Source organism: Lampetra fluviatilis, chromosome 36 (genome assembly GCF_964198595.1).
Source record: "Lampetra fluviatilis chromosome 36, kcLamFluv1.1, whole genome shotgun sequence".
NCBI lineage: Eukaryota > Metazoa > Chordata > Hyperoartia > Petromyzontiformes > Petromyzontidae > Lampetra > Lampetra fluviatilis.
In genome coordinates, this window is record NC_136310.1 from 455,048 (window position 1) to 577,255 (window position 122,208).

Genomic DNA, 122,208 nt, shown 5'->3' on the forward strand with positions numbered 1-122,208 from the left:
AATCACATCGCTTTACTTTGGCCAGCCGGCAAGTAGCTGATGTAATGCCGAGGTCAAAGATATTTGCCATTTGAGAATGTGTCCTGAATATCAACCACGTATATCATCCACCGACTGTGACAGATTGGAAATGCGGGATACCGACAAATGAAAATGAATGAAACTCTGTGACGATGCCCCAGAGCTGCTTCTGAGACCCCTTTGAGTGACCGCAGATGAACCTGAGGACGCGCCGTGCTCTCACCAGAGGCCCGCCACAGAGAGCTTCGCTGCTGGGAAATCAGTCACACGAGGTGAAACCCCCGATGTCACGCAAACTTTTGAAATGCAGTTTGTGGAGGCTGCGTAGATTGTGGCATCGCAGGATCGTGGGAGGTGGCTGTGGCTTGGGGAGGCCTTCATCCAGCAGTGGATTGACCATGGCTGATGATTGTGAGTGGCGACTGAGACAATCAACTCGGTGCGGTCACCTCCCGTGGTGACCCCCGTGAGCCAGGCTCGTCTCTCCGTGCGTTGCGTGCGCAGTTGCCCTGCGGCCCGTGCATCTGCAGCCACGGTGCTGCCCAGCAGGCAGGCCGCACTGTCACCAATCACCTCCTACAAGGCCATTGAAAGCCCCTTCAGACCCGACAACCGGTATTAGAGTCATCATAATTCCGAGAGAAATACATTGGATGTGGTTTATTACTCATGCGGGCCCAGTTGAAAATCCTGAAATATGGGGACAGCCCTCCCCCCACCGCCCCCCTTGGGATTATTTTTCTCGATCCGCCTGTGCGAAGGACCCAAATCTGGGTGTAACTCTTCCCACAATGCATTGTGCCAGCAACGTTTTATACGTTTACTTTTAATACGCATTTGTTTATTTAGTTTTAAAACGTTATTATTGCATCAGGGGGGTTTGTGTGTTACCCAATAGTTACTCGTGCGTTATGTAACTGTGCCATCTCATCGACGCCTACGGGAAGGGAGTTCCACAACACTTGTCTGATCCACCAACCCTCGGTGCCTCCACAGTGGTGGATCAGAGGCCACGTGCCTCCCGCTCAGCGAGTGTGTCGGGTTCCTTGGGGGTGTAACGCGCTCGCTGGCGTCACATGGGGCCAGCCCCTCGTGTCAAGTGAAGCCCCCAGGGGAAGCAGGTGGCTGGGCGATGACTGCACGTCCATCATGTATGGGGGGTGGGGGTGGGCATGAAGTGAGCGCCTCCAGTGCGCCTCCAGCAAGCGGCGGGTCGCACCGCGTGGCCGGTGACGTTCCGCCGCCGCGTGTCGGAGCACGTGTCCACCACCACCCCCGCCACTGCCGCGGGGTCTCGGAAGATGGTGCATTATTCATGCCTTCTCGTTGTGTTTGGTTTCCTCGGGGTGAGTCGATTTCTCCGTGTAAGCCGTTGGCAAGAGGGGCTTTCTTAAGCCTTGACTTGCAAGCGTTGTCTTGAGGATTTGTGTAGGGAGAGCAGAAACGGTCAAGCGAGAGCATCTCCATGAAGGGGCACAGAAACAACAACGTGTTTTGGCCAGGATTGAAACAAACAAATTTAATAATATGAGCGGCAAGACAAGAGCTCGGATCTCATCCGCAAAAGAGACTCGGAGGTGGTGGGGGGGGCTGATAACACGACCCGGCCACTCGCACAGTCGGCGGGGGGCCCCGCGTGACCCCCCCCCCCGCCTGTGCTCACTGTCTCTGCCCGGGTTCGGGTGATGCGGTGTTAGTTTTGTTTGTTGGCGCGTTCCTCAGTAGTGGAGATAATTGTGGGGCTATGAACACGGTCTTGTGATGAACTGAGCAGCAAGGGCAGCTGCCGCAGCGGTGGTGGTGGTGCCGGTGGTGGTGCCGGTGGTTCCGGTGGTGGTGCCGGTGGTGGTGGTGCCGGTGGGGGTGGTGGTGGTGGTGGTGCCGGTGGTGGTGGTGGTGCTGGTGGTGCCGGTGGTGGTGGTGGTGCTGGTGGTGCCGGTGGTGGTGGTGCCGGTGGTGGTGGTGCCGGTGGTGGTGCCGGTGGTGGTGCCGCGGTGGTGGTGCGGTGGTGTTACGGCGAGCAGCGCGATGGGCTCGCCGTCCACATGTCGCCGCCTCGATTCTATCTCCCGACGCGGCGCTTCAAAGAATGGGGCGAGTTTCTTAAGTCCCCCCCCCCCCCGCCGCCGCATCTGTCCACCCAGCAGCTGTATACATTGATTCATCGCACTTAGCTGCACATGGCAGCAGCAGCAGCAGGAGACGTGAACTCGCAGCGTTCACCTGCCCATGCTCGTGGCGGACGGGCCTTCGTCAGAGCCAACTCTCGAATGGTATTTGGTCTACTCTTCCAGACACGTGTTGGTGGAGCTGGGCGGGCCAGTCGGTGCCGCGTGGTGACGGCCGGGGAGCCCGAGGCGTGGGGTCGGGTCCAGAGCAACAGCCGACGGCGCCGCACTGCCCCCTGCTGTCCCCCACGTCGTCCACGCGGTCCGAGAGAGACTCGAGCGAGAGACATACGACGTTGACGCCGGGTGGGTGGAGGTGATTTTGGCGCAAGTGAAACGCACTGGGTCATGGATTTTCATTTTCGATGGGGGCCCCAGTTACACAATAGAAACCTGGTCACAGCAAAACAGTCGTGAGAAAAACCTCTCCGCGAGCAACTGTGCACGGGAAAGTCAAGCTTGGTACAGCCGGCAAGGACTGCTGCTGCTGCTACTACGTTGGCAGTGGTGCACAGGAACAGTCAACAACCACAGCAACAACTACCACAGCAACAGCAACAACAACAGCAACTCAGCACGGAGCTCCGTGTGTTCAGAGATGAGTCAACCCGCAGCCCGGGGCGAGAGAGAAGTCTGCACGCTTCTGTGCGGCCCGCTCGACCGGAGAGCAGCCATCCAGTCGGGCGTCTTGATTAATCCGGCGTCTTGATTAGTCTGACGTCTTGATTAATCCGGCGTCTTGATTAGTCTGACGTCTTGATTAATCTGGCGTCTTGATTAGTCTGACGTCTTGATTAATCTGGCGTCTTGATTAATCCGGCGTCTTGATTAATCTGACGTCTTGATTAGTCTGACGTCTTGATTAATCTGGTGTCTTGATTAATCTGACGTCTTGATTAATCCGGCGTCTTGATTAATCTGGCGTCTTGATTAGTCTGACGTCTTGATTAATCTGGCGTCTTGATTAATCTGACGTCTTGATTAATCCGGCGTCTTGATTAATCTGGCGTCTTGATTAATCCGGCGTCTTGATTAATCCGGCGTCTTGATTAATCTGGTGTCTTGATTAATCTGACGTCTTGATTAGTCTGACGTCTTGATTAATCTGGTGTCTTGATTAATCTGGTGTCTTGATTAATCTGACGTATTGATTAGTCTGACGTCTTGATTAATCTGGCGTCTTGATTAATCTGACGTCTTGATTAATCTGGTGTCTTGATTAATCTGACGTCTTGATTAGTCTGACGTCTTGATTAATCTGACGTCTTGATTAATCTGGCGTCTTGATTAATCTGACGTCTTGATTAGTCTGACGTCTTGATTAATCTGGCGTCTTGATTAATCTGACGCCTTGATTAATCTGGCGTCTTGATTAATCTGGCGCCTTGATTAATCTGGCGTCTTGATTAATCTGGCGTCTTGATTAATCTGGCGCCTTGATTAATCTGGCGTCTTGATTAATCTGGCACCTTGATTAATCCGGCGTCTTGATTAATATGGCGTCTTGATTAATCTGGCACCTTGATTAATCTGACGTCTTGATTAATCTGGCGTCTTGATTAATCTGGTGCCTTGATTAATCCGGCGTCTTGATTAATCTGGCGTCTTGATTAATCTGACGTCTTGATTAATCTGGCGTCTTGATTAATCCGGCGTCTTGATTAATCCGGTGTCTTGATTAATCCGGCGTCTTAATTAATCTGGCGTCTTGATTAGTCTGGCGTCTTGATTAATCCGGCGTCTTGATTAATCTGGCGTCTTGATTAATCTGGCATCTTGATTAATCCGGCGTCTTGATTAATCTGGCGTCTTGATTAATCTGGCATCTTGATTAATCTGGCGTCTTGATTAATCTGGCGTCTTGATTAATCTGGCATCTTGATTAATCTGGCGTCTTGATTAATCCGGCGTCTTGATTAATCTGACGTCATGATTAATCTGGCGTCTTGATTAATCCGGCGTCTTGATTAATCCGGCGTCTTGATTAATCCGGCGTCTTGATTAATCCGGCGTCTTGATTAATCTGGCGTCTTGATTAATCTGGCGTCTTGATTAATCTGACGTCTTGATTAATCTGACGTCTTGATTAATCTGGCGTCTTGATTAGTCTGACGTCTTGATTAATCAGGTGTCTTGATTAATCTGGCGTCTTGATTAATCTGGCGTCTTGATTAATCCGGCGTCTTGATTAATCCGGCGTCTTGATTAATCCGGTGTCTTGATTAATCTAGCGTCTTGATTAATCTGGCGTCTTGATTAATCCGGCGTCTTGATTAATCCGGCGTCTTGATTAATCCGGCGTTTTGATTAATCTGGCGTCTTGATTAATCTGGTGTCTTGATTAATCTGACGTCTTGATTAATCCGGCGTCTTGATTAATCCGGCGTCTTGATTAATCCGGCGTCTTGATTAATCTGACGTCTTGATTAATCTGGCGTCTTGATTAATCTGACGTCTTGATTAATCTGGTGTCTTGATTAATCTGACGTCTTGATTAATCTGGCGTCTTGATTAATCTGGCGTCTTGATTAATACGGCGTCTTGATTAATCCGGCCTCTTGATTAATCTGACGTCTTGATTAATCTGGTGTCTTGATTAATCTGGCGTCTTGATTAATCTGGCGTCTTGAATAATCCGGCGTCTTGATTCATCTGGCGTCTTGATTCATCTGACGTCTTGATTAATCCGGCGTTTTGATTAGTCTGACGTCTTGATTAGTCTGGCGTCTTGATTAATCTGGCGTCTTGATTAATCCGGCGTCTTGATTAATCTGGCGTCTTGATTAATCTGGCGTCTTGATTTATCCGACGTCTTGATTAATCCGGCGTCTTGATTAATCCGGCGTCTTGATTAATCTGGCGTCTTGATTAATCTGGCGTCTTGATTAATCCGGCGTCTTGATTAATCTGGCGTCTTGATTAATCTGGCGTCTTGATTAATCTGACGTCATGATTAATCCGGCGTCTTGATTAATCTGGCGTCTTGATTAATCCGGCGTCTTGATTAATCCGGTGTCTTGATTAATCCGACGTCTTGGTTAATCTGGCGTCTTGATTAATCCGGCGTCTTGATTAATCTGGCGTCTTGATTAATCTGGCGTCTTGATTAATCTGGTGTCTTGATTAATCTGGCGTCTTGATTAGTCTGGCGTCTTGATTAATCTGGCGTCTTGATAAATCTGACGTCTTTATTAATCCGGCGTCTTGATTAATCTGACGTCTTGATTAATCTGGTGTCTTGATTAATCTGACGTCATGATTAATCCGGCGTCTTGATTAATCCGGCGTCTTGAATAATCCGGCGTCTTGATTAATCCGGTGTCTTAAATTAATCTGGCGTCTTGATTAATCTGACGTCTTGATTAATCTGGCGTCTTGGTTAATCTGGCGTCTTGATTAATCCGGCGTCTTGATTAATCTGGCGTCTTGATTAATCTGGCGTCTTGATTAATCTGGTGTCTTGATTAATCTGGCGTCTTGATTAGTCTGGCGTCTTGATTAATCTGGCGTCTTGATAAATCTGACGTCTTTATTAATCCGGCGTCTTGATTAATCTGACGTCTTGATTAATCTGGTGTCTTGATTAATCTGGCGTCTTGATTAATCTGGCGTCTTGATTAATCTGGTGTCTTGATTAATCCGGCGTCTGGCATTCACAGTCAGTCTCTCGTACACGCGCTAACCAGGCTTAAAACTTGCTTAGCTTTGGTGACAAGCCGAGTGTATTGCGGGTGACTTGATGGATGGCGTGGGGGGTAAATACCAACACCGACTCGCCATTATACCGCACCCATAATGCAACGAGCGGCTCAGATCGCGGGTCGTTTTTATTTACATATAAGCCGAGGAGATCTCCTGATGGCAGCTGCCCCCATGCGACGCGGGGTGAACAGAGGCACCCGCCTGCCACGAGTGGCCATGAATCCGCCAGTCGGGAGCGACGTCCCCGTGGGGTTTCCCAATGAAACAACGAATCCGCAGAGCTCTCAGCCAGCGGCGGCGGCACGCGGGGTCAACTCGAGGGGTCAACTCTCTGAAGCTGCCGCAGAACCCGCCACGGGGCCCCGCAGGCGCAGCGGCTTCCCGGCTCCACCAGGGGGCGACTCCCGCCCGCGCCATCCCCCCCCCCCCCCCCCCCAGATGCACGTCTCACTCTCCTTGCCACACTCAGAGCCGGGACACTTCTCAAACACACCCCGCGGCTCCCTGCAATCTGCACCCGGCCTGCTCTGCTGTGGTTACAGGGTTCACGTGGCACGGACCGGGGTCCCAGCCACGTTTCATTAGCAGAGCAAACTTGGGGGATGGGCAGACGGGACATCTGGGAATGGCCCAAACTTGCAGCGGGACTGGGTTCGGTTTTCGTTGTTTCCATCTGAACACGAATCGCAAAGCCACCGGCACGAGTAGTTGTTGTTGTTGTGATACGGGGGGCTCATTAAACCTCCCAACTGTCCCCCACCCGATGAAGGTTCGGGGCCGTGTGCGCGTGTCTTTGTCTTGTGTCTCGATACAAGTTGATCGGACGTACAATTGGGGGATCGGTAGATTACTTGGTTGGCGCTCTGCGCTACGAACCCGGCGACGCGAGGTCGATTGCCGCTCACGGTCAACAACATCAGTGACGATTATCTAAATCAGTCCTGGGCCTTCCCTGGGTCGACTCAGCCTCAAATGAGTAGCTGGTGCGGTGTGTAGACATCGGCATTGCCGAGACAAAGCCGGCCAGGCGTTGGTGTTGGCACCCACCACTCTGAGCGACGTGGCGGCCTCCATTAGGTGCTACTCGCTAAAAGCACTTGCCCGACAGTCTGTTCAAGGCTATACGGGCGATCTTTGTCTTTGTATTGGGGGGGAGCGTGGGGATGGGGGGGGGGGGCTGAGAGCTCGCGGCAGGGAGCGCTGTCACACGATGCCATCGCCGGTCAGAGACTTGCCCCGTATATGGAAGCGCCGTGCGGTGCAGGTGAACGCTGCCCCCATACAGCTGTGCCTGGTAATCCCGTTAGCCTCACGGTGTTAAGACCCCCCCCACCGCCCTGTATATTGGCTGCTGCATCGTGGTCCCGTGAGCCGGATCACCGCTCTCCCGAATTAGCCTCGCGCCGCTGCACGGACCGGCGTAATGGCTGGCGCCGCGTCGAGACCTGCACCGACGTGATCGGTGTCGGGGCCGCCAGATGTCCCATTGTAGACCAACCCCGCACGGGGGGATGGGTAAGGAAACACATCGCCTGGAGAAACCCCGCACGTGCCAGAGGAAGACACTCTATTCGTATTGACGAAACAGGGGGATATCTCATGGTTTTGCTGCACCGCCTTCTCCTGGCAAGCAACGGTACGGCTCCTCCACCACAGCCACGGGGATGGGGAGTTTCACAACATTTGTGCGACCCACCAACCCTGATTGCTGCCTCCACAGTGCGGGTCACAGGCCGCCCACGAGCGTCACCGCCACCGCCACCCGGCGGGACACGCGCGCGTCAGGCTGCAGGCCAGCGTCGTGCCCTCTGGGCGCAAGACGCAGGGACCGGCCGCATTCCAGCGCCGAGTCGTCTGACCTCTCAATCTCACGTCCGCCGAGGTCGCTCCATCACCATCGCTTGCCCACCCCGCCACTCCACACGGACAAGGCAACGTGGCTCGCCGTGAGTCTGCCCGCTGCCCTGTGTGCGTCTGGCACAGCTGGTTGCAGCTTGAGTGCATTCCGCACCTCGTTATCTGTAGAGTTATCCGTGCGCGTGGCTGCGTGAGATATTCACTCTGTGCATGTAATTTGCCTAAGTCGGTGTATGTTTGTTCCCACTGTATTGGAAGCTGTGTTAGCGGCGAGCGCGCCGCGCTGCAAACCCGCCACCCGAGTTCGATTCCCGTTGACGGCTAACACCGGTGACGATGATCTCAACCAGTCATGCGCCTCCTGTAGGTCAACTCAGACCTAAAATGAGTACCTGGTGCGACGTGTAAACGTCGCGACTTGGAAGATAAAGGCGGCCGGGCGTGTTGTTGGCCACCCACCCCCTCGTGTGCCGTGCCGGCCGTCGTGCTGTACTTGTTCGTCCATCAACAGGTTGATGATGAGCACGACACGCGTCGTCGGGTCTGGGGTACGGTGACAGCGCAGGTGGCTGTCCGCTCTGAGCACGGGGCACTCCGTGGCGCACTGGACATGATGTGTCGGTAGCAGCCTCCTGGGGACACGGGTCTCCTGGTGTGGGTCTTGCGCTGTTGTCTCCTCACCATGGCAGTTTGGTCCTGCTGGGTTCAGAGGTGGTAGCGCCTGGTAGGGCGTAGGGAACCCTTCCCTTGGGGAGATTAGTTAGTAGCAAGTTGTGTTCGCCCTTTCCCCCGAGTTAGGCGTAAGCCCCTAATAAACAGCTCGGCGCAAGCCCCGATACAACTCGCTTCCGCGTCATTCTTACAACACGACATTTGTACTGATTGAAGCCGAAGTTGTCGCAGGCAGCTGAGAACTGGTCCTGGAGGGCCTGCAGGTCGGCATGCGAGCCAGCAAGCAGCCAGTGCGCAGTCATCTGCAAACAAAAACATATTCAGCTCCTCCACCTTTATTGTGGCTTGCATCCTGTGCAGGTTGAACACCCCACCCCCCTCCCCCCGTCAAAGCGGCAGATGAAGCGGATCCCAGTGGGGTCGTTTGGGAAGCCATCTAGCAGAATGGCGGAGAACATCAAGCTGAGGAGGGTTTGTGCTAGAACACAGCCTTGCTTCACTCCATTTGTGACTCAAAACTGTCCAGAATTCTACACCACACATGGCCTTTTCAATTGGACATCATGCCTTTCTCTCATCCTGACAATAACATAGTCAATCAAGTGCCAATGTTTTGACTGTGGGTGCATCCGTGGTGTTTTCTTGCGGTTTGGTAGTTGGAAGAAAGTGTTTGTGATCAATAGGTCATGCACCCCACATGTCCTTAGGGGCACAAGGCCATTGCTGGTGCATTTGCCAACACCAAATGCACCTATGATCCCATTCCATGAGTGGTGTAGACGCACACCATGAGTGATGCACCTACGGTCACAGCTCGGGTGTTCCCAGCAAAGATTGACTGAACACCCAGCCGGCCAGACCCAGCCGGCCAGACCAAAAGTACTCGCTAACAGCACTTGCCCTAAAAGTATGTGAAGGGAGATATTTCTCATGTTTGTATGCATGCATGTCATTAGGTGTCAGTAGGTTTGTGCTCTGTCTATGTATCTGTCAACTGAATCCCTTGCAAACGAGATGTTGCACCTCAAGGGATATCCCAGGTGGTACATACACCGTAGTCAACACGTCTGTTGAGAACTTGAGACAATGTTGATCCTCCCATCACCATCGCTCCTTGCCACCCACGTGCACACAGACCCGACGCCCATCCCTCCTCCATCCGCTCCCCGCCCCCCCCCCCCGTGGTGCCCCCTCCCACCCCTCGGGGTGCGAGGAGCGCGCCGCAGCTGCTGCTGCTGCGTCCGTGGCACGGAGACTCGGCACGGAGACTGGACACGCGCGCGCGCTCCCCGTGCTCTCGCAGCTCCTCAGACGACGCACACCCGAAGTCACCTCGCACGGTATCACGTGTAGTCGGCTTTAGCGACCAATATCATCCATAATAGAGGTTGTTTTGGGTCTATATTTACGCGATCTAACCCAAAAACAAACTCTATTAACCTCGTACGGTATTACTACTACCGCTTGACCTTTTTTTACCTTTGGTCCCGCGCTCAGTAACTGGGTGTTGTTTTAATAATCACATTGAGGTTGGTGATACTGTACCCTGATACTGTACCCTGATACTGTGATCATTTCATTTGCTCGCTCTGCATCTGCAGAGGGCCGTTTGGGACAGAGCGAGGTCACAGCTGTTCACATTATCACCTCCCATAAGAAGCACACCGTGGATTTAAACGTGTAACCTAAATGTCACGGTTTACCCTGTTGCCATCATGAATGTGTGAATGCCATCTGCCGGTGCAAGAGAAACCGGTTAATTTTGCATCGAGCATCATCACATTTTCACGAGGCCATCACCTCCCTGACCGCGAACTGCATCATTACCAAGCACACTCCACGCCTCCTTACCATTTATATCCCTAAAATACAAACATTATTTACTAAATAGTTTACACATCGCATCAGAAACCGGTCCAGATGTTGCATTGTGCTGAATCAACGCTGCTGAACTAATGTACTCACGGAAGCGGCTGATTGGATGTCTAAGAATAATGTTGTATTTATTATGTAAAGTCACAGATATGGGAAAGAGGCAGATTGTCTGCGTCGTGATGTCGATCCTAATGATGACCGTCGGGCAACTGCTGGCCGAGAATCCCCGCAGAGAGGAATCACACGAGGTCTCTCCCTTCCTCCTCCTCCTCCCCTGCCCTTTCTCCTCCCCTTCTCTCTCCCCATGCCCCTCACCCCATCGCCCAGGGGCAGCAGCAGAAATTCCTTCTTCAAAAATTCATCGCCATGTATGGTAGCGTTAAGCCCGTGACGCCGCCGCATCCTTTACCAAATAAGGTGAAGAGTTGCCCCGGGAGAGCAGCAGCCCAGCTCGGCGAGCGAATCAGGGCCGTGGTGAATGAATGACTGAGCGAACGAATGAATGGGTGCATGGGATAATCGTGTTCCTACGTGCGGCGCGCTGTGTGCAGAGATTGGCAACGGCGTTTTTGAGGCGCAAGGAGCGTCCACGCCGCCGCAGCCGCTGTATTTATGCCCCGGGCTGCCTGGCTCAGCGTCGAGCAGCAGCAGCACTGCCCCAGGCTGCCTGGCTCTGCCTGGCTCTGCGGCTGGGCTGTGAGGAGCCACATGCAGGAGGAAGCCGCCGCGGCTCCTGGACGCGGAGCGGCGCTCGCCAAGCGGCGGGTTGCGATGTGCGGACTCCCGGCTGATTGGTGACAGCGGCACCGTTGGATCTGCCTCACGCAGCCCTGGGACAATGAACATTCAACTCGACGCGTTCGTCAATTACATTGTGGCCTTAAAATATATATACTGTATACAGTCATAGTTGACGTTTCGGGCAATGGCCTATCATACCACATCTATGTGCTATAAGGGTCATTCCCAGAATCGTCGCCCGTTACAGAATATATTTCCATTCTGAAATTGTCCTCTTAAGGCCGCAATGTAACTGACGAATTGGCTTGAGTTTTTTTTTATGACATTTAATTTGAAAGCCTTAAACCCAACAATGAAATATTAAGCTGCGTGTGAAAAACAGCACGGGATTATTGTGAATACTGAAGTAACGAGTGGCACATAAATTATATCGGCCGTGTTGAGACATTGTGTGCGTGGCTCTGTATAATCATAAACAAATTCACGTCCTCTGCAACGATGATGAATGGTTATTCGGCAGTAATTCGGTTCCATTCCCACCCCTCATCCACTGGGCCAGACTCCCTGCACCCGACTCCTGCTGCTCGCTAAGTTTCGAAAGACGGGGAATGCCGCTCGACTTGCTTCCCACCTGGGCCGCTTCTCAGCCCAAACTACATTCCTCTCCATCCTGCAGCTACTCCACGACCTACATCCCTACCGAGCGGCGGTGGTGGTGGTGGTTCCGCACGTTGTCAGTCTGTAACCCAGCCCTGTGGAGGCAGCAGCGAGGGTTGGTGGATCACTGCGCGATGTTGTTGTGAAACTTCCTTCCCGTGGGCATCAAGGAGGAGCCATACCCTGGCTCGCCAGGGGATGCGGATACCAACATGGGCTCCAGCTTTTAGCGCCTGTACGGGATCGAGTGTTGCCCTTTCGCACGCGTGGGGTTGTTTTCCAGGTGCTCCGGTTTCCTCCCATACACACACACTCATTAATTGGTCCAAATATCTTAATATATATAGGACTGCAGAACTTGGGTAATTAATGTTGTCGGTTCACTGCGTGGCTGCTGTCTTCCCACTCGTCTGTGGTTTCCTCCTCGTAGCTCTGAGTCACTCCCCTCTCTTTGAGAGTAGGCGAATACTCAATCACATGATAAGTTGACATTGTTATGATCCTGATCAACAGGGATGCTGTAACATGTTGAAACCAAGGTTCCCAACCTCTAAACGCCCATAGAGGGTCTTTGCCTATAAACATCTGGCAGTTCACCAGCATTGACTCAAGCAAGCCTGACTGCTGATGAGACACTCAACGTCAAGCCCGATGCAGAGTTGTGCTTGCGTTGAAGCAATGCTGCCACAATGATGCACTCACAGAAGGCCATGTGGCTGACGGGTAGTGTGTAAATAAGTGCATATTTTTATGTGGAGGGACAGATATGGGAAGGTGTATTATTTGTGGAGATGGACCCATAGACCACTGACTGTCAAACCTCAAACGATGTCTGTAGATCGCCATGCAGTAAAAAAGAAAAGTTGCTGTTCTGTGCAGAAGAAGTGGAATCTGCAGCAGGTCCACGGCCCAATTCCCGCAGGCTGGTTGGTGGCACCACGAGCAGCGCGCTCGCAGCGCAGGCTGGAGGCGCTGCTCGCAAACAGGACGGGCTCACATCCCCAAGGGGCTGACTGTCTCCCAGAGCGTTGAGTGCCTTGCCACGAGCCCGGCTTGCCACGAGCCCGGCTTGCATCTGCAGTCTCTGTAAGATTTCCATTAGCAGACTGACTTTTTGGTCTCACCCATATCGTGGACAACAACCACATCATGTGACAAAGACAAAGATTTGCCGTAAAGCTTTAATAGGCTTTTGGGGCAAGTGCTGTTAGCGAGCGCCGATGAAGGCCGGCACGGCACACGAGGGGATGGCCAGCACTGCGCCCGACCGCCTCTGTCTCCCGAGTAACGATGTTTACACGCCGCACCAGATACTCATTTGAGGCTGAGTAACCCCAGGGGAGGCCCAGGACCGGTTAAGATAATCGTCACTGGTGTTGGCCGTGAACGAGAATCGAACTAGAGTCGCCCGGTTTGTAGCGCAGTGCGCTAACCACGACTACAAACAGCAATTGTGTTGTCTTTAAACACACGTCTTGATAATTAGGATGAAGGACAAACGTCTGAGCCTCAGACACCGAGGGTCAGTCAGCTGCTGCCAGCTGGCTCACGCGGAGCCACTGCGGACAGCCCAATACAGGAAACCATTCAGGGCCGGGTCAACGCGCTTCGACTCGAGGAGCCGGGGACACGGGAAGCCCTGGCGACTGGCTGAGCCCTGGCGACTGGCTGAGCCGTGGCGACTGGCTGAGCCCTGGCGACTGGCTGAGCTGTGGCGACTGGCTGAGCCCTGGCGACTGGCGGAGCCCTGGCGACTGGCTGAGCCCTGGCGACTGGCTGAGCCCTGGCGACTGGCTGAGCCCTGGCGACTGGCTGAGCTGTGGCGACTGGCTGAGCCCTGGCGACTGGCTGAGCCCTGGCGACTGGCTGAGCCCTGGCGACTGGCTGAGCCCTGGCGACTGGCTGAGCCCTGGCGACTGGCTGAGCCCTGGCGACTGGCTGAGCCCTGGCGACTGGCTGAGCCCTGGCGACTGGCTGAGCCCTGGCGACTGGCTGAGCCCTGGCGACTGGCTGAGCCCTGGCGACTGGCTGAGCCCTGGCGACTGGCTGAGCTGTGGCGACTGGCTGAGCCCTGGCGACTGGCTGAGCCCTGGCGACTGGCTGAGCCCTGGCGACTGGCTGAGCCCTGGCGACTGGCTGAGCCCTGGCGACTGGCTGAGCCCTGGCGACTGGCTGAGCCCTGGCGACTGGCTGAGCTGTGGCGACTGGCTGAGCCCTGGCGACTGGCTGAGCCCTGGCGACTGGCTGAGCCCTGGCGACTGGCTGAGCCCTGGCGACTGGCTGAGCCGTGGCGACTGGCTGAGCCCTGGCGACTGGCTGAGCCCTGGCGACTGGCTGAGCCCTGGCGACTGGCTGAGCCCTGGCGACTGGCTGAGCCCTGGCGACTGGCTGAGCCCTGGCGACTGGCTGAGCCCTGGCGACTGGCTGAGCCCTGGCGACTGGCTGAGCCCTGGCAACTGGCTGAGCCGTGGCGACTGGCTGAGCCCTGGCGACTGGCTGAGTCCTGGCGACTGGCTGAGCCCTGGCGACTGGCTGAGCTGTGGCGACTGGCTGAGCCCTGGCGACTGGCTGAGCCCTGGCGACTGGCTGAGCCCTGGCGACTGGCTGAGCCCTGGCGACTGGCTGAGCCGTGGCGACTGGCTGAGCCCTGGCGACTGGCTGAGCCCTGGCGACTGGCTGAGCCCTGGCGACTGGCTGAGCCGTGGCGACTGGCTGAGTCCTGGCGACTGGCTGAGCCCTGGCGACTGGCTGAGCTGTGGCGACTGGCTGAGCCCTGGCGACTGGCTGAGCCCTGGCGACTGGCTGAGCCCTGGCGACTGGCTGAGCCGTGGCGACTGGCTGAGCCCTGGCGACTGGCTGAGTCCTGGCGACTGGCTGAGCCCTGGCGACTGGCTGAGCTGTGGCGACTGGCTGAGCCCTGGCGACTGGCTGAGCCCTGGCGACTGGCTGAGCCCTGGCGACTGGCTGAGCCCTGGCGACTGGCTGAGCCCTGGCGACTGGCTGAGCCCTGGCGACTGGCTGAGCCGTGGCGACTGGCTGAGCCCTGGCGACTGGCTGAGCCCTGGCGACTGGCTGAGCCCTGGCGACTGGCTGAGCCCTGGCGACTGGCTGAGCCGTGGCGACTGGCTGAGCCCTGGCGACTGGCTGAGCTGTGGCGACTGGCTGAGCCCTGGCGACTGGCTGAGCCCTGGCGACTGGCTGAGCCCTGGCGACTGGCTGAGCTGTGGCGACTGGCTGAGCCCTGGCGACTGGCTGAGTCCTGGCGACTGGCTGAGCCCTGGCGACTGGCTGAGCTGTGGCGACTGGCTGAGCCCTGGCGACTGGCTGAGCCCTGGCGACTGGCTGAGCCCTGGCGACTGGCTGAGCCGTGGCGACTGGCTGAGCCCTGGCGACTGGCTGAGCTGTGGCGACTGGCTGAGCCCTGGCGACTGGCTGAGCCCTGGCGACTGGCTGAGCCCTGGCGACTGGCTGAGCCGTGGCGACTGGCTGAGCCCTGTCGACTGGCTGAGTCCTGGCGACTGGCTGAGCCCTGGCGACTGGCTGAGCTGTGGCGACTGGCTGAGCCCTGGCGACTGGCTGAGCCCTGGCGACTGGCTGAGCCCTGGCGACTGGCTGAGCCGTGGCGACTGGCTGAGCCCTGGCGACTGGCTGAGCCCTGGCGACTGGCTGAGCCCTGGCGACTGGCTGAGCCCTGGCGACTGGCTGAGTCCTGGCGACTGGCTGAGCCCTGGGTATTGGCGCGATCGTTCTCATGGCGCGAGGGCCACCGTGGCGAAGGGAGGCGCTGCTGAGTTTGACAGACACAGGCTGCCGTCATTTCACAGTGGAGGACGGTGTCGCTCCTGAATCCCAATAAATTCCCAGCGAAGTTTTTCAAAGTTGGCCCATTTGGACCGTGACACGAGCAAGCAATGGCCCATAACGTCCACTGCGAGTGGAGCAGACGGCGCGTAGTACTTTGCGGTGTATACACCCCGCAGTGATAACCAGGGCAGCCGGCCCGGTTCGAACCGCGAACCTCTGTGCGTGTAAATGCGCACCTTCTACCGGCCAGTGCCATCTATTGTGATACAGCCCTGGCTGACGACGTGCATACATCAGCTCAGCCCATCAGTACAGTAGCCAACGCAACACCCGCGATTGCCTCCGCTGACTCACCCGGGCTGACACACACACCAGGCCATTCCATCCACAGCAAAGACCCCCCCCCACCTGTAGCCTTGACACACGTGTTGAGGGGAATGCTGTTAGCGAGCACCTACGAAGGCCGGCACGGTGCACAGGGGGGCAACATTACACCCGGCCTCATTTGTCTCCCCAGTGCTGATGTTTGCACACGGCATCAAGTACTCGTGAAGGCTGAGTCGACCTAGGGAAGGCCCTAGACCGAGTTTAGATATTCGCCACTGTTATTGGTGGTGAACGTTAATAATTATATCGGTCTCGGGTCGCCGGGTTCGTAGCGCAGTTCCCTAACCATTGCGCCACCGCTCCCCATACACAACAACCCTCCGCTCACGCCCACAGCCGACAGCCCACGCAGACCTCGGGTGGGGGGTGGGGCGATGAGAGCACGCGTCACGTGCAACACGCGCCACGGAGTGATCCTGACGCTGGGATTGTGATGCTACAGCGACCACCAGCAGATGTGCGCAGGTGTGCGTCAACCAGCAGCTCGCTGTGTACTGCTCACACGCGGATTCACAGCCCCACCGTCACCCACACACTCCCACACCCACACACTCCCACACTCCCATTCACACACCCACACACTTCCACACTCACACTCCCACACACTCACACCCACACACTCCCACACTCCCATTCACACACCCACACACTCCCACACCCACACTCCCACACCCACACACTCCCACACTCCCATTCACACACCCACACACCCACACCCCCACTCCCACACACTCACGCCCCCACCGTCATCCACACCCACACACCCACACTCCCATTCCCACACCCCCACTCCCACACACTCACACCCACACACCCACCGTCACCCACACTCCACTCCGCTGATGCCCCAACTCCTCACTTGCCGCCTTTTGCACCTTTCCCCGTTCTACCTTCCTGTGGCCGCGCCTTCGGCTGCCCCGTCTTGCCAATCCCCCCCCCATCTCCCACCAAAACCTTCTGTTCCAGAACATTCCATGCCCAATGGCAACACAATTGGCGACCACACACTCCCACACTGCCTCGGGGAGACGCACGCTCTCAGCCCCTCCGTGTTGTCTGTGCATCATTGTCAGTGCACGCGCCGACCGCTTTCCCAACGTATCCATTGCAATGGTGGCATTAGCTATGCTACGGGGAATCACAGAGAGGGCCCAGCCCGTTCCAAAGGCTGCCGTTTAAATAAATTCTGTGTGTGGGAAATATTGGGCCAAAGTCCAACGGAGTTGATGATTTAAAATCGCGTGCACCAGAGGCACAGGAGTCGCGTGCCTAGACGAAGACCAACGCGGTTGTTGTGATTTATAATTCTCTGAATTAGGGTCGACACTTTTTATCCAAATTCTTGTTCAGCCTACGTCTATGATCCAAACCGTGCAGTTTACTTATGTTAGAATCCAACACGGGGACACCTTGTGCCAGATCTGGGCACAGATCAATTGCTGCCACCTGAACACGGATGCCAAAGTCCCGGCCTGTCTCGGTCAAACCCCGACAGGTGGCAACCCGAGTGGGTGAGTTGGTGGGTCAGTGGGTGGGTGGGTTTGTGTGAGTTGGAGGGTCAGTGAGTGGGTGTGTGTGAGTTGGAGGGTCAGTGAAGCGAGTTGGTGGGTGGGTGTGTGAGTGGGTGGGTGGGTGTGTGAGTTGGAGGGTGGGTGTGTGAGTTGGAGGGTGGGTGTGTGAGTTGGAGGGTGGGTGTGTGAGTTGGAGGGTGGGTGTGTGAGTTGGAGGGTGGGTGTGTGAGTTGGAGGGTGGGTGTGTGAGTGGGAGGGTGGGTGTGTGAGTGGGAGGGTGGTTGTGTGAGTGGGTGGGTCAGTAAAGTGAGTTGGTGGGTGGGTGTGTGAGTGGGTGGGTGGGTGTGTGAGTGGGAGGGTGGGTGTGTGAGTGGGTGGGTCAGTAAAGTGAGTTGGTGGGTGGGTGTGTGAGTTGGTGGGTGGGTGTGTGAGTTGGTGAGTGGGTGTGTGAGTTGGTGGGTGGGTGACTGTGTGAGTGGGTGGGTGGGTGTATGAGTTGGTGGGTCAGTGGGTGGGTGGGTGTTTGCTACTTTATCTACACACCAGACCAGGTGGTACCCGTCTTGTTACACGTCACCTCGGTTCTCACGTGGTAACTGGCCGCCATTGTAATCACAGCGGCGTTGCCGTGGACGACGAGAGCCCATGTGACCCCATTCCAACCAATCGCAGCGCGGCCGCGAGCTCCCCTGACCGCTCCCCTCGCTGCTGCTGCTTCCCATCCTCGCTGTGCCCACTGTCTATCTCGGGTCTCGCCACAGGCGCTCAGGCGGCAGCTGTCCTGGTGCAGCTGCTGCTGCCTGGGCTCTTGAACCCCGCGGGGTCCGCATGGCCAAGTGCTGCCCGCAAAGACCGTCGCTGTGCAACATGGAGGCTGAGGCCCATCCCAGTAAACGGGGAATGTTGGCCCAACATTTGCTCAAGGGTTACCACCAAATGGCAACGTTAGCCCCACGTTGCGTGCTTACTGGGTAGAACCACTGGAAGCAAACTCGAGTGAGAAGGAGTTTCGGTCGTTGTAGTGCCCGCTCCTTGACCACAACGGTGGCACTGCGAGTTGAAGCCGCGTGCCCCCCCCCCCCCACGTGCGTCCCCTTCACATGCCGCGTGTGCTGCAGGGATTGTTTGCCAATAAAAACAACTGCCCACGTGAAACACTGACCCTCCAACACACTTGCCTGTCATTAGTGCACCGGACTGTGTGTGAACCAGCTAAATAGACATCCAGCCGGAGAGATAATAAACACACGGACACGTTCAGCCACACAGCCAGATATATTCGGACAGACTATACACACATACGATGCGACGCGCAGCCTGATAGATACACAATAAACAAAGACACGCACACAGTGAAACAGATCCACGCCGCACAGTTACACATGAGACAGATACAAAGATCCCCCGTGAAGCCTTAACAGACTTTTGGGACAAGTGCTGTTAGCGAGCACCTAAGAAGGCCAGAACGGTACACGAAGGAGTGGGTGGCCAGGACCACGCCCGGCCGCCTTTGTCTCTCCAGTGGCGATATTTACACACCAAGTATTCATTTGGGGCTGAGTCGACCTAGGGGAGGCCCATGACCTTATCAGATAATCGTCACCGGTGTTGGCCGTGAGCGGGAATCGAACTCGGGTCGCCGGCTTCGTAGCGCAGCGTAGCGGTAACTACACGACACACACAGTGAGACACAGTGAGACACACACACAGTGATACACACACAGTGAGACACAGTGAGACACACACGCAGTGACACACACACACAGTGATACACACACACAGTGATACACACACACAGTGAGACACAGTGAGACACACACAGTGAGACGCAGTGACACACACGCAGTGACACACACACACAGTGACACACACACACAGTGAGACACAGTGAGACACACACGCAGTGACACACACACACAGTGAGACGCAGTGAGACACACACACAGTGAGACGCAGTGACACACACGCAGTGACACACACACACAGTGAGACACAGTGAGACACACACACAGTGAGACACAGTGAGACACACGCAGTGACACACACACACAGTGATACACACACACAGTGATACACACACACAGTGAGACACACACACAGTGAGACGCAGTGACACACACGCAGTGACACACACACGCAGTGACACACACACACAGTGAGACACAGTGAGACACACACGCAGTGACACACACACACAGTGAGACACAGTGAGACACACACACAGTGAGACGCAGTGACACACACGCAGTGACACACACACACAGTGATACACACACACAGTGATACACACACACAGTGAGACACAGTGAGACACACACAGTGAGACGCAGTGACACACACGCAGTGACACACACACACAGTGACACACACACACAGTGAGACACAGTGAGACACACACGCAGTGACACACACACACAGTGAGACGCAGTGAGACACACACACAGTGAGACGCAGTGACACACACGCAGTGACACACACACACAGTGAGACACAGTGAGACACACACAGTGAGACACAGTGAGATACACACGCAGTGACACACACACACAGTGAGACACACACACAGTGACACACACACACAGTGATACACACTGAGACACACACAGTGAGACACACAACAGTCAGATTCACACCCACGCAGGGGGGGTGGGATGGAGGGGTGGGGGGGGTAGGAGGGGTGGGGGGGGGGTAGGAGGGGTGGGGGGGGTAGGAGGGGTGGGGGGGGTAGGAGGGGTGGGGGGGGTAGGAGGGGTGGGGGGGGTAGGAGGGGTGGGGGGGGGTAGGAGAGGTGGGGGGGGTAGGAGAGGTGGGGGGGGGTAGGAGGGGTGGGGGGGGGGTAGGAGGGGTGGGGGGGGGTAGGAGGGGTGGGGGGGGTAGGAGGGGTGGGGGGGGTAGGAGGGGTGGGGGGGGTAGGAGGGGTGGGGGGGGTAGGAGAGGTGGGGGGGGGGTAGGAGGGGTGGGGGGGGGGTAGGAGGGGTGGGGGGGGGTAGGAGGGGTGGGGGGGGGGTAGGAGGGGTGGGGGGGGTAGGAGGGGTGGGGGGGGGGTAGGAGGGGTGGGGGGGGTAGGAGGGGTGGGGGGGGGTAGGAGGGGTGGGGGGGGTGGGGGGGATGGAGTGGAGGGGTGGGGGGGGTTGCGCTGTTGCCCCGAGGCGCCTCCTCCTCCTCCGCCCCTCGCCCTCCCCGCCCTCATCAGCGGCTCAGTCCGCGTCTCATCCCGCGCGTCTCCGCTGCTGCCGCTACCGCCGCTGCTGCTGCTGCTGTTGTTGTTGTCTCTGTGCTGTCCCCCGTGTCCCCGCCGCGTGTCTCCGTGTCCCGCCTCCGCCTCTCGCTCGCCATGGCCACGGACGAGTTGGCGGGGAAGCTGCAGCGGCGCCTCGACCGTGAGGAGGATGGCGGCGGCGGCGGCGGCAAGGAGGAGGGGGGGGAGCAGGAGGGGGGGAAGCCGTGCGAGGCGGCGCGGCCCTCGGCGCGAGCCTTCAACCCCTACTCGGACTTCAAGGAGTTCTCGCGGAAGCAGATCAAGGACATGGAAAGCATGTTCAAGCAGTAGGAGACACACGCACACCTACACACACACACTCAACCTACACGCACACCTACACACACCCTCAGACTCCACCTACACCTACACGCACCTCCACCTACACACCTCAACCTACACACACCTCAACCTACACACACCTCAACCTACACACACCTTCATCTACACACACCTCAACCTACACACACCTTCACCTACACACTAAAACCTACACACACCTTCACCTACACACACCTCCACCTACACACACCTCCACCTACACACACCTACACGCACCTGAACTTACACACACATACACACACCTACACACACCTCAACCTACACACACCTTCACCTACACACACCTTCACCTACACACCCCTACACACACCTCCACCTACACACACCTACACGCACCTCAACTTACACACACCTACACACACCTACACACACCTCAACTTACACACACCTATACACACCTACACACACCTCAACTTACACACACCTCCACCTACACACACCTCCACCTACACACACCTACACACATTTACATAAACCTCCATGAATATACATACACCTTCATAAACCTCCACCTGCACACACCTCTACACACACCTACACACCCCTCCACCTACACACACCTCTACACACACCTCGGTAGAACCGTGCTGCACATGTAGACACGAACCTGGATACCAGAGTATGCCTCACAACACCCAGATGGACCCAGATGCGCCTCGATAAACCTACGTGGAATGTGAAACACATCAACCTCGACACACCTACAGGCACCTCCACACGGCTCGCAGTACCCACACACGGCTTGATGTACCCCCACACGGCTTGATGTACCCCCACACGGCTTGATGTACCCCCACACGGCTCGGGGGGTTGGTGGAGCAGGCCGACGTTGTGGAAGTCGCTTCCCCGAGCGAGGCTCGTCAGGAAACGGCAGTGCAGGGACTGTGGGACTTCTCCTCCATCTGTCTCTGACTCGCTGTGAACTCCTCTATCTGTCTCTGTGAACTCCTCTATCTGTCTCTGTGAACTCCTCTATCTGTCTCTGTGAACTCCTTCGTCTGTCTCTGTCTGCGGCTTGAGCCCGCATTGCCCTCTCGCCTTCGGGGTGCTCCGGTTTACGGCCGCACGTAAACACTCAGTAATGGGCGGATAACGCCTCCATACAGAGAGGATCGCAGAGCTTTGTATGGAATCCGGTGCCGGCTTCCCGTGTCTCGAGTCGATCTCTCTTCGAGAGTGGGCGAGTGCCTTGCGGCGGCACATCGCAAATTGCCATGATACCTGTACTGTACATACAGTACACAGGATGTAACGACCTGTACGCAGCAAGGCGCTACCATACGCCTCCAAAACCACAAACATCCTCATGGCCGGACACACATCCAACCCGATTTACCTCCATTGCAACTTCTTTATTTTAGTCTCACACCCGCCATAGAAACGTGGAATTTCCACCACTGACTCCAAGGTTGTAAGCAGGAGAAGAGCACCCATTCAATGCTCATTTGAGTGAGAAATCACTTCAACTTTTTATTTGATATCACACCACAGCAGGATACACCGCGACTCACCACACCACACCAGGACAGACTATCCCACACCTCACCACACCACACCAGGGCACACCTCACCACACCTCCCCACCCCTCCCCACACCTCACCACACCAGGACACACCTCACCACACCTCACCTCACCACACCTCCGTGCAGCTCAGGGAACTGGCTGCACTGCTTTCACCCTGATGCTGCTGCTGCTGGCACACGCGACATGCAGCCTGATGCTGCACACGTGACATGCAGCCTGCTGCTGCTGCTGCCACTCCGTACAACGTCGTGCAGCAACAGCTGCTGCTGCTGCTGAACCCCGCAATGAGTGAGTGTACAGCCAGCCCCCACGTATGTATGTTGAACTTCTTTCGCACCGTACGTGCTAATCGGAGGTGCGGAAGGACAACAAACTAAACAGAAAAATGCGCAGTTCCCAGGAGCGTTATTAACGCCTGCCGACCGTTAGTAGCTGTTCAACAACTTGCGGCGGGAGAGGAGAGCGGCGGTGTCGCGTTACCGCTGACAGATCGCGCGCGCCCGAGCGTGGAGGGTGCGCGCCGGGTCCCTGCCTCCTGCCAGCCGAGCGTGGAGAAACCCCTCCACGAGACGATTCTTGTCCAGCGACCCACGTCCGAGGACAGAGGCGTGTTTCTGTTTCACCAAAGTGCCGGCGCGTTTGCACCAAACAAGCCGTGGCCTGGTTTCACCCGGGTCTGTCGACGTCGGCGACCCAGAACATATTCGCACACACTCCAGTACACGGCATCCAGTCTAGCACTCGTCGCGAAGGCTTTGGCTACAACTGGTCAGAATCAGAATATTTACACTGGATAAATCCGATGAGCTATAAAGCTCGTTTTCACAAATGTCCAGTCGTGTTCACGTGCCACCTCCAGTTTTACAACAGTGACTGGAAGAACAAAATGTCACGCTCTGGGTAAAACATTAAAAGTTTGCCTGTCCCTTTGGCCGTCACACAGCGTTTACTTTTATTGGTGGTTCTGCGTCACAAGTGGAGCTCGCACATTCTGTTGTTGGAATTCGGCTTTACCTTTCTGGACTTGGCCACCACACTTTGCTGAGGAGGTGGTGTTTATTATACCGCGGCAGGGCGACAATAGACTCTGTGACACCCCCTGCATGTCAACCCCAAAGGGCTCATCGGTGAGACCTCTTCTGGAAGGGAAAGCCATGAAACCCACGATACAGGGAGAACCCCAATAAATTGAGGGAATCCCGAGAAACCGAGGCACAGAAACATTTAAGTGTCAGACAGGCAGCTGCCATTCAACTGCAATAGGGCTGGCTGATGGTGAGATTTACAACAGGTAAACAACACACAAAGTGAGAACCCACCGCACGGTCTGTGAGACGCTCATCATTGTGACAAGCCCCGAGTCTCGTGCATAGTCTTGACGTGCATGCACCCCAGCCGGGATCGGAGCTTGGAGTCTGCTTCTCCGTTAGCCAAGCTGCCCTGAGTGTGCAGGAAGCACATGTCGTGTCTTGCGCAAATGGACACGTGCAGGAGTAGTACCTCATTGAGCAATAACACTGTGCAAGCATTCCATCCGATCCATCATTGTTGACAGTACAAATTGCAACAGTGTATACAACGCGTTTCCCGTTGAGCTAAGTTCTTATTTTTAAATCCGTACATTATTTTTTTTCTCCAGCAAGTTGAGTGCTTTGTGTAGTTTCCTGCCACCCGTGTGGTTTCTGCGCACAAGGTCCTGGCCTCATCAGACGCCACCACAGACCAGGCCACGCGCAAGCTGGCGTGGGCAACTGTACTTCACTTCTAATTCGTGCACGCCCACGGCGGTTTCGGGATTTGTATTTATTTTTTATCGAGGTTTCAGGTTTTCACATTTGCTTCTGCGATGTCGCATTCTCGTGGCTGGAGAGGCCGGACAGCCCTCGGCATGCCCAGACTCGGCGTCGTGTCACGGAAGCCGAGGCAGGGGGGCACCTGCCGAGTGCTCGGAGAGGCGACTGCTTGGGAATGCCGAGTGCTGCTTGTGCAGTGAGACGACGCCAACTCCATCCGTGCGGAGCTATTAATGCTACCTCCTAATATGCAGAGGGTTTATTCCAGGTACTCCGGTTTACTCCCACATCCCAATCTTGGGAACGGGCAAACAACCCGATGTAGCAGGACCCTCCTGAGGAACACTGCGTTGAGACTCGGTGAAGCTGTCCCATGCAGAGGATGATTTTAAATTAAAACATGAGCACGTAATGTGCACTTGATTATAAGGCATGTTGCATGCTACTCTGTGCCATTTTCCATCACCGTGAGCAGCCGTGATCGATCCATTGCTAAATGATGGCATCCGCAAGCACCTGCCATCTCTCACGATCTTGGAATGCAACGATCCGTCCAGTACCTGCACGCGACGTTACACACGCAACACTCGGACAGTGGTGGTCTAATCTACCCTGTGCAATGTCCTGTAACTAACACACTAGATGTCAGGATTGTGATAGCAGATCCATTTGCTCCGAGGTCGTGGCACCACAGTAGCAGCAGCGTCACCGGGTATGTTGTTATTGTAGCGCAGTGGGACCCATCCCATCTGGACCCGAGGACACCGCCAAAACATTGTGCAGACGAACGCGCGTCAACAACATACCATAACAATTAACTGGCTTTTTCGCGACTAATCTAAATAAGTTGTGTAATGGGAAGTAAATCGTATTTTGTGAAAGACGTCGTATCTGCCCCAGTTCCGGCACAGCACTCGTTGCGATGATTGGGGGCGAGTGTTGGCCGAGCTGCGGTTGCTTAAGTGCGGAGCACCGTCTTGGCTCTCCGAATGCTTCTGACCGCAGCTTCTTTTTTTCACGTGTTTCAGTAATGGTCACAAGTGACTCTCGTAATGACCGTCCCTGCGTCGCTAATACACACACCGCTCGTGTTAGGGAGGGGGGGGGTCGCAGGCACTCTGTGGGCTCTCACCTGGTTGAAAGGAATGTAATCGTTATCGAATCAGTTTTAGACTTTGTAAGAACTTCACACGCACAGACATGCTCCTTTTGTGACGGTGACATTGGCACGTCTGCCTAAATCAGGCGGCTTGGGTACGAGCTTGCGCTGTAACCCAAATTACTTCCGTGGCTTGGTGCAAATGTGAACAGCAGAGTTTAAATGCAGCAGATTAGCGATGCAACATTTAATTAATTGTGCGAACTCAACACACTCACCATGGCGAAGACCAGTTTTACAGGGTTCTAGAAATATACAACTGTGTAACGGTGTTTATGCAACAGACTTGCGCAAGAGACAAAACAATTAAGTATTTGTATTACTTGCGCTGAAGGTTGAATAAGAGATTCAGTTCCCTGTTGCCTGCATCGACTATGACCGCAGTGCACGACAATCTGCCAGCTTAAGTCACAAGGAAGCATCGTATTCTTAACAACGGTCTCTGTTACTACCCAGAGGCGAGGATTTTTACAGTCGTTCTCCTCTGGATAGACTTATCCCCATCCTATGAATGAGGAATGTCCACCACTGGCTCAGGGCTAGAAACAGAAGGTGAGCACCAATGCTCACGTGAGCAGGTAAAGGGTGCTTTATGACTTCGTCGCTCATTTTCCGAGCTGTCCGGCCTACGGAATGAGGAGGCACCCACCGCATGCGCCCATCGTCTGGTGCCGGCTTCGCGTTTACGATGACACCGTAACGCCTGGGCCGAGTGGCGTGCGTGAGCCTCGCTGTGGCTGTGACTCCGCACGCGGACTGTGACGCATTCACTTGTGCGGTTGTATCAGGCAATGTGTGTGCCACGGAGTGGCACGGCAATGCATGGAACGGAAAACGCTGGAAAGAACCGGCGCGGACCGGCTTCGCCATGGCCAGGGGACGGCGAGGAACGCGTTTAATTCCCACGCTCCGTAACGAGCGCCGGTCTCTGCTCTGAATGTAAATGAACGGCGCAGCCTGGGAGAGGGAGTTGGACAAGGGCCGGTGCAGAGAGGTAGTCACTGATGCATTTAGACAGTGCCTGTATGGTGACTGGCAAAGACTGGTAGTGACTGGTGCAGGCAGTCAGTGGCTAGTAGAGAAAGACGATGGATGCCTATAGAGGTAGGCAGGCGAGTGCAATCAGGCAGTGGCTGGTGCAATCAGGCAGTCTGTGGCACAGAGCGGCAGGTAGTGGCTGGTGAAGGGATGACATTCACAGTACTCGTGGATTACAATTACTGTATAGGTTCCTTAAAATCAGCACGAGCATATTTGCAGACCTCGCTACCACCCACGCTTGGCCATCGGCATTGGTAGACACGGACCGGCAGATTTGTTCCTGCGTGTCCCTGCTCGCAGTCGGACTGGGTGTGAGAGTACTAACACAAAGGTCCCCCATATAGCCTTTTAACACTTTTAGGGCAAGTGCTGTTAACGGGAACCTATGAGGCCATCACGGCACACCCATGAGGGAGGTGGCCAGCAACAAGTCCAGCCGCCTTTGTCTCCCCAGTGTTGATGTTTACACGCCACACCAGGTACTTATTTAAGACTCGGTCAACCGAGGGGAGGTCCAGGCCCGGTTCAGATATTTATCACCGATGTTGGCCGGGTTCATAAAGCGGTGCGCTAACCACTGTGCCACCGCTGCCTCGGACAGACACCTCGACACACGGTGACGCACGCCTGACGCACACGTGTGGAGAGGCGCTCGCGCGTGCCAGAGGCAGCCCCCGAATACCGGGGGAAGCCCAGGCGGCGGCGAGGTTAGCGGGGAGCGCCGCGTGTTAGCGGGGAGCGCCGCGTGTTAGCGGGGAGCGCCGCGTGTTAGCGGGGAGCGACGCGTGTTAGCGGGGAGCGATGCGCGCTGCCTGCTGATGAGACGGGGCTGGGGCGACGTGACGCAGTCGTCCTCGCCGCTCGCCCGGCACTGTGAGCCGGCTGCTGATGACCGCCGTGCACAGCAATCCTGTGTATACAGCTGCGTCTCTTCACCCCTGTGTATAGGAATAGCAATGCAGCTCTCACCTACGTGAATAGGAATAGCATGGCAGCTCTGGCCGTGAATAACAATTAACAAAAGCATTCCAAATCGCACCTGCATGAATAGAAATAGCAATGCTTTCTCACCGTGAATAGCAAAAGCATTCCAACTTTCACCTGCGCGGGTATAAATATCAACGCACCTCTCGCCTACGCGAATAGGAATAACACGCAGTTGCCGGCAATAGTGTCAATCGTCACCGTGCGTAAGGGCAGTCTGGTGGAGGGAAGAACGGGGTGGACTGGGAGGTGGACTGGCAACTCCACCGTCGCACGTCCCGGCACCGACAGCATCGAGCGGCCACGACGCACGCACAACGCAGCCAGAGCGTACGGGGGTGGGTGGTGGACGCGACTCTGCTGGCCGTGTGAAGGAGACCCCCTCTGCTCAGAGTTTTGCATCAGTTGCCAAGCGCAGCCCAAAAGCCAGCAACCGAGAGCCTTGCTGATATAGTAGCAGAATTTATCAGGTGTATTGAGCTAAGCAAGTTGGTTTATTGTAACTCGGAAAAGCGACAAAGGGAGGGAGTTACAGAATTTAAAAGCTAAGCAGCCTGACGAAGGGAACTAGAGAAATGTGGTGATTGAACTCTGTATGGATGAGAGAAAACGGTCAATCTGGTTGAATGAGTCCTTGACAATAGTGGAGGTAATCAAGCCGTGAAGTTCGTGGGGAACAGCGACTGTGGTAGTACCGATTAAAACAATGACCAAGAAGCGGCTGAATAAGGGCGAGTGTCTGGAGTGAATCGAAGCATCGGTCAGCGAAGCTGCTCCGAATTGTCCCCTGTCAACGTGAACCTCGACAGAGACCATGGAGTCGCTAAGCGTGAGAGCCGCCATCGTCCCACGTGGGAGCCTGGGTCACTGGGCATCACCTCCCGCGCTGCTCGGTCGCCCAAAGTACACCGCGGTGTTTGTTGAAGGTAGGAGGATCGCACTTCCTCCTCCTCCTCAATGTGGCAGGCGCTGAATGCCCCTTTTCATTTCTGTGTTGGCTGAACGGAATAAAGAACTCGACTGAGAATAAGGAAGCTCATAGTCGTTTTGTGTAATGGGAAGAAGTGGGGGGTTTTGTTCTGGGAAATGTCTCTTGCAAAACCACAATGGTCATGTGCCCACACCACTCGCTCCGTCTGTAAAGAGTTCTTGCGAAACCGTCGGAGTGGTAAGTGGCGAGAGGAACTTCTGGTTACCCAAAAACCCCTTTCCACGAAGCAGGTGGCGTGCACAGTAGTGGGAGCGGTGTAGTCTCTTAATTTTATTGATAACAATTCATCTTTGAAAATCCCTTGAGGTGGAACATCTCGTTTGCAAGGGTGTCCAGGGTGTTGATCGACACACGTAGCAAACGCGTAATATACCCGATCGCTTCTGTCCCGCCTAGTCACTGTGGTCTCCCGCGGTCCAGCGGACTTCATCCACGTGCTCGCCACGCTTCCCAGCCGCCGTCTCTGTAGCAGATGATCGTAGTCAGGGGCTGCCTGCGTGGCCGGTATCGTGACGCTACCTGGATTCGAACTCGGGTGCTTGGCACTGCTGGCTCTTCGTCTCGGATACCGTTTGAGCCCTCTGAACCACCCAAGCTGTCCTATGTCCAGCCTGAACCATAGGAATGCGGAGTTGCCATCACTAGCTCAGAGCTGTAACCGAGAGATGAGCACCAGTGCCTGGATGCTCGTGTGAGCAGCACATGGCTTTCACACCGAGTCGCATGACAGACTCGAGAGCCCACGTTGAGCCGCACGCGTTCAACAGCTCCACGGTGATTCCGTATCAAACGCATCGCTGTGCTTGACGCAGTAAGCTGGCAGTGCGCTGTTGCAAGGAGCGTGTTTGATTAAATGCGTCGAGCTGACTGTGGTTAGGCCCGTGCCTCCTATGGTCCAAGGTTACATCGTGTGCAGGATTTGTGATGTGAGTTTCTGAAAGTTGATCGAGTACAGAATTGACACAAACGCTCTTTACTGATGCCGCCATAACATTATTTACGGTCCCGACGCTCTGCCCTTATGAGCACGACGCATTCATACACGTCGATAGCGATGATTCAGGGACCACTTGTGTCTGTCGCACAGAAGGGACTGGAGGCGGTGGTTGGCCACGGACTTTCTCTACGGGGGTGGAAAAAAAAATTATTCGGCTGCCAGTGCCAGGAAAACACGCTGCCGAGAATTATCGACGGAGTGGGCGATGATTAACAGCCGTGAGCCCTGACCGATGCCTCGGCGTGAGAACGTCTCTCCTCGCGGAGCGTTGTTCTGCACAAAGGCTGCCCTTTCGCTGGCCGCCCTTGCCAAGCGCGGCCACCGACGGGCACCGAGCGCCGTGGCATTCATCGCCGAATGCCCCGACGCTGGCGCGGCCCCCACCGCCTCCGCCGGCATCTCGCCCCCGCACGGGCGCGTGGTTCCTGGCACGGGTATCGATCGCCCATGAGGGCCGAAGGTCGCTTCCCACTTGGCGTGTCGCTTCCACCCCTTTTTTCGGCTCCCCAGTCAGATAATGAGCCGAACGCTATTTCTCTTAAAGCGCACCGTGAGAACCAAGGCAGCCTGGAGATGGCGCGCGTCGAGTGCCAATTTACTCCGAAGGTGGTCAGGGCAGGTGCTAAGGGCGTGTCCGGATGCGGGTCTCACAATCCCGCTCGATCACGGCGCAGAACGGTTTTGGTTGCGGCCGTGATGTCCTGCACATGACCACGCCGGGGCGTGTCCGTAACATCGCGTCCCACCTTCCGTCCCTTGCTTGCGTACAGTGAGAGGGGGCGTTGAGCGAGGAGTCCGGCCAGGCGAGGGCTCGCCGGAGCCAATCTGTGAATCGCGCATCCGAGCTCGCAACGAGCACTCGTCCTGTAAACGCTTCCCCTGGGCTCCCGCGCTGCCTCCTCACTGCCCAGATCACGTGCGCGCTGCATTGGGGGCAGCGTGTTCACCAGCTGCTGCTACTGCAGGTGCTGTCTTGAGGGCAGAGGGAGCTCTCCCGTTCTTAAGTTGGGACGGGGTCTGAGAGCAAGAGCGTGGTGCGAGAAGGGCCCGAGAGGCACGAGCGCAGCCTGGGCGCTCGCCACGGTGGCGCTGCACCTCGGGTTAGCACGGTTGGCCACGTACGCTGTGAAAGTATTTCAATGTACATTCATACAAAGCTGTTTTTATTGAGCCAGCCACATATGAAGAATTACAGAGCTTGCGCAATTATCGTAGATTTAGTATTATCCCCTAATGCTGCATGGGTCTTCTCTGGGTACTCTGGTTTCCTTCCACATGGACACTCATTCATGGAGTTTGCCGAACGTCGCAGTGTAGGACCTCAGAGCTTGGACATTTACATCACCAGATGTGGCAGCCTTCCCGCCTGCCTCTGGCTTTCCGCACAAGCGGCCTTGGTGCGAAAACCGTGCACGTTACAATTCTGCAGCATTTCGAGGCGTGATTGCACGAATGTCGACGCTGTTTAAAAACAAAGTTTAAAATATAGTGTGGCCACCTGTCCGTGATCACCCCGTGACTCGCCGAGTTCCTGCGCGAGGCAGTGCCCGCGACGCCACAGAGGGGTTTAGCCGAGCTCGGGTGTTCATCGTCGTGCATCCGCCGCGTCGCCCCCACGCGCGGGGCCGGAGCTGGCTCTGCGCCAGCGGCGATGATTCGCGCCGACGTGCCAACGGCTCTAACGCGACAGCCAATAACCTCGTCCACTTAGGGGCGCCGTCGATGGGCGGCGGGAGGGCCGGGGGCCGCTCGCTGGCAGTCCAGCCGCACGGCGACGATGCCCCCCACCCTTAACTCGTCGTCGGGGAGGGCAGCGCCGTCTCACTCCGCAGCCTCCCGCGTGCGGAGGAGGAGCAAGGTGACAACTGCGGCCAATGCAGCGAGGAGGCAGCTCCAGGCGTGAAATCAATCGGCGGCGTTTCAACAAAACACAGGAAATGCAGCAAAACGCCGGTACCAACGAGGCGTATGAGAGCGAGAAGTTGGTGCAATTGCTTGTAAGGGGACCTGTGCACCGACGTGACATCCCCGCTGGAACCCTGCAGCTCTTGCAGTGATAGCGAGGCATTGCGTCAGCAATTTGTTCATCACGGGATATTTATTGTAAATGCTTGTGCAGTGCTTTCCATTTATCCTGTAATGCGGTAATTTATTGCTCCGATATTTTTTTTGTTGTCTCTCCTACGATTACTATTTGCTTCATTGCTGTACTTTTATGTTGTGTTATTGCTTTTATCATTTTGGTGACCTGCATCACTCTTGCAAATGAGACTCTATTCGGCTGCCTGGGCTTCTCACCACCAGGTTCCACAACATCAACTCGAACTTGCGTTGCCTCCTTTCCGCCTCTCCTGCTCAGTACTTCGGTGATGGGCATTCTTCTGAAGTCTCTCGCTCGTGCTCTGTCTATCTGTTGACAAACTTTACGTCACTCGCCTCTCTTCGTCTCGCTCTACGGATGTTTCCTGCCAGGCAAAGTGCTTTCATTCATTCTCATCACTCCCCTGGGACTCTTCAGCCACCTCCGAATTCCTCCCCAATCACAACGACTTCCTTTGCGAGTCTCATGGCGCCTACTCGACGCTCCTGGATCTCACAGCAGCTTGCAATGTAGATACATTAAAATGAAAACCAGATAATGATCATTATACATGTAACGAAGCATCGATACATTGATTACAAAAAAATGTTACACTCACAATACATGCACTGATTTGTGTAAGACTCACTGAAGATATAATTTATACAATATTTATGCAAAGGATTCACTGTAACGTCTCTATATCTAAATCAGCTCAAGGCTCCCGTGAATCACGTGCCTTCTTCTGTGTGGCCACCCCCACTCGGAATCCCTCCCCTCTCATCGAGGCCCTGATGCAGCCTCTGCCTCCATATCCTCATCTCTCCTGACCCTTGGCTTCTGTTCTGTTATTTTTCCATTCTTTGTGTGCGTGCGGTGCCCAGATACGACGCGGGGAAGGATGGATTCATCGACATGATGGAACTGAAGCTCATGATGGAGAAACTGGAAGCCCCACAGACCCACCTGAGCCTCAAGAACATGATCAAGGAGGTGGACGAGGACTTTGATGGCAAGCTCAGCTACAGAGAGGTGCCCAGCCCTGACGCACACGCTCACACATGCACCTATGCACACATATGCTCACACACATACCCACATACGCACACACACATAAGCACGCACACGCACGCATCCGTGTGTACAAACGCATGCACGCTCGCACATGCTCGCACACACAAATGCAAGCACACGCACGCTCACGCACATAACAGCTCGTACATCTTATGCTCACGATCCGTGAATGGCATTGTGCAAGAAGGATAACCTTTGGTTTGTGCAAAAGATGCACTGGGTGTTCCATTTTTTTTATGTAGTTTGTTGAGCACACCTCGATAAAAGTTAAAACTGATATGTGGGTAAACACGTTTCTTGAATTGAGCGAGGTTATTGTAATCGCTTGGGAAAGGAGACGGTGGCGCTCACAGCAATGACGGTCTCTGCCACCTGCGTCTCCTCTGCAGTTCCTTCTGATTTTCCGCAAGGCAGCGGCGGGGGAGCTCGCGGATGACAACCCGCTCATGGCGCTCGCTCGCCTCTCAGAGATCGACGTCTCCACCGAGGGCGTCAAGGGCGCCAAGACCTTCTTCGAGGCCAAGGTGCCCCCCGGCCCCCCCCAAACTCTCCGGCCTCCCACCCGTCACCACACACACTCTCGCAGGGCCCGGGGAAAACCCACGATGCACACGAGGAGGGATGGCAGCCGCAGCTCCACGCGGATCGCAGGACCCGTCGCCGCACTGCCACCTGCAGGCCGCGCGCCATGCTCGCAGTCCCACAGCCAGATCAGGGGTCGGCGACCAAATTAACAAGAGCCTTTTTTCGAATTGGGTAAAAAACTCAGTATTTAAAAATCCGCAATGGTAATAAATAACTTATCGAAGGATTCCTTAAAGAGCCACGGGTTGCCGACCCCTCATCCAGGTGCTAGCTACCCAGGCAAAACCCTGGGGAGCTTGCGAGGCCTCCCGGGACGTTCCGTCTGCGGGTGACCGTAGCCCGGTTTTGCGGCGCTGGTCGTGAGTGGCAGCGGCGGCCATCGCCAGGCAAACGTCGCCGTCGCACCGCACCGCCCCGTTTTGTCTGCCGTGCAGCCGGCGCTGCCTGGTGCCACGGGCAGACGCCGCCATCCCCTTGGCTCGCACGCCGTGCGAGAAGCGACGCTCGGTGGGGCGCAGGCGGGCACCGCCAAGGGGATCGCGTCGGGTCCCTCAGGTGGCAGTACGCGCTAGGAAGCGGTCGGCGATGCGATCAGTCACGATCAGTCACGATCAGACTTGCGTCTCGCGAGCGCTTGTCCCACCCGGCGGGGTTCACGCTCCGAGCCGGCTCCGGCCCTCTGCAGCCTTCGATCTCCATCATTACCTCCGCAATAGCGCCGCCGCCGCCGCACGCTCTCACATCCTCCCTCTCTCGTTCCTTCAACTTTCATGGTCTCTCCCCTCTCTCTTTCTTCTGTCTCTCTCTCTCCACTCTCCCTCCTGGCTCTCTCCTCTCTCTGCTGTCTTTCTCTCCTGCCCCCCCCGCCGCCGCCCTCTTGACCCACGCAGGTCGAGGCCATCTCGAAGTCGAACCGCTTCGAAGCGGAGATCAGGGCGGAGCAGGAGGAGAAGAAGCGCGAGGCCGAGGAGAAGAAGCAGCGGCAAGCGGCGTTCAAGGAGCTGCGCTCGGCATTCCGGCCATGAGCGTGCGCTCGGTGCCACCCATACCCCTAACCCCAACTACATCCCCATCTCTTCCTAATCCCATCCTTAACCCCAAACCCAACCCTGTATCTAACCCCAACCCAATTCTTAGGTCCATCTCTCTCCACCCTCCTTGTCCCACGCATGGCCATCCTCCGCCTATGAACACATACGTTACCATTCATGTGCCCCATGAGCCCGAATATCAAATCTGGTTGGCAGCAGCAGCAGCAGCAGTGTTTTTCATGAAAGTGCCATTGGGAATGGGACTTGGACGCACGGGGGGAGGGATGGGACACGTGGCGGTGGCGAGGGGGATAGGGGACTCCACGGCGTGGCAGGGGGCTGGGACGCGTAGGGAGGCCGTGTAGCCGAGTGCTCCGGCGTGGGCGGACACTGCGAGCGTCGTGACGTGAGACCGAGGGGCGAGGGAGTCGTCTCTGTTTTGGCCGCACCTCTTTTGGGGGTTTTTTAGACAACAGCTGGGAGCCCCAGCCGCTGCTGCTGCCACTGACACCTCCCTTGGTTTATCGCTGTGGCTGCTGTCGAAGCCGCATGCGTCACACGTCGACTATGAATGTTACAACTACGCACTGCATCGCAAACACCGCACCGCCATCGCTTGCCACGCAATGGGCACTGGCCTAAGGGTTCCGTCGGTATACAGTTGCCACCTGGCTGGGTTTGACCCGAACACAAATGCCAATTCCCAAACTGTCCAGGTCAAACCCAGGCAGCACTGTGTTTGGGTGGCAGGAATTGATTTGAACTTTATTGCAGTTACCCGGACAGTGTTGAGAGATCTAGGCCAACTTACAAATATGTGCAGATTTGGTCTCCAGTGAAACGGTGGCAATCCTGTTTCTCTATAAATTATGGACTCATTCCCATACTGGTGAAAATAAATCCTTGGTCAATGCATAAAGTAGGAAATTCCCTACCTTGCAATTCCCACCCCCCCCCCCGACCACCATCCATAACTCAAGGCCTCGCCACCTCTACGGGAATTGGGTCCTGTGTGTGTCTTGCATTTGTACCCCGGTCTTGAGGTTAGGAGGCAGGGCCGTACCGATCAGCGAGACAATCGTGGGCAAAACGCAACGAGCCAAATTCCTGTGGCACTTGCCAACAAAGATCTCAACCCTTGTAGGTCGGGCTGCTTGAATCTGCATGGCTCTGTTTACGTGAGGTTTGATGTGCATGTGGGTTCCACAGGAGAGCACTCGCATCCACGATTGCCGGGGAGCGGCGGTGTTCGGGGCGCGCTTTGCCCGGCGGTCGCCCCCCACCCTGCGCTCAGCTGGGCCCTGCCGCCCACGCCCGCCGCTAAGACGCCGCTCCCGCGTCAGTGCCCACGTTTTGGCCAGTTCAGAACTACCATACCAAATGTTACCTAACGTGCCCTGGTCAGAGTGTGTGAACCCACGCTGGGATTAACAGCAGACCAGATCCGCGAGCCAGTATTCATTCCACTGCGGTGACGTCTGCATCACGTTTTGCGTGGTCTCGTTAAAAATCGGTGCCGCGAGGACAACAGCAGCACAGACGCCGGGGTCCACGTCTGCTTTGAGAGGCGACGCTCACAGCCCCCAGCTAGGGGGCAGTGGTGGGGTGAGTGTTGGGTCGCCACTTCAACAGGACCCCAGTCTCACACCCCGCACTGGACTGGGGTCAGGGTGAGGGTCACGGTTATAATCCGGCATGTGATGATTCATATTCCCCCACCCCACGATTCCACATCACAATCGGGGGTCATGGTAATTTGATTCGGGAATCGGAATCTGTTAATTTTGTTTCGTCTCGTATTTACAGTTACGTTTGGATTGCTTCTCGTTTGTCATCTCATTCACTTGAACAGCCCCGTTGGGCTCAACGTAACATTTCCAAAACGTTTGTACAAATTATGAATAATCAGTCTGTACATGTACGGCGCTATGCATGTATCGTATAAATCTATTTTATCTGATTGACTATGGAATCGTTGCATGCCTAGTCGGGGTTTATATTCTGTGCCGGGTGTATCCCGGTTGGAGGGGTCCCAGTCTCGAGAATGCGCAGCCCGTCCGCTCGACCACTGCGATGCACGCGGCGCCACGCCGGGTGAGCGGCTCCTCGCGAGCAGGCCGGATCGAGCGTGCGCAAGGCGAGATGACCGTGCGCTGTAAAGGTTCATCGGTGCCCCCACTTGGTGTGCGTGTAACGTGGGTGGCTGCGATGAATGTGGTCTTGGTGATCGTTAAAGAAAATATTCGAATATAATTTTTTGTATGTAAAAATAATAATAAATGTTTATCAATATTGCTCTATGGGTACCGGAAATGGCTGGCGAGAGCCGGGTGTCTCGTGATTCCTTTTCAACCGCTCCGGGTCGGGTTTGAGCTTCATCCCATGTCTGCCTCACTTCCCCATCAGCCGCGATGCTACACGTGGATCCCCCCAGGGGTTCGACAGGCCCTGCACGCGCTGCTTGGAAGGACCAGAAACGCCCCGTCCCGACGGGGGTGGCACAGTGCAGGTGGAGCTTCACAAACAGGTGCAGGAAGACGAGAGGCCGCTGAGAAGCCACGCAGCCAACCCAGCGTGACCCCCTGCGGCAGGGTCCTTGTGTTGATGGGCCATGTGCCAGAGGGCTCTGGGAGTGGCCCACCCTGAGGTATGGCCCACCGAAACATAAAGTGGTAGATTAGTGAGAGGAGAGACCTGGAAACCAGATACAGGCCGGTGAGATGAGAGATGAATAAGGGAGAGATTGGAGAGCTATCGACATCCAGGTTCGTGGTCACAAGCACAGATGTTACATGACCCACCAGCGCGTCAGGTTTTTCATGTGGCCTTGGAAAATGTAGCTGAAGATCCCTGCTCGAGAGTGGATCGGCGGCAAGGTGGCTCTGCACGACGCGAGGAAGCGGCAAGGTTGGGACGGACAACACTCGAGACTTTAATTGCATTGCAGGGCGAGCCACAGGTGCCACGGTCGTACGTGGGCACGCGGCACACCGTCACTCGCGACGACGAAACCTTCAGATCACATTCATTTAAGCAACGCACACGGTAAACAGAAAATGCCACTTGTAGGCAGTTAGTGCTTCGCTTCGGGCCAGTTCATTAGCAGAGAACCGCTGGAGTAATTTAGATCTTTGCTCTTAACATCCCTGAGTAATTTCACTGTCGCGTGTGCTGCTATTCTGCACGCAGTAGCGAAGCTGGCTTGCAAGCGATGAGAGATGCCAGACTTTGGCCGCGTGTGCCGGCGGCGATGATGACCGCGGAGGCGATTGGATTCGTAGCCGGATCAAGCGGTGCGAGCCCCCCCCCCACACCGCGTCGACTCGTGTCATCGCTGAGACTCCGCGAGCGTTCACTAGACGCCACTCTCCTCCTCCGCCACCGTCACGTCGAACAATGACAGGTCCATGACGCCGCGCTCCACATCGACGCCGATCGGCGCGAACAGCCGATCGACCAGGACCTCCGACCTCAGGTACGAGGTCCTCTGACGGCAGACGGTGCCCGAGCCCTCGCAGGTGGCCTGCAGGAACACGGCGAGCTCCACGTGCTCGTCCGGCCACCTCCGCTCTCGCAGCAGCGGCAGCAGGGGGCTGTCGGGGCCCAGCTCGTGGTGGAAGGTCAGCGGGAAGAGGAAGTAGGGGCAGGGCCGGGCCCCCAGCCGGTCCAGCTGGAAGTCGACGGCGCTCTGGCGGAGCGGGCGGCCCGGCCGCGAGCGGTAGAGCACGGCCGACACGGCCACGTCCAGCAGCGCCGACGGGCGCAGGTTGGCGACGCGGAACGCGAGGAGGCGGCGGCGGGGGCGGCGCTGATCCCCGCGGCCCCACCACACCACCGCCGCGCCGCTGAAGCGGATGGTGCCGGCGCGCAGCTTGGGGCGCGCGATCTTGGCCACGAACGCTCCTGGGGGCAGCACGGGGCGGATCAGCCGGCGGGGTAAATTCATCATTGTCGTTTATCTTACCACGATTGCCACACCGAGTCGCAAGATGTTCACGAGGGTCCCGCTACATCGGGATGTTTGGCTCAGGGGGGCCGCATTCGTCCAATGAAGCCAAACTGCGATTGTGTTCAACATCGACCCAAAGCTTCTGTCTCCGCTCCATTTATCATCGTCCCCATTAGCGAGCAGCATTTCGTTTTATTCGTCACATTTCCCGACTTGAGCACTGCCCCCGGTTTACTCCGAGGGCGCTCTCGGTGCCAAACCACGAGACCAAGAACCCGTTGGGAACTCGCAATCCCGTCGTAGATCGCTGACAAACTTGAGAAACAGTGACCGCCTGACAAGGTTTATCTAAATGTATTTTGATGGCGACCCGAAGAAAAGAGGACCACACAAAGCAGTTCTTCAGGAACTGTCGACGGTTTCTGCATCCTGCACAGAGGCCGAGTGTGCCTGCTGCTGTACGCATCTTAGGTGGCGTGCGTCTATCCTCGCATCACGAGCACGGCCGTGTCACGTACCCCCCCCCCCACACGCACGAACCCAGAGGGCCCCGCGGGTCTGGGCACGGCTCCAGCCACGGGCGGGGGTGGCTGTTGCCCCCGGGCGGCGAATCCACGGGGGAGGGGGGGGGAGGGCTCCCGTTTCCCCGCGGCTCCCGAGGGCTGGAATCCCGGGTGGCGTGGCCGAGGCCTCGTGGCTTGCTGGGCCGTGTCTCGAGTCTCGTGTCCTCGTGTCACGAGTCTCGAGTCTCGTGTCCTCGTGTCCTCGAGTCTCGAGTTTGGCCTCCGTGGGACTCGCGCCCTGGCGAGACTTCACCCCTCCCTCGCACCGCGACCGTGCCGAGACGTCCGTCGATTATAAATCGATTTATAAATCGATTACGCCGCGGATTTTACGACGACGGTGGCGTTGGCCTTCGCTGGTGACTCAACCCGCCGATCCTGCGCAGGCGGCAGCGTCCCCGCGCCCCGCGCGTCGTCGCACCCCGAGGACACCCGCTCGGAGGCGCCAGGATGGCGGCGTCGCTCAACATCCAGGGCGCTTCACAAAGATGATGTCCACACACTTACATGGGACTATCGCCTTGATGGGGAAAGAACGAACACTGTAACGTGATAACCAATGTATGTGAATAGCTTCTAAAAGTCACAAAGTTTCTTCCGCTTGTTCCGCCATCGTTGTCAGCACGTTGCCTGGGATCTCCTCCAGGTGGTCTCCAGGGCCCGGAGGGGCAGCGCGTGTCTCGCGGTGTCGTCGCAAATTCTCAGAAATGTAAAAAAAAAGAATTTGAAGCACCATGTAGAGGTGTTTTGGGTTAGATCGCGTAAATATATAAATGTGTCGTTAAACCCGCCACCACCCGACACAGCCGACTAGTAAGGGTTGTCACGTAAACAGAACGCGCCAATCCGTCACTAGTACAGCACGAACCGGTGTGTCGAAGAGCCATGCCACAACATTTACAATCTGAGTACGACGTTTCGCCAGTAATTACAACCAGCTTCATCAGGCGACAGCCAGATTTGTGGAGAAGTCATCCCGTCTCGTTCCTTCGAGGGACAGGTGTGATGGCGTCACACGCGAGCCCTTCACGAGCGAAGGAGGCAGATTCACGAGTGCGCACACCGATCACAATGGGCGCCCATTTCCCGCTGGGTCATTCCTTTGGTAATCAACGTACAGTACACGCAGTACAGTCGGCGTGCACATTGTTTTTGCACCTGAGATTGCCCAGGTACCGGTGATCCCCATTGACAACCCTCACTGGTTGGCTGTGGCGGGTGGTGGCGGGTTTAACGACACATTTATTTATTTCCGCGATCTAACCCAAAAACCTCTTATGGATATTGGTCGCGAAAGCCTATACGTGTTAAACTGGTTTGTTGTTGTTGGTAGTGTTGTTGGTGTTGGTGGTGTTGTTGTTGATGGTTTTGTTGGTGGTGGTGGTGTTGTTGGTGTTGTTGTTGGTGGTGTTGTTGGTGTTGTTGTTGGTGTTGTTGTTGATGGTGTTGTTGTTGGTGTTGTTGTTGGTGGTGTTGTTGGTGGTGTTGTTGGTGTTGTTGTTGGTGTTGTTGTTGATGGTGTTGTTGGTGTTGTTGTTGTTGGTGATGTTGTTGGTGTTGTTGTTGATGGTGTTGTTGGTGGTGTTGTTGGTGTTGTTGTTGTTGGTGGTGTTGTTGTTGGTGGTGTTGTTATTGGTGGGAAGTCTCCGCTCTCTCTGGAGGGTGCGGCTCCGTTCTCGCAGCAGGGGGCGGCAGTCGCCACGTCCGTGCCGGTTTAATTATGTTCGATTGAGTTTTGACTTTGCTATGAATTATTTTAAAAGCAATTTGTCCGAGCCAACTTTCGTTTAAGGAAATAAACTCTTCATTTATATTTGCGTCATTGCTGTAACTTTTGTTTTACTGCGTGTCATTTTGTTGACCGACCAAACCACTCGCGCCAGCGAGACTCGTGGTCTCTGTCTCTCTCTCTCTCGAGGTCTCTCTCTGTCTCTCTCTCTCTCGAGGTCTCTCTCTGTCTCTCTCTCTCTCGAGGTCTCTCTCTGTCTCTCTCTCTCTCGAGGTCTCTCTCTGTCTCTCTCTCGAGGTCTCCTCTGGTCGCCACCGCCACAGTTGACACTCGAGGCGGGGCCGTCCGTGATTCTTCGTGCAATGGGATCGCGACGGACGTGGCGCCGCGTCCCAGGGAGTCGTCGGTTCTGTCGCTCGTCGCTTTAGCAAAGTCACCGGGGGAAACCAAAAAGCCACTCGCAAATCATCTCGACCGAATCGCTCGCCAGTCACGCAAGTCGATCGCTCCGCTCCTCATCTATGGAACCAAAGTTGTGGTGATTTAGTTTGCGGGCCTGACTGACGCCATTGATGTGCCCGAGTGAAGTTGAAGTGCAAGCTGCTCGAGACATTTGGGATGAATCTCTGGCTCCAGCGCCGGCCACGCGGACTGCCTGGCAGCCACGAGACGAGAGGGCACTGGCCGCGGTGCCAATTCCTCGTCCCTATGGACAGGCAACCTGAACGGACTCGAGTCGGAAGAGCGGAGCCGAGTCTCAAGTTGGCGCTTCATTGGGGGGGGGGGGCGAGGGGGGAGAGACCCCCACCAGCCGCTACCCCACCGGCAGGGTCTCCACATGCAGCTGAACACTGCAAGGAACGGACGTTCATGAACCCATCTGTGCGGAACGGCGACTGACGTTCGGGACGCGTGGGGTTGCTCTTGGCAAACGTAACGCCCTCATCACTGGCCTCGGTCAATCGTCTCAAACCGATCGTTGAGACCGAGGGAGCTTCCCAGTGCAGACGAATGCCGCGAGAAACTCCGACTTGGCACGCAACCAGTAGCAGCAGAATACAAACGTTCCATTATTAACGACAGTCACAACTCCACGGTCTGGTATCTTATTATCGATGACTCAACCACGTGACTCACACGGCACAGTAGAGACCGCGCACGCAGCGGTGCAGCAAAGCCCCAGAGCGGTGCAGCCAACACGATCGAGTGATCGGGAATTTAGCAAAAGGTTTAGGCCATGAATGAGTTGGGAACCGCCGGTTCGCCCACGGTCAAGACTCCGTACGCCGCTTTGCAAATGGGACCCCCGCATGAAGCGTCGGTGCGAACGGACACAATCTCGTGGGAAGCTCAAAAATACAAAAATATAAGAATAAGCCGCACTCCCTGGCGAGACCGCACGCCCCCCGTGCACAGTGCGCCGCGAGTGAGTGGGCAGCTTCGTCTCGAGTCGACTCCGAGGAAAGGGCCAGGGGAGCAGCGGCCCGCGCCAAACAATGCCACGGAGAATGCGAATGGCGGTAAGCCACGGCACAAGTGGCGATTGCCACTCCCCTCGCGCGTGTCGGATGTGGCGACTGCCTTCACGGCTTATGACAGCGACGGGTTGACTCAAGCCTGCGACCACGTGGGGCACCGAGTGGCCGGCCCTCGACGAGAGAGCAGCAGCTGGTGAGAGAAGCGGCGCAAGGGCATCCACCGAGCAGCGCGTTGATGTTGTAAGCGGCACGGCGAGAGCGGTCTGACGAACCTGCCCGCTCACGAACACTCGGGGGAGTTGACCGCACGAGACCCCCCCCCCCCCCCAGTGAAGACTCGCGCTCACGCTGCTCTCGTGACGCGGCACAACCGGTGGCCCCTCGGCCTGGCGAGGACGCGGATCTGTCGGCCGGCCCCTCGGTCTGCGACCGCGGCCGCTTCCGCCAGCTCGCCCTCCGCTGCAGTGCGGAGCGAGGGAGCTGCTGCTGCTTCTTGCTGCTGCTTCTTGCTGCTGCTGCTGCTGCTTGCTGCTGCTTCTTGCTGCTGCTGCTTCTTGCTGCTGCTGCTTCTTGCTGCTGCTAGCCAGGTCGACAGCGTGAGACCGAGGGGTCCGGTTGACGCGCCGCGCGCCGCCGTGGACTGCCCCGGGGGCAGGCCGAGAAGACGCCAACGGCCGCCCGACTGCGTGAGAGGTCGGCGTCGTCGTCGACGTGAATTCGAGTCGAGTCGCGCCACCCGATTCACGTCGTCAGACTCGGAAGCGCAACTTCGCCCCTTGCGATTGAAAACTTCTCGCAGCAGCGGATTTCACAAAACCACTTCTGAACCCTGTTTCGGTTTTTATCCGCGCTCACCCACGCATCCTGTTCCAGGGAAATGTTTCTTCACGAGACAGAAAAACTGGAACTGCCGATAATAGAAACGCGCCAAATGTAATTTGGCCGTGTTTTTGTGCGGTGGTGGGTGGCCGGGGTCAGACCGTCAACTCGCTGCAGCTGCGAGCAGCCGCTTTAATCACAGCCAGCTGAGACCTTTAACTTTGTCTCCATACCCAGCAGAGCAGCCACACCGAGTCGTAGGACTCGGGACACGGGGACACCTGTGACACCTGTGACACGGGGACACCTGTGACACGGGGACACCTGTGACACCTGTGACACGGGGACACCTGTGACACTGTGTCACAGTGACACCTGTGACACCTGTGACACGGGGACACAGGGACACCTGTGACACCTGTGACACGGGGACACCTGTGACACCTGTGACACGGGGACACCTGTGACACCTGTGACACGGGGACACCTGTGACACCTGTGACACCTGTGACACGGGGACACCTGTGACACCTGTGACACCTGTGACACCTGTGACACGGGGACACAGGGACACCTGTGACACCTGTGACACGGGGACACTTGTGACACCTGTGACACCTGTGACACGGGGACACAGGGACACCTGTGACACCTGTGACACGGGGACACCTGTGACACCTGTGACACGGGGACACCTGTGACACCTGTGACACCTGTGACACGGGGACAAAGGGACACCTGTGACACCTGTGACACGGGGACACCTGTGACACCTGTGACATGGGGACACCTGTGACACCTGTGACACCTGTGACACGGGGACACCTGTGGCACGAGGGGTGGGGCTGTCGCGTCACGCTTCACGTCCCGTGCCCCCCACCCGCTCCCTCTTTCTCTCCCCAGAAGAGCCCCGAGCTCAATTCCAAGAAACCAAAAACCACCACCAACGCTCTCCGTTCCTAATCGGCCGGTATCGCTGAGCCAGTTTCCCTTTCCGGCTCCCCGACTGCGCTGCTGCCACTGCAGAAGCGCGCCCAGTTGCGTGGCGCCTCAACAACCCGCCCCGCTGCCCCCCCCCCCGAGTGCGTGGTGCCTGCTCCTCGTGGCGACTGCGTGGCCGCTTCTGGCACTGCAGGAAGTGGCCTCAACCCGACCCGAGCGCAGCGGCAGCGGCTGAAGAGGGACGGAGAGACCCGCGGGGGAACGCAGCAATAACGCGGGGCGGGGGGACGCAGCCGGTCGAATGGGAGATGCTGACTTTCTGGCTGTTTCCACAGCGCTCATGCCACGTGCGTTTCGTTTATTCGAATTAACATTTACCGGATCAGCACTCTCAACGGAAACACTGCCTATGGCTGCGTGACACCGCTCAAATTTCCCAAAACGCGTAATTCCTTGCTGATGACGAACCCGCGGGGCGATGAGGCACGGCCAAACAACCCCCACACCCACATCGTGGGGGGTGGGGGGGGCTCATCCAGCAGTGGATCGACAAAGGGCTGCGCTTGTCGGTGGCTGACGGTGGGCGACTGGGGCAGGGAGAAAGCTTCCCCTGCCGGCTGCCGACAGCCAACGGGAGCTTTACATTTCATCACTGCCTCTTATAACGCCCCACATCTGTTCACATTAATTTCCCGAATAAGCTCCTCTATAAATATCTCTGTACATTTCACAATACTAGAGGGTCATAATACACGTTCCCGACTGAACATTATTGGAAGTTGGATTCAACTAATATTAAGGGGAGCATGTGTGTGTTAGTGGTTTGTGTGTTAATACAGTGTGCGAGTGCTCCCAACGTCTGGGTGTAACCCAGGCCGCTCAATCCGTCCCAATGGAGTTATCTTCATCTGCCGCCACTGCCGCTGATGTTACATAAAGGAGCCCCACTGACTGACCTGGCAGCAGCTCTCCGGGGAAAACTCATCATGCTCATTTCTTAAAGAGTAATTTTGTCACCTGGATTGCATCTCCAAGATCTGGCCAACCCTCGCATCAATTCTGCCGCTTGTCTCCAGGAGAGGTCCGAATGGCAACACACGTGTCCATGAGAGTTTTGCTCGGATCGGGTCACCGTGACGCCAGCTCCACAAGGCCACACAGCTGACAGAGGAACGCTTTGAACGTTGGCTGGAAAGCTTCATCAGATGACTGCATCCCACGTGACTGTGAGGGAGCGTGTGTGGAGGTCTGGGCGTAGCGTGCGAGAGACTGTGGGAGCCGTGCCTGTTATGTGCACATTTTCGTAAATGGACACTTGAACACGGAAACCACAGGAGTGCGGTTGTGGCCATGCACCAACACCGCGGGCCGCAGCAGCAGCAGCAGTAGTGAACCCACTGTAGTGGGCGGTCCTTCAATGGAGCATGAGCAGCAGAACGACCCCGACTCTCTCTGCTGAAACCCTCTCGCCGTGGCCAGCAAACCTCACGTCGCCATTCGGCTCGCGAGTGAACCATCTTGCTGCCATGATGGGCGAGAGTAGCAGAGACACACTCCCTGTGCCACACTCACTCTCTCACTCACTCTCTCACTCACACGCATAGACAAATATCCTCCGAGTAGCCGTAATCAACTTTTGAGGCAAGTGCTGTTTGCGAGCACATATGGAGGCACACGAGGGGATGGGTGACAAGAACCACACCGGCAGCCTTTGTCTCCTCAGTGGCGATGTTTACACATCGCAACAAGTGCGCTTTCGATGCTGAGTCGACCTGGGGGGAGGCCTACGAGCGGTTCAGATAATCGTGGTGGCCGTGAGCGGGAATCGAACCCGGGCTTCAGGGTTCGTAGTGCAGCGCGCTCGCCGTTGCACGACCGCTCCCCGCACTCGGCTCTCACCCCCCCCCGCCGCCTTTGCGTTGCTGCGCTCACGCGCCACGGATCGCCCGTGTAAAACAGCCGGGAAACCGGCTGGACCGGAGCATCCGTGAAACATATGAACTCGAATGCTCTCACTCACACACGCTCTCTAACACGCACACACGCTCTCTAACACGCACACACGCTCTCTAACACGCACACACGCTCTCTAACACGCACACACGCTCTCTAACACGCACACATGATCTCTCTTCTCGCAATGTCACTCGCTCTCCTCCACTCACTCTCACCCACCCACCCGCTCTCTCGCCCTCCCTCGCCGGTCATGAGCGTCCAGCATGAGTCCCACCACCATGTGTCTCTAACACACACACTAACACACACACTAACACACACACACTAACACACACACACTAACACACACACACACACTGTTTCTAACACACACACACTAACACACACACACTAACACACACACTAACACACACACACTGTCTCTAACACACACACTAACACACACACACTAACACACACACACTAACACACACACACTAACACACACACACACACTGTCTCTAACACACACACTAACACACACACACTAACACACACACACTAACACACACACACACTAACACACACACTAACACACACACACTAACACACACACACTAACACACACACACACTAACACAAACACTAACACACATACACACTAACACACACACACTGTCTCTAACACACACACTAACACACACACACTAACACACACACACTAACACACACACACACACTAACACACACACTAACACAAACACACACACACTAACACACACACACTGTCTCTAACACACACACTAACACACACACACTAACACACACACACTAACACACACACACACTAACACACACACACTAACACACACACACTAACACACACACACACTGTCTCCCTCACCGGTCATGAGCGCGTCCAGCATGAGTCCCAGAACCATGTGCGCGCTCAGCAGCGCGGCGGCCGCGGGGCACGCCTCGGGGTCGGGGTACATGGCCCCGTAGCCGATGGTCAGCTGGCTCTCCAGGGCGAACAAGAAGGCGGTGAGCAGCCCCGTGAGCTTCTGCACGCACACGGGGCCCGCGGACGCCTCCCTGCCGGGGCCCAGATCGCCGTGCAGCAGCGCCAGCGCGTACCAGGCGAGGCCGAAGAGCAGCCACGAGAGCGCGAAGGTGGCGCCGAACGTGAGCAGCATGAGGCCCCAGCGCAGCTCGAGCAGAGACGTCCACACGTCCCCGAGGCGGCGCAGCGCGGCGCGAGGGCCCCGCGGAGCCCAGCGCAGGTGGCACGAGCCGTCCCGGCCGATCAGACGGCCGCCGCCGGGGACCCCGCCGGCGCCGTTGAGACCTCCACCGTGACCTCCACCGTGACCCCCACCGTGACCTCCACCGTGGCCTCCACCGTGACCTCCACCGTGACCTCCACCGTGGCCGTTGAGGCTTCCTCCGGGGTCTCCATCGTGGCCTCCACCGTGGCCGTTGAGGCTTCCTCCGGGGTCTCCACCGTACCCATCGCAAGTGGAGACATTCTTGGAGCTCAGAGGACCACTGGAGGCCTCGGTGGCACCCGAGTCACTGGGGACCCCCCCGGGCTCACGAGGGACGCCGTGGGAGCTGTGCCCACCCGGGGAGCCGGGGCCGGCCGGATCCCCTGGGAGCCCGGCCTCCTCGACCAGGGACACCCCCGCCGCCACCGTGGCTGCGAGCGGCTCAGTCGAGTCACCACTCACCACTCACCATGGACTCACTTCTTATCTGGGTCGGGGTCTTGGCTTTGCCTGCACTCCGGTCCGCGAGTCTGGCTTCTTCCAGTCGTCTGCGTCCAGTCTGGTTCCGATGTCCGTCCCTTGTCTGGGTTCCACACCTCGAGTTCCGCTCTGGCTACAGAACCTGGGCTCTGCTCTGCAGGTCCCAGTCCCCTGTCTCTCGTGGCAGCTGCAGTAGTCGGAGTGCCTGAGTCTGGTTGAACCCTGGTCGCGGTCCCAGTGGCTCCACTCTCTCTGTGAGGCTCACTTCTGCTCTCGCTCCACTCCACGCGGTCGCGTGGGGGTGGGGGTCATGCTACCACGTGACGCCGATTACTCACGAGATCGTCCCCATTGCACAGCGAGCCGGGCTCTGCTGATGGGCCACTGATTGTTGAAGCCGGTACTGGGTTTTCTTGAGTGAAACCACAGCGGCTGAAATGATGCACTCCCAGAAGGCCGTGCGGCTGATGGGATGTGTAATAAATGTGTGTTTTATCTGGAGGAACAGATACGAGATTGAGGCATCAAATTATGACATCACTTCAATTTGTATCTCCACACGGCATCCCATGCCAATACTGTCCACCGTCTGTCTCGGGACCGTCCACGTGTCACCTCCGTATCGAAATCTCAACTAAACGTGTGGCCATCATGATCGTAGCCACCTCCAATCTTGCCATCATCGTTATAATCTCCATTGTTGTTATCACTGAAATCATCAAATAATTGCGAAACGCATCGCAATATTTGCCCGCTACTGCGAAAACTTGGCAGGACCCTCCTAAAAGGGGCGCTTGAGACTTTCCTGGGCAAACACGCGGACCCGTTAATAACGGCGATCATTAAACCGGAACCATTACAACAACAACAACGACAACAAAGCCAGGCTCGTTCGATGTTGCTCTTTAGCTCAGTCTACGCCTGACGTCGTCTTCATCTCTACGAACACCGACACCCCCCCCCCCCACTGTATCCATGCGGCGTCTTGAGACGCGACCACGTGTGCTCCTTATGCAACTCGAGACGCGGTCTCGGTCAGATAGGATCAGCTGCTGTCAGTCCTCTTGCGATGCGCCCCTGTGATACACATCTGGTGACTGCTGCCGGGGCTGTGCACCCGAGCGAGAGGTCACCAGCAGCAGCAGCGTGGGGACATCATTGCACTGCAGGACCCTTGTGCAATGCCAGACGCCGTGGTCTTTGTGCGAGTCTGTGTCTCTTAGTCTGTCTCACAACCACACACACAACCACACACACAACCACATACACACACAACCACATACACACACAACCACACACACACTCACAACCACACACACACTCACAACCACACACACACACAACCACACACACACACAACCACACACACAACCACACACAACCACACACAACAACAACAACCTCCATTCGCCACTAAGTGGCGGTGACGTCACCACGACGCTTGTGCCAGGCCAAGTGCACCTTGAGGCCACGTGAAGTGTCGAACGCCCGCTGGCAGGAGGTCACGGGGCAGACCCAGGTGCCACGGGTCGACTGACACCATCTGTGCCCCCTACTGTACCAAATTGCTGTGCTTTAGCCACCCGGCGCTCCGCTCGTTGTTGTGAGCGTCGCTCCTCCGCCCTCCGTTGTTGTTGGAGGGCGACTGCCTCCAACTCCCCAGTAGCGTCCTTCACGAGCCTCCTCCACTGAGGCCGATCTTGACACCGCTGGTACCAGTCATCGGCAAGTCCACTCAGCTCCACGTCCTCCTGTACCACATCACTCCATCTCTTCTCTAGCCCGTGCCGCGCCCGTTTAGCCCCCTCGATCCGGCCGAACAAAAGCTGTTTAGGCATGCGGTGGCTGGGCATGCGGGCTACATAACCCAGCCAACGCAGCCTTGCCTGCCGGAGGAGCTCACCGATGGGACTTTGCCCAGATCTTTCAAGGATTTGTGAGCTCCTCACACAATCCAGCCTGGTTAAACCCAGGATGGATCGTAGACAGGCCAGCCTAAATGTTTCCAACCAGCGAAGATGCTCCATTAGGGGGGGTCCACGTTTCGCAAGCGTAGAGAAGGGAGGGAATGACCGTGGCCGAGAAGACCTGAAGCTTCGTGCGGAGCGACAGACCAGGTAGCTTTCACACAGCGTTACGCAACCGATGAAAATATATTGCCGCTCGACTGATTCGGAGTGAGACCTCTGCTGTTAAACTGGAGCCGGTCATAAGCACACTACCCAGGTAGTGTGCTTATGCCCCATCACCGATTGGGAGTTGTGGGGGTGGAGTGTCCGATGGTACAAAATACCCAGGCTGATGATAAGGCCCCACCTCTTAGTGGCACGCTCCAGTCTCAGCAGCAGCATCTCCAACTCCTCCTCTGAATGAGCAGCTATTACCAAATCATCAACCACACACTCACTCACACTCACAACCACACACAACCACATACACACACAACCACACCGACGTGTTGATTTCTCTTTCCCAGTATGTTATCTGAAAGCAAACAATGACATTCAATCAATAACAATAACGCATCCGAGAGCCATGATGGTCTAGCGATGCTACTGCTATTATTGATGTTGCTGCTGATTATGTCAATGGTTGTTCTTCCAGGAGTACACAAATAAGTTGTTCGCGTTACACAGTCGCGACACGACCCCACGACTCGATCAGCCCTCCTGCCTGCTGACAGCGACCTCTGCTCCAGACTCCGCGGCGTCTTGCCTCTCGTGCTCCGCGCCAGCGCCTCTGCAGCAGAGAAACTCCCTCGGGCGACACGTCGCGGACTGCGGCTCTGGGTCTCGTCGCACGGCCGGGAAGCGCTCGGGTCTGCCACCTGTTCCGGGTTGACCTGGACAGGTCACGACGCGGCATCTTCGTTCGTGGGGGGGGGGGGCAGGACTCGGCATCTTCGTGTGTGGGGGGGGGGGCAGGACGCGGCATCTTCGTGTGTGGGGGGGGGGGGCAGGACGTGGCATCTTCGTGTGTGGGGGGGGGGCACGACGCGGCATCTACGTGTGGGGGGGGGGGGGCACGACGCGGCATCTACGTGTGTGGGGGGGGGGCACGACGCGGCATCTACGTGTGTGGGGGGGGGGCACGATGCGGCATCTACGTGTGGGGGGGGGGCACGACGCGGCATCTACGTGTGTGGGGCAGGACGCGGCATCTACGTGTGTGGGGGGGGGGCACGATGCGGCATCTACGTGTGTGGGGGGGGCACGACGCGGCATCTACGTGTGGGGGGGGGGGCACGACGCGGCATCTACGTGTGTGGGGGGGGGGCACGACGCGGCATCTACGTGTGGGAGGGGGCACGACGCGGCATCTACGTGTGGGAGGGGGCACGACGCGGCATCTACGTGTGTGGGGGGGGGGGGGCACGACGCGGCATCTACGTGTGTGGGGGGGGCAGGACGCAGAGAAGAGCGCGGTGCTGATTGGCCTGAGCAGTTTGGTCCGCGGTGCAAAGGAGGGTGACCCTGGTAGGCGCCTGCGATGATTGAGCAATGAGCGACATTCATGAGTTACACTTCACCACTGGCGGCCGGTTGATGAGTAAACTGCTGACCTTTACCACGCAAGTAACATTTTAAATAAAATCAATAAGCAACCAATTCACCTCCTGCCCGTGTTTATCTAAAAAACGAAAGTCTTTTTTTTTGTGCACATCTCATTCACGCGCAGCCTTCTAGGATGCACATTTTCAGCAACAATGGTTTAACCCGCGCAAAACTCGATATTCAGTGTCTCATCAGCAGGCAGGCCATTCGACGTGTGAAACTCTTATTTGTCATGTGGTGGGAGAGGTACGGGAAGGAGGCGTGATGTCGGCTCGTCGACCGTGTTACTTACATCCTCCACAACGACGCTGGAGATTGTGTTACGTTTCACGTGCGAGTCTAGTTCATAGAGGGTCGTTATGAAATTGCATTTTCCAATCCCTGGGGAACTACAGACAAGCAGGAAGGTAGCCAGGCAGTGATCTGGTGCGACCAACAATTACTCAAGATCTGCAGTCCTCTATATATGAAGATGTTTTCAGACAATTAATGCGTGTTTGCATGTGGGAGGAAAGTGGAGCAGTCGGAACAACCCACTCGTGCGAGGGGACAACACTCTATCCCATACAGATGGGACACGTGGCGTCCACATTTGTCCGTGCTGCCTTCTCCTGGCGAGCCAACGACTGAAATTTTGTAACATTTGTGGGATCCACTAACCCTCGCTGCCTCCACTGACACCGATGGGGCAAGGAGCTACGGGCAACATGGGCAGCAGCAGACGAAGCAGGGAGCGCAGAGAATGCGCTTGGGTCAGATCGAGAAGCCGCGGCCCGCGGCGAGACGGTGCCTTGACCCTGGGCTCTCCCGAGGCGCGGTGCTGGAGGTTGATCGCCGTTAATCATCAACCCCGGTCCACCAATGGTGACCCTGCGGGTCGGTGGCTGGGAGGGAACTCCGCAGGTGAAGGAGGAGAGCTATAAAGGAGGCCGCTGCACGGAGCGGCCCTCGTTTCTGGGTGGTCGCGCTGCCATCGCTCGCCGCACCTGCAGCTCCCAGCGGCGCCGAGTGAAGGTATGTGACGTCACCTGTGATTACGTCTCAGCGTGCCACCTGTGATGACGTCTGAGTGTGACACCTGTGATCACGTCCGAGTGTGGCACCTCTGATCGTGACGGTGTCCCAACGACCTGAGTTCCATTCCCATTGTTGTCAGAGTTGGGAGAATCGTGGTCAAGTCGGAGTTGGGAGTCGGGGTTGAGAGTTGGGGTTGAGAATCTGGTTGAGGGTCTAATTGAGAGTTGGGGTTGAGAATCTGGTTGAGGGTCTAATTGAGAGTTGGGGTTGAGAATCTGGTTGTGCTTTCGCTATGTTGCCCCCACCTGAAGAAGGACGCTGGTGTTGCGCCCGAAACGTCGTGATTTAATTTATTTGTTTTAGTTTTTACCTACGTGACTTTACCGAAAAAACTAAGAGTATAGTCTGGTTGAGAATCTGGTTGAGAGTCTGGTTGGGGGTCTGGTTGGGGGTCTGGTTGGGGGTCTGGTTGGGGGTCTGGTTGAGATTCTGGTTGAGGGTCTGGTTGAGGGTTTGGTTGAGAATCTGGTTGAGATTCTGGTTGAGAATCTGGTTGAGAATCTGGTTGAGATTATGGTTGAGGGGATCAGTGTGGGCCCCGAACCTACTCCGCGCCGCTCACGTCGTTATCTGTGTCCGCTGCTCTCTGGACTTCACCCTACACCCTGCAGCCTAACCTGGAGGTCAAGACGGGTTCGGGCACCAATCACCACAAAGCCCGATTACTTTTATTGCGCTGTGGCCTGGGACGGCGAGGTCAGCTGCACCCACGGCGGTCGCGTGGGGGGGGGGGTCAGCCCCCACGCCGCCCCTGGAGTGGCGCCAGGGGGGAGAGGAGGCGTCTCGCCCCGGTGCCCGCTCCACCCTCCGTGACACGGGCAACAACAACAACAATCCCCAACTCGGACGCCTGTGTGTGTGTTTGTGTGTGCGAATAATGTAACTTTTTCAATTACTTATTTTTGTTACCGTTAGCGGGTGTCTGGCATGCGGCGGAGAACACCACCCACCACATGTAGAGGCCCGCGTGAACCCGTTCCCAAACCCACTTGCTGTACTGCCTACTCCGGGCGACTTCGTAACCCGGTGTGTTTTGGAGTATCACCAATCCGAGTGCTGCTCCATGACTGGGTCAGATAATAGCCACCGGTGTTGGCTGTGAGTGGGAATCGAACTCGGGTCCCCAGTTTGAAGCGCAGGCCGCGAACCAAAGCACTCCCATTCCACACCCGCACTCACTCGCACAGCCACACTGCAGGACAATCGGAGGACACACTCCACACACAGTCGCCCAAGTCTGCAATCGAAACCAGGTACTTCTTGCTGAGACATGAGTGTTGCCAATGCACAATCATTCAAAAAAAGCGTCTTACATTCGTATTTATTATAACTTTGATGGTGCTGTTTTTGGCTGGCTGCCAGACGTTTTGGACCTTTGGGACCTGTGCTCAGCAACTGCATTTAAAACGACAACAACAAAAGTCATCAGCCGTGATGGGACAGCGCCATGCTGCTGGTTCCCTGCATTTTCTAGGCGCTGTGGATTTGGAGAAACCGGGTCAGCTCCAATTACAAACTTCTCACAGCTCCGCTTTTCTGCTGAGCAGCGATGTTTATTGTCCAATCCAACGACGCTGGCGATAAGCCTGTCCCCGAGTCTTACGACACACAAGAAATACCGCAATGTCCCTGCTGAGGGTCACAGCTCACCAAGGGAACACAACACACGTCTCTCGCCCCCCCCCCCACCTTGCACAACGACGACTCCGATTATTTATCCATGGGAGCCCCATGACGTCTCCGGACTTGTTTTAAGGACGGGGGCACGTTGCAATGTTCGGCTATTGCCAGGAAGGAGAGTTCTGCAATTGAGTCGCGAGTGTTTTGAGGGATATGGTGTCAGAGGGTTCTGCTGCTCTCAGTGTGTGTCCCTCTGGGGGTTAAACGACGCTGGGGGGTGAGCGTCGCATTGTGGGTCGGACTAAAAGACGCCCCGAGTCCCACCGCTCGCCACGGTCTCCCCGAACGAGGCTCAAGCGCAGCCCCGCGCTGCCGGTGAGACACTGAATGTGAAAACCGACCAAGAGTTTTGCTTGTGCGGCTGAAATGATGCACTGCCAGATGGCCGTATGGCTCATGCGATGCGCAACGCAGACACGTGTGTGTGTGTGTTCATGTGGAGGAAGAGCGATGGGAGGGACGCGCGTTGTCTGCTCGTCGACTTCGTTACTCTCCCCTCGCACATTCTGAGCAGTCGCCGCCCCAAGTCCTCGAGCAGCGCGGTTTATATCTGCGGGGAAGAAGCAATGAGGGCAATTTGGTGCAGATTGCGCGTGACGAATCCTGTGACGCCGTTTGCATTCATTTATATCAGAGATCACTGTCCCAAAATTAAATTGCACTAAAAACTAAACGGTACAAAACCATCCCTGCAACACGAAGGCACCGCAGTGACATCGATATTGGGGAGAGGATGTCGGCTGAGGTTCGAGGCTGACAAAGGAGGAGTCCCCTCCCGAGGAGAGATGGAGCCACGAGATGGGCTCAGGGCAGGAGATGGGTTCCTTCCTCACGAGGCCGTGAGATGGTGGTGGTGGTGGTATCTTCATCCAGCATTGGATAGAGCCTGGCTACTGGTGCCGATGGCGGTATGAATGAATCTGTCGAGGGGCATCTCCTAGGGTGACTCGACCTTAAAGGAGTAGCTGGTGCAAAAACATCGATGGAGAGACAAAGTTGGATGGGTGTGGTGGTGGTGGTGGCACCGGCCTGAATGGGTGCTCGCTAACACTCCACGGACGCGGGGCACCTGCGTGCTGCGTGCTGCGTGCCGCTGCAGGAGTCGCGCGAGGAGCCGCCATGGACAAGGAGGACCCGGCGACCCAGGAGCTGCTGGCGATGGGGGCGCCCTCGTCCGTCCAGCGGCTCGTCAACAAAGACGGCAGCAGCGCGCTCGCGTCGAGCACGCGGCCCAGCCACCTGCGCCGCTACCTGCGCGACATCTGGACGACGCTGGTGGAGATGCAGTGGCGCTACATGTTCCTCGTCTTCTCGCTCACCTTCATCGTGAGCTGGCTGCTGTTCGGCTGCCTGTGGTACCTGCTGGCGCTGGTCCGCGGGGACCTGGACGTGGACCCGGACGACCCGCCACCCGACCGCACGGTCTGCGTCAAGTACATGGGCAGCATGACGGCCGCGTTCTCGTTCGCGCTCGAGACGCAGCTCACCATCGGCTACGGCACCATGTACCCCAACGGGGACTGCGTGGAGGGGGTGGTGCTGCTCGCCGTGCAGATGCTGCTGGGCCTCATGACGGAGGCGCTCATCACAGGTGGGGCTCCTCCCGTGCTGCAGTCCGCGCCGGACCCACGCCGACCCGGACGATCCTGGAAGCGGGTTGGATTCGAGACCCTCGCTCCCGTCTCGCTTTACTACTCGGCCCGCCCGCCGCACGCGACACGTGCCCGCCGCACCGTGGACGCGAGTGCTCGGGGGAATGTTAGGGATGAGCAGCATTGTGCCTCTAACTCGTGAATCGATTGACGATTCGTAATAAATGCGGGGGTCGCACCGCGTGAATAAAACGTGTGTCGTGCACCCGCCTCCACCCGACACAGCCGATTGTCGTATTTGAGAGGCCTCTGGTCATCCACTGCTGGATGAGGGCCTTCCCAACGCTATGGCGATCGCGGGAGTTGTTTGACCATACTTCACCACTCTGGTCTCAGTGCAGATCGGAGAAGGCAGAGATCATGGGCGTGGGAGCAAAGGAGTAGAACCACACCGTTAGATTCACCTCCACCCTCCTCTACTCCCAACGACGTATACCTGCAAATAAAAACAATAACTCAGTTTTTTTACCCATTCAGGAAGCCTTTAGTCTTCTTTAGTCTTCGGACTATTTTTCAGGAGCGTTCTGCATTGTGACAGGGCTCAGAATCGATTGGCCTGCTGACCCGGAGATAACCTTCGCCTGTGAGGGGGTAATGCAGATCAACAAAGTTGGATTTCATTTGTCGCTGTACTGCCTGGTCACCGTGCAGCCCAAGCTCGTGTCCCCCGCCTCCCCCGTGTCCCCCGCCTCCCCCGTGTCCCCGCCGGCTGATCCGCCCCGTGCCGCCCCCAGGAGCGTTCGTGGCCAAGATCGCGCGCCCCAAGCTGCGCGCCGGCACCATCCGCTTCAGCGGCGCGGCGGTGGTGTGGGGGGGCCGCGGGGATCAGCGCCGCCCCCGCCGCCGCCTCCTCGCGTTCCGCGTCGCCAACCTGCGCCCGTCGGCGCTGCTGGACGTGGCCGTGTCGGCCGTGCTCTACCGCTCGCGGCCGGGCCGCCCGCTCCGCCAGAGCGCCGTCGACTTCCAGCTGGACCGGCTGGGGGCCCGGCCCTGCCCCTACTTCCTCTTCCCGCTGACCTTCCACCACGAGCTGGGCCCCGACAGCCCCCTGCTGCCGCTGCTGCGAGAGCCGTGCGGGCAGGAGAAGTCGCCGGTCGAGCACTTCGAGCTGGTGGTCTTCCTGCAGGCCATGCAAGAGGGGAGCGGGCAGATCTTCCAGAAGCGCACATCCTACGTGCGCGGCGAGATTCTGCTCGACGCGTGCTTCCGCCCGGTGATGTCGCTGGGCCCCGACGGAACGTACGCCACCAACATGGCCTGCTTCGACGAGACGGCGAGCCACGGCGTCGACGGCGTGGCCCTGGAAGGCCTCGACGGCGACGAGACGGTGTGAGGACCTCCTCCACAACGGCACCGACCGAAGCGAACAAAAACATCAACGGCGTTGTCTCTCGATTGCTCTCTTGGTTGTGAGGCGGTCAAGTTCAATCCGGCAACTCAGATGCAGAGATAGAGAGGAGAGCGAGAGGCTGTCGATGTGATGACCTGGTCACGTGCGAGCTGCCAGGACTCTGAGAATGCAGGTGCAGAGATGGGCACGTTGAGCAACATTCACCATGGCACCGTGCGTGCACCCAACCACACATCAAACACTCAACCACACATACACCCAGCCACAGACATCCACCCAGCCACAGACACATCCACCCAACCACACAGACATGTACCCAACCACACAGACATGCACTCAGCCACACAGACATACACTCATCCACACAGACATACACTCAGCCACACATCCTCGCGCGTGGTGGGGGGAGGGCGTTGGGAGGGAGGGGGATCAAATAATTAAATAAATCCATTGGCCGCCCTTTTTTTATCTAATTTCGAGTTCTGTAACTATAAATAAATTCTGTAAAAGCCACGGTTGGCGGCTGATGTTTACGGTTATACTTAAGGTTTCATTACATCAGATAATTGAAAAACTGCATTCATAAGTCACTCGTGCAACATTTATGACGATGCCAACTCCACGGAACCCACATTACTGCCACACTTCACAGTCAAGGCAGCGGATTCATGATGTACGGTGCGAAAGAAGTTCAACACACATACACATCAATTTGCATATTTGCAAAAGAAAAGCGCACGTCTAATCTTAAATAAAAACGTGAAATGCACACATTATGTTACAATTAAAAGACTTCGATTATGACGGCTTTTGAGTGGCGTGCATTGACTGGGAATGGGTGCAGAGAAGTGAGCAGTGCACCACGTGGCGGCGCGCGAGAAAGTCGAGTGGAGAATTCGTGACGCGCAGTCGACCCCAATTGTGACGTCAGACCCGCGGCTCCCGTGCGCCGCAGATTCCCGGGAAGTGGAATGGCGGCGTCTCGGTGCGGAACGACGTTTCTGAGCGGACAGCGGCCTCGTGCAGCCGATCAAAACTAAGAATGCGCGATCCACTGTCCGTGCAGGCCTCATCGTCATCATGGGTGCAGATTGCCTCTGCGGCCACGAGGTGTCGCGACAAACTACGTTGGAGAGTTGATCTGCTCATGAATTTAATTGGGAGCCCGATTCGTGACATTTCACCGAAATCACCTGGGCACGTGCGAAGGAGCGCCTCGCGCCCGTAATTGCCGGCCTGCCCTGGCTCGCTGTGGAAAACACCAGGGGGGGGGGGGGGGTCCTAATTGTGCTGGGGTGGAGGTGTATCTTAACGTGACCCCGAAGGGATCTTCATCGTGAGGGGTGGGGGGGTGTGAGCGGTGTCCAGACGCCCACCGGCGTGTCCGGGTACGGCTAAGAATCACCCACACGCATCCGCGCGTCGCTCTCCCTCCGGCAAGGTGACCGATCGTGGCGTCGCCGGAAACCTTTCGCGACGCAGCAGCGCGTGGGCAGGCTGGGGTGTGACGACTCGCTGGCGGGCAGTCGATGTCACGCAGCGCAGGAGAACTCGCCACGATGGAGCGCCCCCGGGCACCGTGGAAGTTCCTTCCCACGGGGTTATCCGCGTGAGATATTCCAAGAAGTAAAATGTGAACGTGAAAACGTATGGCTCACAAGCACGTAGCAAGGCATCCACAGGGCACGGAGGGCGATTTAATCTCCCACGCTAACATTCACCTTTATTACGGCCGAACGATAAGAGCCAAACATGTACATTGCCGTACAAAAAAGTAGCAAACTCAGGCTCAATAATAATGTAACACTGCGTACAAATCGACAAAAAAAATCTCTATAAAAAAATATACAATCAGAACATAGCTGAGGTCACAGGAATTGTCGAGGAGGGTTACAGTCACACTCGCAGAGTCGGTGAGCCGTGGGGCCCGGCAGGCTTCACGCGAGCCTGGACCGTTTGCTCGCTATGACCGGCATTGGCCAGGTCTGGCTCCATCACCACGAGCAAAGGCCGCTACCGCTCCTGGGCCTCGAGCTCAAGAGGAGTAGGGCCCTGCCTAGGCTGTGACGATTGATTCACCTTCGTTCACGATAAATAACGGAGTTGTGCGTCGTCAGCACGTCTCTTTAAAGTCTCGAGTGCATTTCCTCTGCCGAGCCGTACAGCTCGCCACGGCGCCCAGAAGCGTGCACTCCAGACGTCCTGCGTATGGACCATCAACCCTGAAAATATTGCCGTGGTCCACCACTCTGTACCAGACAATCTGGCGATTTGCAAAATCAAAACCGCAGAGTCACGGCGCTGCCCAGCACCGCGAGCCCTCCGCATCGGCGTGCAGCCCGCGGACTTTGCTCGTCACCAGGGCAGGTGGCGTTTAACATTTTTAGCCGATGTGACTTTTGCCACAACGGTGACTCGAGAGTACGCGAGTGACACGGCGAGTGGCACGGCGAGTGACACGGCGAGCGACACGGCGAACGACACGGCGAGTGGCACGGCGAGCGACACGGCGGCGAGTGGCACGGCGAGTGACACGAGTGAGCGACACGGCGAGCGACACGGCGAGCGGCACGGCGAGTGACACGGCAAGCGACACGGCGAGTGGCACGGCGAGCGACACGGCGAGCGACACGGCGAGTGGCACGGCGAGTGACACGGCGAGTGACATGGCGAGTGACACGGCGAGCGACACGGCGAGCGACACGGCGAGCGACACGAGCGAGTGACACGGCGAGCGACACGGCGAGTGACACGGCGAGTGGCACGGCGAGCGGCACGGGCCGCGACGCTGTGCGGGACAGCTCTGCAAGGGCACGACTCAAACCCCGTCCGCGCTTGAACGGCGAAGAGGGCTCCTCTCGCTCACATCCTCTTCAAGCGACTGTCGAGATGTCGATTAGCACGGACACCATATGAACGAACGTTACAGAAACTCTACAAAGCATCCACGAGGCCTTAATCCATCATCCCCCTCCCGTTCGCTTGGAACACTCCGTGTCAGGATTGCGAATGGCGCCATGACTACGGAGCGTCCGTGCGCTGGGCTGGTTGCCGCCGTTCCCTGCTGCTCTCCGACGCCTTCTCAGCTCCTGCCGCGTGTTGTTCGGCACGTCCGACGTTTTCGCCCCAGGGGCTTTTTGGGCAAATCAACGGGACATGGTGCCAGGCAACACAGGGTACGTCTCAAACGCGCGTAGGAGATTCAGCCGTGCAAGGTCCACATTGCACATTGACCTAATTAACTGCCGCGTGTAAATTACGATCAAAGCCTCGTCCCCTTTTGAGGTTGAACATCGAGACCCTGAGCGATGTAAATAATCACGTTACAAATTAAAATCATGATTACCGTGTAACAACCGCTATGAGGATTTTTTTTTATGCAAATAAATAATCTCGTGAAACGATGAAGTCAATAAACAAGACAAACGCAAGGGGCTCCATGGGCCTTCATCACCACCACCACCACCGTCACCACAGTCACCACCGTCGTACACTCGCAGCGTCACGCTTCCACAGACATTGTGTGCTCACCCACCACTCCCCGTGTGCCACGCGTCACCAATTTCTGCGCGCTACCTCACACAAGGGCTCAATCCACGACGGTTGCCGGAGCACGTGACCACAGCCGACCGCTTGGCACCACCCTCACGGTGCTTTTATCTGACCGTCAACATCAGCCATGCTCAATGCGCTGCTGGACGAAGGCCTCCACCCAAGCCTGCGCCAGCTCGCACGCGGGCTTCGCCACAACCTGTTACACCGCTCCATCGCCATGCCTCTCCCTCCCAGTGCACGCTTACTTTGATCGCGTCGCTCAAACGTGAGCGCGCATCGGCAGCAGCGCCTTGCTGCGAGCGCGAGCCGTGCCGCCCCTCTCTCACCGTGCGCGGCGCCCCGTCCCCGGGCCTCGCTCTGCTTTGCGTGCATCTGCTCGATGGCTGAATGCGCGCTGTGACACTGTACTATTGCCTCGTGTCCGGTCGCCATGGTAACTGAGCAAACGCCACAAACCGATGTAATCCCACGCCACGCGGGCGGGAGACCGTGACCCCGCGGGGGTTCGCTGGCTGGTACCATGCCGCCGACTGTGCCCCACATCATGGGTTTACAAATCCACGGTTTTGTTTGAACAAGCACCTTCTTCACCAACCCCCGCATTGATCGGCGTGGTGAAGTATGGTCAAACAATGCCCAAGGACGATACGTCACGGGATGCCCTCATCCAGCAGTAGATCGACAGAGGGCTGTTGTGCCATTTGTTCAACTACAATATGGTTGGAATCATTGACAGGTTGGAAAAAAATGGACACATCTTTACAAAAACGCAACCAAGTCATCCCACATGCGAATCGATGTGGAATTGGCGGCCTCTGTCAGAGGAGTGTAGCCGGCTCCCATGCCGGCTCCACTTGCGGTCACTGAAGCCGGCGGCGTGGCCCCCACCGACGGCACGGACGCTTGCGCCTCGCCCAGCACCACGGCCCTCGTGGGCATCGCTCTTCGGCCACAGACGGCCGCACGATGACCACGGGCGGAGAGAACGGTGCGTCGCGCCGGGTCCTTCCAGTGGCCAGACGTTGTGCAAATCTCTCCCGTCGGCCGCCGCAACTTTGCGTAACCTTCGTCCTCGCAAAGTCGACCGGCGGCGGAGCGCGAACCGCTACCCCGCGTCACGGATCGCGCGTAATAATCTCATCGTCACCGCCTCCGTCCTAGCAAACTCCAGTCCCCCACCCCCACGGGCTGGAAATAAAAATACTGCGCTGTCGAAACAACTATTCCTAACCATCCTCTTTGGTTGTTTCGGTAAGTCACGTAGGTAGAAATAAAATACAATAGAGTAACGTATTCCTACCCACGTGACTTTACCAAAAGAACCAAAGAGTATGGATTCCTGCAGTCCCGAAAGCTTCAAATCAAGATCCCGCGGAGATGCGACGTCTCCCCCGTCGGGTGCCCACAGCTCCGACGGTGCCGTCCTTTGCTGGCCACCTGACGTTTTGGGCCTTTGCTCAGGAATCGTTTTTCAAAAACAAAATTAAAACCCAAGCAGCAGGAATCCGTGCATGGCCTCGGGATGAACGCAGGTTAAGGGTCAGAGCGCCACGCGAGGCGAGGAACTCGCGGCCACTCGGGGGGCCGCTCGGTAACGCGACCGGCTCGCCGTGGGACTCTTGCGGCCACAAAGAGCCACGGCCGCCGTGCCTGCATAACGCGCTCACGGCAGCCCGCTTCAAACAACCCCGCGACGGCATCACAAGCCGCGTGCAGGGAGACTCGCGGGATCAGCGAGTTCACCGCAGCGCTCTGCCACGCGCCGCTACCGCGGCCGGCGCCTCCACCGGTGCCGGGGCACGGCGTCGGAGCGCGTTTGGCGACGCGGCACAGCACGAGATCGGAACAAACCGCGGAGACGCACGACCCCCGCCCCGCATAGCCATCGCCGATTTGGCATCCGTAGCGACAAGTCGCCGAGCCAGCACGCGGCAGAGAGCAGACGACAACAAACCCTGACCACGCGCAGTGCAGACAGCCACTCTGGCGCCAGCGCGCTCCAACATCGACAATTAGAACTCGCAAAACCTAGAGTTCACAAACACGGCGGTCACGTCTGGGGGGAGGAGGAACGGGGGAGGTGGAGGTGGAGCCGTCAGCAGTCCTCGGTCGTCGCCTGGAGCTGCTTCCAGAGCTGCAGCAGCTCCTTGGGCTTGAACTTGTGCACAGCGACCATCTGGCGCAGCAAGCACGGCGCCGGCAGGCGGTCACCCAGCAGGCCGGTGAGGAAGCCACGCGACCGCAGCCCCCACGTCCGGAAGCCGTGGTGGTTGTGCGTGGCGATCCCCAGCCGCTTGGCGCAGAAGCCGAAGAAGACGTCGTCGATCGGGTAGAGCTCCATCTCGCGCGAGACGCCGTAGAACCTCCTGACGGTGGCCGCGGTCATGAGGATGCTGCCGCCGCTGACGTACGGAGGGTACGCGTTGCTGCTGTGCATCTCCTCGGGGACGTAGTACTTGCTCATGCGCGTGTTCACGCGCTCCGTGTCCTTGATCACCAGGCCCGCGTAGAGGTCCTCGCTCATCGGCAGGAGCCGCAGCTCGGACGCCAGCCGCTCGGTGTTGAGGAACATGTCGTCATCGCCGTTGTACACGAAGGTGGCGTTGTCGGCGCAGCGCCGCTGGAACCACGCCATGAAGAGCACCTGCTTCAGCGTCAGGTTGAAGAAGGCCTCGTCGAATGCCCACTGCAGCACGTCCTTGTAGGTGGCGCTCTCGTAGCGCACCAGCCTCCGGAAGTCCTTGTTGGGGGACAGGCCCATGATGAAGAGGCGCCGCACGATCACGCCGCCTGTCTCGCGCTGCTGCCCGTAGCTGTGCCGGATCGCCATCCTGCGGTAGTAGTGCTCCGGCCGGGACTTGATGACGAGCAGAAGCACCGGCCGCTCCCCGTCGGCCGCATCGCGTCGGCACTTGTCGGCTTGGTCCACGAGCAGCGGGAACGAGCGGCAGTGTCGGTAGGTGAGGAACTGCTGGATGTGCGACGGGAACCACGCAAAGTTCGCGAACTTTGTTTGGACGCCGTCGTTGGGCAAGCACTCGGGGTCGAGGAGCGGCGGCTCGGCGCTCCACGCGGCGGCGGCGTCGTCGCCGGAGAACTTCGGCAGGTTGAGGAGGGCCACGTTGCTCGGCCCGTTCGGGTGCTCGACGGTCACGAACACCACCAGGAAGCCGAAGCCCGCAAGGAGCAGCAAGAAGAACGACGCCTCTTTGGACAGCAGTAGCTTGGCGAGGATGGTGAGGGTGATCATTCTGCCGGCGGGGAACGGCACACGGGTGAGCAGGCGTCTCATACCGGTTCACTCTCCAGCACAAACGCTCTACTGCGCGCACGCACACGGGCGCACGCGGGCGTACACGCACAGGCAACGCGCACACACACACGCGCACACACACGCACACGCACACACGGGGCAGACATGGGGCACACATGGGGCACACGCATGCTTCCTCCCACCGGCAAACACGGATCAAACTACATGGCAATTACTCCCGAGAACCGGTCGCGCGGGGAAGGTGACACTCGGCGACGGAGCCCCACGCACACAGACAGAAACGGCAACGCAAACGCAGCGCCGCGCGCCCGCGAGCCCCGGCCAGCGCGGGGCCTCCCGGCGGCGTGCGGAGCGGCGCCGCGTGCCGCCGCACGTCCTGGACGCACGCGCGGAGCCTCTCGCCGAGCAGGGCCGTGTCCCCCTCTCGTCGCGTCTCGGCGAACCTTCAAGCGTGCGACTCCGCGCGCCGCTTCGTGCACTTTCCAGCCAAGTCCATGTTTCCAATCCCCACGCGAGGGACGGTGACAAGCGCCAGTCTAAACGCTCGTCTTTTTCTCTAGGCAACTTGCTCTGTCGGCTTCGTTATCAAATTACACTTTGGAAACGCGCCCCATCTCGCCCGCCTCTTCGTTTCGCTGCCGGCGCTGCCCGTGTGGGATACGTCGTGACCGCTCGTGCTGCGCAGGGATCAGAATCTGCATTTAGACTGGAGGAATCCGATGAGCTATGAAGCTCTTTTTCGGAGACGTCCAGATTTTGACGCCAAGGCCCCGCAGGGTGACGTTGACCACGGCGAAGCCGGAGGCTTGAAGGGAACGCTGAGGTCAAGCGTGGGGCACTCCTGGACGATTCTACCAATAAAACACCGCGGCACCCTTCCGCAAGATGTTGGCTCCTACTGATTTTGGATCGGACGTGATTTTTATCCATTTCGGGTGAAAGAGCGTTGTTAAAGTGGACCGACGACTTTTTCCCCGTGAAATGCTTTTGTTTGACGGGTTCGTCATTACCGTACGACGAACCGTGAGTGAGATGCAGCGAGTGACGGATGCGCACTCACGCGCCACGTGTACCATCTACCGATCCCGGACTGCCTTCGCATTGATCATCATTAATGATCAAGCGTTCAGTTGTTTTAATTAAAAAAAAAGAAAAAACCAATTTGAAATATGACACACAGAACATTCGACTCCCATCGGCAGGATTTACCGTCGTCAGTCAGACAAGTAGCGGCCTGAAGCAGCAGGCTCGCCTGCAAAGAACTTCCCGCAGGCACAGCGCCAGGCAAGTCCCTGGCTCTAAGCATGCGAGCGAGCTCCGCTCGTAAGTGGTCGTGGTAATTACGCTGGCACCATTTCTCAATGACCATCCGTGTAATGCACACGAGATGCAGATTATTTTTAATGCTGGCTTTGCTTTGCTAGGACGCTGGCACACGGTGTCCCGGCGTCTCGGGGTGACATCACCGCATCTCCACGCCACCGCTTCCCAGGTGCCGACGCGTTTTCCAGCGCACGTGCAACGCTGAAGCACGCTCTTGACGACGAACCTCGTTGGAAGCGATCGGCGGCGTGGGATTAGAAGTGCCCTGCAGCAGCCTTCCTCCAGGGAGACACGGCGCCTGCTCACACGCACGCACGCACGCATTGCACCACGCGAATAAAAATTGTATAACCCTGATATAAGCTACGAGTAAACAATAACCATGAAGCCCTCCCAGCAGCAATGGACACACACAACCTGCGGAACAAGCTCTTGATGAAACAGAAATCGCAAACACAAACTTGCAGCATTGAACAAACTGCCGAGCGGGCGAAACAACCGCCGCCGAGCGATGCCGCCGCAGGTGGCACTGCAGACCGCGACTCCCTGGGGGCCGGACCCATCACAGGGCAAGCCGCTTGACTTGTGTGGAGGCCGTGTGCCCAGAGCGTGGTGGGGCATCGTCTTGAGGTAAAGAGATTCCCATCGCCCTGTTGGCAGCGATGACGTCACCGGCATTCGTATGAGTAGACGATGAGAGAGAGCTCATCGCGAGGGGCAAGTCGGCACAGTTTGGGAACAGACAGGCCGAGAGGCGTACACGCAACGCAACACTTTTTGTCCGTAATTAAATCCGCACGAGCCAATTTATTCAAGTTGCGTTTCTCACGTCGCGTATCTGACGACGACGCATTCTCCTGCGGTTGTAATGCGTTGTCGTCGGTTTGCAGGGCGCGTCACACGCTAGTTTGGTCACGTGAGCTAATTGCATCTTGTACCTTGATACTGACAAAAGACAATCTGAACGAGATTGTGAGTAGCCTTTGACAGACGCAAAAAACTCGGACCCGTACGTTAACCCTGGAAAGCAATAAATAACATAATCTGGCTTAAAGAACTCACAATTTACAAGCGACCCAAGGCCTTCAACGCAAGGCAGCAACGGGGTGCATGAATGATTTGGAACTCATTCAGCGTCTCATCAGCAGAGTCAGGCGGCTCGCTTGAACCAAGCTGGTGAACTGCCAGACGTTTATAGGAGAGGACCCCCCAGTTAGTTAAGGGTCCCAGTTTTTGACGCAAATCTTTGCTGGCAATCATTAGCGTCGCTGTGCCGGGCATCTGGTTCGGTGTCCGCGGCAACGGCTTAACGAGGCAACGCACCAAGGGGTCTCGCATGCGGAGCCGCCACCGCCACCGCTGCTACCACCGTCACCATCGCCGCCACCACCACCGGCGCTGCCCCCGCGGGATCCCCGGCGGCCGTCCGCGCCACGCTCGGAATTGGTCGCAGGGAGCCCTCCGCACGGCGCCACAAAGTCCTCCGGTCGCTAGGACACAAGATTCCCTCTTTTCAAATCGCGTAAAAATGTTTCTCGTTTGACGTGGAGGAACTGACGTGTGAAGGATTTCTGTTTGTTTTTAATCGTCTCCACAATGGCGCCATTTATTGTTTGCTGCTGTGTATTGGAGTTTTGTGTCAAACTAGCAGCCATATCTAACAGAAATGGCGCTTTTCTATAAACATCCAACCATTTGGGCAGCAATGGTTCAAGCAGCCCAACTGCTTCTGATGAGACGCTGAAAGGAATGTCAAAACCATCATGGGACCTCCTTTGCCAGTACCTAAATATCAGAATAGGTTTTCCACTTTTTTCTGGCAACAAATGGGTGTTTAGATGTTTGAACACTAAACAAAAAACCTTTTACAAGGAATCATGTCTGCATTAACCACAATACTTGTGCTCAGAATGCAAACAAAAAACACTCTGATAATAAATGCATTGTCTTTGAAACTGATTGGTCCACACCAGAGACAGCTTTCTTTTGTGCCTAGTCCCAAACGGTGTTAGACCAGAAGACGCCAAAAGGCGTTCAGCACAAAGACAAGCATTATCAGAGTAATAATAATGGTCAATGCAGACATGATTCCTTGTAAAAGGTTTCAGTTTGGTGTTTTAGCATCTCAACACCTGTTTTGTTGCCAGAAAAAAGGGGAAACATATTCTCAATGTCAAAACCAGTTTTGCTCAATTTGAAGCAAGTTTGCTGATAGAATTCACTCCCGGAAGGCCGTGTGACCAATGGAATGTGCTAACAAAACTATTTTCTTGTCATGTGGCAAGATAAATGTGAAGAGGAGGTATGTTGCCTGCCTGGTTTGATAATCATTTATCACTAGCGATGCTGAGAAATGATTATGTGTTCTCACTGAGACTAATTAATTAAGACGAGTGCATCGATTCTGCACCTCGATTTGAAGAGACTTAAAATCGCCCACTTATTTTGGGGGTAATTTTTTTTACATTTGAATACATTCTTTATTTCATTTGGCGCTTTCGTGGCTGCAGGAATTACTCTTTGGTTCTTTCGGTAAAGTCACGTAGAAAGAAAATAAATTAATTGCTAAATTTGAGAGCGAGAGAAAACAGACATGGGTACACACAGACAGACACACAAGCAGAGAGAGACAACACAGAGACATACAGAGAGAGACACACAACATAGACACACAGAGACCCAACGCCTCTGTGCCGAGGCCTTAAAGAAACTGAGGGGGGGGGTGGGTGTTGTGTGTCTCTCTCTGTGTCTCTGTGTTGTCTCTCTCTGCTTGTGCATCTGTGTGTCCCAGTGTCTGTGTTTTGTCTCTCTCTCAAATTTAGTAATTTTTGGAAGAACGTAACCACCAAGTAAGGTGCTGACTGTTGTGTTAGCCGACTCTCTGTGTTGTATTGCGTTGTATTTCTATGTTCACTAGGTTTGTTTTCTACCTGATGACGATTGTGTTGCAATGGAAACGGCGTATTCTATTATTTAATTTATTTTCTTTATACGTGACTTTACCGAAAGAACCAAAAAGTAATAATTAATTAACAAGCCCAAAAATCTAACATTCCGTAAATTGTTACTCGGAGCGTCAGCTCAATGCTCGCCCCACAGCAGCCAGGCCCCACCGCCCCTCCTCCTCCCTCGGGGCACCGGCCACGCCGAGTCCACCGCAGCGGAGCTGCCTCAGTGGGCCGCGTCGCGCTCCCTGCCGCTTGATTCCAAGTTTCACTCAAACCGCTGCGGAGCGCTTGAAGAGCACGGACGTGGAAATTACGCAGCGGCAGTGAGCCGAGTGGGGCTGGCTCAGAAGGGAGCGCGCGCCACGCCGCCACCCTCCCACCCAACCACCGCTCCTCCTACTGCTCCTCGACTCTTTAAACTCCTGCGCCCCGCAACCCATGCAGATTTCCGGATTTTGGGGGTCAATAAATAGATAAATACTGTGCCGTGCAGACAGAACGCGTACAGAGCGAGGATTAGGAGATGTTCACAATCCTCGCTCGCAAAGTGTTCATGGAAACGAGGGGTGAGTGTGCCATGAGGGTGCACACATTCAGACAAATGCGCTGTGCCCCCCCCCCCCCCCGCTATGCCCCCCACTAAGCATCACTTTCGTGGATGCAAATCATTTTATCGGCCAATGAAAGTAAACCACGTGGAAGCCATGTGTGCCGTTGGCTCCGTGTTGGTGATTTTGTTGTTGCTGTAACCAGGTTTCTATTTGTGTAACCGATAACCCATGAAAAAAATTGCATTTATTGCCCAATGGGTTTTACCCGCTCCAAAATAAAACCTAAACAAAACCTAAATTATTTGAGATTAGTAGGATTATTAAATTCTGTAATATAATGGTACGACTGCAGTTTTGCTACCTTAGCTGCTCCCAATATCGGCTCTGACCCTTGGTCTAAAGGGTAATATAATGGTACGACTAAAGTTTTGCTACCTTAGCTGCTCCCAATATCGGCTCTGACCCTTGGTCTAAAGCAGGGGTCCTCAAATTACGGCCCGCGGGCCACATGCGGCCCACCGAGGGCATTTATCCGGCCCATGGTCTCTAATTGGGCTGCGCTTGTGAGCACTCATTTGGCTGCACTGGTGAGCACTAATTGGGCTGCGCTGGTGAGCTTTAATTGGGCTGCGCTGGTGAGCACTCATTGGGCTGCGGTGGTGGGCACTGATTGGGCTGCGGTGGCGAGCACTGATTGAGCTGCGGCGGTGGGCAATGATTGAGCTGCGGCGGTGGGCACTCATTGGGCTGCGCTGGTGAATGGTTCAATGGGCCAATTGACTGGACTTGCCCCCGAGGCCTAAGGCTGCCAGCCCTCCCCTGGCTGTGCTTGACTGGCTCTCCCTCCCTCAGCTCCCTCACTTGCCCCTCGGCTCCACTCCCAGTGATATTCCTGTGTGCTGAGTAAATGATAGAGGGGTAATAACAGAGTGATATCTGATCTCTGGAGGGGCTGCCTGCTGTTTTCCCGTGCTGGTCAGTGACAGACAGCCGAGGAGTAGGAAACCCAATTTAAATGACAGTAAGTGCATTTATATTCTGATTGCTATTCAATTATGAGGTTATATGTTGTATGTTGTGTAAGCCCCGGTTCATACTGTTGCGATCTCTGAGCAGTGCGAGTTCAGCCATATGCTTGTATGGCTGAACTTGCATTAGATTCGGAAGAAAAAAGGCACATGTGCCTTCTTTTTTCCTGCAGTGGAATTGGATCGCATGGGTCTTCTCCCCCATGCGATCAGATTCCTATGCGAGTTCGCAGATCGCACTGCGATCTGTGAACAAAACTGCAGGTGTAATTAACTTTTTAATGGCACCCACACCAGTGTGAGCCTGGGGTAAAAGCGGAGTTCCCCCAATCAGACTGCATTGATGGGCAGTGCAGTCTGTATGTCTCTGTGTGGGCAAAGTTATTGCTGGTATATTGTTTTTGTAGCGCTGTATATATATTGGTATTTTACTAATAGCAATTTTGACTCCCTAGGAAACAATGATGTCAAGAAAGAGAAAAATTGACTCGGAGTGTAGGATATTCAAAAAACAGTGGACTTATGATTACTTTTTCATGCAGTACAAGGAAAGAGCTGTGTGTCTGATATGCCAGAATATAGTGTCTGTGTTCAAAGAATACAATTTATGTCGACACTATGAAACTCAACATAAAGATAAATATGATTGTTTGGTCGGAAAAGTGAGAAAAGATAAAATATTAAAACTGAAAAATACATTAACAACTCAGCAAAATACTTTTGTGAAGCAGAAGCAGCTAAATATTTCATCACTGCGAGCAAGTTTTCAAGTTGCCAAGCTAATAGTGTGCACTGGCAGACCATTCGTTGAGGGAGAATTTGTTAAAGAATGCCTTCTTTCTGTTGCCAAAGAGATGTGTCCAGAGAAGGCCGATTTATTTAGTACAGTGAGTCTTTCAGGACCAACAATTACACGGAGGATTGAAGAAATGGGAGACAATTTCCATAAGCATTTGCAAAACTCCACAAAAAAAACTTTCCTATTTTTCCTTGGCACTCGACGAAAGCAATGATGTTCGTGATTCTGCACAACTTCTAATTTTTATTCGTGAGACGAATGACTATTTCGAAGTCACAGAAGAGCTTGCTGCACTGCAAAGCATCAAAGGAACAACTACAGGAGAGGATATCTATGAAAAGGTTTGCCAAACTGTGAATGGTTTGGAGCTGAACTGGGCTAAACTAGCCAGTGTGACAACTGATGGTGCTCCTAGCATGGTGGGGTCTAAGAAAGGAGTAATTGCTCGCATTAACCAAGAGATGGACAAACATAACCATTCTCATCCAATAGCCATACACTGCCTCATCCACCAACAAGCGCTGTGTAGTAAATCACTGAAGTGGGACTGTTAACTTCATTAGAGCTCATGCACTAAACCACAGACAATTTCAGGAATTTCTGTCTGAGCTAAATGTTGACTATGAAGATGTTCTGTACCACACAGAAGTCCGTTGGCTGAGTCGAGGGAGAGTTTTGAAACGTTTCTATGACTTACTTCCACAGATTACAGCTTTTCTGTTTTCAAAAAACAAAGAAGTACCAGAGCTCAATGATGCAGAATGGAAATGGCACCTTGCCTTTCTGACAGATGTAACAGAGCTACTCAACAGTTTCAATGTGCAACTTCAAGGAAAGGGGAAGCTCATCTGTGATATGCAATCACACGTCAAAGCATTTGAAGTAAAATTAGGCCTCCTCATCAAACAAGTGAAGGAGGAAAACTTCTGCCATCTCCCCACAACTCAAAATCTGTTAGCGGAAAAACCATTGGTTGCATTCCCAAACAAAACATGTGTGGATTCACTGGAAAAATTGCAAAAGGAGTTCCAATTTAGATTTAAAGAGCTTCATCTCCTTGAACAGGACATACAGCTTTTCCGTAACCCATTTTCTATTGACATTGAAAATGTGGATACAATTTACCAAATGGAACTGGCTAAACTGCAGAATTGTGACTCTCTGAAAGACGCATTCAAGTCAAGCAGCCTTCATAATTTCTATGCATTTCTCCCCTCTGAGACATATCCTCATCTCAGGAACCATGCACTCAAAATGGCAACCATCTTTGGCAGCGCTTATGTCTGTGAACAAACTTTTTCCAGAATGAAACATTTGAAATCTCCAACCAGATCTAGACTAACGGATGCACACTTGCATCACTTGTTACGACTAGCAGTGACAAATATGGAACCGGACATTGACCATCTCATTAGCCAAAAGCAGGCCCATAGTTCCCATTGAAATACTGGCAAGTTTGTTGATTTAACTTTACTTGTTCTTCATTTTAAATATTGTATTTGTTCCCGTTTTGTTTCTTCACTTCAAAATAAGATATATGCAGTGTGCATAGGAATTTGTTAATAGTTTTTTTTAACTATAGTCCGGCCCTCCAACGGTCTGAGGGACAGTGAACTGGCCCCCTGTTTAAAAAGTTTGAGGACTCCTGGTCTAAAGGGTAATATAACGGTACGAGTAAGTTTTGCTACCTTAGCTGCTACCAATATCGGCTCTGACCCTTGGTCTAAAGGGGGGGGGGGGGGCAGTGGAAAAGGGGGCACGGCCCCCGGCTCTCGAAGGCGCACCAAGGGAGCTGCGAGTGGCCGGAACCCCCCCCCCCCCCCCCCCCAGAGTAACACCGCGCTTGGATCTCATGAACGCGGGGGGCACGCCACGCGCAAACCCGGAGTGCTCTTCCTCCTGCTCGGCTCGATACCCGAACAGCGAGCGCCATGATGAGCGCCGTGCAGCGGCGATGTCACCGCACTGCCGAGTGAGGCTCAAGCCCGAGACTTGGAACTCTGACGGTGTCTGTCCGAGCCGTGTTCCGTCAGAACCACGGCTCGCGTCCGGGGGCAGCGGTGCACTGCGCCGGGAGGCTTCATTTGTCGCTGAATCGGGAGGTAGCACGTGACTGGAAGTAGCCATAAACACAAGTACACATCTTCACTTAAAGCTTTCGTGACTGCAAGAATTCATATTCTTTGGGTCTTTTAGTAAAGCCACGTAGGTATAAAAATAATTAAAAGTAAAAATATCATCGACGTTTTGAACGCAACACAAGCAATCGTCATTAGGTGAAACAATATAGCGGGAGAGCTACTGAGGCAGGAAAAAAAATTCCAACTCTTAGAGTTACGTTAGCAGGTTAAATGTCTTTACATTAACAGGCTAAATGTCTCACTAACACAGCCACCGTTGCGTCGGTTCTCTTACGACGACAGCCAATCTCTCACAATGCAATGGCCACCTCCACAGCTTCGTACACGCAAATTACATCTCTCGCCCCGCCCACTCACCCTTGGGCTAAACCCATCTGCAACCTTTACAACATCCTGCTGCTGCAGCAGCTCTCCCGCTATATTTTATCACCGGCTGACGATTGCTGTTTTATTATTTTTCTATCTACGTGGCTTTACCGAAAGACCCAAAGAATAAGAAGTATACACGATGTGGTGTGCCGAGTGCGACTCCCCTCCCGGAGTGCAGACCAGGAACCGATCCCAATGGGCGCAAAGCTCCAGCGTGCGTCCCACTTGGTGGTGGTCTCAGTGGCGGAAATAGCCACGCGGCCCAAGGGCGGCTGGCGAATTGCCACATTTCCACTCGGTCACCACGTGGCACCACGTGGGCGTTGTGGCACAGTCGGAGCACCGACGTTACATCTGTCAGTCAACCCGTAACAGCTGCTGCATCTGTCATCCGATCTCCTGCACCTAGCCTGCCACGTTAGGCAACCCATAATCGGGTCCGTCCCATGACCTCCTGTCATCAAGCCTTCGACTATTTCACGTGGCCTCAAAGTGCACCTAACCTGGCACAAGCGCTTTGGAGATGTCACCGTCAGTTAGTGGCGAACGGCGGCCGTTGATGTTTTGCGAATGGGGAGCGGTGGCGCAGGGGTTGTGTGAATGGGAGCGGTGGCGCAGGGGTTATGTGAATGGGAGCGGTGGTGCAGGGGTTGTGTGAATGGGAGCGGTGGCACGAGGGTTTTCTACACCGCGAGGGACACGGCGACCCGGGTCCAGCCCTAGTAACATCAGTGGCGAGTGCACAGGTCCTGGGCTTCCCTTGGGTCGACGCGGCCTTAGATGAGTACCTGGTGCGCTCTGTAATGCATCAGCACCGGGTAAACAAAGGCGGCCTTTAACCGGCGCTCACTCGACAGAGCGGCTCCGTCTCTTTGTCCCGTGGCAAGGCTGTCGTTTATTTTTATTTTACTCCCCATCTCTCGTCGCCTGCACGCTGGGCACGTGGGTGACAACAAGCTCGCCCTCCGGGACACAAGATAAATATACAATGTGCCGCCTCCCCTAGCCTGCATCCACCCCGAGCCTGCATCCACATCGTGAAAAACTACATTGAAGAAATGTCGCACATTCCCATCGGCCACACGGCCATCTATGATGACAGTTTTAGCAGCATTGGGTCAAAGAAAAAGAGGCTAAACTCTGCACCGGTCTCAACGTTCAGTCTCAGCCAATGCTGGTGAGCTGCTGCTGGTGCTGGTGAGCTTATGCTGCTGGTGCTGGTGCTGCTGGTGAGCTGCTGCTGGAGCTGGGCGTTCACTGGCGACCGCCCTTCCCGTCTCTCTCTCTCTGGTGGGGGGGGGGTACGCAGCGTGGGTGGTGGCGAGAGACGTCCCCAGTGATGGGGTCTAATCGCTCGGACTTCACCCGTTTTAGGCAAAAAGAAGATGCCAATCCTGCCAAGAGCTCAACTTGTGGCGTTGTGTAAGAAGCACGATGATGAGTTTGACGACGCCGAAGCGATACAACGCACAGCACGATACAAGCCTTGAGGTACAAGAGTGAACGCGTTTGTTCAATCGAGGCACGGTGTTGTTGTGAGAGCCCCGGGAACGAGCCGATGATGGGAGGAGGGAATCCCAAGTGGAGCAGTGCGAGGGAGGAAGCAGGAAGAGAAGTCAGGTGACAGGCAGTGTGGTGAGGGTGGTGAGGGTGGTGAGTGTGGTGTGACCTGCAGTGTGGTGAGTGTGGTGAGTGTTGGTGTGACAGGCAGCGTGGTGTGACAGTGTGGAGAGTGTGGTGAGTGTGGTGTGACCTGCAGTGTGGTGAGTGTGGTGAGTTAGGTGTGACAGTGTGGTGAGTGTGGTGAGTTAGGTGTGACAGTGTGGTGAGTGTGGTGAGTTAGGTGTGACAGTGTGGTGAGTGTGGTGAGTTAGGTGTGACAGTGTGGTGAGTGTGGCGAGTGTTGGTGTGACAGGCAGTGTGGTGTGACAGTGTGGTGTGACAGTGTGGTGTGACAGTGTGGTGAGTGTGGTGTGAGTGTGGTGAGTGTGGTGTGACAGTGTGGTGAGTGTGGTGTGAGTGTGGTGAGTGTGGTGTGACAGTGTGGTGTGTGTGGTGAGTGTTGGTGTGAATGTGGTGCGAGTCTGGTGGACAGAATGTTCACCATGGGTACGGCAATCTCCGAGTGACGTTCACCGTCAACAGAGGCCATGGTCGTAGCGACATCACAGCGAGACGAATGTTCATCGGCGACATGCGATCGGAGTCAACACAGTCGCCCAAGAATACGAAATACATAATAGGCGACGTTTCGGGCAATGCCCCTTCTTCATAGCACACACATAGCGAGGCCACAGAGTGGATGGTACATCACACCATGCGGCCAGATGAGAATGGAATTAAAAGCATGTATTCTGGTCGCCAGTTGTCATATTGTAACATGAATAGTTTGATAATAGTAGCTATTGGAGTAGGGACACGCCCTGTATGTTTCTACTATGAAAAAGACAACCATCCCCGTTACAGCCACACGGACTGTAGGGGGAATGCGGTTTGTAGAGCGCCGATTAATTCAGCAGCCATCGCCACGGCCTGCAAGTTGTATTTGTTTCACCCTGCACCAGGTACTGATTTAAGACCGAGTCGACCTAGGGGCGGCCCAGGACCGGTTGGGATTATTCATCACGATGAGCGGCAATGTAACTCGGCTCCGCTGCCCACCCGTTCGTGTCCCAGACACGTGCGGAGACCACCTGCAGCCAGCAGTGGATCGGCCATGGCCGCTGATGGCGGCCTCGTATCCCTCCGATATCCGCTCATTCACACACAGCCAACGTTGCGAGTACACACACAACACCACCACACACACACACAACACACACACAACAACACACACACACACAACACACACACAACAACACACACAACACACACACAACAACACACACAACACACACACAACACACACACACCAGCAACACACACACAACACACACACACCAGCAACACACACACAACACACACCAGCAACACACACAACAACACACACACACACACAACACACACAACAACACACGCACAACAACACGCATCGACACACACACAACAACACACACAGTCGACATCACAGACTTTTTGCGAGGAGCACGAGGGGACGGTGGCGGTGGCGTGTGGCCAGTACCAGGCCCGGCCGACTTTTATTATCCCAAGTGGCAATGTTGAGGCACCGTGGCACCAGGGACTCATTTGATGTCGAGTCTACCTCGGGGAGGGCCTGGTAAGGGTTCAGATGCTCGTTACTGGTGGTGGCCGTGAACGCGGAATGTGACTCGGGTCGCCGCCGGGTTCGTAGCGCGGCGCGCTAACCTCTACACTACCGCTCCCCCACACACACACATCACACACACACACGCATCACACACACACACGCATCACACACACACACGCATCACACACACACACGCAGCACACACACACATGCATCACACATGCATCACACACACATGCATCACACCCACACACGCATCACACACACACACGCATCACACAGATGCATCACACACACAGCTACATCACACACACACACGCATCACACACGCATCACGCACACAGATGCATCACACACACATACACATATGCATCACACCCACACACGCATCACACAGACACACATGCATCACACACACACATCACACCCACACGCATCACACAGACACACATGCATCACACACACACACATGCATCACACAGACACACGCATCACACACACGCATCACACACACACACACGCATCACACGCACACACGCATCACACACACACGCATCACACACACACACGCATCACACGCATCACACACACACACGCATCACACACACAGACACATATGTATCACACACGCACACATGCATCACGCACACATGCATCACGCACACACGCATCACGCACACACGCATCACGCACACACGCATCACGCACACACGCATCACGCACACACGCATCACACACACGCATCACACACACGCATCACACACACGCATCACACACACGCATCACACACACGCATCACACACACGCATCACACACACGCATCACACACACGCATCACACACACGCATCACACACACACATACACATGCATCACACAGACACACACATGCATCACACAGACACACACATGCATCACACAGACACACACACGCATCACACAGACACACACGAATCACACACACACACATGCATCACATACACACAGACACACATGCATCACTCACGCATCACACACACGCAACACACACACACGCAACACACACATCACACACGCATCACACACACACATGCATCACACACAGAGACACACATGCATCACACACAGAGACACACATGCATCACACACACACACACGCATCACACACACACACACGCATCACACACACACGCATCACACAGACACACACACAGACACACACACAGACACGGGTACAAGGAGCGCTCACTCGTGCCCCGAGTACGAACACCGCCAGGAGCCCCCCCCCCTCTCATTCTAACACCGCCAGGAGCCCCCCCCCCTCTCATTCTAACACCGCCAGGAGCCCCCCCCCCCTCTCATTCTAACACCGCCAGGAGCCCCCCCCCCCTCTCATTCTAACACCGCCAGGAGCCCCCCCCCTCTCATTCTAACACCGCCAGGAGCCCCCCCCTCTCTCTCATTCGGCATCGGCCCGCGGGCGCGAGGAAGCGCCAGGGCGTTTCTCTCCCCCCCCCCCCGTGTGCGTGCGAGTGATATCACTCATCCCGCCTCGCTCGCCCCGAGTCTCCGCGTCTTTGTCCCGGGACCCCCGGCAGGGCCTCGACTCTCCCCGTCTCCCCCAGCGCCACTAGGCGTCTCCCCGCCTCGAGTCCGTCTCCCTCGCCATGTCCCCGTGTCTCCCTCACCGTGTCCCCGCGCCTCTCACCGTGTCCCCGTGTCTCCGTGTCCCCCTCACCGTGTCCCCGTGTCTCCGTGCCCCCCTCACCGTGTCCCCGTGTCTCCGTGTCCCCCTCACCGTGTCTCCGTGTCTCCCTCCGAGCCGGTGGCCGCCTCTCCCTGCCTGGATCCCCGCGGACTCCACGACAAGCTCCGACAGATCCGAGGGAACAAAAACGACGTCGCATCCCCCGCCGCGCCCCCAACGACTGCCCCCTTCTCCCCCACTGCCCCCTCCCCCTTCTCCCCCCTCCCACCCCTCCCCCACTGCCCCCTCCCCCTACCCCCACACTCCCTCCGCCCACTTCCCCCACTCCCCCTCCCCATCTCTCCCCCAGCTCGTCTCCCCTTCCTGCTCGTCTCCCCCCCCCACCTCGTCCCCCCCCCCACCTCGTCCCCCCCCACCTCGTCTCTTCCCCTTCATCCCGCGAAGCGCCACGCAGCTGCGTGTCCACTCCTCACTCCCCACCCACGACCCCTCCAGCTGCCCGGAGCTCGCCGGCTCGGGAGCTCCGCAGTCACCATTGACGCGGTGCAGAATGGAAGCCGCACTGTACACGCGGGGATGATTCGCTCCCTTCACATATATGTTGCTCCACATGGGTCCTCGTCCGACTCTAGACTACATTACACAGATACTCACCACGGATATCGTGAGGAATATATAAGTTACAAGAGTAATGAGGAGACGTCCCAGTAAATACACAGACGCCGCGACCAACGACCATGCCACCTTTCCATACTGCCCCTCCACTTGAAGTATTTTAATCACAATAATAAATGAATGTGTGCGTTTGATATTGGAGGGTCACTCACACAGATTGCATCGTCCGACGCCTGACGCGAAAGAGGAGCCACAGAAGGCAGCAGCCACGCGGTGACCCGGGGCCAATTTCTCCCCCAAGTTCTGCGGTCCTCGATATATGTTAAGATGCTATCGCCCAATTAATGAGTTTGTACACAAGTGTGAGGAAACCGGAGCTCCTGAGTGGAGTGCAACACTCTGTCCCATTCAGATGGAACAGATCGCAATTATCCCACACTTTGCTGTACCGCATTCTCCTGGCAAGCCAGGGTACGGCCTCTGTGGTGGCCACGGGTATGGGGGGAGTTGCGCACACATCCGTGTGAGCTACCAGCACGCGCTGCCTCCGCAATGCTGGAGGACTGCACGGCTCACTTCGCATCGCCAGCTCTGGGTGAGGTGACGATGTTCACATGTTTACAGCTCTCACCGACTCATCCAGAGGGCCATTGTGCCCGGCTGACCGGCGGGTCGGGTTACGCTTTCAAAGGAGACAACGCCACATTATTATTATTCGCAAACACGTGGCCACGTGTGTACACGGTGTGCTGGTTGTAATGACAAGAGTTGTTTACATTGTTCACCTGGCAATGCTTGTGCTTCTAAATGCCAAATTAACCCTGCCACGGAAACACAATACAGCTTGCGTTCGCCTGTTTTACGTTACAAGAGAAGCCAATGCCCAGCACACACGTTGGTGCAACGTCGGTATGCTTAAGCTTGTTGAAACAATGCAACGCACGGACGCAAGGGGATCCTGAAACGAACTCCAGCCTCGGGGAATATTTGCAGTCGCCGTACAATTCGCACTCGCTTGATTCGCCGATCGAATCGTGGGCCCGAGAATCGATGCCGATCGATGAACGTTGCATTGTGACGCCGCTGATGTCTCACGAGTGCAGTAATTGTTCAACGAAATGTCATGTTTTACTTTCTCGGGCAAATGCACCACAAGCGTGTTCACGTGACGCGCGTCCTCAACGCAGTCGCCGAGTTGACCCCCCTCCTCCCCCCGATCGATCGATCCAAGCGGAGCTGCAAACGCAGCGCACAGCTGCAGACCGAGCCGACTTTCTCATCTGCAGATGTCTAGAGAGCAGATCAGACAGAACTATGCCGGCTCAAAGCCGGAGATTGTGGCGCTGACTGGAAGTGGTTGCACCCGTTGTACCTGTGTTTGAAGGTGTGGTATTACACACGGCGCTTATCTGTGGGGCTGAGAGGAGGCTCTGCTGCCTCGGGCTTGCAACTCTCGCACGTGTTTGTGAGTGCACGGATATGCCGCGTGGACTCGGCACGTGACCCTTTACAGGATTGGAGTGAACACATTAAATAGCTTAATTGATGTTGATTGAACTGTTGCGCCACGTCCATGCTGTGCTCAACGACCATCCCATTAAACCACACACCATCGTCAGGCCATCGCTGCCATGTGGGTGGAACCGTTGGCCCATCGTTCCATCTTCACTGGAACGCTGCAGGTCACGCTTCTTGCTGCTTCACTTTGCAATCCCCTCCTCCCACCCATCATCGCCTCTTTCCCCCACGCCCTTACTACAATATTAATCATAACCCTGCTCAAGTCAATATACGATTAAGACTCTCATCCGTTACAAATTTAATAGCCTTTTGATGCCTTTGGGCCTACTGCGCTCAGCAATCGTAATTTATTTTTTTCAAAAACATTGCAAACTTCCGGCTCACACAATTCGGGAGAGCCATTGTGGCGCGCATCTTTTGCTCTGCACCTCGCAGATGGCAATGAGGTGGAGGATGCGGAACCACTCCCTTCATTGGGTGCCATTGCTCGTTCTGCAGGCCAGGTCACGCACTCTCACAACGCTTACACTGGGAAATCGGACAGAGGAATCCTGTAGATGTTTAGTAGTTGTGCATTTCTCGCACGTTGCAGCACCACCCTTGCTTCTCAAGAGAGACCATCCTTCTGTGAGGTCAGTGTCAGTACGATGAGGATGATGTAAACAGGTAAAGGTGCAGCGCTGTAATTTCCTGTTGACGCCACTGCTCGCCGATTGACGTCGCTGTGTTGTACCAAATTCACACTGCTGCATGGACAGAGGCGGCTGGAGGGATATAAAACAACATGCCCCAGTGGTCCACCTGCCGCGCCAGGAAATGGAATTGAACCTGCGACCACTGGATCCCAAGTCCGGTGCGCTCACCATTACACCACTGTGGCAGCAGCAGATGATGACGATGATGAGGGGATAACGTATTTCTGCTACTGACGTGTTAGAGACCCCGAATGATATGATATGCCTTGCACAATGCCAGGCAATGCCGTCAGGCAGGTTCATTCGAGAGGAATCCGGTTTGCGATTTCCAAGTCTCGAGAGCAAAACAAAGCTACCCTGCCCTTAAACACAAGTCGAGCCCATTCCAGATGGAGGGGGTGGGGCTGCCAATACAAACCATGCATTTGTTTCCCTGCAATTCTAGCTGTGCTGCATTACGTTACACGTTAAGCGTTTTCAAATAAAACACGCGTGTGTACTCGCACGATGGAAGGAGGCCGTCCTCGCTGTCTCTGTTCGCCGTGGTCCCTGTTGTCTCACTGTGGCACCGTCGACGAATTTCCCGAATTTGGAACGTCGCCAGTGTCAAGTGGCCGAGCCGGGAAGATCACGGATCGGGTGTTGTGGAGGTGGAGTCGGGATTCTAAAACCGAGTAGCGCGCATTGCCACGGACCTTGCCGTCTTGTAGAGGAGCCTTCACTGGCACTTTCACAACGAGTTGTGGGAATTTGGCAAATGAGGAATGTCAATAGATTTTGTTTTAAACACGATTAAAAGCGAAAGTACGTTCTGCTTAAATGAGCAATGATGCGATGCGTATCTCAAAGTTTACAGCCCTGAGCCAGTGGTGGACATTCCACATTCACGCTGTACTTATTTTATCGACCCCAGAGGGAAGGATGGTGGGCTGAGTCAACCCCCAGCCACGATATGAACTCTATCCCGGTGAGCGACCCGGCCTGGGGTCTGGGGATGCCACTCTCCAGGACATCACAGAGGAGGGCTCGTTTTGGATGTGGCTGTACCTCCTCGTGAGAATGTGCGGAACTTTGTTTCAGACGATTGTCGGCAAATAAAAGATCAAAGGAGTCGGTGACATTGAGTGGACCGTGGCACGCGTCGAGTAAACACATTTGTTAAGTCAACACGTGCAGGGAGATTGAGTTCTGTCTCTACAGTGGTGAGTTAAGGCGTAAGAGGCTTACTCTGAACTCAAGTACCATACGTTAGCGGCGAGGCGCCGAAACAAACTTTTTAATTTGTTACAAAAATAATTCAGCAATTCACCACTGTACCGCATCTCCCTCACCTCCACGGTGAACGGAGATCGAGTTTCATTGCGCACCCGAACATCGCATCGCAGGCCATCAACCCCCACCAGCCCCACTGGCGTTAGCTGCCGAGTTTGAATATGAATCCAATACGTTCTCATTGTCATCATCTTCTTCATCAGCCCTTCCCCCCTGGCCAGAGAGGAGCCCCAACCCTGGCGCTCGTCCGAGGTCGGCTGCGCTGCCGCCCTTGATGGCGCGCAGGGCTCTGTCTGGTGCCATCGGCCGACACGTCCACTCGAGCGCCGTGTCCGAAGCGCCGACGTCTCGTGGCCATGCCCGTCTCAGGAGGAGGTGCCGCTCGGTCACGGACCTCGGCGTGGCCGACGTTGCTCGCTGGATACGGAGTCACCGTCCCTCGAAGTCGTCCAGTGTCCGGCGCGGCAGCAGAGGCGCTGCTGCCGTGAGGGGATCCGTCCATCACCACGGCCCTCTCCCCCCGATCCGCCAGACGCGGCTGACTGTCGAGCGACTCGCCTTCTTCCCCGCCTCGCAGTCTGTGTCACCCCCCTGCTCGACGTCGGGGTCCAATGTCTGAGCGGCGGTCCAGGCTGCCCACGTTAAAGTATCATTGTTATCCTTCACTTCGCGTGGAGGCAGCTTTGTTACCAGCAACGGGTTGAATTTGTGGATGATGGCCTTGTGTGCAGACGCCATGCTGAGGCAGAAGCAGTAGAAGCCATCATGGGCACATGTGTTTAGATTATATAGATTATTTAGCTGCTATAAATGTCAACATGATAAGCCACTTCATTGAGTTATCATGTGGCCAGGTGACTTTTGAAAAATAAGCTAATAGCTCTACCTGGTAAAATAAAATAAAAAGTATTTTATTTTTAGCGATTTTCTTACCTTTACTATACTTTGCACTTCTGCCGTATGTTTGTATTGTTTGTTGTTGTAACCTTTTGATCCGCCCCTACTAGGCATCTGTGAAAAAGAGCTTGATAGCTCATCGGATTCCTCCAGTATAAATAATGATTCTGATTCTAATATTCCGTGTGCCTCTATCCCGCTCTACATTGGATTGTAGAAATTGGAATTCCTTCAGCACCTTCAATCACCTCGCCAGCTCTCCCGAGGGATTATTAATTTCCATTGCAACCTGTAAGGCCGAGCAATCCGTCCTTACCAGTGAAGTGGGACTCTGCAGATGCCGTCGAATGAATGTGCATCGAGGCCCAGCAATCCTTGCCGAGTTACAGATTCGCAAGGCCATCACGAAGGGCTCGCGACCCAGGAGAGGCTCATTTGCCAGGGTGACCGGCTCACCAAACAGGACGAAGCGCGGTCTCGCGGCACTGCGCTGGGGGAGACGCTGGGCCACCCCTTTGTGGCCAGCAGTGTGGCCCAAGCGGTTTCCACCGGTTTTATTTTTTGCCAAATGAAAAATAGTTTTTTAATTCATTTTCGTTTTTGGTTGATTTCTCTTAATCATTAATAAATAAAAATCCCGACACAAGCGTTGCAAATATTCATCACACGTTGAACTGAATAATACAATCGCGTCATCACGTCCTATGCGAGGCAGGACGCCCATTGCAGACTAAACGTCCGGGAGCATTGCGTCAAACTCGATTGCAGTGTTGTACACTGCACAGTTTGGATCGACCTGGGCTGTCAATGAGAACGTGATGTTGGTTCGTAAAGCACTCGGAGGTGGCTGCATCTCCAAGTCGCTGCACGAATAATATGATTATATTTTTATTATATTATGGCACCGTCCGGATCCGGTCTGTGAAAAAGGTGGCGACGCGATTGGTAGCGTAGCTCGTTAACCACCGCACGCACCACCGCTCCCCACAATCGTACACGCGCACACGCACGCGCTCAGGAAGCACTCGCCCACGCTGCCACACACGCGCACCGAGGGAGCACTCGCGTCGCCAAGGGCACAGCTCAGTGCGTCCGGGCAGCAAACACAGGCGGCCCTCACGCCCCTCAGACGTTCTCGCACGCAAGAGGCAGACGCGTGCGAGTTGTCACAGGCTGGGACATGTCTCTTGTTCACGTCTCTCGCTCAGGGCCGTGAAGGGCACGGTGAGTCTGCCAAGCTCCACAAAATGCGAGATACCACGGAGGGAAATTGGCGTGGAATTTCCGTTGGTTGATCGCCTCTGTGAGGAAATGCTGCGTTTCACAGCCTTTCTCAGAGTGGCGGGTGGCCTGAACCATCGCAGCCAGTCACCCACCGCGCAGCACAAACCGAGCACCGGACACCCGCAGAAACACGTGGTGCGTGCAGGCCACCAACACATTCTGTCAAAGGTCATTCGTGAGAGGTGACGGCGGTAGTGGCATGGGGAGGCCTTCATCCAGCAGTGGATTTACCATGGTTGATAATGATGATTTAGAAGCCAGGTGGCTGGATTGAGGAACAACAATTGGATATTTTTCTGCTCTGATATCCTTAATAAACAGGGAAGGAATCTTACCTCTAGCTCCGGTAATTATCTTGGCACACCGCATCCATCTCGCCAATACAGCATTATTATGGATATGCGCACCTTGCCTTGTGCTGATAATTATCAGCACAAGGCATTATCAGCATAATCCTCCCTACTCCCAAACCAGCCAAGCAGCGTGCATGTAAATACCGGGTGCGAGATGGAGCCCCAAGCGTGACAGAAGGCAAGAGGCGGATAAGAGAGGGGCATGGCGCGTGTCCTTCACGCAGCACCACTCAGCACCACGCTCACGGGACAGACGGTGGTCGTCATTCTGCACGAATGTACGAAGAACTGTTGTTGATAAACACGTCTGAGGACATGTTTTGTTTTGCCAATCGCAACGCAGCCTGTTGAAGCTGACCTTTTCCTGCTCACCGCACCCGCGACATTGCGGCTGAGCGCTGTGCCCTCCGCAGATCGTACAAAGCGCCGCGTGGGAGTCCTCTATTTGCGTAAAGTGGACTCGCAATGCCCCCTTGGTAACCGGTCCGCCGTGTTGGTTCGAGCGCCGCTCACAAACTGAAATGCGTCGGTCTGCCGACCCCCCCCCCATCCCCACACCGCCGCACGCGCCGAGCCGTTCCTGTTCACGCGCAGTGGCAGAAAGGGGGAACCGCAGGTCAGAGAACAAATGCAAAAATAGCGACTTCGTGGAGACACTCTAAAGAGTTCGTGGACTTGGGAAAATGTCAGATGGTTGAGACTCGTGACGAAACGGCAGCCAAACGAGTGAGCACCCCCGAGAGGGAGGCCCCAGCAGAGGCAGACGGCGCAGCGAGAGCTACGGCTCTCTGGTTGACAGATGCGTCCGACCTGTTGACACATTTGAAAGGATTGGACACATTCCGGCCATCGGCACAATAAGCATGTACAGATGACGCAAATCCACATTGTAACAATAAGTCTGTATGTTATGTATCATATATCGTAGTTTAGGGCCCAAGTAGGACGCATATCGAACGGGAGGTTCCTTGCCTATACACATATGTCTGTTCACCAGCGTTGCTTCAACAAGCCCAACTCTGTTGGATGAGACACTGAATATTGAAACCGGCCCTCCTCAGTTTTGCTTGAGTTCAACCGATGCTGCTGAAATTAAGCACTCCCAGAAGGCCGCGCGGCCGATGGGATGTGTGACTTTTATCTTCTACGTGGGCGGACGGATGTGTTGAAGGAGGCGCGTTGCCTGCTTCTTGATTGTGTTACGCCGATGATCGCGTTGTGTTCGAGCCCCGAGAGACGAGGCCGCCCTGCTGGGCTGGCCTGCCCGGCTCGTTAAACGGAGAGAGCCGTGATCTGACGAGCAGATTCGAGTGCTCCCTCGTGCACACAATCGTGTACACACAATCGCTCTCCATGGCGACCGGCTTCCCCCACGATGACGATGGCCTGACGAATAAAGGGGGCGGTCGGGTGGTGGCACAGTGATACAAGTCGTGCCTAGAAGCAAGATGCACCCCGGTTCGATTAATAATTATCGTCTCGGGGCCCCTCTCTGTGTGCCGTGTGTGTACGTTCTCCCCCTGTTCCGCATGGGTTTCCTCGGGGCTCTCTGGTTTCCTGCCGTAGCTCACAACACGCGGCCCAGTGCAAGGGGTGTTGGCGAGACATCCCCGAGCCCGACAAAAAGTCTTCGGGCTCATTGTGTGGCCTGCGCGGGGGTGAGCGAGTCGCCGGCGTTGTTGTTGCGGACACGCTCCTCGCCCGAGACTCTTTTCCGGCGATCGGACAGGGGACCCTTGGAACGGGTGCCACCTGCACGCCGAAGTGGCTGGCGCGTCGCTCACGTCGCGGCCACAGTAATAGCGCGCGTGTCACGAACTCTCTCCTCCTGAAGCCCTCTCGTGGTGGCGAGAAGACCTCGACCTTGACATTTAACTCCTGAACGTGTTGCTGCCACCATCACGCGCAGGACTAGAACAGTGTCATTGGTCCTGCACGAGATGAGTTGAACAACAACAGCAATAATAACACTGTGTAACATATTTTATTTAAAAAAAATTGTTCCTGGGTAGTAAGTGTTATTTCCTAATTGATTATGCCTCACAAGTACAGAAAATGGCTCTTATTCCCCACAAATTTTGCTTTTGTGACCAGGACAGTGATATTTTGAAATTTACCTATTCTCCAGAACATTCCAGATAGATTCAGTGCTGAGTAAACTTGGAGTAACTTCTAGAACATTCTACAACTTTCCAGTAATATAAATAGGTGTATAAATAAGGGGCCTTAAGCCCACCAGTTCAGTTTAGTTCCAGCTGCCTAAGTGGATACATATCTGCATTTTTCTCAGATGGCATCAAGAGGCTGAAAGCATCCGGCAGACGCATTTTGCTATTTCTGCGGCCAATTTATCAAGACAAGAGATAAAAACAAGTACTCTGTGGAAGCATCTTCTAAGATGTATGAGGCCTACAATGCATATTTCGGCATGCCTGTCGGGGATCAAGACAAACCCTGGGCACCTCATTTCACCTGCGAGCAATGCAAGTTGCAGATCATAGGATGCGTCGCCAACCTTTTTTGCAGCTTCTTCACCCGTCAAGATGGGCTCTGCTTCTGCCACAATGTGACCAGTCTGTTCGAGGCCATCGGAATCATCTGTCACCAGAATGAGTGGCGCCTCTTCATTGACAGCTCATCCAGGAGCCCCAAAGCCGTGCTGCTCCATAATGGTAACAAGTACCCGTCTCTTCCCCTGGCTCACTCTGTGCACCTCAAAGAGGATTACAACAGCATCAAGACCTTGCTGGACGCCTGAAGCATTATGAGTACGGCTGGGAGGTCATAGGAGTCTTCAAAATGGTGGCATTCCTGATGGGTCTCCAAGGCGGTTTTACAAGTGTCCCTGCTATCTTTTCCTTTGGGACAGCAGGGACACCAAGGCGCACTACCACAGGCGGGACTGGCCACAGCGGACTGAGTTCTCTGTGGGGAGGAACAACGTCAAGTGGGAGCCACTGCTGGACCCCGGAGGGTGCTGATGCCACCACTGCACATCAAATTGGGCCTTATGAAACAATTTGTGAGAGCTCTACATAAGGAGTAGGCAGCCTTCAAGTACCTTCAAGACTTATTCCCTAAGCTGTCTGAGGGCAAAGGTCAAAGCCCGTATCTTCGTCGGATCACAGATAAAGAAGATCCTGGAGTGCAACGACTTCCCCAAGAAGCTCACTAGTAAGGAGAAAGCGGCTTGGGACAGCTTTGTCGCAGTGGTTCGTGGCATCCTGGGCAATCACAAGGACGAAAACTATGTGGAGCTGGTTGAGACTCTGGTGAAGAACTACGGCACAATAGGCTGTAGGATGTCCCTCAAAGTCCATATCCTTGATGCTCATCTTGATAAATTCAAGGAGTACATGGGAGCGTACTCGGAGGAGCAAGGCGAGCGATTCCATCAGGATATACTGGACTTTGAACGCCGCTACCAAGGACAATATAACGAGAACATGATGTGAAACTATATTTGGGGGCTGATTCGTGAAAGTGATTTACAGTATAATTATAAATCTCGAAAAACTACTCACTTCTAAATCTTTTGTAGTAATTTTTGTATTACTTTCGGATAAATACATTTTAATTCTGATTGATATTTTTTTTCTCACTTTGTATGAGCGAAAATACACAAATTCGCCCGTTTTCTAATTTGAAAATAGGTACATTTCTCAATATCACTGTCCTGGTCACAAAAGCAAAGTTTGTGGGGCATAATAGCCAATTATTATACTTTTTAGGCATAAGCAATTATGAAATAGCATTTACTACCCAGGAACATTTTTTTTACATAGTGTCATTAATCCTTCTCCCGTTAATGCGGAGCATTATTGACGACTTTGTTGAGTCATTGTTGTTGTTATTGTTGTAATCAAGAGGGAGCAGCAGCCACGGCTGCCTTGGCACCCAGACGCCTGAGGCGTCGCTTGGGCACCGCCGCTGCCTTGGCCGCTCTGGTCACGGTGGCGGCGGGGCCACGGGCTGAGCCGTGAGCGTCCGTCCTGTACCGCCCCCTGGTGGCAGAGCCCTGCCAAGGCCTGGCACACCACGCGGGCTGCACGCGGGCGTGGTGGCATTGTGGAGAGCGCGAGACGTGCATGGCACTGCGGGCAGGGTTATAGCAACCCCTACAAACAGTACACCGGTACATTTAACGCGTAGACTTTCGCGACCGATACTGTGATTACTGTGACTAAAACCCCAATATGTGCCCGACATCACTTGCACGTGTGGCAAATGTTATCCAAGTACACGTGGAACTACTCTTTGGTTCTTTATTTTTTACACGTGGAACGTTGGGCCAACGTTGATCCAACGGTTCCGACCACATGCCAACGTTGGCCCAGCGTTGAAGAAAAATCCTAGCGTTGGTAGCCCTGCTGCACGTGACCTGTAGCCCGGTTTGCCGGGGCACGATGGCAGGACAGCAGGTGGGTTGATCCCCATCCAGATTCCATCTTCACGGGGATCGAGTGTTGTAGCGCCTCGCACGCGTGCAGGGTTTTGTTTCCGGTTATTGCTGTTCCCTCTCACGTGTATCAATACTCACGAAGAGAATCGGCCCAAACATCCCAATGTCGGGTCACAGAATGTGGAAAGCTGTCGGTGGTGCCCGTCCTGGCTGCCTTCCCGCTCCCTTTTGAGATGGCAAAAGTCGCGTGCATGACAATGTACGGAAATGCAACGTAAATAAAACAAAGAGGATCGCGTCCCACAGCAAGCGCCTCGCCGTGGAGTGGACATTTTCTCAATACGACGCAAAAGCCACCCACGAGCTGGAATCGCCGAAACGTCACCGTGCGTGCGGTGTTCCCGCACGTGTTCACGCACGCACGTGTTCCCACACGCACGTGTTCACGCACGCACGTGTTCACACACGCACGTGTTCCCACACGCACGTGTTCACACACGCACGTGTTCCCGCACGCACGTGTTCACACACGCACGTGTTCCCGCACGCACGTGTTCACACACGCACGTGTTCCCACACGCACGTGTTCACACACGCACGTGTTCCCACACGCACGTGTTCACACACGCACGTGTTCACTCACGCACGTGTTCCCACACGCACGTGTTCACGCACGCACGTGTTCACGCACGCACGTGTTCACACACGCACGTGTTCCCGCACGCACGTGTTCCCACACGCACGTGTTCACACACGCACGTGTTCCCACACGCACGTGTTCACTCACGCACGTGTTCCCGCACGCACGTGTTCCCGCACGCACGTGTTCCCACACGCACGCTGCAGACAAACCCATCGCGGGGGGCCACGGACCAACATGGCCCCGCTGTCGCCCCCAGGCAGACTCGGCGCCTCTCGTGTTACTCCTGACCAAATTATCTGGCTCAGCCGCCTCCTCGGTGTAAGATTGTAGTTGTTGTTGTGCATCGACATGAAGCTGCACGACGCAGATGAAGGGGAATGTTCTATCCGAACGCGCCGACTGTGTGCGCAACGGCCCTGGTGAATGCGCGTACCCCATAGCGACCCAAGTCAAGTTACTTTGTTGCCAACAACGTTGGTAACAACGGTTCTAACCACGTACCAACGTTGGCCCAATGTCATCATTATCCAAACCGCGCGCCTCCCGTCAAGAACGATTGCGATGGCCCTAAACCACACGTCTCGGTCCGCGGGCCGGTATTTAAACTCGCAGGGCCACGTGATGATTGTTTGACGAGGGGAGGCCTGACGATGGGAGAGCTGCACTCATCTTGTGCTGGGCAGTAGTTGTACTACAGTGCACTACATTGCAGTGGTAGCACGTGGCTTGAGCTCTGGCGTTGTGCGGCGCTGTGGAGGCAGCAGCAGCAGCAGCGAGGGTTGGTGGATCGCCACAAGATGCCGTGAAACTCCCTTCCAGTGGGCTCGCCAGGAGCAGGCAGTGCAGACAGTGGACGTCAAGGAGGAGCCGTACCCTGGCTCGCCAGGAACAGGCAGTGCAGACAGTGGACGTCAAGGAGGAGCCGTACCCTGGCTCGCCAGGAGCAGGCAGTGCAGACAGTGGACGTCAAGGAGGAGCCGTACCCTGGCTCGCCAGGAGCAGGCAGTGCAGACAGTGGACGCAACGCCATCTGTTTCCATCTGTACGGAGATAAAGTGTTGTTCCCTCGCGCAAGGGGTGCGATTTCTCCGGGTCCTCCTGTTTCCTCTCACGTGAATAATAAACACCCGTCATTCATTGACTGAAAACATCTTAAAATTAAAACTCTACGTAATAGGACGCTCCTGATAAAGAGTCATGCGACTGGATAAATAAGTCACATTTCAACAAAAAATTGTTGACTGTGAATTCTCATCATGGTAACGGGTGGCGATGAGAACCGTGCCTTCGACTCTGCGAATCCTGTCCCGTTGGCAAGAGTGCGGGCCAACGGGTAACCCTGTTACACCAGCGGTGGGTCACCTGGTCAACCACGGTGGCACACACGCCTGTGACCCAGCGCTTCGGGGCCAGGGTCGGTGGATCACGTAGATCTGTGAAACTCTCAAGCCCTCTCGGCTGCCAGGTGGCAAAACCCTCCCGACGTTTTCAATTTGCCATGTGACACGGTTGTTTTTGCTTTGACTTCTCTTTGCTTCATTGGTGGAACTTTCTTTTATTTGCTTGGGGTTTGTAATTTTGATGACGCAGATCAGTCTTGCAAATAAGACTCATCATAGCCTCTTGACTTCAAAATAACCTTGAAACTCCTTCAAAGGAATTGTACTCACATTTAATGCATAGCTCTCCCGAGTAAGAGTTTGAGGCTCAATTATGCTTTCTTGCATGTTTGTTAAATGTAAAGAAACCAACTTGGGTTCACATATTTATTATATCATCGGCAGGGTTTAGTCCTGCCGAACAAACACCGCTACCTTCCCCCGATGTTCTGGTTATACAATCGCTACTGGATGACATTTGTTCAAAGGGCTAGCGTGACAATTAACGAAATCTCTCTTGATTTGAAGCTTTCGTGACTGCAAGGAATCATACTCTTAGGTTTTTTTCGGTAAAGTCACGTAGGTAAAAAAATAAGTAAGTAATAAAATAATATAGATAATTATATAAATAAAATATTTATTTTATTTCTTAATAATAATTTTATTTCTTAATAATTATTTTATTTCTATTATTATTTCTATTATTATTTACTTATTTTTACCTACGTGACTTTACCGAAAAAACCTAAGAGTATAGAAATCGCTCTTATTTATGTGGAATTACAAACGGAAGTCTGTTCCTCGATTGGCCACAGTGCCCCCTAGCAGCACAGAACGGGTGATTATTGTTGTTATGAGTTTCCGAGGAGAGCCTCAAGAGCCCAACTCCTTGTCAGGAGAGGGCAATACCAGGCCTCCACAGTAGAGGGCAATACCAGGCCTCCACAGGAGAGGGCAATACCAGGCCTCCACAGGAGAGGGCAATACCAGGCCTCCACAGTAGAGGGCAATACCAGGCCTCCACAGGAGAGGGCAATACCAGGCCTCCACAGGAGAGGGCAATACCAGGCCTCCACAGGAGAGGGCAATACCAGGCCTCCACAGTAGAGGGCAATACCAGGCCTCCACAGGAGAGGGCAATACCAGGCCTCCACAGTAGAGGGCAATACCAGGCCTCCACAGGAGAGGGCAATACCAGGCCTCCACAGGAGAGGGCAATACCAGGCCTCCACAGTAGAGGGCAATACCAGGCCTCCACGGGAGAGGGCAATACCAGGCCTCCACAGTAGAGGGCAATACCAGGCCTCCACAGTAGAGGGCAATACCAGGCCTTCACAGTAGAGGGCAATACCAGGCCTCCACAGAAGAGGGCAATACCAGGCCTCCACAGGAGAGGGCAATACCAGGCCTCCACAGTAGAGGGCAATACCAGGCCTCCACAGGAGAGGGCAATACCAGGCCTTCACAGTAGAGGGCAATACCAGGCCTCCACAGGAGAGGGCAATACCAGGCCTCCACAGGAGAGGGCAATACCAGGCCTCCACAGGAGAGGGCAATACCAGGCCTCCACAGTAGAGGGCAATACCAGGCCTCCACAGGAGAGGGCAATACCAGGCCTCCACAGTAGAGGGCAATACCAGGCCTTCACAGTAGAGGGCAATACCAGGCCTCCACAGGAGAGGGCAATACCAGGCCTCCACAGGAGAGGGCAATACCAGGCCTCCACAGGAGAGGGCAATACCAGGCCTCCACAGTAGAGGGCAATACCAGGCCTCCACAGGAGAGGGCAATACCAGGCCTTCAGAGTAGAGGGCAATACCAGGCCTCCACAGGAGAGGGCAATACCAGGCCTCCACAGTAGAGGGCAATACCAGGCCTCCACAGTAGAGGGCAATACCAGGCCTTCACAGTAGAGGGCAATACCAGACCTCCACAGGAGAGGGCAATACCAGGCCTCCACAGGAGAGGGCAATACCAGGCCTCCACAGGAGAGGGCAATACCAGGCCTCCACAGTAGAGGGCAATACCAGGCCTCCACAGGAGAGGGCAATACCAGGCCTTCAGAGTAGAGGGCAATACCAGGCCTCCACAGCAGAGGGCAATACCAGGCCTCCACAGGAGAGGGCAATACCAGGCCTCCACAGGAGAGGGCAATACCAGGCCTCCACAGGAGAGGGCAATACCAGGCCTCCACAGTAGAGGGCAATACCAGGCCTCCACAGGAGAGGGCAATACCAGGCCTCCACAGTAGAGGGCAATACCAGGCCTTCACAGTAGAGGGCAATACCAGGCCTCCACAGGAGACGGCAATACCAGGCCTCCACAGGAGAGGGCAATACCAGGCCTCCACAGGAGAGGGCAATACCAGGCCTTCACAGTAGAGGGCAATACCAGGCCTCCACAGTAGAGGGCAATACCAGTCCTCCACAGTAGAGGGCAATACCAGGCCTCCACAGGAGAGGGCAATACCAGGCCTCCACAGTAGAGGGCAATACCAGGCCTCCACAGTAGAGGGCAATACCAGGCCTCCACAGGAGAGGGCAATACCAGGCCTCCACAGGAGAGGGCAATACCAGGCCTTCACAGTAGAGGGCAATACCAGGCCTTCACAGTAGAGGGCAATACCAGGCCTCCACAGTAGAGGGCAATACCAGGCCTCCACAGGAGAGGGCAATACCAGGCCTCCACAGTAGAGGGCAATACCAGGCGTCCACAGGAGAGGGCAATACCAGGCCTCCACAGTAGAGGGCAATACCAGACCTCCACAGTAGAGGGCAATACCAGGCCTCCACAGGAGAGGGCAATACAAGGCCTCCACAGGAGAGGGCAATACCAGGCCTCCACAGTAAAGGGCAATACCAGGCCTCCACAGGAGAGGGCAATACCAGGCCTTCACAGTAGAGGGCAATACCAGGCCTCCACAGGAGAGGGCAATACCAGGCCTCCACAGGAGAGGGCAATACCAGGCCTCCACAGTAGAGGGCAATACCAGGCCTCCACAGTAGAGGGCAATACCAGGCCTCCACAGGAGAGGGCAATACCAGGCCTCCACAGTAGAGGGCAATACCAGGCCTTCACAGTAGAGGGCAATACCAGGCCTCCACAGGAGAGGGCAATACCAGGCCTCCACAGGAGAGGGCAATACCAGGCCTCCACAGGAGAGGGCAATACCAGGCCTCCACAGTAGAGGGCAATACCAGGCCTCCACAGTAGAGGGCAATACCAGGCCTCCACAGGAGAGGGCAATACCAGGCCTCCACAGTAGAGGGCAATACCAGGCCTCCACAGTAGAGGGCAATACCAGGCCTCCACAGGAGAGGGCAATACCAGGCCTTCACAGTAGAGGGCAATACCAGGCCTTCACAGTAGAGGGCAATACCAGGCCTCCACAGTAGAGGGCAATACCAGGCCTCCACAGTAGAGGGCAATACCAGGCCTCCACAGTAGAGGGCAATACCAGGCCTCCACAGTAGAGGGCAATACCAGGCCTTCAGAGTAGAGGGCAATACCAGGCCTCCACAGCAGAGGGCAATACCAGGCCTCCACAGGAGAGGGCAATACCAGGCCTCCACAGGAGAGGGCAATACCAGGCCTCCACAGGAGAGGGCAATACCAGGCCTCCACAGTAGAGGGCAATACCAGGCCTCCACAGGAGAGGGCAATACCAGGCCTCCACAGTAGAGGGCAATACCAGGCCTTCACAGTAGAGGGCAATACCAGGCCTCCACAGGAGACGGCAATACCAGGCCTCCACAGGAGAGGGCAATACCAGGCCTCCACAGCAGAGGGCAATACCAGGCCTTCACAGTAGAGGGCAATACCAGGCCTCCACAGTAGAGGGCAATACCAGTCCTCCACAGTAGAGGGCAATACCAGGCCTCCACAGGAGAGGGCAATACCAGGCCTCCACAGTAGAGGGCAATACCAGGCCTCCACAGTAGAGGGCAATACCAGGCCTCCACAGGAGAGGGCAATACCAGGCCTCCACAGGAGAGGGCAATACCAGGCCTTCACAGTAGAGGGCAATACCAGGCCTTCACAGTAGAGGGCAATACCAGGCCTCCACAGTAGTGGGCAATACCAGGCCTCCACAGGAGAGGGCAATACCAGGCCTCCACAGTAGAGGGCAATACCAGGCGTCCACAGGAGAGGGCAATACCAGGCCTCCACAGTAGAGGGCAATACCAGACCTCCACAGTAGAGGGCAATACCAGGCCTCCACAGGAGAGGGCAATACCAGGCCTCCACAGGAGAGGGCAATACCAGGCCTCCACAGTAGAGGGCAATACCAGGCCTCCACAGGAGAGGGCAATACCAGGCCTTCACAGTAGAGGGCAATACCAGGCCTCCACAGGAGAGGGCAATACCAGGCCTCCACAGGAGAGGGCAATACCAGGCCTCCACAGTAGAGGGCAATACCAGGCCTCCACAGTAGAGGGCAATACCAGGCCTCCACAGGAGAGGGCAATACCAGGCCTCCACAGTAGAGGGCAATACCAGGCCTTCACAGTAGAGGGCAATACCAGGCCTCCACAGGAGAGGGCAATACCAGGCCTCCACAGGAGAGGGCAATACCAGGCCTCCACAGGAGAGGGCAATACCAGGCCTCCACAGTAGAGGGCAATACCAGGCCTCCACAGTAGAGGGCAATACCAGGCCTCCACAGGAGAGGGCAATACCAGGCCTCCACAGTAGAGGGCAATACCAGGCCTCCACAGTAGAGGGCAATACCAGGCCTCCACAGGAGAGGGCAATACCAGGCCTTCACAGTAGAGGGCAATACCAGGCCTTCACAGTAGAGGGCAATACCAGGCCTCCACAGTAGAGGGCAATACCAGGCCTCCACAGTAGAGGGCAATACCAGGCCTCCACAGTAGAGGGCAATACCAGGCCTCCACAGTAGAGGGCAATACCAGGCCTTCACAGTAGAGGGCAATACCAGGCCTCCACAGGAGAGGGCAATACCAGGCATTCACAGTAGATGGCAATACCAGGCATTCACAGTAGAGGGCAATACCAGGCCTTCACAGTAGAGGGCAATACCAGGCATTCACAGTAGAGGGCAATACCAGGCCTCCACAGGAGAGGGCAAGGCCAGGCCTCCACAGTAGAAGGCAATTCCAGGCCTTCACAGTAGAGAGCAATACCAGGCCTTCACAGTAGAGGGCAATACCAGGCCTTCACAGTAGAGGGCAATGCCAGGCCTTCACAGTAGGGGGCAATGCCAGGCCTTCACAGTAGGGGGCAATGCCAGGCCTTCACAGTAGAGGGCAATGCCAGGCCTTCACAGTAGAGGGCAATACCAGGCCTTCACAGTAGAGCGCAATGCCAGGCCTTCACAGTAGGGGGCAATGCCAGGCCTTCACAGTAGAGGGCAATGACAGGCCTTCACAGTAGGGGGCATTGCCAGGCCTTCACAGTATAGAGCAATGCCAGGCCTTCACAGTAGGGGACAATGCCATGCCTTCGCAGTAGAGGGTGATGCCAGGCCTTCACAGTAGAGGGCAATGCCAGGCATTCACAGTAGAGGGCAATGCCAGGCCTTCACAGTAGAGGGCAATGCCAGGCCTTCACAGTAGAGGGTGATGCCAGGCCTTCACAGTAGAGGGCAATGCCAGGCCTTCACAGTAGAGGGCAATGCCAGGCCTTCACAGTAGAAGGCAATGCCAGGCCTTCACAGTAGAGGGCAATGCCAGACCTTCACAGGAGAGGGCGATGTTGCGATGTTGGATAACGCGACGGAACACGATTTTTGTTCCTGGGTAATACGTGTTAGTTTCTAATTGCTTTTGCCCCAAAGGTATAGAAAATGACGAATACTCCCCACAAACTTTGCGTGGCAGGAAACCAGATCATCCGGAGAAACCCCACGCGTGGGAGGTGGGCGACAGCCTCTCCCATTACAGACGAGGCAGGTGGAGACGTGAGCGTGAGGTGTGTGTTGCGTAATCTGAATCCACCCGTAAAGCACAAACACAACCAGGGTGAATCAGCGAGGGGTGCCACGTTGGTCACGACGCCACTCTGTGCACGAAGCGTCGTGGCGAGGAGCCGTGCGTTTTGTTTCGCTCCGCAGGAACGAATTTGTTGTTGTTAAAGGACCCGTGGCTGTCGGGACTTGTCGCCAACTCACCCCGCGAACCTTTCGTGACCTCTTGAGCTGCGGGGTTCGCGGCTCATTGTCCCTGGTCACTCATAAACCCGGAACTCGTGAGGAACAGAAGGAGGAAGCCTCCATAAAGCTCTCACGTCAAGTCATTGTGTAATCTCGATGGACGTGCACACCTGATACTCACCAGTGAGCCAAACTTACAATGTGGGTTTTGTTGAATGCACGCACAGCAATAAACATTAGAGATGGAATGTGGCTTGTGCTGCTCAACCATCTCCTTGGTGGCTTATTATTACAACCGGAATCTTTTTTTAGTTCAATGTATTTCGGGAGTCAAAGGAACCGTGGCTGAAATGCCAACAAATCGTAGCAGTCCACCACAGTGGACCTCCACTACAGTGGACCTCCACCACAGTGGACATCCACCTTAGTCCACCAACACAGTGGACCTCCACCACAGTGGACCTCCACCACAGTCCACCAGCACAGTGGACCTACACCACAGTGGACCTCCACCACAGTGGACCTCCACCACAGTGGACCTCCACCACAGTCCACCACAGTGGACCTCCAGCACAGTGGACCTCCACCACAGTGGACCTCCACCACAGTCCACCAGCACAGTGGACCTCCACCACAGTGGACCTCCACCACAGTCCACCAGCACAGTGGACCTCCACCACAGTGGACCTCCACCACAGTGGACCTCCACCACAGTCCACCACAGTGGACCTCCAGCACAGTGGACCTCCACCACAGTGGACCTCCACCACAGTCCACCAGCACAGTGGACCTCCACCACAGTGGATCTCCACCACAGTCCACCACAGTGGACCTCCAGCACAGTGGACCTCCACCACAGTCCACCACAGTGGACCTCCACCACAGTGGACCACCACCACAGTGGACCTCTACCATAGTCCACCAGCACAGTCCACCACCCACAATGGACCTCCACCACAGTGGACCACCACCACAGTCCACCACCACAGTCCACCACCCACAGTGGACTACCACCACAGTCCACCAGCACAGGGGACCTCCACCATAGTCCACCAGCACAGTCCACCACAGTGGACCTCCACCACAGTGGACCTCCACCACAGTCCACCACCACAGGGGACCTCCACCACAGTGGACCACCACCACAGTCCACCACCACAGTCCACCACCACAGTCCACCACCCACAGTGGACTACCACCACAGTCCACCACAGTGGACCTCCACCACAGTCCACCAGCACAGTGGACCTCCACCACAGTCCACCAGCACAGTCCACCACAGTGGACCACCACCACAGTCCACCACCACAGTCCACCACAGTGGACCACCACCACAGTTCACCAGCATAGTGGACGTGCTATGGGGACAGAGGATGGAGTTCTGCTCACACCGGCCGCTATTCATTTAATTGTTGTTGTTGTCGTTTTTCTCATTTGTCATTTTATTTATTTCTGGAAATCCAAGGTGAAGATTCTAAAAGTCTAGTGTCAAGACGTTACAATGCAGGCACAGCTCAAGCGCAGAGGCTGACTCCTCGTGATATTTGGTGGCCTCAGGAATGAATCTGAACTTTTACGATCGAACAAAAACAAAGTGGTGCGAAACAGGTTCGGTCTTATATCCTGGCCGGACCCCGAGTTCCGTGAGTCGATGTGCCTGGCCGGTGACGAGGTTGAAGAACATCTCAGAGGAGGAGGAGGCATTGTTCAGCGGATGATTTGTATCTTTCGCCAGTGAGCCCCAAAGAGTGCCACAGCTTTCTCCCGCGTCTCATGCAGGTAGTGAGTGCACCATGGAGGAGCCTCGTGAAGGACGCTGCTACTGGGCAGTTGGAGGCAGTCGCCCTCAAACAACAATGGAGGGCGGAGGAGCGACTTCTCACAACAACGAGCAGAGTGCCCGGTGGATTAAACGTAGCGAGTTGGCCCAGGGTGGAACACAGTTGGTCCATCTGTCAGTCATCTCAGCAGTCAACCCTTGGCTTGTCAGTCTGTCCCGTGACCTGCCAGAAACGACACCCTTCCACACTTCACGTGACGGCCTCAAGGTGCACCTAGCCTGGCGCAAGCATCGAGGTGACGTCACCGCCACATAGTAATACTCATGCATAAGGCGCAATTCATCCAGGGATATCAGTGCGCCATGCATGAAGTTTGGAAAGAAAAATACCGTACGACTAATTCAAGTGTCCACTGGTCATACATGGGAAGTGTCGGCCAGGCGAAACAGGCGAATCTTCAGAGAACATGGCAAGTGGCTTGGCCTGTCTGTGAGCAGCACCAGGCCGCGTGGCTGACTGGACGTGTATGGTATATGTGCAGTACACGTATACACAGAAGTATGTGGATACGTGAACGTATGTCTCATGTGGAGGGAGAAGTTTGTGGCCCCGTGTCTCCCTGCCCAAGCGCTTGCGGGCGCAGTGGTCCAACATTGAAGCCCACGGGGCTTTCCTTCAAACATAACACCTGACACTGACATACAAACTCAACTATCTAGATCTTGATTTAAAGCTTTCGTGACTGCAGGAATGACGCTTTGGTTCTTTCGGTAAAGTCACGTCGTCTATTTTTCGATTTAAAGCTTTCGTGACTGCAGGGATTCATCTTCTTGGTTCTTTCGGTAAAGTCACGTAGAAGGGAAGTAATAAAATAATAAAAATAAAACATAATAAAATAAAACAATTCTCACGACGTTTCGGCTACAACGCAAGCAGCCGTCTTCAGGTGAAGAATGAGACACTGCCAAGCTAGGAGCTTATATATAAGCTGGGTTGGAGGTGGCGCTCTTCTTCCACCTCCAACCCAGCTTATATATAAGCTCCTAGCTTGGCAGTGTCTCATTCTTCACCTGAAGACGGCTGCTTGCGTTGTAGCCGAAACGTCGTGAGAATTATTTTATTTTATTATGTTTTATTTTTTATTATTTTATTACTTCCCTTCTACGTGACTTTACCGAAAGAGCCACAGAGTATTTAGATCTACCAAACAAGGACCACTGCGATAAATCACCCTTGTTCAGATTTGCCTCAAGCTGTTGTAGTTACTGGCGAAACGTCGTACTCACATTGTATATGTTGTGGCTTGGCTCTCCAACACACCGGTTCGTGCTGTACTAGTATACTATACACCAGAGGTGTGGACTCGAGTCATGTGACTTGGACTCGAGTCAGACTCGAGTCATGAATTTGATGACTTGCGACTCGACTTGGACTTGCATAACAATGACTTTGTCCCACCTCTGCTATACACTACTATACACTACACTACTATACACTACACTATACACTAGTGCTGTACTAATATACTACACTATACACTACACTACTATACACTACACTACTATACACTACACTATACACTAGTGCTGTACTAGTGACGAATTGGTCACGTTCTGTTGACGTGACAACCCTTACTAGTTGGCTGTGTCGGGTGGCGGCGGGTTTTAACGACACATTTATATATTTACGCATTCTAACCCAAAAAACCTCTTTTGTGGATGTTGAAATTTTAGTGCAACATAAAACCCCGACTGGCCTTTACCCACCTAACGCAAGAACCACGCCCCAATCCCACAAGCCCCTTCCATGTATTCAGCCCCCCCTCCCTCCCCCCTCGACTTGAATATGCAAATTAGACCCGAACACTCGTTAGGCTTCGCCCCCTTTGTGAAAGGCTCCGCCCCTTGCGACGAGGCCCCGCCACGTGTAGCCCTCAGAAACCGGCGCGGTCCGTGCGCCCACCAATCTGGCGCTGTCATCGCCGGTGAACGGGAGGGAGCTCCGGCGGGTCACCTCCAGTTGATTCCAGCAGCCCCCAGCAGCCCCACGAGTTCGCCATCTCCGTGTGCCGGCAGACGCGACCCGAGCTGCCTGGGTAAGTGCGCCATGTCCCCCGTGTCCCCGTGTCCCCGTGTCCCCGTGTCTCCGTGTCTCAGTGTCTCAGTGTCCCCCCCGTGTCTCCGTGTCCCCGTGTCTCCGTGTCCCCGTGTCCTCGTGCTCCCCACCCTGCGCCTCCTGGACTGATTGTGACCACGCTTCTGAACACCAAAACCAAATCTAAGATAAGCATTGAAACTGCCCAAGTAATTAAAACGACAAAAATGCCGTACATTGCAGGAGTAATTTATAAACTCGCCAGATGTATAGAAAAACAAAACATCCTAGTCAGATTTGGCACGGTACATAAAATACAGAAATTAATATCTGGTACAAAATATGCATTGCCGAAGCTATCAACAGAAGGTGTGTACAGGATTCACTGCACGTGTGGTAAATGTTATGTTGGGCAAACAGGACGAATGATCAGCACGAGACTAAAAGAACATCAGAGAAATATTAAATTCTCCCAAATACAACTGTCAGCAGTAGCAGAACACGCGTGCCAACAAGGAGAATCTATCGAAATTGAAATAAATCTAAATAACTTTAATCGAATCGCTACCGCCTTAGTGCTGCGCGGAAGCGAATCATCAAATAAAACATTATTTAAATGCATTCCTACAAAGAGCAACGTACTTCAATAGGGATTACCGTTGGTAGGGACATTTTATCAAACACAATAGACAGGAAGGACTAGTTGAAAGGGCTCGCATAATGCACATAATGTACGTTGCCTCAGTAATCCCCCCCCCCACATTGTGCAGGAGCGCAGAAGGGTGGTCACCACATCTACGCCTCTAGATAAGGAATGAAACAGTTAGACTTGTCCACGAATTTGGCTGTCGCCTGATGAAGCTGGTTGTAATTACTGGCGACACGTCGTACTCGGATTGTAAATGTTGTGGCTTGGCTCTCCAACACACCGGTCAGTGCTGTACTTGTGACGAATTGGCACGTTCTGTTTACGTGACAACCCTTACTGGTTGGCTGTGTCGGGTGGTGGTAAGGTTTTAACGACACATTTATATATTTACGCGATCTAACACAAAAAAACTCTCTTATGGATCAATATACAGCTCGTTCACCCATCCCGTGATCTTACCTGTGACCCACCTCTCGGTGTCTCTCACCTGTGTCCACCTCTCACCTGTTTCTACCACTTGGTGTCTCTCACCTGTGCCCCACCGCTTGATGTCTCTCACCTGTCTTCTCGCGTGCCCGTCTTACCCGTGCCCACCATCGCTGGTCTCTTGAGGCGGCTGCCTCTCCCGTGGTGCTGTTGTCACCAGGCGAGTGCCGCAGGCAGCCTCGTGATGGGAGATGGCCTCTGTATCTTCCCCATCTCACCACGGTGATGAGATGTTTACTACCTCGCCTGGTACACAGGAGGACATGGGTTCGATCCCGACCCTGACGCCTCTTTATTTCTGGAGTTTGCGTGTCTCTCTCTCTCTCCCCCCGTGACGGCGTGGATTGCTCTCCGGGGTCTCCACAGAAGACATTTAGTTGAGCTGTGCAGGGTGCTTCAAACATGTTTTTTACACTTGTAAGAATTTGCAACAATACCACGAGAAATGTGCCTCCGGGCTCTGGAGACCACCTGGGCCAGATTCCAGGCACGCGTTGACAACGATGGTGAACTGACTTTTTAAAGCTATTAACATTTGTCATCATGTTACAGTGTATCATCCGTTCTTTTTCCATTAAAAACGATGAAGCACCCTGCAATGTGTGGCCAGGTCGCTTCTGAAATAAAGCTGCCGCATAGTGGGCCTCTGCTTGGACAACAGAACGAGTTCATTGTTACTTTATACGCACGTGACTTTACCGAAAGAACCAAAGAGTATGGATTCCTGCAGTCGCGACAGCTTAAAATCAACATTGAACTAGTTGTATCGGTACGTGTCACAAGGGGAGCCGCACGGTGGCAACTCCCTGCCCAGCACAGGGGCCAAGGGGCAGGGCTAGAGCACTGGAGGCAGCGCGCGCCTCCTCCACATCCATCTCCGTCCCTCCACATGGAACTACAAGTCTGTCTCTTAGACACGCACGGCCTTTCTGGCGACTGCGGCTTTGGTTCAGCGCAAGCAGAACTCTGAACCGGGTTTGACATTCAGGCGTGCTGCACCTAATGCTGGTGAACTGTCAGATGTTCATAGGCAGGGACCAGTGGCGCAGTGGCAACGTCATCAGCTTAGGGGTTGATATTTGATTTGTCTCGCACGGTCGCACCTCGGCTGTTAAATATCGCGGCTCATGTTGTCAAAATCAAATCAATGCGGTCTCAAACATGTCACGCTGTAGCGGCGCTCCGTCTTCGTAAAATACGTGTTTTAGTTATATTACACTGTTGTTGAAAAACATCTCGTGGTGGTTGTCAAGGGGGGTCCAACTCGTAGGGCGGGACCCCCGGGGGGGCGAGGCGCGTTCTGCAGAGACGGGCCTCGTTACAGGGACACGGGGAGGAGGCGCGTTTGTCTGCGTATTGATGTTGTCACTTGGGAACTTGAGCCGACTGCTTCTGCCGGAGTACAGTTCATCGATGGAGTGGGGGGTACTCGTGGATTCTGTGCGTGACGGGAGTGAGCAGCTGTGTCGCCTTTGGGTTCCAGAGCGCGGGTCCCACGTTCATGCTCGGAATATTCACCTCTACAGTGAATGAACGTTTCCACGTAAAACCACTGATGCACACAGCCCTACCTGAGAACGTGACTTATGTAACCGGTGCAGTAATCTAAAATACGATTCCTTTTGGCTAATCTCCTGCTGCCGCTGCTGCGTTAGAGTGGCGCATGAGCACAGTAAATAAACAAACTAAACACGTTCGTCAATAAAAAAAAACACACACTTTGGCTTTAAACATTAGATAGGCGACGTTTCGGGTAGTAAGCCTTCATAGCACAGCAAAACATGCACGCGCTGTGAATTTGGGCCATTGCCCGAAACGTTGTCTTGATGGGGGTGGAGCCCCCACCCCATCACCCCCCCATAGGTGACGCGTATGGGGGGGGGGTGATGGGGGTGGAGCCCCCACCCTCGTCCGGCAGGGGAAGCGTCTGGAATCCGCGTCTGCTGTTGCGGCTCGCCTGGAGCCAACACCACGGCGGTCGTGCAGTGGCGATGGAATTCACTTGAATCAGGTTTAGACGGGGATCGGTGGAATGTGCGGAACCACGAGAATTTTGCGCACGATGATTCCGCCTTTACCCTTCCGGCACCTTTATCATCGATCTGTCGGGGCAAATCGTGTAAACGAAAGGTGGCCGATTCACATCCGAAAATCAGCTGGTAACTAAGCCGAGCCAGAGTTGAGCCGAGCCAGAGGTTGAGCCGAGCCGTGATCGGCCCGCTCTCTCCTAGTCTCGGGACGTAGACTGTGGGGGCGCCGTCTCTGACCAGACTCTACTATTTAAATTCATATTCTCCTGTCAATCAAATGGCTTCCGTTCACACCCCGGAACTGTGACGTGTGATACAATCACATCAGCAGTGCTCGATTTCGGGCGACTATCACAATTACATATTACATCATTATATATTTGTTTCCCATTGTTGAGATAACCACGGCCATTTCCCTAAACGTCCCCCTATTATTTGTGTATTTTGTTTCCTTTTAAGGCCACAACCGTGGAGTATTCAATGATGTTGATTGCTATCAAGACCTGATATCAATATATCATGATCAACGCACACACGTGTGCGTTGATCATGATATATTCATAGCTATGGGACTCTTTCATAAAAGTCAAGACTGAATGATAAAGGTTTAAAGATATTCAATATGATATCAAGATATCATTATCAAGATACAGTATGCATCGTCTTCATACTGGCAAAGGGGTCCCATAGCGACATGGAGCGTTGTTGACGAACGTGTTATTGTCGCTATTCGTGAGATTTAATTGATCCCCCATTATCTCTTTCAACTCCTCCCACATGCCGCTCTCAAAGGCTGCACGTGGAACCCGGCGGGCTAACGCCTGGCTACGGTTGTCGCTCGCACGATGTGGAGCCTCCCCCGTGAACTCGTGATCCGGAATCGTGGCAATGATCACACTGCTGGGGTCGGGCTGTGTAGGGCCACGAGATCTACTCTCCTCGTTCGCGCTTTACAATCGCAGTTGTTTTTGCGCCGATTTCTATTGGCCTAATTGCTGTACTTTATTTTTTACTTCTTTGGCTTTTGTCCTTACCGTGACCGATGTCACTCTTGCAAATCCTGCTTTCTGAGTTTTCACCCGGTTAAACAAAAGAAACGTCACAACGGTTATTTTTTTTCTAAACCTTTACATTTGCTCTTCAGAATACACGACGCGACCCCCGTCCTGAGAACGCCCTCGTGACGTGAGAACACGCGAGGTAGCGGCGCCGTGTCTCGCTCGTCGATGCTTTCACGCGGCGTGCCGTGAGACCCGAGGGACGCCCTCGCGAGAGAAGCAGCCCAGCTGGTTCGTCCTGTCCGCAGCGGCGACCGCAAAGCCTCTCGGCCGGTTTGGCCGCACCACGACACGGAAGCGGCGCTGAACATTCGCTTGCATGCCCAGGCAATCTGATCGTGACGAGATATATCCACGGCTGAGCGCGTTATCAGCGCACACCGGTCCTGGGCCTCCCCTTGGTCGACTCAGCCGCAAATGAGTATCTGGTGTGATGTGTAAACATCGTCACGAGGCGGCCGGGCGTGATGCTAGTCACCCACCCTCTCGTGTGCATTTCCGGCCTTCGTAGGTGCTCGCTCTTTGTGTCTATGTTTATGAGTGTGTATAGTTTATGTGTGGTTGTATATGAGTATGGTGCACGTGCAATTACATGTGTGTGCGTGTCAACTGGCATCCTAGACACATTGGCAAACGGAGATGTTTCATCTGAAGGCAATTTCCCAAGTGAAATATATGAATGAAATAAAAAAACATTTCCACAGCAGCCGGTGTTTCTCTTGCGTGTCGAGAGGCCACCGAGCCCCTGTGGCAAGGGAGACGCTGTGCTTGGACCCCGGGCAGCCATCATGATGATGAAAGGTTAATTTTTTTACATTTAGATTAATTTATTATATGACATTTTGGAAAATTGAGCAAACAAATAGCCGAATCTGTGCCTGGCAGATTGCACTTTCTAACTGCCTTCCAAGTGGCAGGCTATTCAGATACCTTGCGACGTTCAGCTTATATGCCACACGTGTTGCGAATATTTTGGCTGGACATTGAACAAAGACGGGCACTGCATCGCACGCTTTCAGATGCACTTCTGCGGCCGTCTGGAGCGCTCTTCCTTCCGATATTAGGAAGCCACTGGAGCTATGTACTTTTAAACCTCGATTGAAAACAAATTTATTTAGAACAGTTTTTTGTGTGTACTTTGTTGTCCTTCCTCGCACCTCCGATGAGCACGGTTGGCGATGTACGGCACGAAAGAAGTTCATAATACATTTACCACCTTGTGGCCATGTTGTCGTGAACTTGTAAAGTAGACGGCTACAATAATGAGAAACGTGAGGACAGGATGTGGCGTGGAGGTTCTGGTGATTTGAACACACAGGCTTTCACAACCAGTAGTGTGATTCATAATTGACTGCGTCAGATCTCCGCGTGATTACGATGTGTGTCGTACACCCTCCTCCACCCGGCAACTAATTGATGACGTTACGTGATTAATAAACGTAGCCAGTTTATCACTGGTTCAGCAGCACCACCGGAGTTGCTTGAGAGCGGTCCACACACATTCAACAATTGGGTGAGGACCTCTCACTGATAGTTACAGCCAGCACCATCAGGCAGCTGCCAGAATTGGGAAAATGCCGACTCCAGTCTTGGGGCTGAAATAGGTGTTGTGATGTCATAAGCGAGTCCTCACAGGTGAGCAGAAAGAAGCAGGCAGTGATGCCTAGAGATACAATGGTTAGAAATACATGGTTTGTAGTAACTAGTTAGTAATGTAGTTTTAATAACGTTATCAACATTAATCGAATGCCCTTGTTGGCAGGCGGGTTCTGCAGCTGCCGAGAGCGGGTGTTTGTATTTGATGTTCCACTGGTGCTTTCTTAATCTCGTTCTCATCTTTCGTCTTTCATTCTATTTGTGGCCAACACACCTGCTTGGGATGATGGTGTTGATGATGGGGGTGGCGATGTGTGCAAGGGTTTTTTTTATGTCCCCGTCACGGAAGCGTCGCGGGGATTGTAGTTTTTTAACGGCGCTCTCCGGTTTGTCGCGCTGCCCGCCGTGGGGTCTCCTGCGTTGCCGCCCATGCCGCGCGTGATCACCAGGGCCATGAGGTCACGGGGTCGGCGCTGGAAATTCACTAAATATATCCTGACTGAAATTGCTGGACCCAACCCAATGTTTGTGTTAATTTGTATTTCTTTTTTTCCCTGCACCCCATCCTCTGGCTATGGAGGCAGCAGTGGAAACCGGCGCCGTCGCTGACCGTGCTCCCCCCCCCCCTCCGCGAGCATGCCGATCCCACGCAAGTACGTCATCTGTGTCCTCTCGGTCATCATGGTGGCCTCCTTCCTCTTCACGCTGCACGGCGTCGAAAACCTTATGCCGTGGCTCGAGGCGATAAGGGGCCTGGGGCCCACGGCGCCGGCGTTGCCGGCATTGCCGGCGTTGCCGGAAATGCCGGCACTGCCGTCCAAGCCCGCCGAAAACTACACGGAGCCGTGCTATCCACGTGCCAACATCGCGGCCGAAGTGGCCGACTTTGGCTCGCTGCCCCAGCACATGCAGCAGTTCATGACGTACCGCCACTGCCGCCGCTTCCCCATTATCATCGACCAGCCCAACAAGTGTGCCGGCGTGAAACCCGATCAGCCGCTGCTGCTGCTCGTCATCAAGTCGCTGTCGGAGAGCTACAGCAAGCGGCACGCCATCCGCCAGACGTGGGGCCAGGAGGTGGCGGTGAGAGGCCTGCAGGTGCGGCTGCTCTTCCTCATAGGCGTCTCCGACAACGAGGCGCGCCGCCCCCTCTACAACCGCTTCCTGCGAGAGGAGGCCGCCAAGAACGGCGACATCCTGCAATGGGGCTTCCTGGACACCTTCTTGAACCTGACGGTGAAGCAGGTCAACTTCCTGCACTGGCTCAACCACAGCTGCCCGCACGCGGCCTTCATCTACAACGGGGACGACGACATGTTTCTGCACACCGTCAACCTGGCGGAGCTGCTGCTCGGGTACCCACGAGGCGACCTCTACGTGGGGCACATCATCGACGACACGCCGCCCGTGCGCTACGTGCCCAGCAAGTACTACGTGCCCAAGCAGCTGTGGCCGCACTCGACGTACCCGGCGTACGTAGGCGGCGGCGGGCTTGCAATGGCCGGCTCGACGGCGCTCAAGTTCCTCAACGCGTCGTACTCGCTCGAAATCTTCCCCATCGACGACGTCTTCTTCGGCTTGTGCGCCGAGTCCACGCACGTCAAGGTCATCAACCACCTGGGCTTCAGAACGTACGGTGTGGATGCCCTCCTGGCCTCGAACCGCGATGCGCTGCCCAACAACTACGTCCTCAATGAGCTCATCTGCGTGCACAAGTTCGACCCTAACGAGATCATGGTCATGTGGCAGAAGATCACGCAGGATCTGGAGAAGAAGTAGGACGTGAACGGTGGAAGAGATTGACTGCGGTTATTTTTTTCACGGATTATTATTTACCACACCCTTACGAGTGCCAATGTGACGGAGGAGCGTGGGCATGATTCTACCGGAGAGACGCCTCCATTCCCCCCCCCACTCCCCCATGGCTCTATCTCTAGACTCGGAATGGTGGTTGCAGTGAGGGATTAAGGCCTCGTTACATACCGAATTAGAAGTGTATTTGTCTCGCGGGCAGGGCCCGTTGGTTGCCAGGCGACCAAATGGGCTGCGAGATGTTTTTTTTTTATCTCCCCACAGGTGTTTCACTCGTCGCCTGTGTTATTACCTGTGCCTTCCAAGTAAGCCGACAACGCTGGGCCATCGTTGGCATATGGTTGGTCCAACGTTGACCTAACGTTCCACGTTCGCTGAGACTGCACATGCTGCTACTGAACATGGGTGCTCTGAAGTCACCGGATGAAGTTGATGCGTAGGCAATCGGACTGCGTGGAAAGGCCAAGTCCGACTTCTCCTGCGATCGGGGCATGGACGGCAAAGATGTTGGTGCCCGCTTGTGACGTCGTTTTTTAACTGTGCGATGACACCGGTGGCATTTGCAACGTCACAATACCACGTGCGCAACCGCACGCTATATTTATGCATTTTAATTTATGCTGTGTTAACCGCATCTCTCTACGCACCGTGTGTAAAGCGCTGGGACCCGGTCCAGTCCCCGGCCCATCCCCACAATGGAGCGGCCAGGCAGCCTAAGCCACCGGGACCCGGCACTCGTGGTGTCGCTCGTACCGACGCGCTCTGCGTGTGGCGTGCGCGCCATGCCGCCCGCCCCCCCACTCCTGTGCCCTGGTGGCGTGGCGCCAGAGCCGGGGTGCTGCGCCACTGCTGAGATCGGCCCCGGAATGATGACCCCCGGCTCGGGGGTTAGGCGAGGCCCAGGCCGACCTGGTTGGATCAGCAGGGAAATCCACGCCAATTTACGGTCACACGATAACACCCAGCATGGAAGAGTAGGCCAAAATAACCTCTCGTGGGGGGGCCCCCTTCCTGCGGAGCTGCATCTTTAGCTTTCCCTCACCATAAAATTGGCTGATGACCGATACACTTGAAATGTGCCGGGTCTCATGAGATCCTGGGAAGTCGACTACACAGGCTGGCCGTAGGCGATGGCACCGGATGGGATGACCACCGTTACGTAGTCGGCGGTGTGGGTTGCGGCAAGCCTGCGTTTTCAGTAGAGACTGATGCAGTAACTTCCACTGTTGTTCTCTACTGTCCTGTGCTCCAATGTCTGCGCTCCCTCCGTGGCCTACTCCACATAGCGAGGCCCTCATCCAGCAGTGGATCAACTAATGTGCTGTGAGTGTATACGTACAGTACAATACACAACTAGTGCACAGTATTCCATCATTGTAATTATTACGTGAACATAGATTATTAAAATGTGAAGCACCTAATTTAATTAATTCTAGCTCTTGCTCTGAAAGATGTTGCCCGTGTCCGCGCCATTGCTACCCTGGCCAGTCAAGGAAAACGTGAGGCCCCAGTAGATCGAAGAAGGAAACCTTCCCTAGGCCTTGATCGGAGCAAATGTTGAAATATTCACTAAGCACAGGATACAGACCATTTTTTTCGGTACAGAGACGAGACAAATACCTTTTTTTATCTATATGAAATAGGTGGCTGAGATATTAATCGCAAAAGTGCATACCCGTGTACCACGCGGTGGGATGTCTCTGGTAATTCTTGATTATTTGCCGGGTGGTGATGGCTATGCACACCTGAAACCTGGCCCTGTGGGAGGCAAGGGTTGGTGAATCGCACAAATGTTGTGAAACTCCTTTCCCGTGAGCGTCGAAGAGGTGACATACCCTGGTATTCCAGAAAAGGTGAACAAGCATGGGTTTTCTCCAGATGCTCCAGATTCCTCCCACACGTATAAACACTAAATAATTGGCTTAAAACGTCTTGATATATCGAGGACCGCAGAGCTTGGGCAATTGTTGGTAACACCAGCTCACCGCCTGGCTGCTACCTTCCCACTTGGCCGTGGGCTGCTTGGTGATTGTGAGATGCAACTTGTGTGAACGCCGCCACTACCGTTATACGTGCATTACATATGTGTGTGTACAACTATACGGCATTATGCGATTCCCTTGAAGCCGTTTGTATAATAGGAACTGCATTGCATGTAAACAAAATGCCGGTTTCCCTCGATCTATGCGCCAGTAGATAGATTCCTTCCAAAGATGTGGCACACAAAGCGAATCCGCGCGAGGCAGCTGCCTGCCGAGAGGTGCGTACATTACACACAGTGAGCTCCACGTCTGGCCGCATCGCCACATCTCGAGTGCATTCAAAGCCGCATTATATAGTATAGCGATTTTTGGGTATAAATAGGTGAGCTGCATCTACACAAAATTGCACAAACCGAACCCACATAAGTAGTTACAAAATTAAGCGATTTAACATCAGTTTAACACGTAGGCTTTCGCGACCAATATCATCCATAATAGAGGTTTTAGGGTTAGATCGTGTAAATATATAAATGTGTCGTTAAAACCCACCACCACCATACACAGCCAACTAGTAAGGGTTGTCACGTAAACAGAACGTTCCAATTCGTCACGAATACAGCACGCCGGTGTGTTGGAGAGCCAAGCCACCTCGATTATGGATGATTTAATATCTGTTTACTTGAATGAAAAAGCTCACCACATTCGTCAATAACACTGGTCTTGAAAGAACTTGTGTTTGTTATATAATGGGCAAAGTTTGGGGCAGTGGCCCTCCGTCTTTCCTTTTAAGGCCAAAGTGTCATCATGGATGGACGTGTCGGGGTTTGTTTGCTGTGCTTGCGAACAGCCGCCCATTTAATAACCAAATTAGTTAAATTTTTATTCCGTGCCGACTTGTAAAAACAACTTGGTTTACAGGCCGAGGTGATCTTTTATGGCGTTTGCCTGTACGGCATGCCCATCAATTACGCAGGCGACTGTTCACGTCGGCGCTGTTAATTATGAATACGATCTCCGTACGGGTCGGTTATGAATGTAGTGCCCTGCATCGCAAAGTGGGCACCAATGGTCTTGGGGAGACGGGAACTTCAGTCGTAAAGCCCGACAAGTGGCGAGGAGGAGGGTTTATTGACGGGGAACGCTCGAGCGACGTCCGGCATGGGATGCATTTGACAACTGGACATCTGTGACAAAGAGCTCCACAGCTCATCGGATTCCTCCAGGATAAAGTAGAAGATTCTGATTCTGAATTAAACCGAACGTGTTCACGCCGCCCACGGTAACAAGAGTGACGTCTGCTTCATTGGCAGAAAAAAGCAACGGTGAAGATGTGGCCGCTCGCACATGCTGAGTTCTCTCTGCGCTTTTGGGGCTCGTCACCATTAGGCACCAGACTTACTCCCCAAACGAACTTCTCAAATTCAATAAACCAATCTTTATTCAATGTGCCAATATCGCCATCATTAAAGTAGGCATTAGTGCACATTAGAACATTAAAAACAAATTCTCGCCATTCTTTTAGAATCCCATCCCACCTTCCCCCTCTGTCCTCAATCAAGGTGCTGGTACCTCCCCTCCCACCACCTTAGCCTTAGTCAGGCCTGTCGGTCTACCGACAAACTCAATGCTATACAACAGCAACATTTTCCCATTGCCTTTCACCGTAACATTAATGCTGACGCTTACCCGCACATGGGTCGGGAGCAGAAGCTTCTGTGGATGGAGTTTATTTGCCAGTGACCTGGTGGGTCCCTCTAGCTCGGAGCCTCGCCACTCTGCGCTTGTAAGACGAGAGCGATTCTGTAACGGGGCACTGGAGGTGACGGGCACTTTAGCGTTCGGGTTCGGGGCAATCGTGGGTTCACGTTGGTGGTGGTACGTTAACCCAGGGCTTGGTTTCACACCGACTATTTTTTCGCCGGTCGACTGGAGCAGTTGACACGTCGTCATAGCATCCGCTGCCGTGATGAGAAGTCTACTGGATGTCACGTGGCAGGTACGGAAAAAATATATCTATTCTGGGCAGCCGACATGTACAGACGTGGCCGAAATGAAGCCCTGCGTTAAACCCAGGAAATGTGTGTTTATTGTACAATATATCCAAGGGAACGGTTCCAAATCACGGTGGTGCAATACTCAATAAAAAATTACATTTACTGAAACGGCATGGCCTATGTGAGCTGTTCATTATAAACATTCTACCCGGGGAGGAGAAAAAGCAGCAGAGCATCAGTTGGCGTGCTCTCCGCTGTGAGGGTGGCGACCTGAGTTCCGTGGCCAGCCAGCGGCTCGCGTCGTGATGTCTTCACTGGTCCCTGGGCACCGCCACCTTCACCAACCCAGTAGAAGCACGTGCGCTCGACGAGTTGAGCAATCTTCTTTCATGTGATGTCGATGCAACAACTACGATTTCACATTCAGGTGGTCAAGCCGGGTAACCGCGTCAGGAGCAGCAACGGAGTGTATCGCTGCGGAGATGTCTCCTTTGTATTTGTGGATCGCTCATCGCATCGTTAAATGTTGTACGGTCTGTTCTGGATGACCCACAGTCGCAAACTGGAGAGTTTTGCATCAGGCATCTATTTCCGCCACGGTTTGTGCAGAATGCGGTTTAGGGTTGCCCATGATCTTTGTAAAAGGTCGAACCCAGAGATCCGCTGATGTGGGTCTTTCACGATGTGTTCGCTTGTGAGTAATATAGCAGTGACAGCGCGGGGAATTTCCAAAATGTGCCGCTGGTTGCCACGCGGTTGACATTGAAGACTTGATATCTCACGCCAGGGGGGAAGAAGCCTTTGCCCCGCAGGATGCGTGTGTGGCCGGGGATCTGCCATGGTGAGTCGCGAGGCTTAATTTTGGGAGACGAGCTGGCCACCGCCGCTGCTGCTGCTGGCTGCTGCAGCGAGTGAGACTGCAGTAGAGGAGGAGGTGGAGGGGAGAGGGAGGAGGACAAGGTGATGTGGATTCTCTGCTGTGCCGTAGAGGCGATGGTGATCACTCTCAACATCGCAGGGGCAGCCTCTTGCTATGATGCTCGCGCAGGCATCCGTCTGTGTGGCGAAGCTTGTGGACAGCTTCGTGCGAATCGGGGGCTGCTGCCGTGCTGCGATGCGGGTCTATTTATAGCTCCGTTTATATGGGACGTTATCACGACTAAATCTGAGACATTTGCGAAATTAGCTGGCGTATGCTCGATACTGATCAGTTATCGCACGCAATCCAGCACGGTACGAATACCTCAAGGTGCGAAAAATAATAAATAGTCTGTCTCTCCTCACAATATATACTGCAGTGCGTTGTTTATTCTTAAACATGCGAGCCTCCCAGATTTGCATCTTTCCAGCAGCCCGCACGCACCGGTGGTGAATCGCTTCCCTGTCACCCTTCTATCGCTACCCACAACAACACTTACTGAATCACTCACTCTTCCACCAACCACACTGCAGGTCACAACACTTCTCTCTACTTCTCCCCTCGCACTGCACTGTGGAATTCCCTCCCACCATCATCTTCATCATCGCCGCGGTGGCGAGATTTTAACCCTCTCGCCTGGTATGCATGAGGTCGTGGCTTCGAGCCCGACTCTGATGCCTGCTGCTGTATATTTGGAGTTTGCGTGTCTCTCTTTCTCCCCGCGGGCGCGTGGATTTTTCTCCGGCTCCGGTTTTCCTCTCCACGTTTAGAAACACGCATTCACAGACTGTGGCTGCCACTCTACATGTCCACGTGATAAGCCACAATCATTTGTGATAGCGAGGTCGCTTCTAACAAAGATCTACGTAGCTCAGTTATTGCCTATTGTACAATGCTCTTACAGTGATATTGTTGCTCAAATCAAGAAACGCGTTGCACTCTTACCAATTTAAATATTCATACAATGCACGAGTGCTGGCACAGGCCCAAGTGCCTGTGTATTCACGTGAATTTGGCCACGGGTTTCCAAGGTGCCCCTGTGAAATGAGAGACGTCACGTGGCGTAAGACGTGGGCAAGATGTCTCACGATTGCTTTATAAAACACGGTGTAGGCTTTCGTTATTGGATGTTCAAGATTGTTTTGTAGAACCTGGTGACGGCAACACGAAACCACAATTAGTGTTATTTTCGTGCGTGACTTGGGGCATTGGTCTGTCAGAACGGGGCGGTGATTGCTGCTGCTGTGTATAATGACCACGTCGGCATAATTCTTGGCGTGTAGTCTTTGAATCTGGCAAATGTAGACCCTGACGCCGCGATTCGGACACCCGCGGCGATGATCAGCTCGACTTGGCGTCATCGGGAAGGCGAGCGACACACAATGGTGGTTTTTATATCTTCAAAGTATCGTAATCATAACCGCTTCAGTAAATCAAGGGTGGCAAGCCAGAACAAGCACCGTCCTTCTCGTGCCAAAGCCTGGGCTTGCCCCGTGGTCACACTGGCCAGCTTTAACTAGGAGATGTCCCGTATAGCAACGCGGCTTTACAATCCGCTCGTCTTTACATCGGGTGACCTTCAGCAGAGTCATCATCGGGACGTCGTCGTCTTCTTCTTCCGCCGCCGCAGACGGACGGCAGAGCGAATGCACGACGGCATGAGCCGTGCTCGCCACGCGTCGACGACGAGAGACAAACGCAGACGAGACGATGCCGACCGACAAGAGACGACATCCTCCACTGTTGAATGAACAACAAAACGCAACGCCTTCGCCAATAACACCGTGGCCTTAAAATGCAAGTGATGTATATGACAGGCGACGTTTCGGGCAGTAGCCCTTCTTCATAGGGCATACATTCATATCAAATATTGGTTGTGTTTGGAAGCAGGGACATTGTCCGAAACGTCGCCGATTATATCAGTCAGTTTACTACAACATCACCATCACCACATTGGTGGTGGTACGCGTTGAGGTTGTATTGTCGTTAAGGGTGATTGTGCACCACTGCCAACACAGCAGCAAGCTTCACCAAATAATAAGTTTAAGTCTTGGATTAAATCACAGCCCTGAAACGTGAGGATTCACTAATTGCCGGACAGGTGAATCATTCCACCATGGATATTTATGTCCCATGACGTGTGACGGGGAGGCGATTGGAGCTCTCCACATCGATCCCCGTGGGGTTGACACTGGAATGGGGGTTTTCAGGGGTTCGTCTGTGAGTCAATGCAGCTTGAACGTCGACACATCGACGTAATTGTGCTAAAGTTGCGAAGAGACAGCATTCTCATCGTCACCTGTGACCACCCCTCGCTCTCTCTCTCTAGAATAAACATGCCCAGCGTGCATTTACGGCATCGTAAAGATACGGTCATATTGATATACGGAACACAGGTCCACATTCACCCTATGAACATCAACATTGTATTGTGTAGACTTTAAGGCTTCCATCGACTCACACGCTCACAAAGAGACCTATAACTGCCTCTGCATAAAATAAACATAACCAGCGTTTCTCTACGGCGTCGCGAGGATACGGTCCTTGTAATATAATAAGGAACACACGTCCACATTCACGCTATGAAAATCAACATTGTATTGTGTAGACTCCCGTAGATTTACATACACTCATACAGACACTCGGACCCAACACAAGACCTGTAACTAACTGCCTACCGCGTCGTGTAAAGTTGCTGTATTGATTCCGACGTTGCCATGGGTCCCCCCACACCGTGGGGCCGGCGAGGCGAGGCTCACGGAGCCAGCGGAGTCGCGAGCCGGGCGAGCCACGCGCCCTTGCGGAGGTGCCCGCATCACGAGGTCGGTGGAGTGAGCTGTCGGTGTCGCCAACTGCAGCGTGCGTGGTGCTGTCCCCCAGCCCCTGTTTGCACAGCTTGTTCAAGGTAGCTGGAGAGCGCAGTCTGTGTGTACCTTGGCATCATTGGTAGTTCTTTGTGCCCTGTGTTGTGACCGGGCCTTTGAACAAATATTAATATTAGTTTGTTCTTGGTCTCATTTCTATTTGGTTTTCTTTGAACTGATTTCTATTTGCTTTATTGTTGTACTTTGTGGTATTGCGTTTGTCGTTTCTGTGACCCAGGTCACTCTTGCAAGTGAGAATCATTCTCCACGACCTGACGGAGCCAATCAAATCGAGCTGTCACGTGGGGAAATGTGGCATCTGAGTTTAGTTTTTCAGCGAACCGGAGAGGAATATTAAAAAGCAAGCAAAATGTCTACGGTACAAAATTGAAATGTATGGATGGCTCCCTCCTCCTCCTGGGAAGTTTCTAGACCGTCCTCTGGTGAACAGCCAGAGTCGGTTGCCAGACATTGGATACAGCACCGAGGCAGAGGGGACCATTCTCATTGTGTATGGGGTCTAAATGCTGGGCATGGTGAAGAAGCGAGGAACAGATGTTGTACACAGTGGCAGTGGGTTAGGATCAAGGTGGTCCTTTGGGAAAACAAGAGCGTAGAGAGAACTAGAAAGGAGAGGATTAGATAAACGATTAAGGTGGCAGCGATGGACGACGAGATGAGAGAATTACGGATGAGGTGGCCAGGACGCATCCCCATGGTGAGGGCAGATCCCAAGAATGTGGGGACGGACGTGCAGATGGACGCGCAGGGCAAGAGACCAAGAGGCAGAGCAACGCTGAGAGACGGAGACACCAGATCAATGAGCACGTGGCGAGCGTCGGTCTAAGGCAGCAGGATGCCGCTGATCTCGTGTGAACGGAACAAAGACTGAGGGGATGAGTGGTTGGGCAGGAACGATGCACACCCGCACTCCCCGACAACGCGTTGACTTGTCGCGATTCAGGGTCGAAATATATTCAATTGAACGTTCTATTGTATTTATGTAACATCGTGGTGAATGTACCAGCCTCCGGCGTGAACAGATTACATAAAACATATATGAATCGCACGACTTGGACTTGTATACAGACATGGGGCCCAGAGAATCGAGATGAATCGATGCATTGTTACGCTCCGAGTGGTTGGTACGGAGCGACCTGGGAATGAGGCACAGGGCAGGGGTCCCTGTTGTGGCGGAGGCAACGCTTGCGGCGCGCAGCCTGAGATCACGTGACCCTCAAGACTCCTTTTTTCGGGAGGATCTTGCCACATTCGCGCGGCGTTACGCAATCCGCAACACGCGTGAGGCGCATGCAGATGACGATGTTTGCAGCCAATTACTGAACGTTTATGCACGTGGGATGAAACCAGAGCAACCTGAGAAACCCCACGCGTGCGAGAAGACAACACTCTGTCCCATACACACAATGTCAGTCCGCACTTTGCTGTACCACCTCATTGACGCGCGTAAGTTTCACACCGTTTGGGTGATCCACCAACCCCCCTCACCTCCACAGTGCTGGATCACAGGCCACGTGCCTTGCATCCACCGCTGGCAGCCTGGGATGTTTGGTGAACCCCATTCAGTGTTTCGTTTCGTATGAGAGGGAACTGGAGAACCCCAAATAAGAGACGTGCATACGAGGTGGCTGACACTCAAAGCTCTTCACACATTTAGGAATTAATTTCTGCACTGCGACCTGCCGCCCAGGCCGACAGCACCTGGAATTGAAACGTGGCCTCGCCAGGATTCCGCCCCCGCCGTGTGCCCTGTGCTCTGTTCGCGATCCCCGGTGACGCGCTGTGGACACGACCGGTTTATAGGCGGCACCCACAAGCCTCAGAATTCTGTTCCGTAATGTGCCATTACATTTAGAACATTTTGTACGATTCTTATTCTATATACGCGCGTTTACCCCAATCTCATGGGGGAGGCGGGTTTCAGGAGGGTCCTGGCAAGTTTTCACAGTAGAGAGCGATGTTTGCTATTTTAATTTCAAGTGAGTAATTTGCAGTGTAATTTTCACATTTAGACTATGACGCTAATACACAATTGACTTATATGTCAACGTTCAAGGGTTTTTTGAAGACTTTATTATAGGACAAAATATCTTGCGGTGGTGGTGCACATGGCCCGTAATCCAGCACTGGAAACGAGCATGGGCGGAGTTTGGGTGGGGGGGGCAAGGGGGGCATATAAAACAAGCGTTCGCGAGAGATGCAATGCATGCGTGGACAATGTTGAACTTCTTTAGCATCGTACGTAGCCAACCGTGCTCATGGGAGGTGCTTGGTCCCGTGTCACCCTCCTGGTGTGCTGCCCCCCAAGCGCTCTCGTGTCCCTCACGCCCCCCCTCACTCCCTGCTGCCACAGGACAGGTGTCACCGAGGGCGGGAGGCGGTGTTGGTTTAGCGTCGTCAAGTTGCCGCTGCAGCACCGCCCCCAGCCCTACCTTGGGAAGCTTCTAGATCTGCCGCTGTTGCTACCACGCAGTTGTCTTGCCATGTACAGTATTATTATCTCTGCCATGAAGAATTGCCATTGCCCAAAACGTCACCCGAGTTTGTTCTCCTCGTCATGTTATTGACGAACGCGTTGAGGTGTTGTCATTGATTATACTTGTACACCACTGCCAAAGGCAGGAGTAACACGATCCTGTTTTTTACGTCAATGGGTTCTCACGCGGTAAGATAACACGGCCATTGAATGAGACAGTGAATGTCGAAACCAGTCCAAAGTTTACTGGTGTTAGACCGAATAAAAACAGTTCCAGGTGAAAATGTTTCATAACAAAATTTCACTCCCAGAAGGCCGTGGGGCTGATATCTGCAAAAAATGCCTTTTTACGTGGAGACACATACAGTATGTGTGAAGCCATGACTAGTCTGCTTATTTATCTTATTCCACAAAGTCGCTCATTATTATATTGTGGTAAAACAAATGTGACCAACCGACCAAACAAGCGAGTCTATGGACGCGTGGGTCATGTTAGAAGCAGTTGTTAGACAGGATTTCAACCAATACTGCACATCGACCCACATGAGCTCAAGCCGCCAGCACATCACGTGGCTTCTGTGTGGCCACCCCCACGCTGAACCCCTCCCCTTCCCCGCCGCGCGATGTGAAAACAGACTCCGCTCAGCAGCATCGAAGCCCTGATGCAGCCTCTTGCTCCCGACCCTTCGCTCGCTCTCGTTCTCTCATTGTTTGCACCCTCTTCCTCTTATTCCCCCATTCTTTCTCTCCTCTCTTCACCTTCCTTTTTATTTTTCGATATTTTATAACACCACGAGGAAAATGCCGCTAGTTTCATATTATTACAAAATTCACCACGATTACAATGTGGAATGCATGCAATGCAGCAGCATCTCAAGATGCCCATTAAATACATAGGACATTCGTTACTCTTCCATGGCCATGATCCAGTGGACATTAACACACGTACACAATCGTCGCTGTTACAAATAATAACGTGGTGTTGTACGAATAGTGTGGGTGTGCTCCTCCCCAGCAAGTCGAAGCGAGTGTCTGCTCACACGAGCACCGAGGTGCGGTGCTCAGCTCCTGTTTACCACCCTTAGCCAGTGATGGAAATTCCCCATTCCTGTAGCTGGGGCGAGTCTGTCCATAAAACTGTTGACGTCCCCACAAAGTGGTACCTATGTTGTATGTACGTTGAACTTCTTTTGCACCGTACGTAGCCAACCGTGCTAATCCTGGAGGAATAAGCCGAGTCAACCCCTCCAGACAGGATTTGAACTGCCACACTTGAGATTGTGGGCTGCTCGCTCAACCTACTGATGAGCAGTCACCTGGCCCGGATGTTACGTGAGACCCAGTCCATGTGTGGAGGTACAGTCGGCTGTACAGGGTAATGGGTATAGGGGGGTGACCCAGATGAAACCAATACTGATATACCCTCATGCAAGACATATGCATAATATATGTAAATGTCCCTTTGACAATCATGCATTGTTTGCATTCCTATATAGGGGGTGTAGATGTAGAATATAAATATATATTTTGTAAGTAATAGGTTCACTTGCCAAAACGTTCGTGGTCACGGGCCCCTCGACAAGTGAGGAGCAGCTAAGAATAAAAAGAGCCCACACGGTAAAAATATATATATTTATATTTTTTGGCAAGCACGGTTAGTCTGCTACACGGATAATTATAATCCACCCCGGGCCATCGAGAGTTGATTGTGAAAGGTATTGATACTCGATCGATGTGGGAGATGGAATCGGTGTCTCCATATTTACCGGCACCGACCAGCCCAGGACCACCACCACCACTCACCACCACCCATCCCACACCACTCCTCACACGTCTCCTACCAGAGGTGGGACAAAGTCATTGTTATGCAAGTCCAAGTCGAGTCGCAAGTCATCAAATTCATGACTCGAGTCTGACTCGAGTCCAAGTCACATGACTCGAGTCCACATCTCATAGGTGGGACAAAGTCATTGTTATGCAAGTCCAAGTCGAGTCGCAAGTCATCAAATTCATGACTCGAGTCTGACTCGAGTCCAAGTCACATGACTCGAGTCCACACCTCTGTCTCCTACTCACCTCAGAGCATCCCTCAAAGAATACCCTTTAGTGGAACACAGTGGCGCCTGCAATCCAGCGCTTTTAGTGCAGGGTTTGGAGATCATGTACATAAGAACTGGGATAAAAACTCAGGTACTCAGTGTGTTGGCAGCTTTGTCTGAAACACCATGCCCACAGATATCCTGTCGGATGAAGTTTTTTTTCCTCCAAGACAAAGTGGCCACTAGTGCGTATCTCTCAAATTGTCGATGACATATGTGCAAGGATAATAAATATCATTCTTACATCCCAGTTAACATCGACCACAATGTTAGGCAAATTTCTGCCTATTTAACTCATTGCTTTAAAAATGCTTGTGTTTTACTTGTTTTTTCGCCCTGCACCACCGATTCACATGGTTGGCTACGTACGGTGCGAACAAGTAGTTCAACATACATACCACAAGTCAAATCACGCACGAACATTGCACGTTTACTCGGATGTGCATGGCTTTTCTTAGGGTCCTGCAATGTGCTCCCACATGCGAACAACACAACAATAAACTGGCAGAATAGTCTGATGCAGACCCTCTCCTGGGAAAGAGTCTTGGGCCTTGCCGAGGCTTTTCAGGATAAATAAAATACATTCTCTCATTTATAACACGGGTAGCTCCAGCCACGAAGTTAGTTCTAACCATAACCTTGGCTGAGAGCAGCACCTGGTAAGCTAGTCGTCACCTTGCCCACAGACCAAATCCGGGTATAAGTCTCAGTCAGAGCCTAGGTCTATCAGTAATGTGCAGTATCCTAAAATAAAGTTCAACACAGTAACGCGGGCACCAGATCTCAGTACAAATCAATTCCTAGCACCTGAACTATGCGGGTCACAAACCCAGAAGAGGTGGAATCCTCGTCCAGCGACCTTTCCTTTCTGGGTCAACCTGGCATCGATGCTCGCAGTCATCACTTATTCTCATCAGCATCGCCGGGTTTATAAGTGATGTGATCAGGTGGCTTGGCAGCTCAGCCCCTTGCTGTCCCATCACTCTGGTCATATTTAAAGCGAGTGGAGCTCATAGAGTCCCCGACAGTAAGACTCCATCAACCAGGGACATTTAGGGTCATTCACAACACCCACACCGACTACACCACGACCACTCAATAACAATAACCGCAATTCGCCACTAAGTGGCGGTGACGTCACCACGACGCTTGTGCCAGGCCATGTGCACCTTGAGGCCACGTGAAGTGTCGAACGCCTGCTGGCAGGAGGTCACGGGGCAGACCCAGGTGCCACAGGTCGACTGACTGAGATGACTGAAATGATTGGCTGATGCACCACCTATGCCCCCTACTGTGCCAACTTGCTGTGCTTTAGCCACCCGGCGCTCCGCTCGTTGTTGTGAGCGTCGCTCCTCCACCCTCCGTTGCTGTTGGAGGGCGACTGCCTCCAACTGCCCAGTAGCGTCCTTCACGAGCCTCCTCCACAGAGGCCGATCTTGACACCGCTGGTACCGGTCATCGGCAAGTCCACTCAGCTCCACGTCCTCCTGTACCACATCACTCCATCTCTTCTCTAGCCCGTGCCGCGCCCGTTTAGCCCCTTCGATCCGACCGAA

General features: G+C 54.6%; 5 protein-coding genes across 7 annotated transcripts; 3 read left to right on the plus strand and 2 right to left on the minus strand.

The window, feature by feature from the left end:
• The first annotated feature begins 20,567 nt into the window (after window positions 1–20,567).
• Window positions 20,568–36,570, plus strand: EFHD2 (EF-hand domain family member D2). The gene is made up of 4 exons (XM_078873108.1): window positions 20,568–20,941; window positions 32,452–32,599; window positions 33,031–33,165; window positions 34,117–36,570. Exons 1-4 carry the CDS (start codon window positions 20,730–20,732, stop codon window positions 34,249–34,251), a joined length of 630 nt encoding a protein of 209 aa, XP_078729234.1. The 5' UTR covers window positions 20,568–20,729; the 3' UTR covers window positions 34,252–36,570.
• A 1,042-nt stretch (window positions 36,571–37,612) lies between these two features.
• Window positions 37,613–54,852, minus strand: LOC144945138 (inward rectifier potassium channel 13-like). The gene is made up of 6 exons (XM_078873422.1): window positions 54,801–54,852; window positions 53,798–53,853; window positions 52,376–52,552; window positions 50,102–50,262; window positions 46,577–47,286; window positions 37,613–38,160 (listed from the first exon to the last, which is right to left on the minus strand). The coding sequence occupies exons 1-6, from the start codon at window positions 54,850–54,852 to the stop codon at window positions 37,613–37,615; spliced, it is 1,704 nt and encodes a 567-aa protein (XP_078729548.1).
• LOC144944984 (inward rectifier potassium channel 13-like) lies at window positions 54,549–57,037 on the plus strand. Its single transcript, XM_078873112.1, has 2 exons — window positions 54,549–55,322; window positions 56,118–57,037. The coding sequence occupies exons 1-2, from the start codon at window positions 54,851–54,853 to the stop codon at window positions 56,714–56,716; spliced, it is 1,071 nt and encodes a 356-aa protein (XP_078729238.1). The 5' UTR covers window positions 54,549–54,850; the 3' UTR covers window positions 56,717–57,037.
• Window positions 57,038–58,418: 1,381 nt separating this feature from the next.
• Window positions 58,419–77,830, minus strand: LOC144944983 (acetylgalactosaminyl-O-glycosyl-glycoprotein beta-1,3-N-acetylglucosaminyltransferase-like). 2 transcript variants are annotated; one of them, XM_078873109.1, is made up of 3 exons: window positions 77,706–77,830; window positions 65,113–65,184; window positions 58,419–63,540 (listed from the first exon to the last, which is right to left on the minus strand). In XM_078873109.1, exon 3 carries the CDS (start codon window positions 63,537–63,539, stop codon window positions 62,385–62,387), a length of 1,155 nt encoding a protein of 384 aa, XP_078729235.1. In that variant the 5' UTR covers window position 63,540; window positions 65,113–65,184; window positions 77,706–77,830; the 3' UTR covers window positions 58,419–62,384. The 2 variants fall into 2 exon arrangements, with proteins under 2 accessions (XP_078729235.1, XP_078729236.1); XM_078873110.1 differs by lacking the exon at window positions 65,113–65,184.
• A 22,668-nt stretch (window positions 77,831–100,498) lies between these two features.
• Window positions 100,499–116,121, plus strand: LOC144944985 (N-acetyllactosaminide beta-1,3-N-acetylglucosaminyltransferase 3-like). Of its 2 annotated transcripts, none has more exons than XM_078873114.1 (2): window positions 100,499–100,667; window positions 107,066–116,121. In XM_078873114.1, the coding sequence occupies exon 2, from the start codon at window positions 107,122–107,124 to the stop codon at window positions 108,262–108,264; it is 1,143 nt and encodes a 380-aa protein (XP_078729240.1). In that variant the 5' UTR covers window positions 100,499–100,667; window positions 107,066–107,121; the 3' UTR covers window positions 108,265–116,121. The 2 variants fall into 2 exon arrangements, with proteins under 2 accessions (XP_078729240.1, XP_078729239.1); XM_078873113.1 differs by having other exon boundaries at window positions 107,070–116,121.
• Window positions 116,122–122,208: the final 6,087 nt, after the last annotated feature.

What these genes read in the sequence shown, in the direction of transcription:
- EFHD2 (XM_078873108.1), top strand. Translation starts at nt 20,730, where the DNA reads ATGGCCACGGACGAGTTGGCGGGGAAGCTGCAGCGGCGCCTCGACCGT. An exon ending in ATGGAAAGCATGTTCAAGCA is followed by an intron (nt 20,942 to 32,451) that starts GTAGGAGACACA and finishes TGCGGTGCCCAG; the next exon opens with ATACGACGCGGGGAAGGATG. An exon ending in GCAAGCTCAGCTACAGAGAG is followed by an intron (nt 32,600 to 33,030) that starts GTGCCCAGCCCT and finishes TCTCCTCTGCAG; the next exon opens with TTCCTTCTGATTTTCCGCAA.
- LOC144944984 (XM_078873112.1), top strand. Translation starts at nt 54,851, where the DNA reads ATGGACAAGGAGGACCCGGCGACCCAGGAGCTGCTGGCGATGGGGGCG. An exon ending in GACGGAGGCGCTCATCACAG is followed by an intron (nt 55,323 to 56,117) that starts GTGGGGCTCCTC and finishes TGCCGCCCCCAG; the next exon opens with GAGCGTTCGTGGCCAAGATC.
- LOC144945138 (XM_078873422.1), bottom strand. Translation starts at nt 54,852, where the DNA reads ATGGCGGCTCCTCGCGCGACTCCTGCAGCGGCACGCAGCACGCAGCAC. An exon ending in AGTCTGGAGCAGAGGTCGCT is followed by an intron (nt 47,287 to 50,101) that starts GTCAGCAGGCAG and finishes GGGTGGGCACAG; the next exon opens with CTCCCACGGCGTCCCTCGTG. An exon ending in GCTGGACGCGCTCATGACCG is followed by an intron (nt 38,161 to 46,576) that starts GTGAGGGAGACA and finishes TGCTGCCCCCAG; the next exon opens with GAGCGTTCGTGGCCAAGATC.
- LOC144944983 (XM_078873110.1), bottom strand. Translation starts at nt 63,539, where the DNA reads ATGATCACCCTCACCATCCTCGCCAAGCTACTGCTGTCCAAAGAGGCG.
- LOC144944985 (XM_078873114.1), top strand. Translation starts at nt 107,122, where the DNA reads ATGCCGATCCCACGCAAGTACGTCATCTGTGTCCTCTCGGTCATCATG.